Source organism: Pezoporus occidentalis, unplaced genomic scaffold (genome assembly GCF_034315485.1).
Source record: "Pezoporus occidentalis ecotype Australia unplaced genomic scaffold, CSIRO_AGI_Poc_V1 ctg19, whole genome shotgun sequence".
Classification (NCBI taxonomy): Eukaryota; Metazoa; Chordata; class Aves; order Psittaciformes; family Psittacidae; genus Pezoporus; species Pezoporus occidentalis.
The window spans coordinates 5,676,432-5,784,391 of record NW_026913748.1 but is presented as its reverse complement, the minus strand read 5'-3'; the positions used below and the strand labels follow the sequence as shown (position 1 = coordinate 5,784,391).

The 107,960-nt window shown below is 39.6% G+C and overlaps 2 protein-coding genes and 2 long non-coding RNA genes across 14 annotated transcripts; 1 reads left to right on the top strand and 3 right to left on the bottom strand.

The window, feature by feature from the left end:
* Positions 1-2,372: 2,372 nt before the first annotated feature.
* Positions 2,373-7,718, bottom strand: LOC134162578 (uncharacterized). 2 transcript variants are annotated; one of them, XR_009964371.1, is made up of 4 exons: positions 7,046-7,718; positions 6,535-6,684; positions 4,793-5,098; positions 2,373-4,623 (listed from the first exon to the last, which is right to left on the bottom strand). It is a non-coding gene; the product is annotated as an uncharacterized LOC134162578 (long non-coding RNA). The 2 variants fall into 2 exon arrangements; XR_009964372.1 differs by having other exon boundaries at positions 5,032-5,098.
* Positions 7,719-14,616: 6,898 nt separating this feature from the next.
* IPO8 (importin 8) lies at positions 14,617-65,632 on the bottom strand. Of its 2 annotated transcripts, XM_062616527.1 has the most exons (25): positions 65,292-65,630; positions 56,920-57,001; positions 54,671-54,827; positions 51,036-51,194; positions 49,943-50,099; positions 48,811-48,900; positions 47,898-47,992; positions 47,265-47,349; positions 44,551-44,685; positions 43,442-43,541; positions 41,769-41,845; positions 40,405-40,521; positions 38,058-38,147; positions 37,067-37,232; positions 36,354-36,514; positions 35,785-35,910; positions 33,980-34,046; positions 33,197-33,322; positions 32,610-32,707; positions 31,485-31,580; positions 29,639-29,859; positions 22,218-22,423; positions 20,009-20,245; positions 19,226-19,342; positions 14,617-18,508 (listed from the first exon to the last, which is right to left on the bottom strand). In XM_062616527.1, exons 1-25 carry the CDS (start codon positions 65,373-65,375, stop codon positions 18,411-18,413), a joined length of 3,147 nt encoding a protein of 1,048 aa, XP_062472511.1. In that variant the 5' UTR covers positions 65,376-65,630; the 3' UTR covers positions 14,617-18,410. The 2 variants fall into 2 exon arrangements, with proteins under 2 accessions (XP_062472511.1, XP_062472513.1); XM_062616529.1 differs by lacking the exons at positions 14,617-18,508; positions 19,226-19,342 and having other exon boundaries at positions 20,117-20,245; positions 22,164-22,423; positions 65,292-65,632.
* Positions 65,633-65,780: 148 nt separating this feature from the next.
* Positions 65,781-67,622, top strand: LOC134162577 (uncharacterized). Its single transcript, XR_009964370.1, has 2 exons — positions 65,781-65,911; positions 66,041-67,622. It is a non-coding gene; the product is annotated as an uncharacterized LOC134162577 (long non-coding RNA).
* Positions 67,623-73,390: 5,768 nt separating this feature from the next.
* On the bottom strand, positions 73,391-106,665 carry CAPRIN2 (caprin family member 2). Of its 9 annotated transcripts, none has more exons than XM_062616522.1 (21): positions 106,372-106,665; positions 104,509-104,571; positions 100,361-100,447; positions 97,636-97,874; positions 96,245-96,327; positions 94,166-94,327; positions 93,641-93,684; positions 91,402-92,247; positions 90,507-90,548; positions 86,233-86,364; positions 85,931-86,018; positions 85,189-85,244; positions 84,442-84,552; positions 82,667-82,777; positions 81,892-82,044; positions 78,902-79,085; positions 77,714-77,899; positions 76,528-76,628; positions 75,781-75,847; positions 74,277-74,299; positions 73,391-74,132 (listed from the first exon to the last, which is right to left on the bottom strand). In XM_062616522.1, exons 1-21 carry the CDS (start codon positions 106,615-106,617, stop codon positions 73,731-73,733), a joined length of 3,426 nt encoding a protein of 1,141 aa, XP_062472506.1. In that variant the 5' UTR covers positions 106,618-106,665; the 3' UTR covers positions 73,391-73,730. The 9 variants fall into 9 exon arrangements, with proteins under 9 accessions (XP_062472506.1, XP_062472507.1, XP_062472505.1 ...); XM_062616523.1 differs by having other exon boundaries at positions 73,391-74,129; XM_062616521.1 differs by having other exon boundaries at positions 73,391-74,299; positions 77,714-77,836.
* Positions 106,666-107,960: the final 1,295 nt, after the last annotated feature.

Sequence of the window (107,960 nt, the reverse complement as noted above, 5' to 3'; positions counted from 1 at the left end):
TCCCTGAGAACTCCCACACATGCAAGCCCTGCAGCAGCCTGTCTCCAGCAGCTCCAGTCCCAGGCTTTGCCGAGCCTCATCCACAGGTCAGAACGGGCACAGCAGAAGTGAACAGCCCCAGGATCTGGTGGTGCTGTTCACACAGATCCTGCTGAGGAGGTGAGCGGGATTTTCAGTGCCAGGTGGGAAACTTGTAGAGGAAATGAGTACGAGACAAGCAGAGATTGCAAAAGGCTAAACCTAAAAGGACCAAGCTGTAGGATAGCCAGAGCTTGAGGTGTGAATGGGAGTACAAAGGAGCAGGTGGTTAGTAAAGGAAGGCCCATTTAAAATGGGAACAAGTCTTAGCCTTACCTGTGAAGTTCTCTTTCACCGATAGAAGCTGTGCTTTTTTTCTCAGGAGCATTTTTACTAGTCCCCCAGAGCTGATCATAAAACAAGATCATAGCTCTGGAGAAGGGCCAGCAGAGTTCAAAGCCCCTGGGTGGAAACTAAAGCAATGCTGACAAGCATTGAGGGAAAATTTGTGAGGTCCTGATCGCTAAAAGCGTATGTTTGGGATGTAAAAAAGTAATGGTTATGCCACCCACACTGTTTATTCTTATGTGTGGAGTTTGGGGCCAGTGTATTGAAACATAAAACAATCTGAACGCTTTTTAGATACGATTTACAGCATTCCTGGACTGACATTTAGCATCATGGCTTGCAGTTGAGCATACTATTCAACAAGCCACCTGCCTCTATAAATGTCACTACTTGGGCTCAAACTTGGTTTATGTCTAACTCAGAGGAGCTCCAGTTCTTTCAGTTCCCACCTGTTTATGGGGAGGTTTCATGGCATAGCACTGAAAAAGACAATTTGTAGAAGATAAAGGTTAAAGTCTTGTGTGATTTATCATGTTTGGGAGCAGTGGAAAGGGGCATGCATTCCAGTAGAGATGCAGGACTGCCCATAGAATAAATTGGTGCTGGCTTGTGCAATCAGCAACCCTGTGAGGAACAGAGAGAATGACCCACTCACCATGAAAAGCAATGGATCACCAGGTGGGATGGCAGGCGGCCTTATGCTGTGAATGCTCCATCCCTGGTGGCGTTCAACACCAGGTTGGACAAAGCCTTGGGAGGCATGGTTTAGTGTGAAGTGTCCCTGCCCATGGCAGGGGGGTTGGAACTTGATGATCTTAAGGTCCTTTCCAACCCTAACTGTTCTACGATTCAGTGATTCTATGTTTTCACATCTGGAGAACTTTGAGCCTTTCACAAAGCACCAGACCTACCCAAAGGGGCTCTCTCTGGATGCAGGGATTTTTCTTTGGTACAGGTACTACAGACAGGTATTAATATGACCACCTCTATGGTGGAAGGGAGAGAACTGAGGGAGGCAGAGGCAAGGTCCTTTCCAACCCTAAACATTCTATGATTCTATGTTCAAATTACCATGTGCTGGAGTGTTCAAACTGCACAATTGCCCACACCACAGTCCCAGAAACTGTACCTATTGAGTGCCTCCACACTCATTACAAGAAATGAAGACAGCACTTGGAGACAAATGTCTGTCCAAGAGCAGCTGCAGCAGCAATGGATCCAGCACCAGTTGTATAAAGAGCCCTTGACCCTGCCTATGTGCTCAGGCAGCTGTATTAGAATCATAGAATAATTTAGACCAAAAGGGACCTCTGCAGGTCATCTAGTCCAGTGTTCTGCTCAAAGCAAGGCCAACTAGGTCAGGTAGGTCAGGCCTTGCTCTTGTTCATTAGGATGAAATGCTGTGCTGGTTTTGGCTGGGGTAGAATTACTTTTCTTCACAGTAGCTCACATGGGGTTATGTTTTGGATTTATGCTGAAAAGAGGGTTGATAATCCAGGGATGCTTTAGTTACTGCTGAGCAGTGCTTACAGACTCAAGGCCTTTTCTGCCTCTCACCCCACCCTACCAGCAAGCAGACGGGGGGTGCACAAGGGGTTGGGAAGGGACACAGCCAGGACAGGCTATCCCCAGCTAACCACAGGGATACACCAGACCATATGGCATCATGCTCAGCACGTAAAGCTGGGGGAAGAAGGGGGGGGGGGACACATTTGGCATAATGGTGTTTGTCTTCCGTTACATGTCATGTAAAGCTTCGAGGAAAGCATGATGGCATGCTTTCCCCAAAGATGGCTGAACACCTGCCTGCCAATGCGAAGTGGTGAATGAATTTTGCTTTGCTTGCACATGTGGCTTTTACTTTACTTATTAAACTCGCTTTATCTCAAGCCATGAATCTTCTCACTTTTATTCTTCTGATTCTCTCCCCCATCACTGAGTGTGAAAGAGCATCTCTGCGGGGCTTAGCTGTCAGCTGGGGTTAAACCATTACAAACACACTGCCATAGCTAATCTGTTGCCTCTTTAAATCACAGACACATATTACCTAGACTTGTGCTCCCAAACCATAATATTTGCCACACAGTCATATGGTGGGTAACAGAAGCCATTAGTAAATTTACTGCCTAACATATCACAGTGGAGCAGACAGAGGGCTCTATCAAACTCTCATTCCTTTGCTAATGTAAAACTGGCATTTTCCTGCTTTGCAGAGAATAAAAAGTGCATACAATATTTTCCCTGGGATGGATCTAGTCACAACAGAGACCAGGGAAACTAGGAGATGTGTATCTCTGGAAAAGGAGTGGTATGCTGAGATAGTTCACAGAGCAATTGGGGGTGCTTCATGTCTCCCTCTAAAATCCCCATATAACTAATCAGGTCAGAAAACTAGTATTTCAGAACAGGGACTTAACAGACATGGCTCTGCTTTAATGAAGCTCTCTTCTACTTGGCACAATATGTTGGTCTGATAGAAGTATTTCTCACCTGGATTTAAACGTTTTGGTCTCTGAAGATATCTGGACTCTTTCTGCAACCACCAATTAAGCTTCAAATACTGCAAAGAAGAGGGAAGCTAAGCCTGTGCCTGTCACCTTGTGCAATCAAACCTAACCACAAATTTAGCTTTCTGGGCTAAATAACAAATAGTTGGTGACAAAGCATGAAAATCGTCTTGATGGCTAGCTGAGCTCTGCCTGACCTAATCTTCCTAACATTCACAGTATTAGAAGATTTAAAAGTTACATGTACGTCATTCTTGAAGATCATGGGATGAAAAATCACACATGATGGAAGTCCCCAGGCATGACTTGTAATGGCAAACACTTGATTTTTGTTGCAAGAGGTTTATAAATGGTTGTACTCCGCTTCTGGAGATTTCCCTCTACAGTTGACTCTTCCTGTGCAGAACATAGTCCTGCAGGCAAAGACTGGGTGATGGCACATCAATTGCAGAAATGAGTTCTTGCTTGGCACAGGCTAGATGAGTGTTCTCCTTTGTACAGCCATTATTTGAACATGTGGGAGAAATGAAGCAGAGACTTCTAGAATCATATGAATTCTAATATATAATGTTAAAATGTCCCATGCTAACAATAATCCTGAGAACAAGCCCTTGTGCTAAAAGTAAGATTGTTGTAGATGAAACTTCACATCCTTCCTGCAAGTGAAGGGAACAACAGGCACAGAAGTAAAGCTCTTGTGCATCAGCTTTGTGACTCTTATAACCAAGGATTGTCACACTGAACAAAGGCATTCTGCCATTCCCTGAATTAAACAGAAACGGAGCCAAATGCAAGACAAAGGTAGAAAGAAGAAGAAAAGGTATCCTGCTAACAAGGGCTTTTCAGAAAACTGCCAAAAGGGGTGCTTGGTAGAGGTTACAGCATCAGAAAATGTATATAGAGATACAGGATCTTCTCTCAAACACTCCTTCCTTGGATCCTCAGCTGGCCTAGGGAATCAAGGTGATGGTGGGTGTTGAGGTCTCTTCTTCCTTGAGTCTGACTGGCATGCATACTCTGTCAGAAGGAACCCACGAACATGTCAAAGTGAAAAACAGATCTATCTTTATTCTCAAAATGTTAGATTTTTAAGCGTTAGTCACCCATAGGATGGTACAGCTGAGGCCAACATGATCTTCTCATGGACCCAAAGGTTGCAGTAGACCGAACCACAGTGTCAGAAGTATGTAAAACCTATAGGAATGGGTTTTGCTATCAGCTTTCCTGAGAAATGCTGGACTAGAAGCAGCTCTCCAACATCATCAGAGAGACTGCACCAATTTAAATAATCACACTTTGCAAAGAGCTTTTAGTACTACAAAACTCTGAACCACAAACTGATCCAAGTTAGGTAAGTAATAAGGGAGCCTCTTTCAATGTCACCCCAACTGTCTCTCTTCCTGCCTTCTGGCTCCTGCAGCAAGTCAGGCACATGGTGAAAAAACATTTCAAGCCAGTGGGTGGCATCCAGTATTATGTGCTGCATGTGTCACTGATAGTTGGAATATATCAGATATTTTTAGCTACTGTAAGCAGTTTAGGCAATCAAGTATTGTAATCAACAGCGTACAGAAGTTCAGCTGTACCAGTTCAGTCAGGGTTTTAAGGACTCAGGTTTTGCAACTCTCAACTAATGAGCTGAGGTGCTCCTTGGTTTGGTGTAGCACAGCCATTTTCAGAAGTATGATCTTCCTGAGAACTCCCCGCTGTGTTCAGATTAGGAGGCAGTTATTTCAGCAATAGCAGCTCTCTGCAAGGAAATAGGAAAGGTAGCCCTTATTGAAGATATTCAGATATCTGCAAGGGTGAAAATCTCTGGGTTCCAGTGGGCCGCAAAGAAACAGTATGTGAGAAATGACAGAGAGAGATTACAGACAGAAAGATTATAGAGCAGCCCAAGCAGGAAGCCAAGAACAAACCTGTGACTGTTGCTCAGCTGAAGGAGCCTGCCCAAGCAGAGGCAGGAGGAGAAGCCAGAGGCGCCTTTCACAATGTCCCCCCGATTTGCTGGGCCATCCTCCCTCCCTGCCACATAGCTGACAGGATGAACTGAACACTGGCACAGCAGTGTCCTCTGGAGAAGAAGCTGCAGATGAAACTGGATGAAGGGGGCTCTGAAGGAACTGCTAAGCCTGGGTGTTTCATGGCAGAGCTCTACCTGAACATGGCAGGCTTTGGCTCTGTGGCAGTGACCTGGGCTTGGTACCAGAGGAAAAACATTTCCCCTGCAAATGAGAGTAGAAATACAGGAAAGAGTTACAAACATGTTCTAAATTGCTATGAAGGAGAAAGCATGAGCTTCGTAACTGTATTAATAACTGTCTTCTCTCTAAGCTTGTGTATATCTGCATGGCCCCTCTTCTTCACTGCCACATTTTTATCTAGACCTTCATACAGGCTGGTCTCCCCATATGGCTTTCCAAGGCACCCATGAAGAGGCAACACATCTGCACCTCCAATCAGTGAATCATTGCAAAGAAGCTGAAATTTGGCAGCAAAGCTTGAGACTGGATGGCACAGGTGCGCTGGATGTGCATCTCTGTACTAGGGCTGAGCAAATAGTTGCAGGGTAGGGATGTGCCTCTACTTTCCCCTGCAGTAACACAAAGTAAATGACTGCAGGTGCCTTTCTCAACCTTTAAAAGACAGTATTTCCCTGTTCAGCCTTTCCTCCTTCAGCAATATGCTTTGTCATCTTGGAAAAGGTTAAGAACATGGGGGTCACAACCCATCTCCTTGAAACCTCCATAGATCCCTCCATTCATCTGGCTCTCCCATTCTTAGATCCTTTGTCAGATGCTCCTTCTTCTCTTATGAATAATAAGCCACCTGCTTCCTTCAGCAAGCAGAACCTACCAGACACCTGCTGACACTGCAATCCAAGCAGACATTGATTTCTCATGTAGGTTCTCCCTTTATATCTCCCTCTCCTACACATCTATAGTTCATGCAATAGAATTTATACCTTTCATACCTTCCCCTCCCACACAACTTTATAGTTCATGTTTCAACTTCTGAACTGCTCTGAGGAAGTGACATACCCTAGCAATTGAAGCTAATGCTACTTCAAGCCGTAGTTTCCAGAGCTAGAAATTGCATTTGGTGAGACTCATGCCTAATGCTTATTGCATTTTCTGATCATGTCCTTTCAAATGCAAAGTCTAATTACCTCCAACTGTCTGAAGCAGAGCCACTTCATTCAAGATTATTGCAATTATCACATTTTGAACAAGTCAAACACCTGCCCTGCTAATCATCTCTGCTCACACAGCCCAGCCAAGCCATTTCACCACTGCCAATCCTCAATTCCCCCTGCCCATCCTACAGGAAGAACAGCAAGACTGACTCAATAAAATCCCAAGCAATATTCTCTATCTCCAAGCTGACCCTGCTTTGGGCAGCAGGTTGACTAGAAACCTCTTAAGCTCCTTTCTAACTTGAGCTATTTAGTGATTCTAAGTTCTCAAACAGGGATAATAACAGAAATTGATAGGAAATCTAGCTCTGTAACATACTCCCAACCACAGGTTGTATGTTTCCCTTCTTTAGGGTTTCCCCCTAATCCTAAAGGGTACGCTAATGGTCACCACAAAGCCCAGAATCTGGACACACAGCCAGGGGCTTGGCACATTCAATCATTCATAATCACTACCTTACCTACCTTTAGGTGTTTCTGTTCAGCAGATTTTCAAGCTGCTCCTGCTGACTGCCTTTTTTCAAGGTCCTGCAACTTTGACATTCATAGATTATCTTTCATAGCACTCACTGATGAACTGCTGACCTGAATGCAGCCTGACAAGTTTCCTGAATGCTGTAGCACCATTTACCTGTGTTAGAGCATCTACAGGAAAAGACAAAAATAAAAAGCGCCAAAATTTTCACAATACATGGTGCAATCAAGGCAACATAACACTCTAAAACAGGAAGAGAGATAACTCATCTCCTGGGCAAGAAAAGGCTGTAATTTACTGTAACAAGACAAAGCCTATACATCAAATTACTCACATTTCAGAATCTCTCTCTTGCACAAGCATCAGCAAAACTGACTATACACTTGCACACAATCAGCAAACAAGAAACAGAGACTTTTATTCTCTGATTACTGAGTGTTATAATCTTCCTGAGTGCTTCTCCTTCCCCTCCAAACAAATCCACCAGGTGGGTGTACTCACATTAGTTGAATTACCCACCCAACCTGGATGGTTCATCTCCCTGAGCCAGCTCTGCAAGAAAAGAAGGAAGCAGGCTTGCCAGGGGGTGATTTAGAGCATCTGATGGCTTAGGAGCACAACTCTGCCTATCCCACACTCTCCTACAAAAGCCTAACAAGATAAGCCTCCTAACTTAAATTAGGTACCTAAAACCAGATGGTGTGCTTATTTTTTCCCTTATGTCCTCATTAGTAATACACATAACAGTGCTCACCTGTGTGTCTTTAATCATACCCACAGTTGGTCATCTTTTCCCCCCTATTTTTCTTCAACCAAAGTGGGGATATTATGAAAAACAGTAAAAAAAAATACTATTGTATAAAACTATATGGTGAAGCAGAAAGCATTCAGGAAAGGAAGCAATGCTTCCCACTGCTTTAATACTGCTTTGGAAATTCATTACATTATGAACTGTTAGTGTCCTGTTAGGCAATCTCCTGCAGCAAAATGAGTCTTGGACTCAGGTGCTCTGTAGCAGAAGTGACCTTGGATGGAAGCCACAAAGACGGCAACAAAACAAACTGGTATATGTTCTTTGGCATTAAGTAGCCAGTGCTTTTTTTCCTGCAGCAGTACTGTCACAAAGTAAAATCTGGAGTTAACAGTCAAGTACAACTTCGTACCCAAATGAAAAGACAAATCTTCCCCCCAGCCTAAAATCAGGAACAAAGCAAGAACATGAAGCTATAAAACTGAGTATTTACAGTTTATAAACAAAGCAATGATATCTTTTTCTTCTTATAGTTAACCTTTGATTTGTTTGCCACATTTCCTGCATCTTCCCCAACCTCTATAGTGACAGAATTACATTCAATCAGAATTTGGGCCCTGAAATACTGAAAAACTTGCTCAAAATCTATTTGAAAACATTTTACACAGTAGTGTATCTAAAGAAAGAAACAGTAGTAAGAAAATTTCATGATTAATAATCCGTGCTTTGTAGTAATACGTATTGACAGAAAAAATTGGATTACTCCATAGTTGTTCTTAATTCAGCAGATCACAGCCCTGAAGATGTGAGTGGAAGACACAGAAATCCAGAATCATGATTAAGTGAGAATCCTTTTTCACAAAACGCAGAAGCTGAAGATCTAAGGTAATATCCTGATGCCTTGGAAGACCACTGCTTCCTAAAGCAGACAGCAAAGAGGAGGCTAACAAAGCCTGATCATAACAGACAAAGATGAACATAAGCACTCTCCCCCATCCTTCCTTGTGTCACAGGCAGCCTGGAATGATTTGCAACCACAAACAGCCGCTACTTCAGCCACACAGTGGCAGCGGTTTTTCAGTATGTGTGTTTTATTAGAAGAATATCAATCACTAAGTCATAGCAAATCCCATTAAACAATCAAGTATGCCTTTGCAGCAGCTAGGAAGAATCAACAGAAAGAACTGAGGCAATCTGAGACTGTAGAATTCTCCCTTCTTCACAGAAGAACCTTTGGCAGTCAGGAAAAGCCCTTCAGACCCTCCAACCTAGTGACTCAGACGGCCCTGGGTTCTGAAATCAGCCATGCTTACCAGAGGAGCACGGTGGGAAAGTATTAGCAACCTACTTACCTTATCTTCATGAGATCAGTGAACCTTTCGATTAACAGTACAAAAAGGATAAATATTGTGTAACTGAGCACCAGGAGTACTAACTCTGCCTTTGAGAATTTCCATGCTTGCTCTTCCAGTGAAAACAATGCTTGGGAGACTCGGCCATGTTGCTGGTGCTGGTGTGTTTTATCTCTACAATGATGCAGACAGATCCTGTCAGTCTTTCTTCAGAACAATAATACAAATGGAGCTAATCATGCTGTTTACCCTGAGTTGATTCTTGTTCGGCAGAATTCAACAACTATGAACCTTGTTGTACCAAGGAAAACTAGACTCCTTGCATCTGTTTAATCTCACTTGATGTCAACACATTTCTGAGTGGTCTATACATAGAAATGGATGGTGATAGCTAGTTCTGTTCAGTGCATGTTCAGATGCTTTTGGTGCTCTCCTATTTCTCTTGTTGCAGTTTCGTTTAACCCCCTGCATCCTCCAGAAAGATACTCATTGCAGGAGGAAAAGGAGACACAGGTTATGCTTTCTCCATACAGACACTGCATGATCTGCTCTACAAGGTGCTGAGAGACAGAAGGCCAATATCTTTAATAAAAAAGGAAAACATCCATTATTTATATGCTGATATGACCTTTACAGACTCTTTCTCTCTTTCTCTTTTACTCTGAATCTCATTAAGATGACTATGGAGAGTATTCCTGATGTGCACACAAATCCATGTAGCTTGAGTTTGCCAGAAAACCCATAAATTCAGTAGGATACTGCATGAGATTGGTGAAGTCCCAGTAACTTAATCAAACAGGCAAATACAGTATTTAAATTATTCATTTAACATCTCTGATAATAAGAGGAAGCAAACACTGATTACCTTTCACCTTTGCTGGGGACCAACCAAGAGAAATGACCATTTTAAGAGATCTGGAGATAGAATTCAGCTTAAGAATGTGATTCTAGGTAAAAGATCAATGTTCTGTCAGAGGGCAGGAGGTGGCAAAGGAGCCATATATTTACTTTGGTAAAAAATACTCTTATAGAACCCATTAAAAGTGGCAATCACAGAATCACATAATGGTTTTGTTTGGAAGGAACCTTAAAGCTCATCCAGTTCCAACCCCTGCCACAGGCAAGGACACCTTCCACTAGACCAGGTTGCTCAAAGCCTCATCCAACCTGGCCTTGAACACTTACAATCACAACATACAGTTTCACAACCAAACCAGCATGTTTGTTAATACCTGCAGACAGGCTACAAGCTTCACAACACTCGTGATACATGGTGCAGATGATACCACAGGTCACCTAGAGTTCTGCTCCCACGTCAACGGGTTCACTTCAAAGACTCAAGAGAAATTAACAGTCAGGATGTCATTCATCAGCTAGGCGAGAACCATTTTTCTACGTGACAGCTCATCATACCAAGCAACCCACAAAAGATACAACTAAAGAATGTCACATCTAGACAGATGAGAATTGCAGCTCAATAGGGGAACTCACTGTTACTAAGCATTTTCATAAATTACATTCTGACAGAGCTTTTCGGAAAAGTATTAGCAGTGATCCAAACATTAGGACCTAGCAAATTTCTTGGGCAAAATCCTGGCTCCGTTAAAACAAATGGCAAAACTCCCAGACACTTCTACAGAGACAGGATTTTAATTTCTCATGCCAGCTGCAACACACTGCTACAGCTTTGGGCAAACTATACTAACTCAACCTCCCCAGTTATAATAGGCCACTAACCACTGCTCTTGGAGACACTGTGGCACAGAAGTGCCCCACACAGAAAAGGGTAAGCATTATCAATCAGTACAATTAAGAATCATAAAATGGTTTGGGTGGAAGGGACCTTAAGATCATCCAGTTCCAGTGCCCTGCTATAGGCAGGGACACCTTCCATTAGACCAGGCTGCTCAAGGCCCCATCCAGCCTGGCTTTGAACCCTTCCAGGAAGGGAGCATTCACAGCTTCCTCGGGCAACCTGTTCCAGTGCCTCACCCAAGGAAGTTGTGCCTGTTAGCAAACAGGCTACTTCAGCAACTCACTGTCAGGAAAATACTCCACTGATACAAATACTGGGCTTGCACTTTCAGCAGGATTCCCACGCACGGAAGACTGGCCTAAGCTCTGGTGCAGAAGCGCTGTCTTCACTAGTTTGATAACTTAAGAATTGTATTTGGCCGATCTGTAATGATATCATCTCCATTAAACAACAGTTGTGTTCTATTGCAGGCAAAGTGTGCATGTGAACAGTTACCTTCACAAATCTGAGATTAACAAACAGACACTGCTACATAAATGCACATATTAACTCTGGATTGTTAACACACACATTTGTTTAAAATGAATTCTGCGGTGTTCTTGCAAGTCAGTTTTATGGCTGCATGAAGAGAGGCTGTAAAATGAGATCAGGATCCTTGGTAGGTGGCATGTTACATTTTTTTTAAGAAATATTATTCCTCCCATAGAAATGCACAACAGATGTAACATTCGACCTAAGCAGTAAGATTTATTACTATTTTTAAAGCAAATTCAGCACAGCTTCAGAGAACACTGTCCAAAATTCTTTGAGCTAGGAAGAGGTTCTTCTTGTCATCGATGCACACTTTGCATTTGTCAATTCTTACCCTCAAAGCCAACCCATAGTTTAGTATTTCAGGCTTCTTACAAAGGTGATGAACCTGTAATTCAATCTGCTAACGTAGCACAGAGTGGTCTACCTCACTGCAGGCATGGGCTCCTATTTTTGCTTTTAATATCAAAAGAAATCTGCATGGCCTCTTTGGTGTCTTTCTGAGCCCAAAAACATTGCAGGTGATGTCAAGCATACTACCAACAGCACATGCAATCAAAAGCAATTTTCACACACTGTTTATCAATGATAAAAAACAACCATTACGGCTGTGATCAAAGAATGGAGTCCTGCTTATATTGTCTTAAATTCTTTCTTTACCTCATGCACTTTTGTATAAATATTTGTTTTCTATTTCCTTCAGAGGCCATAGTTGTTCTGTTTTCTAAAAATAACCACCTTATGCACAGTCTCCTCTTTCAAAGCGCTGCTCTTTTTCCTTTTGTTAAGCTCATTTCCAAGTCCTCTCTGCATGGAGAGTAGTGAAAAAGGGGTATGTGAAACTTCACTAACAAACATGTTAAAAATGCCTAAAAATGAGGAACAATTCTTGGATTAACCCCTCCAACAGTAAGCGGTTCTGTGAAAAGTCAACAGGCCTCCATGTTATGTAGTGATTTTATATTCTGAGTGAGGGCAAGAAATCCAAAAATTAAAACATACCTGAACATAACATTAAAATCTCATTTCAAGAAAACACTCATTTTTGCTGCTCAACAGTTTCAAACTACCCTTTCACTTCACCTAACATAATCCCAGATGGTCCAGCAAGCAGCCCCTGACCAACACTTTCCATTCACCTCAGGTGAATCCTGGAACTGATGCTGTTGTTTAAATGTTGGAGAAATTGATGCCTCTGAAAGTTCAACTCTTACCGCACCATGTGCATAGCCAAGCACTTAAAACTGTGAACCTCTATACAGGCTATAAAGACAATCCTTGCATTAATATACCATTTTCACCTCATTTCTCTGATACGGAAAACTACCCGCTTGTAATAAGAATTGCTTTCTGACCCCAAGTTCGAAGCATCCCACCAAATCTGGGGCTGCCCAGTTACATTCTTTTCCTGGAGAAAGGCATGGGACAAAGTTCTTGGATGCTCCTGCAGAAGATCCAAGCAACATCGGGAACACTGCAAATCTGAGATCATATCAAATACATCACACCTCAATGAAACTGGATGCTTTCCCTATTCATTACAATTACATATGCCTGCAGATTTTCTCTGAACTGCTGTTCCACAAAACTCTAGTCAGGAAGCAGTTCATCAGTTAGCTCCCTAGACATAGAGTGTTTTAGGTAGCCCTTTAGTACAGAATCATAGAATGGTTTGGTTTGGAAGGCACCTTAAAGCTCATCTAGTTCCAACCCTGCCCCTGTCATGGGCAGGCGCACCTTCCGCTATACCAGGTTGCTCAAAGTCCCCTGCAACCTGGCCTTGAACACTGCCAGGAATGGGGCAGCCATAGCTTCTCAGCACAACCTGTGCCAGTGTCTCACCACCCTCATAGTGAAGAATTTTTTCCTAATATCCAATCTAAATCTCCCCTCTGCCACTTGAAAGCCATTCCCCCTTGTCCTGTCACTACATCCCCTTGTAAAACACCCTTCTCCATTTTTCTTGTAAGCCATCTTTAGGTATTGGGAAACAGTTATTAGGTCTTCCTGGAGCCTTCTCTTCTCCAGGTTGAACAACTCTCGGCCTGTCTTCACAGGAGAGCTGTTCCAGCCCTCTGAGCACCTTTGTAGCCTCACTCCAAGTCCACGTCCTTCTCCTGTTGGAAGCCCCAGAGCTGAACACAGTACTGCAGGTGGGGTCTCATGAGAGCAGAGGGGCAGGATCACCTCCTTCAACCTGCTCATCACGCTTCTTTTGACGCAACCAAGGATACGGTTGGCTTTCTGGGCTGCAAGCACACACTGCTGGCTCATGTTCAGTTTCTTGTCACCCAACTCCCAGGTCCTTCTCCTCAGGGCTGCTTGCAGTCCATTCTCTGCCTAACCCATAGTTGTGCTTGGGATTGCCCCAGCCCAGGTGCAGGAACCTGTACTTGGCCCTGTTGAACTTCATAAGGTTGGCAATGGCCCACCTCTCAAGCATGTCAAGGTCCCTCAGGATGGCATCCCTTCCCTCCAGTGTGTCAACCACACCACACCGCTTGGTGTTGTCAGCAAACGTGCTGAGGGTGCACTCGATCCCACTGTCCATGTTGCCAAGAAAGATGTTGAAAAGGATCAGTTCCAATACTGACTCCTGAGGACAACTACTCGTCACTGATTTCCACCTGAACATATAGCCATTGACCACAACTCTTTGAGCACAACCATCCAGCCCATTCCTCATGCACTGAGAGGTCCATCCATCAAATCTATGCCTCTTTAACTCAGAGTCAAGGATGTTGTGCAGGACAGTGTCAAATGCCTTGCAAAAGTCCAGGCAGATGACATCAGTGGCTCTTCCCTTATCCATCAGTGCTGTGGCCCCATCATGGAAGGCATAAAGGGATGCATATGTTTTCTGCCAGTGAAAACTCACATTAAGTCATTACTTCTCATCAATGGCTATCAGATTCAGGGTACTGATATCCATACACTTGTTGCATGTTCTATTTTAAAAGTATGTGGGTGCACTTGCAGTGAGTACTGGGATTAGATCCACAGGCTAGGGAAGTTTCTACCTGTCTAGTGCACAAGCATTGCTTTAGTTCTTTCTTATTTTATACTGGTTTTTGTTGTTTTGCTTTACAAAAATAGTAGCTGTGGAAGAGGTGTCAAAAGCAAGCAGCTTGAACTGTACATATATCCTCTCACATATCCTTTATGATATGGCTTTAGGCTAAGACTTTCTGGTTTCTGGAAGAATATCTGGCTTCCTCTAACACACTAAGAACATCCACATCTTCTGTACGCCATCTGTTTTGGGGTAAAATTTGACATTCGACAGAAGAGAGTGCTATTTTCATTCATAAGATCAAGAAGCTGATAGCCATGTCTGCTGTATGCTTTCCTGCGACCAGGGAAATACAGATTATCTGTCTACATGCAAAGATTCAGAGTCTCTTGGATTTCAAGAATGTCCTCAGAGATGGAGATCCTTGAAGAACTGACCACCAGCCTATCAAACATCATCATAAGACTGACGAGGGCATCTCAGGACTAGAACTGGGTACTCCATTACATAGTGCAGTTTTGCCTATCCTTTGATTTAATTTCAGTACAAAGTGTGGGGATTTCAAAGCATCCATACAAGTACCCATACCCTCAAGAAGTAAAACACAGAAACATTCATCAAACCACAGGCACAAATGAGGGGGTTTTGCAGTTCTGTGACATCTGAATATGTCAAAAGAGAGACTTTATTCTACAGACAGAAATGCAATGGATAGGTTGCATTGCTTCAAGAACCATAGGATTTAAAAAAAAAATTGTTTAATCTTTAACTTTTCAGGTACTTTCAACAACCCCTGAAATATCTGATAACACACTGGTTGGCAAATAGAAAGAAAGGAGGGAAGAAAAAAGGATTCTGGACACAAAAGACAGTTAATCATTCATGTTCACCAAAGTCTCAAGACAGACTCTTGCTTTATAGTAAAAAAATAAATAAATCCTCTACTGTCCTACTGTCTCTCCTCTACAATGTATGACGGACTCCAGAGTCACAAACTGCCCGGACTTCACAGGCAAAGGGCATGTCCTAAAGCAGTTAATTTCATGTTTCCCTGACACCCTGGCAGGCAGCCTTTCCCCCTAAAGCAAAGAATCTCTCAATATCATTTTGTGTAACATTTCTTACATATTTTGACTTACACTCCCAAAGCACATTTATTTCAATCAGACTGTGCACATGTGGGTTTTGGGGGATTGTTGAGGCTTGGGATTTAGCTTTTTCCTTAGCTTGATATTCTGTACTTTTCCTGGACCTGGCCATTTTCATCAAAGATTCTGGTTTTAATGAAAACAAACCAAGACCTTCAACTTTGAAAGAGAGTAAAAAGTAACAGTCAAAACATATGGTGAATCTCATTTTCTTTTCAAAGTGACAAAACGGCATATGCAATTCAATACCCAGGATCAGTTAATTTTATCTGAAAAAGCAGCTTATCATGTAAATTAACATTTGCTATGATTATCATCTACAGAATGCTAATTTCCTATGTAAAGCCCCCATGATGCCCATACAAGTCACCTTCACACATTAGGAAGATGAACATGTGGCAACACAGGTCACTGTTTATCAGCCTTTGATTTATTTTACAATACATTCATGATTCTCTGCACTTCAATGGCAAATACATCATGCTTGATTGGCCGATGTTGGTACCTGATATTCCATTATTACCTTGGCTTCAAAGTGAGACACTAATGCACATTTGTGTTACTCTCCCTTTAATGTAGTACAAAGCTGGACACAGGTCAGAAAGAAATCCCTCAAATCCATTACCTATTTATGATCACGTACAAATGGATATTTATCATGTTAAAAGAGAACCATATGTTAAAGTGGAGGCTAGAGCCCAATAAATCTTTTTGGATGAAAACCCTTTTCAAAAAAAAAGGAATAAAATAATTAACATTTGCTTTTGCCAGTAGAAACATTTGCTCATGAATCTCCTGGGAAGGGAAGGGCATTTAACCTTTTTACATGCCATCCCCTCAGACACCTCTGATCCCCACTGCAAAACAGACAACAAAGATACCCGACTCCAAGCTGCTGATTAAACCCCTTGTAAGAAACATCTGGGTGAAATTTTCTTGGCAGCTGATTTGTAAAGTATACAAGAAGCAGAACAAGGGAGCAGCCATAGTTCAGCTGAGTGACACAAAGATGCTATGCAAAAGCAGATTTTTCCTTGAACACATCAACTCCTAAATATTAGCTTGTGACTGTGCAAGCAACCTCATTAGCAGAAGAAAAATAAATCCCTCTTCTACTCTGCATGCCAGTGTAGAGAAGGCAAATGGGCTTTTAAAGAAACCCAATTCAACAATCTCATTTTTAAAAATAAGATAATAAAGGGATTAAACAGTTTACCTGACTAATACTTCACTTCAGTTTTCAGGTAAGAGAGAAGATGTCCATGTCCTTAATTTCCAAAAAAACCACATTCCTTAAATTCATGAAGGAATTCAAAACTTCTATGGTTTCTGAGAAACTCCCCAACAAACTGGATGTAATGTTTTCCTACCGTCTCAGTCAACTCACCCCCGGGCCTAAATTAGCAAAAGTGACCTATCATTTTCATGGCCTGATGTTCAAAATAAAGGATGTCCTGGCCCTCTGTTTTTTGAGCTTGAAGAGCCTGCCCAATGCAGCTCAGTGTATTGTTCCCTTTTGGAAACACAGAACCTGGAACTCTCACAGTTTTCCATATGTTCAACAGACCTAAAAGTGAGAAATTTTCACTGTTGCTATTGAGTAGCAGCAGTGAAAAACCTACACGAACCAGGGCAACTTTAATCTCCAGCTGCTGGGGAAGGGTGGGAAAGAACCAGCAGCAGAGAACAGCACAGGAGAGAGTCTGACATAAAGGTGCAGGAAAAAGGAAAGCAGCAGGGAACCTTCTGCCCCTCAGCTGCCAGGCTCAGAAAATGGGGCAAGAAACAGGCAGAGACACTCTGGCCTTTTCCAGAAGCCAAAGCACAGAGTGCTTCAGATTTATCAGACTGAATTATAAGTACTCTGAGGTACATGAAATGAAAGCTTCAGCATGGGGCAGGGCCAGCAATCTGTAATTCATTACAGTCAATGGAAATCTGATGGGGTATGGGAAGGGCTTTGACTTCTCAGCTGGGGCACTGCTGTAAAGATACACTATCAGTATGTGCTTAAAATTGTTTCGTAAATATTTCTAAATCATAAACAAATTAACATATAGAGACAATATCTGGTCTAAACATTTTATCTCCAATCCAAACTTCACATTCTAAAGCACCCCTACTTATTTTGGCTACACCACTGCGATTCCAGTAAGTCTAAAGGAGGGGCACCTAATCAAATTAGTACTGCTATCAGTTTCTCAGATTAACATGTTCACAAAAAATTTGTTGGATGTGTTTCAATTTATGAGAAACCAGTCTTCAAAATTAAGGAAAAAATCTGGCAGATGATGGAATTTCAGCATGCAACAAGAACAGCCAACAGGAATGCAGACCAGAAATGCAATCACGGAAGTATAAGAGTCAGAAGAAATAAGTTTGGAGCTATTTTTCTTCTATCAAGATAAATAAAATATTGTAAATATTTTGTACCACATTACTCAGTACTACCACTGGAATGGTAACGAATGAATAAAACCAGAAAAGAGGTTTATAGAATCCCAATTAAAATCCAATATTAATCAAAAATAGTGGAAATAAAAAGCTGTCATGTAGAACATCTACATGCAAGGGCCACTCCGCTTGCCCAGGCAGGAGGTAATATCAGTGTAGGTTTAGGGTAGCCACCTGCCATGCATGTCATCGTAACTCAAGCAAGTTGATTTCATGGCTAAGAGAAATAATTTAAAACTACTGCATCAAGGGAAAATCTGCAGTTTTGTTAAGACCCTTCGACATAACCAGTGTATGCTTTGCAACTCCAAAAGACACCTCCCTCTACACATTTGGTCTGCACCAAATAGAGAAGATAATGTTCTGAATCCAGCAATGCATATGCAACCCACAAACAACTGAACCGAGTAGTAAAAAGCAGGTGACTGGAAAACATGGAACCAAGGCTTACAGTGTATCAAGAAATGTCCTTACACTTAAAAAATTATAATGCACTCCAAAATCCATTTGTTCAGGCAACCCATGTACAACAGAAGGCACTGTTATCCATATGAATCTATCAATTCTGCACAGCAAAAACCTGAGAAGTGCAACTCAATCAGATGCAGCCTGGCTCCTCCCAGTCATTCGGTTTCCTTGAGGACAAATGTTTCCTTTCCATCTCAAATTATAAAAACACCACAAGAATTTGTACATTACAGTAGCTGGTTAGAAAGAACATTCTGGCAGGGGAAGCACACTGCTATTTCCCAGGAAACCTTCAGCAGCATTAAATTACCCTCCCCTATCACTCAGAAGTCACCATGATTTCAAGAAAATGTAATGATGAGACCCTTCCCATTGACCTTTGCAGCCGATCCTTCAGTTGCCACCGGTAGTACTTCCAGCAAAGTTAAATGCTGTGATCAGTCCTTTGCTGTCAAATGTGTAGCCACTTTGTTGTTCTATTGTCTTAGCCTCTAGAATTGAAAGAAGGGAAAGGATGTGAAAAACAGCCTATTGAAAATGCTTTTGTCAGAGACAATACAGCTCAGCCAGGAATACACAGTTGTAGAAAAAACTCTCAATTGAGTCAAAATATCGTTCCCGAAATGCAGTGACACTAATAAATTACACTCAGATTTTCTTTAAATGCAGACATGCACACACCACTATAACTGAGAAATAAGCTTAGGAATTAATCCTCTATAGAATCAGTTCATGTGATACTATTCTGCATGTTTTTTATTAAATATGAATTTATTTTCCATGATGCAAGCTTTCTAAGCATCTAAAACCTTACACTGACTGTGACAGTAATTTTAGCAGTTAAAAAGTCACAAAACTGTTAAACACATAATAATCTATAGAAATCTTCATCAATTGCCTGGCTGACAGCTAGATATTGTCTTAATTTCCTCTTCATTTCAAATGTCAGATTGCGCAAAGCTAGTTCAGACCCTGTTCAAATAGCAGCACATGGTAATGAGAAGGCAATTAATTAGAAGCAAGAGTATTCTGAATAACACATACTTCCGGGCAAGGAATAATGTAAGTGTGATATCCCACTCATGCTTCTCAGGAAGTTTTACTTGGCACATTGACAACAACAGAGATTTCTTCTCTCTGTTGTTACAGATTAGATGCAGTTCCAGCATCTCTGCAACAGATAAAATGGCCCCAGAAAAGTGCCTCACCTGCTGCACTTCGCCGGTGTTCTGCTAATGTATAAATCTCCTGCAGCTGTTTCTTCTGATCCTCACTCAATGGTGCTGTCAGCGAATGGTACCAGGCTGCATCTCGGCTCTGCACAGCTGTTAGAACAGGAACGAAGGAAAAGTGATTATCAGGTTATATAGCAAGTTAATTTCAGAAGAACAAAATGAAACACATGGAATCCCTGGTTGGTTTTAAAACAGAATTTGCACTGCAAAATGAGTTCAGTATTCCTGTCAGTTTTCTTAGCACAGAATACCCACTGTAATAAAAGCGATCTGTTTTGGGGAACTTAATTATATCCCCCTGTTTTCTGAAACAGAAAGTTAACCATGTATCCATTATTTTTGAACAATGATGAAGTAAATCTTCTGATTTCAAACTCATACCAAAACTAAAAGCAACAGGAGTAGTCAAACAGGAAAGGCACAAAATAATTTCTCCATTAGGATTTTAACATCTAGAATGTGACAAGTATTTCTATATTTAGGAGTTCCTCTAGTGACCGAGTCTCATTTATTTAGGCTGTGATTGAAATGTTCTGAAAGAGAACATGAAGATAATTCATCTCTGGCTGTATTTGCTACCATTTGTTTTTGTGGTACTTGTAAGCAAAAAAATCTTAGGACTAACATTAGAAAGTAAAATCACATTTTCCAGTTTCACTAATCTGAACTACTACTCTTAAAAAGAAAAGAATGATCATAAACATCTCCAAATTATTTCATCATGTTATGTCATTCCGTCAACTAGCAAACACATACTTAAAAGTGCTTGTGTAAAAAACTGGTATTCATCAACTCCATTTTCAAGGTCAAGAGGTGTGCTGAATCCTTCAAGAGCAGTCTCTTCCAATGCATCTTCATCCCAGTCATCATCATCATCATCTTCATCCTCTTCCTCTCCTCCACCACCACCTCCTCCTCCTCCTCCACAACCATGGTTCTCCTGCATTGCCTGGCTCACTTCATTTGCCTCGTCCTCATCACTTGGTATCTCTTCTGCAAAAGCATTTATGTATTTTGTTCAAGCAAAGTTTAAAAAGTATGAGGAAACAATGACTGAGTGAAGAACAATTACGTTTTGGCTGGAAAGGGGACCCTCTGTTATTACCCTTCCCCAAAGTCTTGAAGAATTGGAAAAATGAAGCTGTTAATGTTTCCTGCATTCAAGATCAGTTAAACTTTTGTTTCTAAGCACACCAGGGGAATGTGAAACTACTATATTCTTCTTCTTTCATTTATGTAGTCATAGTGCAATTACAGGATCCAAACATTTTTATGAAATGTGTCTTTGTCAAACTGTTTCATCACTGTGCTTTTTAAATTATCACAGAATCATAGAATGATTTGGGCTGGAAACTACCTTATGACGATCTAGTTCCAACCCCCCTGCCATGGGCAAGGACACCTCACACTAGGCAATGTTGCTCAAGGTCCTATCCAGCCTGGCCTTGAACACTGCCAAGGATGGAGCATACGCTACTTTGGGCAACCTGTTCCAGTGCCTCACCACCACCACAGTAAAGAAGTTCTTCCTTATATCTAACCTGAACTTCCCCTGTTTAAGTTTAAACCCATCACCCCTTGTCCTATGGCTACAGTCCCTGAAGAGTCCCTCTCCAACATCTTTGTAGGCCCCCTTCAGATACTGCAAGGCTGCAATGAGGCCTCCACACAGCCTTCTCTTCTCCAGGCTGAACAGCCCCAACTTTCTCAGCTTTTTTTTTGGGGAGTTGCTCCAGCCCCCTCACCATCCCTGCAGCCCTCCTTCTGGACTTCCTCTAAAAAAGCTCCATGTCCTTACATTTGAGGACACCAGAACTGCACACAGTACTCTAAGTGGGGTCTCATGAGAGCAAAGTAGAGGGGCAAATGAACAAACAGACTTGCACAGACTTCACAAATTGACATAAAACAAAGAGAAAACCAGATGCAGACCAAATTCCTGCTCACTGTTCTTCAGAGTGTCCTCTTATTGGAACAAACTTAATATTGCATCTTTTGCTCAGCTTTACCTTCAAATCCATTTATGAAACAACTATTACATCCTGAATTAAATGCAACTCCACCATGCAATTCTAAACACTGCTATTTCTTACCTAAAGTAAACTATTCTGGATTTATAATCCAGATAAAAAAAATCCCCCTCCAATTCTAAACCTTCAGTTCTTCTTGTAGCAGTTTAGAAAGAAAAAAGATGAGTATCTGCAACAAGCAGGGCCAGAATCACAGTGATCTGAAAATTACTGCGCTGTTTCTATGCCATATTCCTATGCATTGAGAACTCTGTAATTCCATTACAGAACAATCATGTGTGAATTGAGTGGATTACATGATCTGCTTACATCCAATCTAATTTTTAGACCTCAAACCATCTACCTCCTGTTCCAAGCCAAATACAGCCACGCATATCTGCCTGCAATGCTGTGTAAAGTTCACTCCTCACAATTCCCTCCACAAGGCATTCTTTGATGTTTTTTCTCTTCTGGCAGACACAGCAGCAAGAGACTACTCCAGGAACCTCAGCTGTCTCAAATCCTACTTTACAAATCACTTTCCATTTGGACAAAGAAGACTTGCTGGGATTTCCTCTGAAGTGCAACCAAACGGGTCTTTCAACTAGTTGGGTACTAGGAAAAGCTTCTTTCCAGGATGCAAGAATATAACCAGTGCAGTTCTGGCAAACTCCTGCTGTCTATGTGAGAAGACAGAGCACATTCACAACTTAGAAGAGTGGACTTGCAAGTTTCACTGTTACTCTTAAATAAATACAACCGTTTCGTTCAGTGTTAGCTATTACACACTGAAACCTTTTTGGGAGGAAAAATCAGTTCCTAAGATGATCTTTCAAGAACCCAGTAAGATGAGCTATTTTCAGCAGACTAATAAGTCTTAAAAATGAACTGCAATTCCTTACCCCCTTTAAATTAAATCCAGACAAAATCCACAATGTGAAAAGGGGAGATTTTACCATTATCTTCTGCAACGTGTTTTTCATCTTTAGCATGATCCTCATGTTCTGTGAGTTCTCGTGAGGCGCAAACTTGTTTTAAGCCCAGGAAGAGGAGGAGGATTGAAGGGACAATTTGGGCAGCCACAGCATCCACTGCAGGTGGTCGGTTCTGTAATTCCATTAGGATGCTCAGTCCTATTATGCACATCTTTCTGTCATGGAGTCTGAAACAACACACACTTGTTACATAACAGATTTTCACTGCAAGGATATACAGAGAACATTAAAGGCCTGGTGTTTGGCATGGCAGAAGACAATGTCACAGATGCTGTGTTACACATCTGTATCCAAAGCTCCTAAATACATTATTTCTTTGTTCTGTTTCCAAGTTGCCCACTGGAAAATACTTGTCCAATAGCAAGTGAATACCTTTGAAGCACCAGTTAAATTCCTGGAACAACTGCTTCTGATTGCCAAATGTAAAGTTTGTAATGCTTAATAAATACTGTTTAATAATTATGTAGAATACCTTGTCTTTAATATAGCATTTGATACAGATTATCTTCATTAAATAGGACGGAAAATTAATTTGCCTTGGCTTCAATACCAGTACTGTTGCAGGGACTGAAATTAGCAAAAGGATTATTAGTGAAAAGTAATGATAAGCAAGAATCTACTGAACTGCAGGGTGCATTTATGGAGTGCTGTATTTAAATATATTTATTAACAGTCCACCAGAATGGCTGTATTATACATCCAGTTTCCACACTAACTTGAGACATTGCTGACTCCACTGAAAGCAGGGAAATAATTCCACTGCATCAAGAACACAGTACATATTAGTACATAATAGTACAGTACATAATAGATAACTGAAGGGAAAGAAAATCATGACATTAGTAGCAGAAAGATCTTTATGTGACCACAGCCAGGAAACTAGGTAAGAACCTATATGCTATTACAAATAAGAATTGATTTTCACTTCCAGAAATACAAGTTATTTCAAATAAGATGGAAAAATTATCTAACTGCCTCTGCAGGTACTCTCTGGTTCTCCTTTACTGGAAACACCAGCAGTATTCAACTCTTCTCTAAAATTATGCTGTTTTGCTATTAAGGGCTTGAGTGGAACTTGTTTGTTTGAACTTTTCAATTTGATGCTGAAAGCTTCTGTGTACACCTTCTGCAAGACACGTAGTTCCAGCAAAAAGTTTTAGCAAGAAGTTTCAGCAGGACCTACAAAAAACAAGCAAACCTCCAGAGCTGGCAGAAAATGGCTATCCTCCAGACTCTGGGTATATACTTCTATTAATGAACCAGTTTTAGTTTGGGACAAAGAGGATACAACAAGTTGAGAGAGATGAAACTAAACGTGCACCACAGACTGCAATAAAGCTCACAGGGGAATAGCCAGCCCAAAAATTCAATCCAGCACTTCAAAAATTGCTACAGAAATACAATTTATAAACTGCTTACAATTTCATTACCAAAGATCCCATACAACATGCTACTGAACTATAATACTCTCTAAGTAATACAAGTGATCGTGTATTACAGCTTTCTGAATTTTACACGTGCTTAAACAAGGCTGGGGATCTGAAAGGGATTTCATTACACCTCCCACATTGTTCGTCCTGTTAGGGCTTAGTGAAGTAACTCCATTCTTAGAGTAGTTGACAACAACAATGAATTACATATGACCATGGGTAACATTATGATCACAGACGACCTTCCAAGAAAAACAAAGTCAACTAGCATATCAAATGACACGTTTTGTCATGTTGGGTTTGGCTGCTCCATTACATGTGTTGAAAAATGTACCAAAACATAAGTAGGCGAAGAGCGTCCTTACATCACTGCTAACTGCAATACTTTCTTTACAGAAGGAATGGGGCTCAAAAAGAGGGCATACAAATCAACCAAGGAAAGAGTCAGGGGAATAGTCTGCTTACTCCTGTCAGTTTATTTATGCCAAAAACAAGCTCATCACCATTTGCACTCATGCAAACACTGTGAAGACCAAAATCCAAGCTAAAGATGATGCCACCTATGAATGAAGCATAGCTTTTTCGGGACAGTTGTCCTTCAAGTGCAAAAAGGAAGAACTTTCTCTACGTCCTCTCTCTGCCAACACCTTCATCCAAGTTTCACAAAAACTCTATAGTCTATGCACAAGACTTCCATCCTGCATCTTTACACTGGGAACCCATGAAATTTCTTCAAGCCCCAGATGTGCAACAAAGCAATTTCTGTGTACATGCACCAGAGTAGTTAATGACACTTGGCTCTGCCTTTTATAATACATTTGAAAAAGCTACCATTACACAATGCTGATTGCAAAATGCAACACAGTAAAATGCAAAAAAAAAAACCAAACAACCCAAAAAAATAAAAAACCAAATAAATCTTAGTAATTAGTGGCTTAGCTACATACTAAATTGTCTCTTCTGGACAGCAAACAAAAGTTTTGCAAGAATCAAGCACTGCTGTTTAAAAGAGTCATCATTAGGAAGCAGCCCAAATGGCCAAAAAATACAGCCTATTTGTCATGCTCCATTTTCAACAGGAAAGCTATAAGAATGAACACGTCTTCAGTATACGCATGTTATTAGATGTCCCAGAAGTATAGGTGAAATCAAGGCATCAAGCCATCTTTAGTGAACCTGAGCCAGAAAGAGACTTCTTCCTTCAACCTGCCAGCAGAGACAAACAGCAGCATAAGATCTGCCCTGCCATAAGTTCAACATTCTACTTCACCCCAGTTGCATTAAGTACCCACAGGACTGAGAAAGCAAAACAGTTTTATGTCATTTACATATTTTTGTAATGGCAAAGGATGGTTTCAGGACCATTCCTTTGCTATCAAATGGCTCATGATTTCAGCACCCTTCCTTCTACACTTATTTGCACAGCAGCACACAAAAGTCCTCCCTAACAATCAGGAACTCTGCTTGCTCCCTCAATGGTGTATCAAGCCTGGAGTGCTAAACATGCAACATACGGCAATGGAAAGGCCCAACTCCTAGGCTAGTCTATTTTCAACAAGCTGTGTGTGGTCTTCATATACTGCAGGACCTTTTCTTGCTAATACACTTCTTTCCAAGACAGGACAAAAAGGTCTAAGAATCTTTTGTATTTTAAACCAAGCTGAAAGTATTTCAAAGGGAAAACACTAAGCCTTTTTTTTACTGGTTTGCTGGGCTCCTTTATGCGAGGATCAATTTGCTTTCTATCACAGCAACCCAGTTCCTGGACAAACTGCAAGTAATTGGCCATTTCCTTGTTGCTGCAAAGTTGGAACCAACCCTGTTTTTCTATGTAAGAATAGGATTTTATATACAACTGAGAAGACCAGGATTTCTAACTATTTAAACTCCTACCAAATAAATGCCCCTATTCATCTTCTAAAAAAATAAAAATGCTACTGAGGGTTTTTTGAAGCAAGTTAGATTTTCTTTTCACCCTAGATTTCACATAAGAATTTTTAGTATGAGAGTAAGCATAAGTCATCCAGAAGTCTCACCCAAATTTCAGCTGTCAAGGAAAGGGTGGAAGGCAGTAAGGAACAAATGTTTCTACAAAAGACTTTTCAGTTTAAAGTTTTTGTAGAAAACATTTGAAAATAAATAAATACAACATGCTCTGGCATATGGGCATTATGGGCACACATTCACAGATACATGGTATCTACAACGACATACTGGATTTATGCACAGTCTTACAATGAGTAGTGAGCTCTCCTTGCCTGGATCATAATATTCCAAATGTCTACTCAGTTCTAAATAGTTTCCCTATTTTTAATAACATGGAAGAACAGTTACTTACCCTACCACAACTGCTTCCCTCCCCAAGTGTATTATTTCCATGGATTCTATCTCATGCCTTCACAAGCATGGTGCAAGAAATACTGCATTCTTTTGGTAAACACTGTTGGCTCCAGCCTGAGAGCATGCAGACAACCCTACTGCTGGCAAGGCAGGATCTATGGGTACTAAGACTTCATAGGAGCAGGAGGGCAGAGGGATGTGAGATGTGTGGACAAAGCATCCTGAAGAGCCACTGTTACCAGTAAGCCACAGGTTTCCTGCATGGCTGACAAAGAAATGGCAGTAAGATTCACTGGCCCTTCACAGCTGGAGGTAGATCTATTTCAATCTTCTACAATTTCTCTAGGCTCTGTGAGCCTTACAACTGATTTGAAAACCCCTGGCACTGCAGGGAAATAAAATTCTTGTTATTCAGCTCAGGGAGAGCGCAGGGAATGGAATGTAATGAGGAGGCATGGAGAGGAGTGGAATGGGATGGGATGGAGTGGGATGGAGTAGAATGGAATGGACTACACTAGACTAGAATAGAAACAGAATACATTATGCTATGGGATCCCTACATCTCTGCATGACAAGTGATGCCATAGGTCTAAGGCATCCACCCAGGAGAGTAGCTCTCCGCAGTGCAGGTCCCAGATGCATCCAGGAGATAGGGACAGGCACAGCTACAACATGGCCCAGACAGGGACTGAAGGCCCCAGGCTGAACTGAGGCATGTCCCATGGGCCCTTGGCAGGAGACAGAGAGGTAGGGAACACCCTCTTGGTAATGTTTCCTCATCTCAAGTCTATCATGTCATCAATATGTGTCATACATTGGGAAATACCCAATGATACTACACACCTCCTCTTCTGTTCTGGGGCCTCCAGATTAGATTAGACATTGGGAAGAAATTCTTCACTATGAGGGTGGTGAGGAACTGGCACAGGTTGCCCAAAGAAGTTGTGGCTGCTCTGTTCCTGCCAATGTTCAAGGCCAGGTTGGACGGGGCCTTGAGCAAACTGGTCAATAATGAAAGGTGTCCCTGCCCACAGCAGGGGGTTGGACCTCGATGAGCTTTAAGGTCCCTTTCCAAACTGTTTCATGATTCTATGATTTATTTCACTGCTGGTAGCAACAGATCGAAGAAACACATTTTAATCTTCTGCTGCCATTCAAGCGTAGAGTATGAGCAGAATTCAGCATCATGATCTCCATGTTTCATTTTCATAGGCTTTGTCAACTTTTGCCTCAGCTCTGAAGAAGACTTTAGTTGAACAGTAGTTGCAATAGCTGATTCTTTTCAAAAAGCAACAGAAAAGAACTGAAAGTTATGCTGTATCTTATAGGAGTAATTGAGGTTAGAGCCTAGTCAGATCTGCAGCATTTTTCCCCTCTGGATTTGACTAATTTCTCATTGAATGTTCCAGGATGAACTGTTTAAGGCTATTAATCTCTTTCATTTTTTATTTCTTTTTAAAAAGGTATGACAAGTTTACCATCTGTAGGGAACGTTTTCCTTCCTACTGCCTCTGTATGAGTTCAGCATTTGATATGCAGTAGAAAAAATGACAGAACAAAGAGCTGAATCTCGACAACTGCACTTCAGCCATAAAAAACTAAACAAAATCAGTTCATGGAACTCCTTTTCTAAAGTGGGTAGATATAAAAATAATTCAGTAATTAACAATAATATTACCATGCAATGCGGAGAAAGAGACTTAAAGGTGCTATTTTTCAGCCACTGGCACTGTAAAAAGAAATGAGTGACACTGGCTCCTTTATACCTTCTTTGTCACCAATTCAAGTAACCCCTCTAAGTGATAAGTTGTGTATTTATGTTAAGATACAGGATGTACTGTAGACATTTTGTACACACAGCAGGTAGAAGAAGTCATAATGCTTGTGATAATATGAACCATCTAGTTTGTTATAGTAAGAGATTCCCCCTCCCCCCCCAGTTTTTATCCATTTAATACTTTTTTTTTCCCTTCAAGGAGAGACTGCTACGGTAACACCTTCAAACACAGACATGAATGGGGAAGCTGCACAAAACCTGTCTATCACACATTTCTCTTGTATCTCCAAGTGGTTTTCATTCTAGTAAAAAAGAATTAACATGCAGACCTGAAATATGCTGCAATTCTACAAATTACTGAGCTTTCATCCTCATCCCACTAAATTGTACTTAGGACAGAGGAGGGACAAAAACAATTTTTCCTGTGTATGTGGTATGCGTTTCAAAAATACTGCAAAGGACATGCTGAAAGTAAGCCTGGATATACCAGTTAGTCACTGATTGATTTGGAATCACTATTTTATTACAGTTATGAAAAAGGTGATGCAGTGCCCTAATGCACCACACAGTTCTAAATTCAAGACAGACACTGAGGCAATAGCACAGCTATATCAAGATGGCATATAATTCTGTTCAGGGAATATTAACTCGCATAAGAATTGGTATGGAGAAAAGCTACTTGGATGACTGAGGAGTGGAGAAACCCCCTTATAAGAAGCTCCCTAGAGACTTGTTTAGAATTGGAAAGACAAAACTGTACCAATAAAAAATAAAAAACAGGTAGGAAAAGACTGACAATCTAAAATAAGGTATGCATCTATGGGTGAGGAGCTGCCTGTCTCAGCCCATTCTCATTTACATCATAATTGCTAACACGCTGACACTTCACTTAGTCTGCTGGCATAGACCATGAACAGAGAAGACTCATTCTAAGCCTATCTGTACACCTGCAGTCAGATGTCAGCCTCCACCGAGAAAATGTAACTCACAGCAGGAAGATGAGAGGTAGCTGTTAACTGCATCTGACTGCCTGCTTTGCCCTTAAGTGGATTTGAATCTCACAGTTCGACACCACATCTTAGCCGAGAGGCAAGCACTAACTGTCAAGCACTGGACTTCACATCCACAAAGCATCAAATGCATGCTTAGCTGTGTGATGACAGGCTTTGTCCACCTTCATTTACTTGACAAATGTTCAGCTCCTGCCCAAGTGCACACTCATGCAGTGTACACAAATGTTTGAGGAAGGCTGGAATGAAGTCTAAGTTCAGGAGTAAGCTAAACAGTTAGTACATCGACAGCATAATGATAAATACGCAAGTTGATCATGAACAACTTGCAGGGATTAAAATAAGGATGTGGGATTCATTGGACAGAATGATGTTTTTTAACATTAAGTGGAGCAGTTGAAAATACTTTATAAAATATAGAACAGAAAATATGTATACAGTGTTTCAGGAAAAAAAGTTAGCATCTCACTGAAATCCTGCTGGTCAGCTCCGAATACTACTCTCAATGCATGTTGGTCCATCTTTTGGAGCAGCAGATAGTTCATGACTAAGGAACTTAAAAGAATTCTGAAATAGCCTAGGTATTGTACCCTTGTATCCTCACAACACAGAAAATGCAGCATGTGGCTCAACAGACCTGGAAAAGTTACATGGACATAGGTCACCTTCACTGGCATCACAGCAGTCAGACCTGATGTGGATTACTGTTACTTAGACTAGCCATTGAATGAAAACTCTTTCATCAACACAATGAGGGACATACACAGAAGCAAACAAAAAAATTCAAACCCATGGACTTCTAAAAGAAGACAACACAGTACTTGCCCAAGAAAACAGTCTGTGTCATTCATCCACTGGTTTATGAACTGTGCAGTGATGGGCTCAGGATTGTGTGGAAATCTGATGTTCTCTAAGGTGTGCAGAAGTAGGTCAGGATTGTAGTAGAGTGCAGCTATGGCAACCTGAAGACACATGGTACGAAGCTCACTTGTTTTAACTCCTCTAGTTAATCGATCCAGAACAGCCTCCACAAAGAGTGGAATACACTGGGCATAGAAATATAAAGAAGAAAAGAAAAATAAAACAGGCATTGCACATGTTGCCAGATTATAAAAAAAAAATTAAGATACTATTATCTGAATTGATCTCCAGAGTTAGCTGAAGTGCAGGTGTAACCTAGAAACACATTCTATTCACTTCCTAGTATAAAAGCATTTTAAGCCTCTGATTACATCCTTATACATCTTCCCCAAAATAGCTATTCTCTGAGCTAAAAATTGCCAGTGTTATTCTCAGCACAGAAAATAATATTTGGGGCCATTTGGTGTAATTTTTTCTAGTGTGCATAAAAGGTTTAGAGAAGAACTCAAAGATATTCTTATCTTTCAATAAAGATATCCAACAATTTCAAAACTAACAGGCATAAAAATATTACCTCAACCTGCAAGAAAAGAAATTTTTCCTAAGAAAAGTGATGCTAAATTTCTTATAAAAGTTTGAAATGAGTGAATTTATTCAGAGAAAAGCAAGTATGCACAGATTTCCACACAATGAAATTAATAGCTATATTTCAATGTGCAAGTTTATGCTTTATAATAACTGGGAAGCATTATGAATGTTTTAGTTTATGAGTTTCAGTTCAGTGTGCAACCATTTTAATTCACAGAGTTGTGGAGCTCAATTAATCCTTCCACCACATACTTATTTCAATGCAAATGCTTACAGTTCACTTTAATCCCTTCCAGATCTCCTTTAAAAATAAAATCTTTCAGGGAACATTTTTATCTTCAGTGACTTCAGATTTATGTTAGTGAAGTTACATTGGTTTCAGTGAAATTAACTGAAAATTTATTACCAAAGTCCACGGATTCCACTGTGGCAACATCGAATATGGTATGTTAAAGAAATTGAGCCTGGAGCATTGTGTAAAACACGAGACCAGAATTTAGCCCTTAATAGGAAAGAGACTGCATACTAAAAGTGTGTTCTAAGAAACTCTGAACAACTTATTATGTGTCGTGATCATGTTTTACCCAGCAACCACAATCCAGCCACACCAAAAATTAATTTCCAAATGCACTGAGAAATTCAAAATATTAAAAGGGAACAAGTTCAAATTGCTTGGAGAAACAATTTCAGTAGTTGGATATGTATAGTTAACCTCTCAGCCACAATTATTTAACAATTTGTGTTTTGAATCAAAAAGGAAATCCTATTAGGAAAAAGCAAAAAAAGACCATCCCGCACATCATACTCTACCCTTATTATTCAGTCTGTATTCATTTTCTGTATTCATATGCTCCACCCCTGGCAGTGTTCAAGGCCAGGATGGATGGAGTCTGGGGTGACATGGTTTAGTGCGAGGTGTCCCTGCCCATGGCAGGGTGGTTGGAACAAGATGATCTCAAAGCCCTTTCCAACCCGAACTATTCTATGATTCTATCATTCTCAGGTCATGCCCACTAATCTGTAATGCAAAAAAATTCCCAAACGAACAAATAAAACAACCAACCTTACAAACTCTCCTGAGTTCATTTACTTTTTTCTGCATTTCTCCCCATCTCTACACTTCACATTTACCTCAAATTCTCCAATTCTAACTGCTTTTTCAGGAATTACACACACATCACTGGGAACTAGTAAAAGAGAAAAACTGTTCAATATGTATCACCTGGTCAATACCCCGTCCTTTGCATTGAAGAACAATTACTTCTAGGAGTTTGGCTGCATGGCACTCTGCATCTTCTCCTGCATCTCCTGTTAATACCTACCAACCAGGACAACAATTTAGTTTATCAATATGAATCACTGATAACTTTGAAATCAAGTGTGCTCCTGTAACTGTATACACCAAAACCCCTCTACATAGCATATACATATTTATTCATGTTATATTTTGTGAAGGAATTAAGACACATAAAAAATCATCTCTATAGGACATAAATAAGGATAAGTGGCTAAAGATGAATTTAAAAAATTTGAAGAAACTGCTATAGCTCTTTACAAATGTTAGCATTTTCTATATGTCATAGCTCTCCATTTTTTAAAGGAAATGCTACTGGTAAGAAACACTGATGTTTTCCACATTTTGCTTCCATTTTTTCAATTCAGTTCTAATAGATACTGGCAGATTAGCAGGCTGGCAAAGTGAAGCCCTATCTCTAGTCTAGTTTCTGATTAAAAAGAAGATCTATGCAATTACTGTATGTGTATGCACATACATGTGAAACTGACTGCTTCTTTTCAGTACATTTCAACCCTATGGTCAGTGTCAATCAAGCCTGACAAAGAATTCTGAAACACACTGAATTTCTGTAAGTTTCTTAAAAGTAAGATGGTAGCTAGATGCCTAACACTCTATAATGCTTAAACTCAGAGAAAGGCTGCAGTGTGATCTCATATTTTCAGATGAGAGAATCAGCATAGAAGAGAAACATAAATGTAAGAGGAACTTCAAATAAGTTCACACCTTATTTGACAACTAGAGAAATCCAATTGCAGATACACAACCCAAGGAAATCAGGCTTCATTAATTCCTCTACTTACCAAAATAGCTGTTCATAAAAGAGAGTCAAGACGAACAGCAACTTTCTCCCACACAGATTTGTACATGTAATTTATTTAAAAGCATGTCACTTAACAAGTGTGAAAGTGCTATGTGTACTCGGAACTGAGCCGAGACCAAATTTCATTTCATTCTGAAATGACTGCCAACCACCTGACAGTTCAGGTCACTCTGCTAATCTGATCGTTAAGCACCAATGATAAGCTCAACAGTAAGAATGAGAAGCCTTACCTTTTTACACATAGCATAAATGATTTCTAAATGCTTTGGGTTAGACAGTAAAGTATTAGTGTCAATGGTCACATAATTATGCAAGAGAGGCATCATATCTGCAAAACAGCAAGAGCAAAAGAGAAAAACATTATGAACTAACCCATCCAATTGCAAACCAGTGAGGCTGAAGTCCTGTAATGGAATTCATTAGCTCAGATTCTTGGATATGGGTGGAAATGTGGAAATTCAAACTCTGCAAAAGTCTAATTTGAAACATTTTTTATAAAGTGCACCATGCAGGGTGCCTTGTCAGAAAAGGAAACAGAATTTTAATTAATTAATTTGTAGTTTCACATTAACGTTGTATATTTCAGCTTGCTTTGGGTTCAGGACCTCCTACAATAACTGATCACACTGACAGATTTGAACATGTTTCTCCTACTTAAATACGCTCCTGTTATACTCCCACACTAAACAGACGGTCAGGGCATGACTCAAATACACAATCATTTTAAACCAAAACACTAAATGGAAAAGACCCTTACTAAGTTGGGTTTTAGAAAGTAATTCCCAAGCAGTAGAAACATCAATAGAAGTGATCATACCTGCAAAGTACTCAAAGCAATCTTGCTGGAAAACTTCATATAGGACACCCAAAAGCTGCCACATTTGAGGTGAAATCATCTGGCATGTCAAGCTGTAGGCCAAGGAGAGAATTTCTTCATAAAACTCTGGAAAGGAGAAACAATTTGAAGTAGGGTGCTTTGCAAAAAACAAAATTAGCTTGCTAATACCTTGAAATTTGAAACCACACCCTGAGTCATAAAACAACTAGAATTAGTAACTTTTAGCAATTAGTAACTAAATCAGTATGTAGAAAAATAATACAAACTGGAGAAGACTCTTTTAGATGAGCCTTATGTTGGCTATAGTTACAATGATATGCATAGTTTTCCATTACAAATACACACCAGAAAAATATCAGCACAAAGACATTGCTTCTAAACAATTTACTGAAAAATATTTTTTCCCTCAACTTTTGTTTTTTCTTAAAGGCCTTATCCCCAAACTGTGTGACTCTAGTCAAGGCTACCGTGTCCATAAAATACAAATGTAATTGCAGGTATTGTCCTTTAACACAGCTAGCCAGAACTATAATCAGAACTGCATCTTCTACTTTTGAGTCTGACCTTCAAATCACAATAACCAGCCTGACTAACGTATCAGGAGAACAAATTATAACTGAAAATTAACAACTTCTTTTCTTTAAAAAAGCACACATACAAAAAGATGGTTCAGGAAGACAGTACTGTTTGTAATAATAAATTTAAGATATTTTTAATGTAAAAATAAGTAATGTTTTCTTAAAAATTATCTCTAAAACATACCTATAACATGTTTCTGCAAAACAAGGCCAATAATCTGTAAACAAATGCTCTCAAGCTGTTGAGTTATCTGAAATAAGAACATAAAGAAGTTTATTTAAAAACTTAGAAATACAGGCGTTTAATCAATGTATTTGACTAATTCAGTTTGACAAGTTCTTCAAAGCAAAAGACTTTTATCACTTAAATGCTGTGTTAATGATTGGAATAGTATGAAATAAGGTCTCGCTGATGTAAGTATTCATTTCCAATAAACAGTATTGCTTTAAAGCTTGTCACAGTATTTTTCTTTTTATTAAAAAAAATAAAAATCTTATTTTATGGTTGTTCTACAGATCCTACCAAAAACTGTATCTGTTGTCCTTTCTGGATATGAAGTTAATACTGTACTCAAAGTATCCGAGATAAATCCTCTGTTCAAAAACTTTGAAGTAGAACAGGAAGAAAGGAAGAGATGCTTTTGCCTAATGTCTATGGAGAGCTTCCCAGAGTAGGCTCAGTACGAGGAGACACATGCAAAAATTCAGAGCATACAACTGTGTCGAAGTCAGGATTCAGCCTTGCCATGTTAGACAGAGAGACTACATTTATGAATTAAACTAAATTAGAACTATATGGCTACATTATAAATCTAATTAAAGCCATCAAATACAGACATTTCATGCTATTACCACAGGTAATTACAGACATAATCTTGCAGGGAAAAATTAAGGCATTAAGTATGTGACCACAGATTCATCCTCTTACCTTCAAGTCACCTTTGAGTGAATTGAGTTTTCATCCTCTAAACTCTCTCCATACATACAAGAGAGTTTTCAGCCTCGTATGTCATTTCTATATCATCTATATCACTTTTAAAATTTTCTAAGATCCTAAGATGAAGAGCACTCTGCACAGTATTTTAGTCTGTGCTTCACACAAGAGAAATAAGCTTCTAAGTTTATACCAAAACTACCCCAACCCTAAAGCTCTTCCTAGGCTGAAGCCTGAAGATCCACTTCAGACAGTCATTCCTAATGCTCGGCTTAGCTATCAGACTTCATTTTAACTTTAAAAAGATGCAAGAGGTTCTTGTAAAGAAATGAAAAGATATTTTGAAATCCAATGGAACATAATGGTCTTATAACCAAATAATTAGTATTTTAATGAATCTATTTTCAAAATTATAAGCTTCATAAAAAGATTTCACCCTTGCAATGAAGCATTCTCATTGTAAAACAAGGAAGCAAACAACCCAGGACAAAGCACTTTCATGCTGAGTTTAAAGTTACTCACTGACTTTGCCTCCTTGATCAGTCACTGAACTCCTCCCTATCTCAGTCAGCTCAGGTGGTATGAGCAGAAAGAATCTTTCTTCCCTGAATATGTGAAACACAGACTTACACTGCACTCAAATTAGGAGACCAATTCCTAGGAATTCTATCCAAGGAATTGCTGAGTAAACAACAAAGTATAAGTCACCATTGTAAAAAATTAGCCTTGTGCAAAATATTTCTCCCTAAAAATCTATTTCAACAGTCTGTAATATAAATATCCAATTAAGTATTACGAAAATAAGAGCTAAGGCTTTTACCCTCAGGATAAAAATTCCCATCAAAGTTGAGAGTTCAACAATTAAAAAACCATAAAAGTAAACTGGGCTTTAAATTCAAATTTGTCAGAGATCACTTGGTACTAATTCATCATGCTGCTATAAAAAATACACACTCATATCAACTCAAGAGATGCAACATACATAGAAGTGCTTCTTAAAATGAATGAAAGGTGTAAGGGAACAGCAGGAGAAAAGATGCATAAAAAAATCTCACCTCCTTGTGATCTTCCACAACTGTCAGGATTGTGTCAATTGTGTGCAAGATGCCCATGGCCATAACTGTTTTGTCCTCTACTTCTTCATATTCCTCACTTTGAAGTACTTTACCAAATATTTCAGCCTATGAAAAAAAAAACAACAACCAACCTGACATTCAAGAGCAAGCTCACATTTCTAATTTGTCATGCAAAACCAAGACAGCTAATGCAAGAGCAGCAATGCATTATCTGTATGAGCTGTCAGCACTGAAAAATATATTCCTTCCTTCTGAAAGGAGAATAGAGAAAATTAAAAATTCCTTTTTGAGAAGTCTGGCTATGATGCATCATTTGAAATATCAAATAGATAAAAGATTAGCTCATTAAAACCAGCGGCAAAATTGGTATCTCTAAAAACCTACAGGTTGTAAAGATGCTTCATACTGAAATGAATACAGTGAATACTAAAGGTGGATCTTTATAAAGATTACTTTAAACAGTGTGCAATTCATACAAAGTTCATTACATGTTTACTAAACTAGGCATGCTCTTCTGACTGTACTGTTACTTTACCCTTGCCTCTTACCAGGTGCTGAGTCATGTCAACTGCGATAGTAGCTACTTCCTGACTGTATTCACAGATCATCTTCTGGATTACATTAGTAAGATCGTCGTTTTCCGTCTCTCTAACAATGTGCAAGAGCTCTTGCATAACTGGCCTTATGTAAGGCTTCACATATTCCTTGGCTAAAAAAATAAAAAAAACCCTAGGTGAAATCAACTGTCCATAAACACAAACACCCAGTATCCCAAAACTATTATGGAACTGACTACTCTTGAACAACGTAAGTTAATTCACTAAAAAAAAACCCAAAGCCAAAAAAATTATTCAGGGCACATTTGCACCCCATAAACAACAAACCAACAAAGAAAATAAACTGTACATTTACCACATTCAATACTAAAACATCACCTACAATTAAAATCCACTGTTTTGGGGAAACACATGCCACCATTCATTTATAGAGATGTAAGTTATTTCTTTTCACTAAAGAAAAACAAAGGTGCTATTTACTTTATTCAAAGAAATTTTTGATTTCAACTTTTTTGTGTAGAGACCTGCGATACAAACTTGAAGTCAGAATTCTGGGATGTATACAGTAACTAATGGGCAAGTGAAGCTGTCTAAACATGATGAAATGTTCTGAAATCTACATCTTTCAAGTGGCAGAAATGTTTAGATAAATCTACACCAACCTCCTCATCAGTGTATGCAACTAATGAATCACTGTAGCATACCTTGCTCTTGGTTGCTTATTAATGTCTGAAGAGCTATGGCTGCTTCTACTTTGACGGGCATTTCCTTATCTTCAATCAGGCTCTTCTTTGCCAACTCTACTGCATTCCTCAAGTTTAGCTCATTGTGAAATTCCAAAGCACTGAATGAATGAAGTACCCAACAGGACTGCATGATGGGGAAAAAAAAAGCAAGTTTAGGGACTACTACAATTTTTAGCATTTTTTAACTCATACAAAACCAATGCTAATTATCTCTACTTGCACATATTGCTTTTTTTCCCCCTTAATTATAGGGCATTCCTACAGTAAATATACCAGTTTTTGCACTCAAGCAGTTCAGAGAATCATGGAACGGTTTGGGTTGCAAGGGACCTTAAACTTCATCCAGTTCCAACCCCTCTGCCACGGGCTAGGACTCCTTTCACTAACCCAGGCTGCTCAAAGTCCCTGCAAGTCTGACCTGGCCTTGAACACTTCCAGTCCTTTATCTTCCTTTCTCAAATCTTATAAATACACTATGGACATAATTGTCATTCATAATTCTGGTCCTTCTGGGGAAAAAAAAACCAACAAACAAAACAAAATAGAACAGTAATTAAAGAAAATTAAATGTTTGTTTATGACTGATAGGACCAACTGGGGATTTTTTTCAAGCTACACTCAAAAACTGGCATTACCTACTCTGTGGAAGTCCTACCTATTCTTCACAGTCATCCAACCACTCTAGTTTTTGAGATCTACTAAAGAAAAATAATCACAAAAGGGCCACAATCAAAGAAGTAAACAATAATACGAGAAACTTTTCATCAATTCATTTAACTGACAAACCATTTTTAAATCAAAATGAAAAACTACTGCACAAGGTTGTTTGAAAATTGAAATTTTAGTATGTATTTGCTTTATTCCTTTCATTAACATTCAGAATGAAGTCAAACTGCAAAGGGAAGAATCATGGCAAATACTGAAATAATGATGTAACTTGTGAACTTACTCTAGCTCTGAGGTACCCCAGGTTGGACATGAACAGTGGAAATACATGATTCTGTAACATCAGCTCCATTTGATCCTTGAAGACACTCTTCTGTTGATGTAAATAAAAATTAATTTTGGAGCCCATTCATTTTACATACTTCATTCTAGACAATATTCCATTTCAACTACCAACTATGGGAAATACAATGATTTGCCTATGTAGTAAAGGTATTCTCTCACAAAAAGATTTGGATCCTGTACCTTGAACTGAACAAACCTCATAAGCATAGCAAGTTCAAAGCCAGATAAGTGAATTGTACATACAATATTCAACTCTACGTAACTCATTATAATACTATAAACTGGAGTTTCCATTTTCTTTAAGGCAACCGCTTCCAGCTGATTCTTCTTAAAAATAATAAGGATCAATAACCTAGTACCTCCATTCTTTCTACAAAGGAGTACATATGTGCCTGAAGAAAAATATAAGCTTAGTATGAAAGAGATCTCAGTTTCAAATTACCTACTATCAGCATCAAAAGTCATTATTTTACAAACTACAACAATAACTCACATCTTTTTTTTTTATTAATGGACTAAGATATGTCCTTTCTGATAGAAAGCTGGAGGATAATCAATGAAAATAATCTTTTATTATTCAAACCTTGGCAAATCCCAAGATATTCACAGGAAGCCAGAAACACCAGCATGGAGACCTGGGACTTTCTTAGCACCTCTACCCCCAGGATACTAGAAAATATGTATGCTGTGTAACCATCTAAAGGAATGATTCAGTGGCTGAGATAGGAAAAAAGGGTGAAAAGGGACATTCAACACGCAAAATATATGTTGGATGATCACACTTTTACTTCACCAATGCATAAATCATTTTTTCACACACTAATTTCACAACTTTCAGAAGGACAGATGAAGAACTGGACAGAGAAAAAAACACGGAGAAGGGAAAAGAGATTTCCTTTGTGCACACAAGTCAGAGATTTTCATACATTAAACCGGAGCCACTACAGGGAATCAGGTGGCTAAGGTAGGATCCTTGTGTTTTACGGAGCTCCTCACAATCTTATCTCAGTCGGCTCACCAGCCAGAAAGCACTATAAATCAAGTCTTTTATGAAGAAACAAATAATGGGATTTTTCAATCTGTCAAATCCCAAACACAAGAAATTCAGAGCTGAAAAGCGTCTGCAATGTTTGGGGGTTTTATAAAGTATATAGAAAATATATACTCTTTTATAAAGTATAAATTCATGTTTCAAGACTGAAAATTTCAAATAAGAGCAGTATACTGGAATAAATTCCTTTTTTTTTTTTTTTTTGCCTTCAGGACAGAGATAAATGGGTTTAGAAACCCCTAATCAATATGAAAGGCTCCTCACAACACAAACAATGTCCTCCTATAATAATGTCCACTGTTATACTCCAGCATGAGGGAGGGCTTTTACAAACTAATGTAATCTACAAAATATCTGCAAAAGTTACTGATGTTTCTGGATTTCAGATCAGACTGTAGATTGGTATGTTGGTATCAAATAGATGGCAAATGTTGCTTGTAACTTGAAGACACATTCTGCACGGATGGACAACTCACATAAAATACAATAAAATACTTCTAAAAGGAAGCCTCCAGCACAAGGCTGCCATTCTCATGATAAAAGTGGTAACTTTTTTAAAGTTATCATGGAGAGAGGGCATACTTTAGACTCTACCGTCTACAAAAGCATAAGGGAAACTGTAATCAATATTACATTGGAGAGCAACAGTGTAGATTAAATGTATATTCAAATACCAGACAAATACTCAAAATTCTGAAGATACTGTATAAAAATTGGAGGAAGGTTAGAAACTCTGTGCTCTGTCCAGTTACTTTCAAGACTCTCAAATGGCAGACAAAATAAGAGTTAAAGCAGCATACTGTAGGGTAAGAAAGCTGGCAAGCTAGACAAAACATTCCTGCAACATGTTAAGTAAACGTTTTTCTAGAACCAGAAGCCCACAACAGTGCAGGCTGTTGGGCAGTTTGCTAAAGGATCATAGAAAATGTTACTGATGGAATGCATGTTTGCATTTTTAACACCCTTTCATTTTACTTGTAAAGTAGGAGAGTAAACAGTGCTTTGGAGAAACTTGAGAAGAAAAGGATGCCTATAAAATGGGAATATAAAAACCAGGAATGATAATATTTGTAAAGAAACAAACCCTCAGATTCTTACCACATAACACAATCTCTCTACAAACTTTATAAACATGGCTAACGGCTAGCCACACTTTACAAGCTAAGACATATTTATTGGAAAAGGCAGTTAATAATAAGAATTACAAACCTTTTTCACTTCTTTACCCACATACCTTCAGTAAAATATCTGCTAGGGATCCTATAACATGCAAAGCTCCATCTTTTTTCCTTGGATCAATGTTTGGCTCTGTCAGAATCTGGTAGCAATATGCCATCATTTTTGGTAGTACCTATGCGAGACAGAAAACATACAATCTTCTTTTGTCAATTTTAACAGTATTAAGTTAAAAAATTCAAGTAGAAATTTCACCTTGGCGAAAGCAACTGTGAGGTGTTATATGTAGCATCTTTCCATAGTTAAAATTTAGCAGGTTCCTTTTTCAACTTTTCAGCCCAACTTGTCAGAATTATATTAATCTCCTTGAAATTTCACATTAGTAACAGTACATAGGTATTTTTGTTGTTGTCTTGTGGTAAATCAAAAAAGGTGATGAAAAGGCAAGAGGCTCAAACAGTACCGCACCTATTTTATTGTCTCACACAGATACATACATATATATATATATACACATATACATGTACATATACATGTGTGTACATATATGTATGAATATATACATATTCAAGAACAGCTTGGACTAAAACCTCATAAACTTATTTTAACCTATTGATTTTGGCAGTAATTTCTGAAGTTGACTAGACTTTGAAAGGCTTCTTGGCAAAACTAATCGTTTAACTTCATTTCCACACCCATTATGTGCCTTTCAGATACTATCACATTTTGACAGTCTCAGTGCAAATCACGAAAATGAGAAGATCAGTGGGCAAGGACTGTTTTGACAATAAAGAAGAAGAAAGATCATAGGCTATTTCACCTGACAAAAAAACTATGCTCTTCTCTAAAAAATCTACCTGGAAAAACAGCTCCATGTTTACTGGATGTTTAAATGGTATCCAGTGAAAGTTCACAGTTTTAGTAAACTGGCATATGCTTCCCAGGGCTTGGCAATCTTTTGCCCAGATTAATGTAAGTATAGAAAGATCTACAGGGAAGTTATATCCTCATTTAAAGAGTAACTATGAAACTGCTTTAACTCTTTATAATTTATTTCATAGTTGTCAACAGGATTTAAAATAACATCAGTGAAAACTAATAAGGATCGAGTTCACTTTCCCCCTGCTACAGTTTGGGAAGCTCAGAACATCCATCACAGAGGCTGTTTGCAAACTTGGGAAAATACCAGTACATCTATTCCAATTCAGTTTGTATCTGTCTGCAAGAGGAATCCACTTACTTATTTATAAATACACACATACTTTTATTCACTCAATACTGATAGCACTCAGCCAGGAAAACATTTTACTATGTATTAGCAAGTAGATTTTTCAAGACTAGCTTCCTGGAGCATCTTCAACTTTAAGGGAAAATTACATCATTAAGGAAACTTCAAATAATTAAAAAGCACTAGTTACATACCTCTTTTCTCTTCTTCGCAGCAGTATAAAGGAGATTCTGTGCTGCTGTTGTAGTAGATGCATAATCTTCAAATACATCTAAAAATTAAAGAAAAAAAATCTATTTTGAATGACAGAATAAAACTTTTATAAACCATCTTATCTGTGGGACATCACAAAACCAGGGTCAATATGTAACTTTAAAACTATTGACAGAGTTGTATTCACAGTTAATGAGTCAGATCCAAGCTTATGTCACATAGCTTATGAAAGCATTTACTTCTTGCCTTCCTGATGTTCTGATCACTGATCATTCCCTTTATTAGGGATGTGTTATTTATTCATTAATTCTTTGAAACAATGTATTTAAGGGATGAAAAGTCCTGGGTTTTTTTTTTTTTGTGTATTAAAACTTCTATAGGAAAACCAACAGTACACTTCAGTACCATCTGCATAGCATACATACATGGTTTTGGTTTGATTTTATTAAAAACTCATGGGAAACTTTTTGTTTGTAAAAACTACTTGGCTATGGGGGAGTTCCAAATGTGCTGAGAGTTTAAGCTTTTTAGCTTCATTCATAACAAGTAAACTTCCTTTAACCATATTGAAAATATCACTTGTATCTTGAAAAACAAAAAAATCTGCACTGCCAAACATGTTCTAATGCAAACACCCCTACACAAATGGAATTAAAAAGATCTAAAAAACCATAATCTTAAATTGTGGTTAAAATTACACACTAACTTTTCCTGAGAGCCTGAAGATAAAACATGATTAAGAAATACGACCAAACTACTGAATTCTGTTCCAAACCCAGATGTGTATGACTATACTTCAACTCAATGTAATTTCATGCTTATTTCTTTTCTTTATCCTTCACCATATTTAACTGTCTCACTACATATAAAAATAGAATTCACTACTTATACAGCATGAACTGAATTCACGTATTAAAAATGAGCAATGTATTTGTACCCCAGTGATCAACACTATATTGTAATTTTTTGCACAACAACTCTAAGGGTTTTTCTTATTATTCTATGAACATTTAAATTCTGGTTTCACATATATTAATCCCAAATCAATTAATTAAAAATTCCCAAATGCTACATATCTCTGCGGTGCCTGGCTTAAGGAATTTTTTCAGCTACAGCTGCTATATTTTCAATATACCTTTCTCTTTCTCAATGACATGAGTCTTTTAATACAAGTAGTTATTCATAATATGGTCTTATATGATATTACCATGATTTTTGCACTGAGTCTTTTGGAAGAATATGTATTTATATTCATCTTACAATTTAGCAATAATACTTAGGAAAAACTCTGAAGATATTAACAATTTTCATTAAGGAAGAGCAAGTCGGGCCTCTTCTGGTCAAAGCAAGAGCTGCAAGAAATTCTGAAACTGGCATTAAAAAGAGAGCAAGCTAGTCTATTTGGGCTGCACTGAGCACATGTGAAGTAGGAAAAACTGTTAAAAGAATCATTTAAAGCTACCAGCCAAATGGCCAAAACTCACTTGATCTGCTGCTTTCTCTTAACTCAGATTAACTGAGATTTAAGAAACTAAATTTTCTTCCTCTAGTCCAGGACACTAGTGAAGACAGAGACATTACAGTGGCCATGCTGTTAACTGGGACTGTAGTGCACACTTACGATGAAAGCAAAAAAATAAACACAAACATGTACCGAATTTCATGCGGATATATTCATATGGATCCTCTTGCCAGAGCTCTTCGTCCTCATCTTTGTAGCACATTAGAGAGAATATCACTTCTTCTGTTATACTCTAATATTAGAGAAGTCAAATACACGTAAGTACACACAAAATCAAATTCCAGTACAGGTTCCCTCCACTAAGCACTAATTTATTAGACTTACTTTCCTGAAGAGTCAAATTCTTTTAACCAGTGTTAATTCTGGCCAACAGAAATAAGCTTACAATATACTTTTCTTTTGCAACAGTCCCAGACAGCAGTAATTATATAATCTACCTTTATAAAGTGACTCACACAAAATATACTTCAGGACACAGTCTATGAATAGCAGAACATCGCATTTGGCAGAAGGATCTCACCAATGCAACACTTAACATGAGAATGGACTTCAAAGTCCTTCTTTGTAAGAGTCATTGGCTTAACTACAACAGACGAACTTATGATTTGGAAAAAATAAAAGCGTCATGATAACATTTCACTTGGTTTTAGTTCACGTATAAAACAAAGAGTTAGGTTTCTCACTGTTCATGTTCTCTTTGCCCACTACAATCACAGAATCACAGAATGGTTTGAGTTGGAAGGAGCATCCAGTTCCAACCCCCCTGCCGTGGGCAGAGACACCTTCCACTAGCCCTGGTTCCTCAAAGTCCCAACCAACCTGGCTTTTAACATTTCCAGGGATGGGGCACCCACAGCTTCTCTGTGCAACCTGTTCCACTGTGTCTCACCACCCTCATAGTGAAGAATTTCTCCCTATATCTAATCAATTATGACTTTCCAAATGTATAGACAATTCAAAACACCAGTAAGTAACAAAAGACAGAACATTATGATTGTCTGGAAAACTTCCAAAATAAAAACATGGAACAGAATCTTTAGCTGAGTTAACAATATCTGCAATAAAATGTAGTCATAATACCGAAAAAAAAACCAACCACATTCATACAGAAATGCAATTTTTTGCTCAGATCAATCGCTGCACGAAACCTTCTCTAGAACTGTGGAACTGCTGGTGGTGTTCTGTTGTTTTTATAATCTCTGGCGACATGCAGTGTTTATGACTGGGTTTTATACACTGACCTGTATGTGTGGCTTCATCTGCTTCCATGTTACAGAGTGAATAACCCCTTGGTTCAGATAATTTAATGTTTGCTGAAGAACACGTGGCGCAACATAGTCTTTTTGCCTGTACTGGTCTAAGATTCTTAAGAGAACCTAAAAAAATGACAAATTAATATTTTAAAATGAAGTTTCTTTCTCACACACAGACATGCAGTGAACCTCTTCAGTAAATGCACATGGACTGATTAATTAGTTTTACAGCAGAGGTTCTATGGTTAGTTATCAATGTAATGTCTTTGATCCAAGTATCAGAAAATATTTAAATATGTTATTTTATACAGATATATAATATATATTAAAGTATATATATTATCTATATTAGATCCTGCAACATTACGAATATTGCAGGATCTAATCCTGCAAGTATTTATGTACATGTCTACCTTTACTACTAACCCTACCATGTGATCACTTGCCATAGTAAACCAAAGATACACTTCAATATTCACAGGCTCTCAGTTTACGCAGGCCTCAGCAAAATTTGGAATACGTTAGGAAAAGGCACAGTGAGATTTTCAAACTGGTTGGCTGCTAAATCTGTTAGTAGTGTCTGTGTTCATTTTTTAAGGACAGGCCCCTAAAGAAGACAAATTACTTCGGAAGAACAGAGGTAAGAATAGAAATATTAACTAGAAAAATAGGTTAGTGCCTAAATCTGTGAATCAGAAGAGATGCAAAACCCTTCAACTCCCTTTTGTAACCATCAGCTCGTACCACCCAGCATGCTATCACAAATTCTGTCACAGAAAGCTCCCTTAGTATACAGGCTTGCTCTACTGGGAAAAACCTACAGAACAAAGCCACTAATCTGCACTAATGGCAGACAAACCATGTTAGTAAGTGTAAAGAACTGACACGTACACAAATAACAATAAAAATCAAGGGCAATGCATAACAAAATACGAAGTCGTATTTTCAGAAGGACAATTCTGCTTCATAATTCTTTACAACATTATAATAGATCTTATTTTGGATATAACTCCTTCATTAGGAGTACCAAGTCTGATCTTAAGTCTTTTATACGATAAGCTCCTTGGGCAAGAATTATCTGTATCTCATATAGATTCTAGCATGATGCCAGCACTTTAAAACTGATAAATAAGTAATGAAGGCTTAGTAATGTAATATTCACAACAGAATTCTTATTAACTCTGCAAGAAAACAAGACAAATCAGTATTTAAGAGCCAGAAATAAGAGAAACATGCAGATGGTCCAATCCATTTATCTTGAAAGCCAAACTGCTCCCTCTGCTACATAGCGTAATCTCTTAACAGACAAACCTTAAGTATTTCAAATGACAACTGCTCGTGGGATTTTATTTTTTCCACTCAGAAGTTAAACACTGGAAGGAGTTTAGAATAGATGTTAGGCTATTTAAATTTAATGCTTACAGCCTTACCACAACCATTCCTCTCCCTGGTTCTTAATATTTATATATTTACACAGAATTAATACACTGGTGGATAAACTAAGCTATTGTCAAACTGGATGGAGAAAAGTATTTTTTTTTCTGCAGATAATCCTGGTATTTTGAAATCTAGTTTAAATTTGACTTGAAGTTCTAACAATAGCCTGGCACCCCACATCGAATTTAAATCATAAGAAGCCTAAAGAAGCCCTGTCAGGGATTTTTAATCTGACGGCACGCTAAGCAGCCACCTATTCTGGAAATACAAATTGTCCAAACACTTGTCACTTGAAAAATTCTATTCCCAGGTGTTTTTCAAGATTTACAGGTCAAAGGGAGGCAAGAGCACAGATCATGAGAAGGAGTGTACTGCAGTCTCCTGGCTTCTTACAAAACTCTTCAGAATATGTAATCCAAAAGCCTGAACACTCAAGAGCTTTAGCTGAGAATTATGCTTGTAGTCATATAGTATACGGTAGGCTGCATAACAAACAGGAGGAGCTGTGCCAAAAATATCCAAGCTTGGGAGCCAGCACCCAGGGCTTTCAAGCACCAAATTACTACATCCATTCCACCAAACCAGGGAGATGCTGGAAGCCCACGATTGGAGGGGTACACAGCTGAACTGAGAGAAAACCACAGAAAATTCTGACAGGAATTGCCTCTCTTCTATGCAACTCTATCAGAACTGAGCTGTCTCCACACCACCACGCTACTCACAAATAATTAGCATTTCCCAACAAAAATTTTCTTGCAAAGTGTGAGTTTACGCTGTATCTTCATAAAATATGTTTGCCAAGTATAAAACCACTTTCATTGCTGCTCTCCAGATACCTTCTAATTTGCTTCATCTTCCTGAAAGAAAACAGTATCATTGGATTACTGTGCCTAAGTTGTTTGCAGCAAAAGCACTTCCTAAAACTGGCCTGAAAACATACCCTTCTAAGATATGAGGGCTCTGCATCAATAGTTTTGTCTCTCAGCTGTATCTAGAATGTTCATACATGATAATACCGTTTCACCAGCACTCACCTTTCCTGAGAATTTTCCTGCAAGGTTGTTTGAATTGCTGAAAACTTGTGTTATGTACCTCAGCTGTATGGCACTGAGGTCTAAAGAACCTCTCAATAACTAAAAGGAAGACCTGCCTGACTTGGTTCATTTTTGTTTCATGAATGAACTTTGATACAAGCACACTGTTGAAAAGCAATGCATTTTTTCAGTGAAAATTATTTAATTCAGAAACAAATGAACTGTACTTACCTGTTGTATGCCCACAGCATAGGTTTTTAAAAAAAACTCTGAGAATTCAAAGTATTCTTTAGTCACATTCCCAGGACTTCCATACCTTTAAAAAGAGGATGCAGATATTTACGTTTTGAGAATTCTATTGTGCCAGTAAAACACAGTACTTTCTAAAACAAAGGGACCCTGCATAGTCTTCCATCCCCAAAGGAATCCTCTCATTCAGATTTCTTCTAAGCCATTATTTCCCATATAATGCCCCGCTTCCCTTTTCTTAGATTACCATAATGTACAATACTGTAGTCAAGTAAATATAGCCACCTTTTTGTCACAAGCTCTGTAACTTTCATATTTATGGATTCCTTTTCAAATCTTCCCCTGCCTTTATATTTGAGAATATAAGCACTTGTAGCTGGATGTAGCAAAAAAAACAATAAATTTTAAAAGACGTACTTCTTCCACAGGGCTAGTTTCTTGCCATCTTAAAGTTAATTCATTTCACTAAGAGCTCAGACCAGTGGCTATGTGAATGCAAGCCAGAAGACAGAAGCAGGAATACCTCTTCCATGACCATGAGCTGTTAAATCAACTCAACTGTCCTGCTTAATCACACCTCAAGTAACATTACATATCAGTTTGTTAGTTAGTTACCTTTCAAAAAGACGAGCTACAATATGCAATGCCCACTTCTTGCATTTCCACCACACCAGCTCTGGTCTATCATCTTCATCAATTTGCAAAGTCTCCTATAAATAAATACATTTTAAATTAGCTGTGTGTATTGTTGAGATCAATGATGCTTTAAATATTCCTTGTTGAGTAAACTACTACAAATGCACAGCCCCACCCAAAAACTTTGGTTAACAGCTATATAACATTCAGAAACTTTCAAATATCTTTATTAGTCAATATAACTGTGTCTGTGCAATACCTGCACAATCCCTGTACTTTAATTTTCATAATTAGATGATCTTAAAGTCCTTTCCAATCCTAAATATTCTATGATTCTAAGATAAATATGCATATTTACAACCAGAAACTCTTAGATATACTTGAATACCACACAGCATGATACTAACTCTTTAAAATATATACACCCTAACCATATTCTAATGCAAGAGTTATTAGAAGAATGTTATGGTTGCGAAAGAAATGCATAAAATACTGAGGAAATGCCAGTTAATGTTGTACATACACAAACAAGAATTTAATTACTACTTTTGTTCTTCAAGAAATGTGAAGGATGAGTGAAAGAAAAAAGAGGAACAGAGACAAATGATGGGTTTGTGATGAGCTTTCGCTTCTTGTTTGAGAGAAACTGGCTAAAATATTTGGAAACTTGCAAACATCCCAGACTGGAGTTTACATGGTGTCACTACCTTGGAGAATGAAATTCAGACAGGGTACATGATCTTCCTGGCTTTCTGTCAGAAAGACCATTTATTCCAAGGATAAGTATCTTGAACAGATGAACTTTTAAAAAAAGAACACTTAGAAAATCTTCATGCTGACTGTTCCTCAAATGGCAATGGACAAGTATTGTCTTTGCAAAACTAAAACTTACCGGAGGTACATTTCTATCTATGATAGTACGGAATATCTCCATCCACTGAGTCATAGTCTGGTTATTCACCAACTGGAGTGGCAATGCATACTGAAATAAGAATAAAAACCACACTCATTAAATACTGATTTTACCTGAAAAAAGTAGATGTTTCTACAGTAGTTACAATCTGAGGAAGATGAGGTTTTAAGCAGAATGAAAACTAATTAGGTTAAATATTAATACTACTCTAATTGCATCCTTCTTGGTATAATTTACAGAGGAATTTCTGAGCAGACACTATATGAGGAAAGTTCCTTAGTCTGAGAAGTTGCTGACTCTTTGTTTCTTCCTCTTCTTCACAATTCCCCAGCTAACTTTTAGGGACCACATCAGTGTCGGTATTACAGGGTTTGGGTAAACCAGTAGCATTTCAGGAAGTAAAATATATTCCTATTTACTACAAAACTACTATCTAGTAAATCTTACTTCTCTACAAAATCTAAAGCAAAGTGTCAGTATTCAAGCAAGCTATTGAAAAGTAAAATAGAATCTTGGGATCTTTTTAATCCTCCCCCCATCTAATAACAAACTATTTTAGCTTTTTAACCCCTAGTAAGAATTCTCCTGCTTATGTAAAATCCTGTTTTCTCATTCTCTAAAAGTGCTTCCTGAACAAATACATCCCTGTAAAAGCCAAACTCATCTATTTAAAATGCATGTGCCTCAATAAAAAATTTCTGCCAGATCTTCAGAAGATAATAAGAAATGCCACCTCCTGAAGTGCAGTATTTGACAATTATAGTACAATACCCATTACCAACACTTTCAGAGCCCAGCAAGCACAGTCTAGATACGCATACAGTTTATATGAGGTTATGCATGACTTTACAGAACCAGGAACATTTACCCACTAAGCTTACAAACAGGATGTGCAAAAGTACTAGATTCATTTAAAATTTAATCTGAGGGATCATGTGACCTGTTTTTAAGTAGAAAAAAATCTATAAAGAACATATTTTTATAAAAGCTGTTTATTGTACTTGACTTTTCCCAGTGAAATCAATATTCAGTCACACCCGTGAGTGTACTGAAAGGGGTCGTTGTGCCCAGCAAAGTAAAAGTTTCGGTTTTCCTCTACAAAGATGCCAACCTGAACAAGAGCATAGAAGATTTTTAAGATTTGTTTCTGAAGCAATACAGAGTAATGGGAGTTATCAGGCAAAAGCTGGATCATCTGCTGCTGAATCCGAGGCAAAAATATTTGCATTGCTGCTATGAGAGGATCTCGCTCCTCTGCTTTTTTGTATCTGCAAAGGAAAGAAAAACATTGGTCCAGGATCTACACACTGGAGATTATGCCTACTCCCCACCAGCAATTTAACTCCTGTACCCTAAACACCCAAAATTAAATAATTAATATCCAAGCACTCATTCTTCCCTCTTCTAACCCCCGTTTCAACAACTTGTGCAAATTCACTAACCTATAAATAGAGAAATTAAAAATAACAAATGTTACCTTATATAGAATGTGGCTATAGGAAGGGAGAACTAACATTCTTTACTACTGATTTGTCAGCTCACAGGAGCAAGGGCTTCAATGTCTCTGACATTCATACCAGTGCCAAACCCAAGCTGGGCACTGAACAAATACAAATGAACAGCTATTGAAAGGGAAAGACAATTCCTTTGTCTTGAAAAGATTCTCTTTCTCCATTTACATTTCTTTTGTGCAGCGTATACATATATTTCTAACAATGGACTTTTTTTTTTTTTTAAACTAGTGAGAATGCTGACTACATTTCTCCTAATCTATGCTTTGTGGATTTAGACTATCAGGAGGATGCTATAGGTAACAAAATGCAATAGGAGTATATGACAATGACAGCACTGTATTCATGACATAAAAGTAGAAAATAATTTGCATTCATATATCCAGCATTTGGGGAATTGTCAAACAAAAGAAGTTACGAAATTTTTCATAAATGAGTTAAATCAGATCAAAAGTAAAAAGCCTCAAGACAAAAGTCAGTAAATTCATACAGATTACTGCTGGCATCTTTGCTTTCAATTCACTGGTGATATAAGTGACAAACAGTTTTCATTTATTTGCAGGAAAGAAAGCATAGGACAATTATTAATTCCTATTTTCTACCTGAATTCCTTGTAGAACTGCCAGCACTCTTAGGAATGTCATTCTCACCAATCACCTGAGACACCTCATCTACTGATGGACATCAACTTACTCGTAAGTCTTCACCAGCTGATACAGGCACAGGAGGCTTCCAAGCCAACTCCCACTGTTTTGAGACTGCAAGTAGTAGCCTATCTTATCTACCACAGCTGTCCAGTGGCCAGGAAAGTCATGTTTAATGATAGCACGGAGGCACATTGTCAACTGGGCTCTATGGCAGGAGGGAATAAGAAATATACGTAAATAAGATCACAGCATAGTGTTTAATATTAAAGAACAGATCCCAAATCTTGGTTTATTGGCCACAATATGCATATTACATCATAAGCATCATATGCATTTTAACAGCACTGGAAGTGTTCTGGGAAGTGGCAGAGGAAAAGCAAAGAAAAAAAAAAAAATCCCAGGGGATTCAATTTCAAGGAAGAAGCTAATTTTAGGACATTTTATCTACTTTTCTCCCTTCTCCACACTCATCAGGCAATATTCAAAAACAATTAATTACTCATGAGACTAGCTGGCTTTGTACTTCGAAAATGAATGTTTACACTTCTACACACTTAAGAGGCCAAAATTAACCACAAAACCACAAATTTGTACATTTCTATTAAACAGTATTGGCCTGTGTTATGACCCAAACCAGAGGTTCCTCATAGAATCATAGAATAGTTAGGGCTGGAAAGGACCTTAAGATCATCTAGTTCCAACCCCCCTGCCATGGGCAGGGACACCTCACACTAAACCATATCACCCAAGGCCTCGTCCAGCCTGGTCTTGAACACTGCCAGGGATGGAGCATTCACAACCTCCCTGGGCAACCTATTCCAGTGCAGCTAACATCCATGCAGTTTAAAGCAAATACATTCTTCATGTATTAAATAGTGGCAACTGTCAGACTCCTTGTCTGAAAAGGTTGTGGATATTAAAACTTGACATGTTTCAAGTGGACAACTAGACAAACTCGTGGAAGATAAATCTATTGAGGATGTTCGAAAGTTTCTTCTATCTCAGGCAGACCCTTAGCTGCACATTGCTGGAGTTTGGAGGAGTATTTGGGACTAGAATCACTATATTTTTAATCTGTTCTTGTAGTCTTTGCTAGGCATCCCCTCTTACTCCCTGCCAAAGGTGATCTTGCTCTGATTATCATAGAATCGTTAGGGTTGGAAAGGACCTTAAGATCATCTAGTTCCAACCCCCTGCCATGGGCAGGGACACCTTATGCTAAATCATATCACCCAAGGCCTCGTCCGACCTGGTCTTGAACATTGCCAGGGATGGAGCATTTACAACCTCCCTGGGCAACCTATTCCAGTGCCTCACCACCCTAACAGGAAAGAATTTCCTCCTTATAGCCAACCTAAACTTCCCCTGTTTAAGTTTTAACCCATTACCCCTTGTCCTGTCACTACAGTCCCTAATGAAGTCCCTCTCCAGCATCCCTATAGGCCCCCTTCAGATACTGGAAGGCTGCTATGAGATCTCCACACAGCCTTCTCTTCCCCAGGCTGAACAGCCCCAACTTCCTCAGCCTGTCTTCATACGGGAGGTGCTCCAGTCCCCTGGCCCTCCTCTGGACTTGTTCCAACAGTTCCATGTCCTTTTTATGTTGAGGACACCAGAACTGCACACAATACTCCAGGTGAGGTCTCACAAGAGCAGAGTAGAGGGGCAGGATCACCTCCTTTGACCTGCTGGTCACGCTCCTTTTGATGCAGCCCAGGATAGGGTTGGCTTTCTGGGCTCCAAGCGCACACTGAAGCCAGCTCATGTTCATTTTCTCATCAACCAACACCCCCAAGTCCTTCTCCACAGGGCTGCTCTGAATCTCTTCTTTGCCCAACCTGTAGCTGTGCCTGGGATTGCTCCGACCCAGGTGCAGGATCTTGCACTTGGCATGGTTATGAAAATTATGGTCATGAAATTACAGTCTTCCTGGGATCTACTAGAAACAGCACTTTCTCCACTTCCAAAGCATATGGCAGAGCCCAAGTAGGTAAAAATATCTTACCATTCCTCTCCCTCCATGCACTTTTAGTTGCCACTCACAATGGTGATGCAAGATGTGATTGCTAATTGACTAAAGTGAGGTGTGATTCAAAAAGCTGAGCAGCACTGAACTAGAAGCTGCAAATAAATACTCTTGGCTCTGCTAAGGAGTCAAAAAAAAAAGTCTGCAGAAAATATTGGTTCTTCTATATTTAGTTTTCCTTTGGTATCCTCTTGCAGTTCATTACATAAGGAGCCACTATTAAAAAGTAGTTCAATAAGGGGTCCTCCACCTACCGATCTTTTTAGCTTTGTACTAACTTATTTTCCCCCTCAAGTCTTTGGAATTTCTGCTTGTTGCCAGTTTGGTTCCTCCCCCACTTATTTTCACAAGCAAACAATGAAAAATAACAGGATTAGAGCTTCAGACCAGTTCCAGTAAAGTTTCTTTGACTTTCTGAACCTCTAACAAATCTGCAAATTTAGCCAGTATTTAGAAACCCTGTACTTCATTACAGGTGACTGCCCCAGTGTTTTCAACAATTCTATTAGGTGTAGATTGTCACTGCATCAGGGCATTCTGATTATCAGGTTATGAAACGATGGCTGAACTAGTTTGCAAAAAACTCTTCAAACTTCCATTATTTTGTGTTCTTTTGTATGAGCCTAGCCTTGGTATCTATGACACGATAGCAGGAGAAACTACATACCTTTATTACTTTATCAGAAAACAACACAAGCTTCCTTATCTTATAGCACAATCTTGGCAAGGAGCACCTATCTCTTTCAGTGGAGACATTAATCATCTGCGTCACAGTGTGTTGGAAAAGATTAACTGGAAATGATGATTTAGTTCATTTTCTTGTCTCAATAAAGGACCATTTATGCCCTAAGAGTTCCTGGCAGGTGTTGGTCTAATTTATTCATAAAGACCTCTAGTGACAGCAATGCTATAGCAGTCTAATACATCCTAGTTCTTCATTATTTTTTAAAAGTGCTTTCTCTAATCCCAATTTCAATCTGTAGTGAATCACCCCTTCTGGATATGACCACTGACAAAAAAAGGACATCTTTGGGCACCTAGCTGGTGGGGAGCAGTAGGAGAGAAGAGGAAGATTTTCTTCAGTTTTTTGAAGATGAACATCTATACAGTATAGCCTAATCCCATCCTGTCAGCCTCACTTTAGAGTGGTGAACAAGTACCAGTTGTAGTATGTCTATGAATCTTAACTATTCTTCCATCAAAACAAAGAACATCATTTCTTTGTTCTTTGAATAAGCCCAAGAATACTAATTCATATTTAAATACTGAGACTACATATAAAAATAGCAAAAGCAATTGAGAAAAGGGCTACTAGAAAAAAAACAGATCTTGCGCAGTATTTCTCTGAACGATTAATTCTATATTGCAGATAGCCCTTTCTGCCATCATCAGCCAAATAGGCTGTCACTACCGTAAGTGTTACATGACACTTCAAACATCACCCTAAGAGGACAAATCACATCACAAGGCTCTTAGCCGGGTTACTACATTTCTGAAAAACAAGTGCACATAAATACGTTAAAATTTATTATTACATTTTCAAAACAAGTACTTGATTCATCTCCCAAGAAATTGAGATTCTCACATCAAATACATCTGGACTGGTAGGTCTGAAAACCTGAGCTACAGAAATACCTCCACACAATGTAAGGTACCTCACTAAGTCAGGAGAGCGAATTATTCCTTCTACAATGTTATCACGAATCTGCTGACGATCATTTTCATGAATGTTAAATGGGAATACTGCTTCTCCAGGAGGCGGTTCACGGTCTGGCCAGTACTGTGTCACCATGTTCTTCAGGTAAATGGCAGCTAAGTATAAACATTGGGGAAATAAAAGTTTAATTGTAACACATCTCCACATTCCTCTGTGCTCAACTTTACTACAAGCTGAAAGTAGAACAAAGAGTTGAAAAGACAACTGAAAATCACTGCATGAGTTGTTAACAATTCTAGGCACTAAGCACAGCTGAAGCAGAAAACCATTTTTTTTTATAACTCCATACAAGATCAGGCTCAAGTGCCTGGTCCTGAGCAGAACAGGACAGTATTCAGTCATCTTCTATCAGGATATATTTTCTACTACAGCAATCTTCTATATGGACATAATATTCAATCATTCTAAATAAGCAAACAAAAATCTACTTATCTGCATTTTTAGCCATCCCTAACTCAAGCTCAGTAAGTGAAGTTTAGAAAGCTCAGGTAAACAAACCATTGTGCGTGCAGAAGGGACACTCGCTTGGGGAAACGCTCAGTATGAAACTGGCATGTGGCCTACCTTCTATTCAGACCGAAATGTTTGTTGTGAATTCCCTAAGCTTTATCTCACTAGTAGGATTCCCCATAATCCCGTAGAATTGTTCCCTTCTGTCTCACATGAACAACCATGAAAAATAAAGTTAATCTTCAACTGAAAATAAAGCAGCATTTATGCTTCAGTACTAAAATGCCTGTAGGCATTCTTTATGAAAATGTAGTAAATATGGTGTAAGACATTAAAGGAATGTTTTTAATAAACTCTTATACCTAGTTAGGCTGATTACTAGCTAGGGTTTTAAAGTCTAAATAAGATATCCTTGGGTACAGTCATTTTTCTTGGTGATGTCAAATTACTAAGTACGAAAACATGTAGTTCATAAAATATTTTATAGGAACAAGAGGAAAAACAGTTCTTTGTTGATGACGTGCCAGGATTTTCACATGAGAAACAGGTCCGCAAAGACCAGCCCAAGACTTTAATTTACTTTAACCATAGATCTTGTTGCTATACAAATTCTTGGCTTAAAAAGTTCCCAGGGAAATCTTTTAGCTTACAAATGTAATTTAAACATGTTTTCCTATTTTATACCCCTACTCTGTAAGAAATGAAAAATAAACCAAAAATTTAGAAATGATGTTCTACATACTTGGTTGGTTTTCCTGAATGATACTGAAACGAGAGCTTAATTTACAAGAATTACCTTACGGAGTCTAGATTAAGCATCAAACTTTACTAGAGAATGGTTTAACAATGCCATTCAAAGTTGGATTATCTTTGAAAAAATAAATGCCGGCATGACAAACAGCATATGTCAGCATGCCCTAATACACTGAGGGGATTAATAGGATCTGTTAAAAAAAAACCCAACAGTGCTTCTATGGGAAATGCTGTTCCATAGGATAAAAACAGAGCTGTGAGAAAAAAGAGTGTTCATCAATTTCTTGAAAAAGCCGATTTTTTTCTGTATCTGTCAAAAATATTGTATAGGATTAGTTAAAACAGATTATGAGAACTTAGAACCTGATCTTATTCAGATGTATACCCTGAAGTTAACTGCATCAGCATACCTGGACTTACACACACTGCTGGGCAATCCTTCTAGACATGCTCAGGCTATAAATTTATAACTCAGCAGTGGTGTGACCTTTCTTCAAATCTACTTTTGTGAGCAGACACCATAGATACTGTCTAAGCATACATGGCTACCCCTGACCTAGGGAACTATGGGATGGGGTTTTTTTTATTATTAGAAGCTTTCCTTATTCCAGGAAAATGGATACATGTATAAAAATGAGATCCACTTTTTTTTTTTTTTAAATTCCTACTTGTCTTGGCATCACTACTTCTATACCACCAGGAAAACAAAGACCTAAGGCTCCCTTGGGTACTTAGTTTTGAGCAGAAATCATTCCCCTATTAGTATCACATCAATCCAGCAGGGATCACTACAAACACAGGGATGCCAAAGCAGAGCTCTAGCATATGCCCCTGGTTTTAACTGACCCTCATGTTAGATCCTTTTCATTTCCACATTTAGGAGAAATGTGAACTTACTTGCATTGCAAGAGCTGGATAACTTGTTGAAATAGCATACAGACTGACTGTCTACTGAAAGAAAAGGAAACAAGGAATTCATCTCACCTGCCTGACGCACTGGAAATTCGACTTGATCTGATACTATGATTTGCAGTAGACTTGGAGCAAAATTGATGATCTTGTAGGACTGAAACACATACAAAACAATAAGCAAATCACTACGTTTAAAGACGACTGTATTACCAAAAGATAAATAACAAATACATTTTGCAGGTTATTTTGACTCTCCTTATGAAGTACAAAAGGTTTTAGCACTTAGATTTACCTGGATCTGCATCAATCCAAATAATTACTTGTGAAAGCTGAGTGTATGGGTGGAATATGTAATGCGACAAGGCTCTCCATGAGATTAGTGGTAATTAATATTTAAATAGTGGTACTGAATATTTAAATAATTCTGAACATGCATAATGAGAAGCACTACAGATCTCCCTTTGAATTATTTAATTTAGCCTCATAAATCAAATAGATATTGACATGCTTCATCAATACATACCATTTATTTGCAAAACAGATTGTGGTGTAATAGAGATACTGAATTTTGAAGAGATTAAGAAAACCATTTAAAATTATATTCAACTGTAAACAGCATCTGCATTAGCCAGATATTATACACCCACTAATGAGCTAGAAGTATAGTGCATCTTAACAGAAAAACAAGAGCTGGGAAAACACAGTGGAATAACCATTTTTAATTAAAACCAAGGGCACACAGATAACATTTCAAACCCCACAGCCTTCCTGGGAACTTTCAAACGCTCCATCAGCCATGCAGCTGAGGAATGTCAAAGAGAAAATAATGCTCACTGAACTTCTGAGCAAGGCATGCCAGACTGAAAAGATGTGAAAATCTGATAGCATTATTCTGCTGTCATTCAACAGGGGTCCTCCAACTTGAAGAATCATTGACTCAGCATGGTGCAGTAACTACTAAGCCTTGGCAACAGTCAGTAGTTACTAGTAGGTCAGATCTTTCATCACTTAGATACGTGTGCTTTATGTCCAAAGAAAGATGTTTCTTTGGGCTAGATAGCACAAGCTCACTTTATTTCACCTTTTATAGTATTTCTTTCCAACTGCTTTGTCTGGCAGTTCTGTGGTTGTTTCCAGAGCTGTGCTTTAAGTACAAATATACTACATCCTCCTGTAAACTTAGCCTCATTCAAAAGCTGTGAAATAAAGAGGAGTGCTCTGCTCTTCATGTACCCAGTTCCTTGCGCTAGCATTTCCATAATGAGGTAAAATTACATTGCTTTCATGATGCCTACGTGCAACAGCTGCATCACAACACTATCATTCAATAATTTTACCAAATCAGTTAACTTTCTGGCCCTCATTTTACTCATTATAATGACAGTGTAATTCTAACCTACTCTGTGCTCAGAGACTCATTTAGGGTTTATAGAGTAATCTGAGATTTCACATAAAAGCAGTAATGGCAAATCAAAAGCATACTCTCCTATAATTCCCTTCTCTATAAACTTTCATTATCCATAAGAAATGTTCCAAACAAAGTAAAAGCTGTAACAGACAGCACTGGAACACCATTTATCTACAAACATGCAGAAATACCAGCTGTCAACGTAAATTGGTTGAAACGTACTCAATTCCAAAGATCACCTTTTAATCAAGTGTCCTGGAGTGCAAAGTTTGTCCTTCAGTGACTAGTGGACAGAATATCTACAATGTTGGCAAGTTCTGATGGGGGTTGCAGTAGGCTGCAGCATCCTCCAGCACTCAACACCCAACTCCAGGGAGACAGGGAAGCCACTGGGAATCCCAGCAGCACAGAAAACCCAAAACATGCGTGAACTCAAATAACTCTTTTTATTCTGAACAGTGCCAATACGTTGTTCTCAGACCCAATCTACTCACAGCTTTTACTACTATGAACACATTAAGAATGCAACATTTTGGGAGGTCGTTTTGCTGTTGTTGTTTTCCTGCAGTAGTCCTACCAGTATGACATTTAGAGTGGACACAGTGATAATGGTAAAAATTGTTTCCCTTTCTCTGTGCAAACAGCTTTTACTAAATCCACATTAAAGTCAGTGCTACTCCAGGAAGCTTTACTGGTACCACTTGTGCTGGTGTACAACTGCTATCCCTGAAGTTTTGCCAGGATATATACAAATACGGTTATTTGGCCCGTGCAGCAAATCCTTTCAGCAAGCGCCTGGAGTGACAAAAGACATGTTATGCAGAAGGTACACGCAGTGTCCCAGAGGGGGCCCCAGCTCCATCAGCACACTGCTATGAGGTTCGTTTACACTTTACATGCCAACATCCCTAAAGGGCCCACAGGAACAGAGTATCAAGCTCCCATTAAATCTTCCTACTCCATACTATTGTCATTACCATAATTCATGTTTGTACATAGCTTCATTTTCTAACCGTTATCGGAAACACAAACACTGTAGAGATCAACAGAGACTCTGTGCCCCGACTTGGCTGTATTTGTGAAGCTCAAACACCATCCTGCTCACTTGCGCAACAACAAACCCGCTCAGGAAAACTACATGCTGCTTGCAATTTTTAGAACAGAGGACTTTTTAAAAAGCTGTATGCAGCAACATTTTTTGTATACCAGCACATTCTTGGTTTACTTGTCTCACAATGCTGTGATCTTGGGATGTATCCTTTCCCTGCCTTGTGCAGGAAACCATGTAACAGGCTACTGGGAACCAGTAAGTAAAGCTGTATTTATCACACCAGCAGGTGCAGAGCGATTGTCAGGTGTGCACTGTGTAAGTGAGAAGAGACAAGGAAGAGATCTTGGTACTTGATGAGTTCAGCAAGACAGTTACTTACATCATTAGAGCTGCATCTGAACTTTCACAAAAGGAGAGCAGGAATACTGCCAGTCCCATGGAAGGAATGGAAGGCTACCTACTGATTTTGAAGAGGCATGCCCACGAGCCACAGGGAGGCACCAGATGGCTGAAAAAGACCTTCAGCACAACTCCCAGAATACAGCACACTGCTTTGTGCAGGTTGTGAACAATCACATTTGCCCCTGATTCACACTCTTGTGGAAGGTGCTGACCCACAGTGGCATATGTTTATTTTGAAGGAGAAAGTAGAAGTTTTTAACTATAAACTTTCACAGAGTATTTATAAAGAGTGATCATTTTAAAGCTGTGTAAAATACATACTGAATCACATGTCAGAGCATTTATGCTAAAAAAAACCCAAACTCACATTTAATGTCCACTGGGATTAAGAGGATGGGATACAGTAACATGCAAAACTAGCAGCTAAACTGGGAGAGGCACACAGCATTGATTAAGATGCAGTTTGGTAATTTTACAGCAACGGAGAAGAGATGCGTATGTCCCCATGCATCTTGTGCCATCTCTGTCTGCTGTCTCAGGATCTGTGTATTGCAGCTGTACAGCTTTTTGCACTCTCTCCACACACCTTTGGCCTAACATACACTTTCCTGCCTCAGCACCACAGCTCCAGTCTTTGAAACATCAGACAGCACATCATGTTTTGCTTATTTCCTCTTCTATTTGATTAGGTATAGAACAGATGACACCCAAGAAAGCCTCATATGGGCCACGGAAAAACAGCAGGATGAACACCATCACATGAAAAGGACTAGAATGCAACAAGAGAAAAGCAAGAAAAATATATAAAAATTTCCACAAAAGGATCTTAATGAAGCAAATAGTCTTCACACCTAACATTCAGATTTGGATCCCAGGTTATCATGTACTATATACTACTAAACTCATTTCAGGAAGTATTATTCCATCTTGCTTACCGTCACATTTAAATCACACAGCAAGCAAGTGCTCCATAATCCTATTTGTCTGTAACCTTCCCGCTGCACTGATGACAACCACAATGGCTGGGTCCAGAACAGCACTGGATGGTGCTTTTTCCCCTGCAGAACAATGGGACAACCAAGGACAATGCATATGGAAAACTGGAGCCTTCCCTCAGGTTCTGCAAGTAAAGCCCAGACCATCCTTCTACACCAGCAGTAAACACCTCTTTCTCTGTACCTCCTAATCCAAGTATGGCATGTAAAAATTGCTGAAAAATCAAGGCATTACATTTTTGCTTGCAAAGACAGACAAAATAAATTTGTGCCTTGAATACATATACAATTGTTTACTAAGATTATTTTAAGGTTTACACACATTTGATCTGAATGCTCAACTACCTGCTTTAGTAAGTTTTATTTTCTGTTTGCTGTGCACTGGAAATGTGTTACTTAGAAATTCCATCAGTATGTCACACTAGGGAATATTTTTGCAGTTGTTAAGAGTATTTTCTCTCTTGTTTTTCACACTGTCAGTCACAGACAGTTGTTAAAACAAACTACAACTTCAAAAGACACTTTCTGCTTTCCCTGCCTACACAAAGGCATTTTGTGGAGGGAAAAACAAAATGGGGAGGAGAAAACATAGTGTTTTCATACATGGTGAAAATAAGCATATGAAAGAACCTCCCTGAGCTGCTTTCTTTTGTGGGTTCTGCTGCCAAATTCACCCAGTCTCAAACAAACTCACTTTCCACAGAACTTCTAATCATGCAACTCAACTTCCTCATCAAACTGGTCTTCAGTACAAATACCCGAACACCTGAGATTTCTTCCTCTAGGTAATGAATGAGGTGCTCACTGGCACTTTCAGAGTGGTCTTAAAATCCCCACCCACTACGGCAGCCAGCTCAACAAAGATTTAGTAGATACGGAAGCCCCTATCTTTATTCTGAACTCTTCTGCTTTTAGGCAATCTCCTAATATTTCTTTCTCTTCTTCCACAACTGCTACTCGGCTCCTGTCAAAACCAAATTCTACAACTCCTTCTCAATATTCACACAAACAGCTGGAATCATTACCTTATTTTCCCCTTTGCTACAAGCCAAAGAAATGTACTATAGCAGGCTGAGCCACTGAAGATCAATGCACTAAAATTGTCAGGGGAGCACAAGAAAGAGAGGAGTATTGAAAGATGTGTACACTTAGAAAATCAACTGTCTACAAGGGAAATGACAGCAGTTACATGATAGATTACTGACCTGGCAGGAAATTACTGCTCTAGTTTATCAAGAATCACCTTTCAGGCAAACCCCACACATCCACCTGTGTTCAAGTCACAGAGGAGTGAAGTTTGTTGACGACTCAAAAGTAGAATGCATCATCCAAGGAGAAAGATCAGAAAAATCCTACAAAGAAATGAGTGATCTTTAGAACTGCATCAACAAAAGCAGAGTGGAGTAAGGAGACAAAGAACACGGTCATGCACTCGAAGATAACAGGAATTTCTCCTAAAAGCTTGAGGCTTCTTTGTGACGAATAACCATACAATAAAAAGAGACCTCAGTGTATTAAATTATGAGAAATATGTAGATGTTGGACACAAGTAAGATAACTGTAGTTTTAGAAGGTATCAAATTGAATATGGCATTAAATATGAAACTTTCTGGAAACAGAAGACCAGATTGCACAAGAAAGATTAATTCAAATGGAGACAAACACAAAGAAGAGCTGTGCCCTCCTATTATTAGATTCCATAAATTCAGTTTTAGTATAAGGCAAAGGAAATACAGCCTGTTGCGGCAAGGAAAACAGGTCAGTAGGGATCAGCCTTTGACAAATATGTCAGAGAGAGTACCAAGAAATCTATACTAGTTGAGAAATAAGATTGGCACAAATGGATATAAATGGACCCTAAATTAATTTTGTCTGGAAACCAGAGCTTGCTTCTAGCTGCAGAAGGAAGAAAATTCACAAACATCTTTCCAATAGATATAATAATGGAAGAAAAAAAAGAATCTTGACTCCATCTCTGAATGCAGTTAGATGATAATCCATAAGGTAGACAACAGCTTGATTAATTTAGCTGTATCTTTACACATGTGCAGAAGAGAAAGAAACATGCAGAAGACGCATTTTCAACATGCTGGGATTTTTTACAGGTAGGGAAGCTTTCCTTCATTTTAACACCATTCCCCATAATCTATGCTGTAAGCAAATTACAGAGTCAGGATCATTACAATATTGTTCTAAAGGACTCTGTTTTGGTATAGGCAATGAGACGCCTACAGAGGTGCTATATTGGTGGACTAGTTGGATTTACACTCTCTGGGAAGCTCCTGTCACTACCTGGATTCAAACTTGAAAGCAAATGTACATTTCAGATAGGCAAACACAAGAGAAGTTTTACCTCAATACCCATTAGCATGTGTGTATCAGGAGCAGCATCAGTTTAACTATGGCACAGAATAAAGGTGACCCCTGTTTTGTTTAGCCAAGTGTTATATTACCATTTCAACTACTTATTGTTGGAGGGTTTTCTGGTTGGTTGGTGGATTGGTTCCTTTACTAGAACAAGATAAATGCCAGAAAAGCATATGGATTCCAGTACTTGCAGGAACAGTTATATGTCAACACTATCATCAGATACATGAGTCTGACAGGTTGCTTTGTAGTCTTGCTTCAAAAGCACTGAAAGGCTTCAAGATGTCAAAGGCCCACGTTAAGCAACATTCCTCAGGAGCACTTTTGTCCCTCAGCTGAAGAGTTATGTCAAACCCAGCACTGCATCAGTACACTGTATCAGTCAGATACATCATGCTTCATTTAGTAACAGAAAGCCTACACAATGAAAGCTATGTCTTAGTTTCAAGACTCATTCCTTATAGTAGTTAGAGAAAATGTGCCAGCTATTTCAAATAACAATCTGTATCTCAACCTGATCTCAATAAATGTACTTGTCTATTTGTCCTCTGGAATCTAAAACATGTGTCTTTTATGAGAACTGCACTACCCATCACTTGAACCTAAAACACTTAACAGATCTCAATCTTGCTTTCAAAACTTTTCCTGAGCTTCTTACTGATGACAGAACAACAGTGTAAGGAGCAGGACCCAGGAATCCAGACAGCTGCCTCTTTGTTCTCAGCCTGGCAAACATTACTGTAGTTCTGACTGCTGTGCAACAGGTTGCTAACAAATATTTATAATTTCCCTCTCAGTCCTTCATAGTAGGGATAAAAATAGATACTGATTTTTTTTAAGTAACTGTGCCAAATAAAGACATAAAAGGTTTGTATTTTTGTCTAACTATCCCCAAGAGCCTTCTCAATGTCCAACACTTAATCCACTGATTTACTAAAGGAATTTGCCAACTGCTAAAGCAAGGATTAGCTCTACCTAATTCAGAATGACTTTTAAACTACCTAAATAGAAAATTAAGCCAGAAGAGCAATTCTGAAATAGCAGTAATACCTGATAGCCAATTCTCATTGACCATTTTTTTAAGACACCAACAGAGCCAAAAAATCCAAGTCCTCCAACAGAACTGATCCATTCCATTAAAGCATAGATGTAAAGGATTTAGCACTGTGCAAGGGAATTTTCTCCTTTTTCAAATGTCCAAATTCATAAAAGCAAAGAATGGTTTGTCTTGGAAGGGACCTTAAAGCTTATCTGGTTCCAACCCCCTGCCACAGGCAGAGACACCTTCCACTAGACCAGGCTGCTCCAAGTCCCATCCAACCTGCCCTCGAACACTGTCAGGGATGGGGCAGCCACAGCTTCTCTGGGCAACCTGTGCCAGTGCCTCACCACCCTCACAGTTAAAGAGTTTCTTCCTAATGTCTAATCTAAATCTCCCTTCTGTCAGTTTAAAACCATTCCCCCTTGTCCTGTCACTACATGCCCTTGCAAAGAGTCTCTCTCCAGACTTTTTGCAGGCCCCGTTTAGGTACTGGAAGGCTGTTAAGAGAATTGTGACTGTGCTCATAGCTTTTATTCAGTGCTTACTGCCTTTACAAACTGCGGGATGCTGTGATAAATACTACCAACAGAATCCTAACGTGCCCATCTCAAAGTTTTATTCCGCGCGCTACTGAACGGGACAAAATCCCCAGGAGCCGCCGCTCTCAACCATCTGGAAGAGCAGGACAGAGACCCGAGGAGCACGGCGCCCCGGTACCATGCCTCCCACAACCGAGCACTGCAAGCAGCGCCCAGGCCAGCCGAGGGTTACACTGCCGCACTCCATCCGGTACACCGTGCTCCAAGGGTCACGAAACTAAGGACACAACGGAGCGAGGACAGCGAGGAGAGCGAGCACAGACTCCGGGATGCCACGACCCGGACCGGGGCTCCCGGAGCCGGCAGGTCCCGCCCCGGGAGTCCCGCGCTGCCTCCCGCCGGCAGGCCCGAGCGCCCGAGGCAGCCGCTGACAGCCGGCGGGGAAAGGCCCGCTCTAGCGGGTGATGCCCCCGGCAGCTGAGCGGTGCGGGTGACGGTCCCGCCGGGGAAGACAGGGCGCAACCCGCCCCTGCCGGCGCGGCCGGGCGACCCCGTGCTGTGCGGCGGCCCCATGGCGCGGCGGGGCGGGGGCGGGGCAGGCCGGCGGCTGGTCGTGGCCGGGGCCGTCCGCCCCCCTCACCTGATTGAGCTCGTTCTCGGCAGCGATGCGCAGCTTCGGGTCTATGGTGCCCTTCAGAGCCTGGATGATCCTGTTGGGATCCATCTTCCCGCTCCGTCGCTGGCAAGCAGCGCGTCCCCAGGGGCAGGAGAAGGAAGAGGGAGAGGAGCCGCCGCTAGCGCCGCCGCCCCCCGGTGCCACAGTCACAGTCTCGTGTCCCCCACCCCCCTCGGTCCCTCTCCGGAGCCATTCACCGGTTTGCGACAGCTGGGTATCGGGAAACGGGCAGTGCTTTACGGCCGCAGCGCCTCCTTCTAGCTTCGGGCGGAGGTCGGCGAGAGGTGGCCGCCATGTTGTTGTACGGATAAAAGTCACCCGGAATGGCACGCTGGAGGCGGGGTTAGGGAGCGGTATCCTTGCCGTGGCTATCGGGGGGCGGCCATGTCGGCGTACGGAACACGGGCTGAGCCGGCCCGGGCAGCCGCGGCAGCGTAAGGGGCGGCTCGGCCAGCCCCAGCACTGTTGCCGTGGTACAGCTGCCGCTGACTGCAGTGGTGTTGAGGAACCTCCATCGCTGCTTGGTGGCCTCTCCGTACCTTGCAGCGAGTGGCAGCACTGACGGAGGCACACCAGTCCCGCAAGTATTGGGCTGCTCAGCCCACAGGATGCTTCCAGGCCCTCTGCACTAATCCATCTTTGCCAGCACATACTTGCACTGCACTTGAGGTAAAATCCTCGTTTTCCTTCTTAAGTTTACTCCTTTCTTCCAGTAGCTTTCTAGCTTGCATACCAGGTTCGATGTGTATTTGCTACCTGGTGAGTTGTTCGCATGAGGATTAAAGTGAGCACACAAAAACTGAATGGAGGTGAGGTCAATTCCATTACTCACACAATTGTCCAGGTACCTGCAGCTGGACAAGAAAAGTTCGCAACGTACAGGAAGATGGAGACATGCTGCAAGGTGCTTCCTAAAACATGCAGTGGGACACACATTGTAATTCCTGCTGTGCTTCTGAGCAGGCTCCTTTGGATTGCTTGTCCTCATCATTATGTAGATTAGTAGAACCTGAAAATTACTTGTGTATCTTAATGGTGTTTGTGTGTGAAAATCATGGAATGGTTTGGGTTGGAAAGGACCTTAAGATCATCTAGTTCCAGCCCCCTGCCATGGGCATGGATGCCTCACAGTAGACCGTGTTGCCCAAGGCTCTGTCCAGCCTGATCTTGAACACTGCCAGAGATGGAGCATTCACAGCTTCTTTGGGCGATCCATTCCAGTGCCTCACCACCCTCACAGTAAAGAACTTCTTCCTTATACCTAACCTGAACTTCCCCTGTTTTAATTTGAACTTCTTGGGTATACAAAGACTACTTCCACCTGTAAACATTTGCCCTACTGTGATTGTCCACCCCTGTCCTCCTGTTTGCACCCTTAAGCCATAGAACATGCAGCTGATCCAAAGGAAGAATTAAATATCCGTGCAGGTGTAAGATAACTATCTGAAGTGCAGTTCACAGACCAAAAGCCTGCCAGGAAACCCTCATGACTAGTGTGAACTTAGTGAGCTAAATCCTTTGCTTACTTCTGCAGGTAATGTTTTACATTACATTTACAAACAAGGAACATTTTATTAGCTACTAGAAAGAACAAAAAGACTATCTGCTGTATTTTGGAAAAGTCAAACACAAGAGCAATTACAAGATCATCCCATTATATAGATGCCTTAGAAATACTATTAGTATGTCATTTGTTCATTGTAATTACAGTGTAAAATGTCATTTGTCATTACTGCTCCTCAATTAAGAAAGCAGCAGTACTTCCTTCAACTTATGTATTACCTGACCTATGCTGAGGAATACTTTTCTTAACAATACTGAATGCACAGCATTTATGTATCATTGATAGTAGGGGTACCCTTCTCTACCCAAGGGAACTATATAGCAGTGTTTGCCATATCTTTATTGCCACTAAATAACTTAAATTCCTAAATAAGGAGGGCCTACAAGAATTCTGGAGAGGCACTTTTTAGAAGAGCATGTGGTGCCAAGACAAGGGGAAGTGGCTTTAAACTGACAGAAGGGAGATTCAGATTAGACATTAGGAAGAAATTCTTAACCATGAGGGTGGTGAGACACTGGCACAGGTTGCCCAGAGAAACTGTGGCTGCCCCATCCCTGGCAGTGTTCAAAGCCAGGCTGGACAGGGCTTGGAGCAGCCTGGTCTAGTGGAAGGTGTCCCTGCCCATGGTGGGGGTTGGAGCTGAATGGTCTTTAAGATCCCTTTCAACCCAAACCATTCTATGAAATTATTTACAAGGAAAATATTAAAGCAGCTAATACTATTAAAGAAAACTCCCTTAATAATTTTGTTTATAATTTAAAAAATAATCTGGCTGTAAAAATGAATTACACTTACCTGGCCTTTGGAGACTGTGTGCTTTCTTGTGGTTTTCATCACTTTGAAGTGGTGCAGAACACCTGATCATTATCATTCAAGAACTGCCATTCTGTTCTCCAGTAATGCAGCTCTACAACATTTAGCAGGAAATTGAAGGTATTTTCATCCACCTTTTCATTTGTTCTCAGAAGCAGGTGAGAGTATGTTCAGTAATCATAAAACATAAACAGAAAACAGTGTGAGTGTGAAAAGTATATGTTGTTAACTGTAATAATTCTTTGTCATTTTCCCATTTTGGTTAAGATAGAAAATAAACCAGTCCAGTGAAAACTGTCCCTTTTAAAGATCTTGGAGCACATATCATACAAATCAATATAACTTCAAGGATTTGTAGTGTTGTATCTCCACTTCCTTCTCCCAAATTACCATGCTGTGGGCAGTTTAAAAGCAGCTCTGGTTTATTCTGTTTCTGCGTATTCATCTCTGGTAGGTGAACTTAAATGTTATTAAGTGTATTTGTTAAAGGACTTCAGTCTTGTGGAGCTGGTGATGTAAAATGTCACAATGAAGAACCAGATGTGCTTGAAGGCTATTTTAACATCTCCCTAAAATGTTTTTAATAGTTTTATTGCACTTACTATTTGTATTTAAAACACAGAACTTTTAAGACACAATAGTCATTACAAGAAGAAAAAAAAAAAATTTTACACCAAATAGCTAGCAACGGTGATCTGCATCAGATAAATGTATAGCAGGCCTCCAGGTACAAGACTTCCTGGCTAAAAAAGGACATGGAGCTGTTGGAACAAGTCCACAGGAGGGCCATGAGGATGGTCACGGGACTGGAGCACCTCCTGTATGAAAACAGGCTGAGAGAGCTGGGGCTGTTCAGCCTGAAGAGAAGGCTGTACGGAGACCCCATAGCAGCCTTACAGTATCTGCTTGTAAGGTCGCTGGGGAAGAACTCTTCATTACGGACTGTAATGATAGGACAAGGGGTAATGGGCTAAATTTAAACAGTTTAGATTGGATTAGATTAGAAGTTTAGATTGGATATAAGGAAGAAGTTCTTTCCTGTTAAGGGTGGTGAGGCACTGGAATGGGTTGCCCAAGGAAGGTGTGAATGCTCCATCCCTGGCGCTGTTCAAGACCAGGTTGGACAGAGCCTTGGGTGACATGGTTTAGTGTGAGGTGTCCCTGCCCATGGCAGGGGGGTTAGGAAATCGATGATCTTAAGGTCCTTTCAAACCCTAACTGTTTTATGATTCTAAAATTCCAAAGCTGTTGCCCCTACTGACTGTTTTGTTGGAGCAGCTACAGGTAACTTGGAGCAGTCAGGAAGGAAACATTATGTAAATTGATCCAGAAAAAGAGAACAGTGATATTGTCTGCACCACCACTGCAGCCTGCAGGATGGAGGCTTCCTTAGCTGCAGGAAGGCAGCCATGACAATTCTTGTTCATTCATGGTCTCTTCTCACTTCCATAGCCTGGAGGAAACACAAAAGTAAATTCCATTAGTATTTTGAAAGCTTTAAGAAGCCCTTTGTTGAATCCTTGAGTAGGCAGCTAAGACCAATAGAGCCACTCACTCCCCCCAACAGTAGTGAATCAGAAGAGTAAGGATGAGAGTATGCATAGGATAAGGACAGTTTAATAGGTAAAGCAAAAGCTATGCATTAAAGCAAAGCAAGGAATTTATTCACCAGTTCCCATCAGCAGGCAGGTGTTCACCCATCCGCAGCAAAGTAGGGCTCCATCAGACTTGACAGCTACTTGGCGTATCAGATGCCATAGCCTGAACATCTCCTTTCCCTTCTTCCCCCAGCTTGTAGTGCTGAGTACTAAGTTATATGGTTGCTATGGGTAGCTGTCCCCTCCCAACAACTTGTGCATTCCCAGCCTGCTTGCTAGAAAGGCTGTGTAAGAGGCAGAAAAGGCCTTGACTCTGGGTAAGCACTGCTCAGCAGTAACTAAGACACCCTTGTGTTATGGAAACTGTTCTGCTCACAAAACCAAAACACAGCCCCATACCTACTACTATGATGAAAACTTATTGCAGTCAAAGCCAGCACACCCTCCCATTTCAGGGTAGTTCCAGCATTTCACTGAACTCAGAGAAGAAAATGTGGAAACTCACTCCAAATCAAAATGTAGGGTTAGTTCCTTAACTTTTAGGCTCATCTTCAGCTGGCTGCACAAGGTAATTAAACTGGAGAGAACTTAGGTGGTATCTGATGTGCATAGCTAAGACAGCAACAGGATGTTAGAAGAGCTATGATGCCTCTTCATATATTTTAATTAGATCTGATTATCATCCTTAAAGTACATTAGCTAGTGTAACAATTCAAGCAACTTCATTTAATGACTACTAAGGAGAAAAGTATTGGCAGACAATACTTACCTGAAGTCTATAGCAGTGGTACATCAAGTGTTCTCAAATTGTGAAATGGTTTGCCCAGAAGTAGAATAGGGATCTAGATCTTTCATCTAGACATACTGAGGTAGAGTGAAACTGGGTCAGTAAATAATGCATTAAAATACTCTGAAGTACTTTGAGAAGCATTCAAAATCAAGTATTAATTTGAAGCATGCAAAATGACGTATGAGTTATCAATAGACTAGTACTTATTACCTGAAATCATAGGAAATGATGGGTTTAGGTATTTTAAAGATCAGAATAGCAATTTTCAACTAGTGGATTTTGGCCAGCTGTTAGTGTGGAAGAAAAAAAGGTACTTTGCTTGGTCTTTTGAAGTATTTTGTAAACATAGCCTTAGCATTTAAAAGGTTCAGTACTAGTCATTTTAGTCACATCTAGTCTGAAAACTTTTTTGTGACAGCACCTGTTCAATAGTACTTACATTTGTTTTTGTGACAGAGGTTAGCTAAAGCTGCGTCCATGGCTCTGACTAGAAACACAATAAAAGTTCTAGCTAAGAAGGTAATATGAGAAATGTATAGGATAACATTGAACATATTTTATTACGCTAGAAGAAAATTATCTAAGTTGTATCTATTTTTAATAACAAGTATCAGGAAAAAGACGTTTTAAAGTAGCTGCACTATAGAGAGAATTCCAATTCAGACTGATAAAGCCTATAAACTATGAAGTTTTTTAAAGCTATCCATTACATGATTTATGATCAAGTTTACTAACAAGGAATGGTATAATGATAAGATTTCACATCCCATACCTGGGGCAGCATGTACTCCTTTAATTAGGCATTAAAAATTCCATCTTGTACGGATGAAATCAAGATGTTTTGCTCAGATATCTTAAATATATGCAAGCTAAGATACATAAAAACTTTGTAGACCTATCAGTAAGAAATAAGATTAGTCCCAAACAAACAGTAACATGAGTCCACCAAGCAGTTGCCGTGGTTTAAGCCCAGGTAGTAACTCAGAACCGCTCAGCCCTTCCTCCTCTCTCTGGGTAGGATGGGGAGGAGAATCAAAGGAATGTAAACCCCACTGGTTGAGATAAGAACAGTCCAATAACTAAAGTATAATGTAAAACTACTATTAATAATAAGGAAAATAAGGTGAGAGAAGTGTAAAACTAAAAGGGGAAAAGGAAAGGAAAACAAACACAAGTGATGCACAATACAATTGCTCACCACCTGCTGACTGATAACCAGCCTGACCCAAGCAGCAATCTGGGCCTTCTGGGTAACTCCCTCCAGTTTAAATACTGAGCATGACATGCTGTGGTATGGAATACCCCTTTGGCTAGTTTGGGCCAGATGTCCTGGTCTCTGCTTTCTCCCAGCTTCATCTCCTCCCTGGCAGAGCATGAGACTGAAAAAGTCCTTAATCAGGATGAGCACTGCTCACGAGTAACTAAAACATGAGTGTGTTATCAGCATTGTTCTTAGACTAAAGTCTAAATGCAGCATTGCACCAGATACAAGGAGAAAGATAACTGCTATAGCTGAAGCCAGGATAGCAGTTTTACAGATCTGATTGAACCAGAGCATTAGAAAGCAGCATGCATATTATGTATTCACAGTAATCACACCTGAGGTTGCCAAAGGCTGAGTTTATTAGCAGCATCTGTAAGTACTAGTAAGTTGTTCTTAAAACATATGTAATCTATCACTTGCATATAAAGCAAGTAAGGATAAGCTGCATGCTAAATGAAGCAGCCTGCACTAAGGCCATCTAAGTGCTATATGCACAATAGAGTTCATGTATTTACTAGTCTCTATAATATAGACAGACTGGGAGAGGTGTGACTGGCACAGTGCTCTACAAATAAAACAATATAGGAGTTGTAGGTCTATTAGAAAAGCAATAAACTTTTTGTCCACAGCTACAAAGCTACTGCAAGCTTAGTTATCCTAGCACTCAGGCCTGTCTACCAGATGTATATACAAGGAGAGTTAACACTAAGAAAAGGGTGCTAGTTGAATTCCTGCCACTTAACCTCTACTGGGATTGTTCAGCATTGGCTGAAGAATTACCATGTTTAAAAGCACAAAATACAGCCTTAGTATTCAATAGTTAAGGCTTGACATTTTTGTCTGTAGTGGGAAAAAACAAGGTTCCCTGAAGCTTAGGCTTCTCAGAACTTGCCAAAGTAATCAAACCAAGACAAAGTATGATTACTCTCCAAGTCGATAAGAAAGAGAAATCTAAGCTTGGAATAAACCCAGGATCTTATGCCAGTAACTTCATTAAGTCATGCCAGACAACTTGTTTTGGCATCTGCAGGGGAGAGCCATTTAAATTTGGAAGTTGCAAAACCAGTCACCGTGAAACAGAAGCTTTATATCAGGTCTGAAGTCTACCCCATGCAGGTTTTTGCTTTTATCTCAACAAGCAGGTAGCTGAACCGTTTTTACTTTGCATAGTTCTGTTTCATCTTCACATATGCCAGTCACACTTTTGCACTCATTAGTGCACTCAGATGAAGTGCTTCCTAGGGCTAAAACAAACTAGGAAGCTTTTAGAACTAAAAAGAGCCAGTGACTTACCTATCCAATAAACTTTTTACTAGTTTATCTTCCATTTCAAACATTGAAATGCTTTACAGTAGTTGACATGACAAGGACATATCATGGCTTGACAATTACTAAGCCAAAGAAATTGCTGAAGTTTGGTCACAGAGCCCATTAGCTGTAAGAAAGGAATTTCGTAAATGCTTCCTAGCGTTTAAGATTTGAAAGCAGGCAGCATGCTTCAACTACAAATACTAAGTTCCTCAGCAGTTCTCTGAAAAACTGCCTTACAATCCAATTCAAGTGTCATGGGGGAGGGAAACAATACACCTGTGTACTTCACAAGGATCAATTTTAACTTTAAAATATATTTGCATCTAAGTGTGAGCCAGCCCTTCAGTGACTGTTTCAAGGTTTAAGTTTTAACTGATCACTGCTGAAAGACAGGTGATGGGACAAAGCTAGATTTTGACAGGATATGCACTTAAAATAAATAGCCCTAATGAAAGATGTAGAATTTCACTAACTTCTTGACCTTTTGATTAAAAGCAAGCAGGTATGGAACAATCTTGAACTCACTTTGATCAAGGACACACTTTTAAGAATGTCATCAAGCAAGAACTAAACAAACAAGTAATCCCTCTTAAACTACACAGTTTATCCTGAATTATTGGAACCTGAAGACCAGCTCTACGTAATATGCATGTATGCACCACATCAGGAACAAGCTCAGTTTGATATATTTAATAAAGACCACGGGCAATATTAATACTAAAATGCATATTAACTTGTTTTATTGAGGCACAACAAGGCATTGTGAATAGCCCATACTTGAGGCAATCAATAGTGTAGTAAGCTGGACATTAATACAGTTTAGGGTAAGTGCAAACAATATACATTCACAGCTTTACTAGCAAGGCTACATCACAACTGATAAAGTGCCAAATTAGTGCTGATTCAGTACCCCAACTTCATGATTTCACCTTGCACAACAGACCCATCATTTCCCCCCAGTAATGGAACCACATATCTTCTATAAAGTCAGAAGTGCAAAGCTAGTCCACCCCCCTCCACCAAGGTGTTTGGAGCAGCTCTTTTGTAAACATTGCACTGGATTTTAGTCCTGATAAAGGAGGTATCCTGAAAAGGTGGAATATTTCCAGCTACTTCCATAGATGGCTCCTCGATGCAGACGCAACCAGATTTGGTCTCCTTGGAAAAGCTGCAGGACTGCATGATTACTAGCTGTTTCATGATCAGGAGCCCCATCATTTGCATATGCTGACACTAGGACCTCTTCATTCTTCATGAGATTCACATACAGGGGAACATTTACAGCCAGTTTCAGCATGTGGAAGATGAAGACATATGTACCATTCACTGGACAGTTGAACCTACCAAGCTGGATATCAAAAGTTTCTCCAAGGTTGTTCAGCAACAGATCAAACACAATTGGCTGGTCTAGAGTTCCAGGAGCTAGGTTAGATGTTCTAGCGGCTGAGAAGGCAACTCTCATCTGCTGTGGGAGAGGATAGACATGCACTGGTAGTATGGTGGCAGCTTGGCTTGTCACTGGCATGTCAACAGGGGTGATGCTGCGGGAGTCTCCCTGCCCAGAGTCCCCACTGTTAAAGGTTTCATTGTCTCGTTCTGGACTGCTCACCTGAGAGGAATCACTCCACCCTGCTGTTAAAAGATCATCAGCAATGACAAGTAAGTATTGTAACAGAAGGATATCCTTAAACCTGCAGGTATAGTCCTAAGCAGCAAATGTATGGGCATTACAACAGATTTGTCTTTCAGCTACAGCAAGTTGTCCAATTACCCCAGTGAAAACAAAACTTTGAAGCTGGTTTACATTCATCACACTTACATTCAGCAAGATGGGCCATAATTTAACTATGAACAGTTACTTTCCATACTTTTAAGTAGAGAGGGCAGTAGCTTGCAATAGTTTTATCTTCAGTATTTCCACATACATATATCAGCATAAAAAAAAGTGTATGCTAACTTCTAAGAGGAGATAAAATGTAATTTCTGAAAAACCTTACAAATTACCAAGAGCCAAGCAGTCATTTAGTCACCTTCAAGACCTGAATTTGCACTTCAGGTTACCTCAATACTGTTGTTCTGGAACTGCATCCTAGGTCATACTGACTTGTGATGCTAGAATATTTTAAGTCTGAAGAACTAGAATTGCTTTTAAGTTTTCTGCACCTCAACTCCTCCCTCAAAAAGCTGTTTATCTTTTTCAAACATCCAAGTTAAAAAAGGTCTAAAATGAAAAGATTAACAGATCTGAGAAATATTAACCAATCACTCAAGCTGCAAATCACTGTTACTTCCACCAGCAAGGAACACCATAAGATACCAAATAAAGCTAAAGTTGCTATATCCTAACAATAATAAGTGTGGCTGTCAACTGTTAACTCGCCACAATCTCATATTTCTGTTAATTTTGTTCTGAAGTTTATTCTGAAAGTCCTCCCTCAGACTGAGTTGACCTGCTTTATCCTAAAATTTCCCGATATGCCAGAATTCCCATTTATTCTTCAAAGTAGCAATCTACGATTACTATTCATCTCATTTTTCACCTATAGCATCTTAAGTCCCAGCTTTTTCCAGCACACACACTAGGATTACATCATCTTGCTCACAGCTTTTTCAAAATACACACTATTCATGCTTGAGTCCTTGAGTCCCATGTGTTTCTTTAGGTTTTGTACTCCAGCATGGAAATAGAGTAAAGCTCTGTTCCCAAACAAATTATTTTTCATAGAAAAAGTTATCTTACAAGGTTTCTGTGATCTGATAGCTTCCCCAGAAGCAGGGGAGACCATGCAATTAATGGAAAAAGCCATATGCAACACTGGAACCACCCTCTACGTTTTCCTCATCAGTTTGTGAGGAAAGTTCAGTAAGGTACCATTATGTTAGAACTTTGACATATAAAGACACCCAAGTTGAGAATAGTAGCATTAAGTTTGCTGCTATGTAATACTGTTTCAGAACAGTACTTAAGCTTCTATCTAGCTTGGTTAATTTACACACACCTTAATCTGTTTTATCAGTGACAGTACACCATTTTCCTCACTATTCACAATAACACTCCATCTGCTATGCCCAAGCATACAGATGTGCCACTGGGAACCTGATGTTAGCCTTACCTCTTGAATTTGCACGAGGACCACTAGTTATCCCACCTCGTTTATAGCACTGCTGGTAATTAACATCCTAAAAGAGAACAGAAGTATTAGGAAGATGGCTATAAGCAAATCTGAAAATAAGTGGTGCTAACAAATACAGTATTTTTCATTTATAGAATTAATTCAAGCTCTAGAACAGACAATCATGGAGTTCAGAATGAAGATGCAGATAAACAGCCTTACTTACGGAAAATTTACAATAGCTTGTATGAAATCAAAGAGCTATCTCAATGCCCTTTCCAGCAAGTTAGCTTCTGAACTATACACAGTTCAGTTCAAGCAATACCTTAAATCTCAGGTCTCTTAGAAGTCCATTAGTCTGTACAGAAGAATGTATTTCATTTCAAAGCTGAAGACTCTCCTTTCACCAGAACCCTTTGCATTCTTACACATATATATTGTTTCTTTGGAATTTTTGCCCAACCATATTCTCATTCCATTATTTTATATTACAGAAGCACTCGGCACCAACTTTAAAATCCACAGTAAAATGACTCATATCACATCTTATTTGCTATATGTTTTCATTTCAGAGACTCCCTCCAGTCATTTCAACTGCTGCCTACTGTTTCAAAAAGTTTTGTCCAGGAAACAAAATCAGCATCTTGTAAGGAACAGTTCACCTGTGAAGGTAATGAAAACCTACAGTAGAAGACTCAGCTCCTGTACAGTGCTCAAAAGGCTACTGGAAACAAAGTCAATACTTACCCTCTGAGAATAGGGCATTCCAGCATAGTCTCTACCAGGGAACTGCAGCTGGCCATAGTTGCCATTAGTTATTGAAGGTGAGCCTCTGTAAGCATCAAAACCTGTTCAAATAAAGTTGATTATCTGATATTCCTCATTTGGTTTACAGTACAAGTCCAAAATACAACTGGAGCTCCCTCCTGGGAATTACTATGTGTATTAAAATATGCAACTACACCTATTCCTATTCAGAATTTGGAGCAGAATCTCACTTCTCCTGTAAAGAAAGCATTTCATTAGCTACTCGGGACTACTGGACCAAAATTGCATGCTTAGAAGTATTAACATCAGACCATAACAACTGCTTGTTTGATACTAATGGGACTTCAAAGAATAGCTGACAAAATTTGCTAGATCCAGAAACAGGATTTAACACAGAATTAAGAAGTATTTTCTTTTGCTATTACAGATGCTTATCTCTTATGGTTATACATTTAGGTGCTACTATTTAACCTCTTTAGCTATCAGACTAAGTAGCAAAGAAGAGCTGCAAGCCATTTAGTACCAGACACTATAAAACCCTTAACTGCTGTCAAGTTAGAACTATACAACTCATTGCCTGGTACATGTTGCTACCAGCTATTGAGCAGTCTCAGCCAAATAACTGAAACAGCTGTGATAGACTAAGTGCTCTTCCGAAGTGGAACAGGCCACAGCTACCAAAAATCTTAAGTTAGTATCTGCTTAAAGTCAGCTGAAACTTTCTGGAGTACTTCAGCTAGCAGCAAGATAGCAACTGACTTGCAGAGACAAACCTCTGAAATCTCTTCAGTTTGTTATTAATCCAGAAGGGGTCTCCACTAGTGGGAGCCTGTCCCGCATCCCAGTTTCTGCTGGTAATATTAAAGCCAGCAGTGCTAAGCAAAGAGTACCTTGTTTTGGGCAAATACCACAAGTGCTATCTGAAGAGAATACATGCCCAGAATGTTAGCAAGACAGATGCCAAGAATAAAAGGGGGAAAGGAGTTCAGAATAGTAAATGAAATAGCAAGCAAAATCTATATAGTTAAATAATTTAAAAGCCTGTTAATGAAAGTTTCCACTTTCATAACTCAAAAGGCTATGAAATTGCTCTGCCATGTCATGTTAAATCATATTCTAATATTACTGCATTAGAGTTTTAAGGTGGTAGCAAATACAGACATACCTTTGTACCCACCAGGGGAACGATATGAACTAGCCAGTGACCTTCCACCTCTAGCAGATCCTCTGACAGACCCACGACTGTTAAGGTAAGGCTGAGGCGGTCTGGGAATAACATTAGTCTGTGCTGGATAAAAGGCAAGGCTACCATTGCTAACAGGAACTGCTCCATCAGGTTGATAATTCACTGCTTAAAACAGAAGGCACAGAAGAATTTAAAGCTTTTGTAGCTGTAAGAAGTTACCACACCTGGAAGCAACAGCAGCCTTAGGAAGTTCAGAGATCCATTAAGCTGCTCAGAATATCCTGTTTTCCTGCCCCTGCATTACTTCAAATAAGAGGGTATCCTCCCATTTTCTTCTGTGTAATGTAATGCTTGTTGAAATATACTGTAGACAGCCCAGACTGTCAGTGTAAGCCTCTAATGCATTCAAGATTCAGTTGCATAGGTCAGAACAAGCTTGCTGGCAGTATCAAGAAAATAGCTAAGCCACAATAAAAATCAAGTAACACCTGGTTAAGAGCTTTCACATAGAACCAACACTGTTCTACAAGTGATTAGTCTTAGAAATCCAGACCCCTATTTATCAGCTTTCTTTCATCCTGGAAAATATTTGAGACTTAGGAACTGGTTTCATTTCAAATTTAGTGTCAGCTGTATTAGTTCTCCTGTTACAGTATCTGTCAAGCAGGTCTGTTTTGTGTTGAATAAGGCAGCAGAAGACCCCACCTATCAGAAGTTTAGTCTTCCTTAGGTTAAACTGAAAACCCGCCCCAACTTCATTTAGCATTCAACAACACCAGCACTGTCTATTACCAGAAACCAAATTAATGGTTCCAAATATGAGTATTTCATCATTGCTTCAATTCCTAGCTAACAATGGTGTGACTGGCAAGTATCAACACATTCTTGAATTTCTAACCTATCGGGAAATTCGGGCATGTAAGTGACATTGCCCATACACCTACTATAGAAACTAGTTTGAAGCAGCCTTTCATCCTGCTAGCAGTTTTGAAATTGTTTACACACCATATCATCAACTAGATTAGGCTGATGTAACCCTAATGTTAACAGGTGCTATAAAAGTGTTAAAGACTTTCACTGAGTTACAACTCATACCACACGAGTTAAAATACTAGAACCTAAATACCTGTTAAAGCTTCTTGAAATAGATACACATGCAGTTCTCACCTGAAGACAGAGATTCTTGTGAAAGAGAAGTTTGTTCTGCAACATGAGAAGATTGCAACTGGCATTGAGGAGGAGTCTGTGTACTTGCTGTGGAGAAACTCTGGTTATATCCTGTTGAATATGAAGAATCCTCCTTAATTTCCTGGTCTTTACGTGGAGGCAGTGGTGCATTCACTTTAAACACCTACAACATATTTCAGGGAAAATACTTAACACTACCAGCTAAAGGCTTTGCCTAGTGCCACCACCATGTTATGCTGTAGCTTAAATTCATACCCCCAGGTCAGTTTCTGGAACACCTGTTTCTTAGAAATAAATCAAAGAGACTACTTCAACCCATCCTTTTTCCCTCTCAGTGTACTTCTGAAGGTTACTCCTGTTCATGTAGCTACTACCCAAGAAACAGCTTGACTGACCATAGCTATCATATTTCAACAGAAGAGTTACCATACAGTAAGCTACTTTCTATGAGAAATCCACTATTAAATTCATCTTACAGCTTTTGACATGAAGCTGGGACAGCCTATACCAAGATAGACATCCACATTTAGGAAAAATTTGTCTTTATACATGTCTTGGAACCCAATATAACACTGCTGTCTGCTCTATTAGACAGCCTTCACCCCTTTGGTAAAATGAGCTTCAACTTTCCTCTTTTTTTAAGTTCTCTCAGAGTAAACATGTAACCTAATTTTTGTAATTCAAATTTCAATGTTATAGACTGGGCAGAAGGGTGGCGCAAGGATGCTGTTAGTTAAATTTAATCAACCAGAGTTCAGTCACTCCAGTGAGTCTACTGCTTTATAGCCAATAACCCAAAGTTACCAGAGTTGACATTGTCAAAAGCAGCTAGCACCAAGATCAGGTAGGAAAGAAGTCTGTTTCAAGTAAAAGCATCTAAATTTCACATAAAGAGTTGTCAGCAGTACTGATACTGGAGTCTAGAGGTACATCTGACCATTTCCCAAGACTATAAACTGTCTGTAGACAGACCAGAGCAAAAGGAACAGCTTCACAGCTTGACAACTGTTGTCAGTTTGCAGAAGCCTCTAAAATTAAAATGGAAATGAACACTTCTTCCAAGGTCAAGAAACCAAGGACCACCTCTATGAGGGAGACAGCACAGAAATCCCTCATGACACTGAAGTGTTTTGAACCATAACAAATTGATTTTTTTTAATTTACCAGATGAAGTGATCAAAGTGAACAGAAGCAGTCCTGTTTCTAGAAGAGGATACTGTGCAGCAAGGCTGTCAACTCCCACATCCTGAAGTATTTGTAGCAAGTGGTCTTCTTTTCCTTACAGTGAGGGTTACAGGTGGAATTCTAGTAACAGACTAGGGCTACAAGTAGGATCTGCCTTTAAGCTTCTATAAGCACAATTGCAGCAACAGGATGTTCAGACACCTGATGACATGTAATCAGATGCTTCCACTACTGTCACTGTACTCCCATTATTGGCAAGGAACCACCTACCTCCTGGCTATCTACTGAGATCCAATGGCTGTGCTTTCCTGTCAGTTGTGAGAATCTAAGCAACACAGGGAAGAAGAAAGTACTGCACAGTTAAAGACTACTATGACTAGAAGAGGAATTAACATCCTGGCAATTAGTGACAGATGTTTGCCAGTTTGACCCAAAAATCCCAAGAGAAATATTCAATATTTAACACCTCTGAAAACTCCACAGCATTCATTCAAGTATACTTTCAGTGGTACCATTAAGATCAAAAGCACTCCAAACACAGACACTAGGTATAGATATAATCTGAATGACTGAGTCCTACTCCATACTTACATCATGACAGATGCTTATATTACAAACTGGGTCCCCAGAAAGACTCTGGATTCCTTGATCAGAACGCTGCTACTTCTCCACTTTCATGAAAAAATCACCACCTAGCAACTTAACATAATTTAAATAGAGCTGTCTTGGAAAAAAAAAAAAACCAAAAAACAACACACCTTTCTACCATCACTTCCCTTATTTATCTGATTCTGTACATTTGAGGAAGGTTCTACTTGAAACTCTTGTACAAATGCCAAAAAACAAGGAGAAAGTCATGGTATGATTTTCTACAGACCACACCAGAGTGTCACATATTTTAGTTAGATCCTGTGCTTTAAAAGACTATTGGCTATCTTCTTCCACCAAATCCTACTATGTACATCAGTACTGCCAGATGCAGATCATCTGGCAAGTTGTGGAATGGCACTGTGACATTTGTTGAAACAGAGGATGCCTCTGGAGATTGACTTTTTTCTAAACTTGCTTTTGGGCAAGAACATTAAATAAAGGGCTCTAGCATCTTGAGAAGGTATCAGAGGAGTAAGAAAGACCAAGTACAGAGAAGGGAACATTAACAACTAAGCAGAGACCCTTCCTGTGAGTCCCTCTAAGCTTGCAGTGCAGATTACTAAGCAGTAGCAACATTAGTAATGACGTATGGCCTGAAAAAAAAAACAGTATCCGTTTGGAAAAAACACCACATACAGTCTGTGTGGACTATTCCCCAGACATCTATATTGACTCCTTGTTAACAAGATAGGATAATGAGTTACCGTGTTTCAAGGACACATTTTGCATGAGTTGAGTGGTCCAAGTATTATTGCACTGAAGCAAACAGTTTAAAAGGCAGCAAGACAGGTTCAGGCTTCGGAAAGCTCTTCATCCTAACAGCTATACTTGAAGATTTCCTCTTTCCTCTGCAATCTATTATTTAAAATCTAGGCTTAAGAATAGTTTAAGTACAGTCAACTTTACCTTGGGGCATAGCTATGAATCTGTTGATTTCAGGTCTGACTTCTCCCTTAGTTCCTTGAGGATATTAATATATCCCAGTATTTGATATGGGGACTATACAGAGCAAAACCAGGATGTATCCTTGAATCAAAAGGATCTATGAAGTTTCATACTGTATCAAGAGGATCCAGTTCCCTAGTATTACAACTAAGTTACCATCATTATTGTAAATCATTCTGCAAACTTACAGTCTGCATAGCCTGAAAGGGAGCTGCTGTTATTGTGACAGAACTGCTGCTTGCTGGAGGAGACTGAAAGCTTTGCGCTGGTGGTACTGGTGTCATGGAAGTGCTTGAAGTAGGCAATGGTGACTGTGGCTCACTTGGGAGGGGAACAGTAGCCTGAGGGAAGAATAAATGTAATGAAAGGTCACTTGATAATTATCAGGCAGTATCAGAGCATTTAATTTGTTCTAAAGCCTAGACTGACAGAAGTCAGCAGTTTCTACAGGATGACATTTGGACATAGTAAAGCTACAAAATAGTTTTTGCTTACAATTCCAAATCTTCCTGTGCATCCTCAGCAAACAGTACTTCTATTGCAGTCTCTGCTGATTAAGTGAAATGTGCCTATGAGCTACTATACATACCATACAGGGTAATAATTTCACAAAAGAGATATTAGGTTTTTTTTCCTCACCACTAAGGAAACAATGCCTTCTGTTCCATTTATTGGAAGATGATTCTCTGGCTGATATTAAAAGTGACTCCTCTTTTCTAAAGGAACTCAGGAAGTTTAGGGGGTTTCATTATTTTCCCCTCTCAATGTTTTAGATTACAACAGTGCTGAGTTGTCCAGACCAAGTATTAACCAGCATTAAGCCTCATCTGTGCAGAGAGCAAAGTGAAGTGTTAATTTAGAATACCAGTATTTATAGGAATCAGAAGCCAAAGAAATGCAAGGCTCTATAGACATTTCGTAACCAATGTATTTACCTTACCCCCTGTATTTGTGATAGCTTACCTGGGCAATTTCAATCTTTTTGGGTATAAGTGGCTCAGAAATACATGGACTTGTCTGATACAGTGGCTGGGAAGTATATTTCTCAGTCTCTTGAGACAGCGATGCTGATGCCTAGAAGAAGCCATACATGCACCTGCTATTACAAAAAGTACTGCAGGAAGCACAAGCTTCTGTTAGAGCTATAAAATACCAGTGCCTAAGTTAAAATAAGTGGATTTTGAAAGACCGTGATAAAAATTAGGCTCAAAGTAGATCTACTAAATAGTCACCTTAGCCAAAAATTTCAAGTAATTAGCATTAGAGATTCAGACTGATTATCCTTCTTACACAACAGGTTGTACAACTAGCACTACAAAAATCAGGTCATTTTAAGAAATGTAGATTGCTTCAACCAGTTGTTACAATGAAGTCTGATACACATCTGTCTCCTTGAATTAAACAAAGACATCTGTTAAGCTTCTGGTAAGCTCTGTTGAACAAGGCTTTGGAGCCAAACTTCCTTTGATTTTTCAAAACCTGCATGTTCTAGTTAGTTCACACTATAATTTTAAGTTTAAGAGTTGCTTACACTTAGATGCACAGCTGAGGGGTAAAGACTACCAGTTCCATTCTCACTGTGTATACCATCACAGGTGCATCAGAACTGGTATGCACTCACATGCCAGGAGAGTGCACTGTCACCATGAAGTGTATTCCCTGGTTAAGCTTTGGTCTCAGCACATCTACTGCTTTCTATGAGAAGGACTGGAAAAGAAACCACACTCTAAGCCCAAGGGACTAGAGGTGCTGGGCACAAGCAACCTTAATTCCAAACAATACGTTTGCAGATAAACTAGGAGCATTCTACTAAATCAGATGCTCTACATTAGAGCACAGCACAAGTCTTCTGGATGCATATTAAACAGTAAAATTACTTAACCCTTGTCAGCACAAGAAGTCTTCTGACACTGTCTAAGTGAGAGAAGGTGTCAAGAACCAGGCCAAAATTGCCAATTCAAGGGGCAGCAAGACTAATATTCACATAAAGACTGTTATATTTGCCTATATAGTATTACTAAGGAATATAGTAAATGCTACATGCCCAGCATACTGATGGCATGTACATCAGCAAAAACATTTTAGAAGCATTAACATTCCCCCATTGTAATTTATATACACTGTATTAGAGATTTCTAAGAGGAGGAGCCAGCTGTGTTTCTGAAGACAGCATCACACTAAGCAAGGGGTCCTTAAGACAGTGATCTGCATAAACTAAAACATTATTTGTGCCTCTAAACAATATCTGAATGCTAGTTGAAGACTTAACTGCACATACAGTTAATGTAAAATCTAAGGTCTTGGCTGAACATTAGCAAGTCAGTGTTTTTTCAGTTACTGCTCAAGAGAACATACCTCAGCCTTAACACAGAAGTCTGCTATTTCATGACAATGCCACAACTTATGCATCCTCTGTGTAATTAGAGGGAGTATTCTACACTGTAACCAAAGCAAATATTCAAGCTGCTTGTATGTTCCCACAAAAATATGCATCACTCTAGCCTGCGTTTCTTCATCTCACACCCTTTCCATTTCAAGGGGCAGACTGTTCACATTGCATTCATGTGGATTAGGAAGACTTTCCCAGCCACCTTTAGGTATTCCAAAATGTAGGCTATACTGTTGTGGTTAGTTCCATTCTGTCCCTCTATATTGTTCCAGGAGAGGTGCCACCACAGCTTTTGTTAGGGCTAGCTATCACAGGTTTTTGAATGCCAGTGAAGCCCAGGGTATATTACCTGTGGTGTCTGTGGTGTCACCAAGTCTTCTGTTTCAGAGCCAGAAAGAGTCTGATCAGCAGATGCTAGGGAAGTATTTGAACCATGCAGTGCAATGGATGAAGCAGCAGCCTTGCAAGAAAAGAGAAGAGATAAAGTTTTTAAATATTGTCTTAAATGTTTGGTTTCACTGAAACTCACTCTGGGCATTTTCAAGTAAACCTCAGAATGAGGCAGGAGCTGAAGTGCTTTGAACAGTAATTTAAGTTTCTCAGGAGTTCTTGTTCATGGCAAGGAAACCTATTTAAAACCCAAAGTAGCAATGCATTCAAGTACAGCAAATGATTTTAAGGTTCACATAACCATGGCTGCCAAAGCTTGACACACTACCTTTGGTGTAAGTGGAGACATCAAAGATGAATACATGCACTATATAACAAAGCAGCAGCATGTTCTTTGGCACAAAATTATCACCTACAACTTGAATCTATAGGTTAAGTATTCAAACTATTTCCGCATGTCCTCAACACACTTTTTACTTCAAGAAACTTCAAACATTTGTTGCCGCTTTTCAAGCGGAAGAGCAGCCAACTCTGTCAGCATGTGAGTGATCTTACATTTGTAAGCTACTGTTACACGAAATTTGTTACAGAACTACTGACAACAAACAAAGCAACTGAAGTACCAAGTCTGTTGTAGTGCATAACCTGTACGTCATTCCATGGCTACAGTTCTGCCTCTTCACTAAGGACTGTTACTTCAACTTACTTGAAGGGGCTGTTGAAGAAAGTCACTCTGACTTGGCAGTTTCTGTTCTTTCGGAGCTGTAAAAAAAGAATGCATTAAGCAACATTTGCTTTTAAATTAAAACATTTCATAGAGTTTCAGTACCCAGTTCTACATTTTGAAAGCATTTGGTGTATGAAAATGCACACTATTTCAAGTGTGTGCACTGCAAATATTTAGAATTAGCATCAGTAAACTACACTCCATTGAAAGTTTTTTGTAAAAGGGGAAAAGTATTCAATGATAAAAATATTTCTACCACAAAAGAGATACCCACTTTCTATATTAGAAAGGTGTAATAAACTGGCTAATTTGGTTTCACAGCTGAAGAGCCACCCAAACAGTTTCTTAACAAGTTCCCATTTTCCAAGTGTAGCCAGAAAACTGCCCTTTGTCCTGAACTCATTCACAGCTTGTGTTTATATACACCACATCTAGACAAGTTGTCAGCATGTCAATTCTGCTGCTAGGTTCAGATGCACATGCCAGTCAGTGATTAAACAAACATTCCATTTCCAGGCAGATACACCAACTTAAGCCACCTCCAGCAACTAATAAGCAGGTAAGCAGTTTGAGCTGCCTCTTTTTTTTTTAAATCAGACATTAATATTGTTTTATAATTAGACAAGCTGTCTTCATTAGGCCTACTGATCTACAGCCCAACCAAATCCTGTTAGTGTTTGCAGGAATCCCGCATACAATTCACACTTACAGTATTACCTACCTGCAGGACTACTTGCTGGAGTAACTGAAGGTGGTTGGGATGAACCAATGGCACTTGGTGAAGCTTTATCAAAATCCAGAATGGACTCCTTTTGTGAAAAGATCATCAGTTGAGAAAAAAAAAGATTAAACTCTAGATATAAATGAAACAGTCTCCTTTGACAAGTTGCTGTTAGCTAATTAGAGCTACATTCATTCAGTGCAAACACACATTGGCAGCACTGTTTTCCCTAACCCAGTAGGAATTGGAGCTGTGTGCTACAACAGCAGAGAAAAAAAAATAAAAAAAAAAACAACACATACTTGCATGAAGTTGTAAGTCCCTTGTATCTGAGTCATCAGATCCTGAAGTTTTTCTCTTCTTAACACTGGATCTTTTGGAAGAGTTGAAGTAGAACAAAATTCTGCAGCTGGCTGATGTACAGGTTTAGGCACCTAATAGGAAGAGAATACATTAAATCTAATGCTGGAAGCGAGACAAGGATCTTATCCAATATACTTCCAGAGCAACCTATAAATGTCAGAAAACATGGGCCAAGGAATTCTGTGCTGTCATTGATATTTCCTGAATCAAGTTTTCACTTCATTAAATAACAGCAGTTTACTGTTGCCACAACATTAATTCACCTCATTCAGCTTCATACAGTCAAGTGTACAAGATGACAATAAGTTGCCGACATTTAGTGCATCATTAGGAAACCCACATATCCAGGCTGAAGGCCAGAACAAGCTTAAAAACCAAAGCTGCATCACTCAAGGCTTAAAACATACTCCCCCTCCCAGTAGAACCCACACCAATAAGTGCATATCTTTAGGATGGCATTTCCAGACATTCTGAAGAAAGTGCACCCAAGAGATACACTGCAAGCAGGTTACTCAGGATTAGACCAAGGTGCTTCCACTAGCAAGCTAGATATTCTTTATGCACCAGCTCCTGCAGGAAGTATTATGTTAAACTTTTCAAAGTCTAGCATGAAAAGTACACCTGTACTCCCACATGGGAGCCCAATTTTGTGGCTAAATACTTCTGCAGGAACTTAGTACTCTTTGATTGTTTCACATGGTCCCTTAACAGTTCATCACAACTTGTTCTCACTTCACATTAAGAAGAGGGAAGCATTTTGTCAGAGAATAAGCAAGTTTAAGGTATCAGAAAAACCATGACAGTAAACTCTTTAGAGAGCAGAAGCCTTGTTATTTTCAGGGTGACAATAACAACAGACTGTCTAGGTAGCCTAACATGTCTTTTGAAGTGGTAGGCTTGTTACAAGTATTTTAAACCCATTATTTTTAGTGATTCTCTAAAGCTTTGCTTCTCTTACATTTGTCTCTGCAGGTAGAGAGAGGCAATTCTGAAGACAATAGCTGCGTTATTTCAACTGGCCCAAATGTGGAGACACATAGGAACATATGAAAGCCTTTCCTTTCCTAGAGATTAAAGTCTATCTTTCCAATAGGAGATGACTACAATATACTATATAGCAGTTGAGTATTTGTATGAATTCATTAGAAGACTGACATTATATGGCAGAAGGGTACGTGCCATGACATTCATCACAAATTCAACACAAATTGACAGAGTACTCTTTGTCCAATTTTAGCACAACAAACCCCAAACTACTTTTTCATGTCTTCAGCAGTAACCTGGAACTAATCCCTATCATTTGCAGAATTTCCAGTAAAACGGACATGGAAGAATCTTGCAGGGTTTAGTGATCTTCACAAAGCATAATCCATGTACATGCAGCACATTAATTATGGCAGACTCCATTTCTAATACTTGTGGTCCACACAATAGCCACTTGTTGAGCTGTGGGAAGTTTTACTTTTTCCTAGAGCTAAGAGCGCATCTTTGTACTACTGTCTTAAGACTTCCTGATGCATGCACATGCATTATGCTGTATAGTTTTCATTAATGAAGAGACACTAAAGCTATTAAGAACCTAACTGCAGGACAAAAGATACAGTTGAATAAAGTTAAATCGCAGCAAGTTATAGATTAAGTTACTAGGACTCAATCTTCCTGTACATCACTTTATTAGCACTCACTTATAAGCAGACAATCTTAAAACACTTGCTGTCATGGTAAATCCATTATGGGTTTAACTGTTCTACTACTTTTTTCCTCTTCACTGCAGTTTACTAAGACCTAAGTACACTACAAAACCGTTCTGCAGTTTTGCAAACTGATAGCAAGTTTTTCACTGTTAAGTCACCTAACCAGGTGAAGTCTGGCAGTGTCTACAGCTATTAAGATTGTTCACTAGTTAGGTAAATTAGACTTGTACATTAAGCACATTTAAAACCAGCCTTAACACCATGAAAGCAGCAGAAATTGCAGTTTCACTTGTGATTTCAAAGACAATACAGTCTTCTGTATGCTTTTACAATTTGCTAAAGATTCTTCACCTCCTTCCCCAGCTCATACACTTGTACATTATCCTGGTAGCATTCTTCCAACTGGAAGAGCGAGCATACGGAGTTACATGTATGATATTAGGGCTTTAAGCCAGGATTAAAACACTGAGACTCTAGTCTGTGGAGGTTACCTTCCAGTTCCTGCATATATTAAAACACACCAGCCTAAAGTAGCTATACTGAAGTTACCTCAATTTGCTATTTTACTGCCAGTTGGGTCTTCGAAGCTACAGTAATCAAGTGCAGTACAAGAACATGCACAAAAAAGTATCAGGAAGTTAAAGTATTTCAGATTTTATGCCTTTGCAAGAGATGCTTTGAGAAAGAGCAGGTACCTGGTATCCTTAAGGCAGTTTTAAACCAAGTTTTCTTTCTAGCCTACAGTTAGATGTTTCTGGAAATCAATACAAGATGGTGGCAGATTCTGAGTGTAGTAACCTGTTAGTCCAGCTCACATCAAACTTATATCCTGAGATCACTTAAAATCAGTGGTTCAAGCAACATTCAAGTCAGTTTTACACAGCACTGGAAAGTTTAGGGTCTAATTTGTCATAACAATATGTTCCTGAAACCTAACTTCAACACTTCTTATACATTCGGCAACAACTGTTCCTGTCTAGAGAACTGACTAAAAATGGAGTTGAAATACTTAGAACTTGGTTTAGGACCTGGTAAGTCATTTGCAAATCAATGTGAAGACACAGTGACCACTCCAGAATTTTACCAGAGTGCCAATATACTAAGCACTCCTGTTAAAGCTTGAATTTTAGAGACTGAAGGTCTACTTCTGTGCAACACCAACATACATTTCAAGTACCCCACATGCCAGTAAAACTTAATTCTGATACCACAATTCTTTCTTAGGTTTGTTAGCTGTGGAGTACCAAGAGAGCTGGGATGGTAATACCCGAACTGTAATTTCAACAGTGAGCCCTAGCTTTACCATGTAGATACACAATCAACATTTGCTTCCTACTTGGAGTAGCATTCACATTAGATATTATTTCAGTGGCACTGAATGACAGTACAAGCCTTGCTACTTCCACATAGCAAGACACAAATTCAGCACTAATCAAGTTTAATGGTCCACGGGTTGCACAAATATTTAAATAATGTAACATCTTAACAGGCCTGCACTTCAGTTCAACTTCTTCAGTATTGCCCTTCATGGTACATTAAGTTAACTAAGCATATTTCAAGATCTCAAAACCTAGTAGTTTATCTAAAGAACTCAGGGCTCTAAGTTATTTCAGGGAGTAAGGAAAGGTTAACTTCAGCTCCAGAGGCCAGCAGCAATGACACAGGCTTTCTATCTACCACATCTAGATCCCTGCACAAGGCCATTTATAGATTGTCCTTGGAAGCAAAATGGATCCAGCTACGGCACTGCATTGCCTCTTCTTTCTTCATATACAGAAAGGCAAGAGAAATTTCCTTACTCAAATTTCAGTATTTGTTAATTGTGCTTTGTATGTACCTGACAAGTCAAACATATATTGATTTTTTTTAAAAATTGTATATGGAACCTAGTTAGGTTGATAGTACCTTTCTATTGAGTCAATATACTTTTGATATCAGATTTGTCAATAACTACTAAGCAAAAACAAATGCAGCTGGTGTTTCACCAAGGTCTATGGAAATCAAAGTTTGAATACTTAAAATATGCTTTGTTCACTTAATTCAGCAACCCATCTTAAGCAATCTCACATTCCAACATTTCATTTGGTTTAGTTCTGCTGACATGCACACCTGCACATTACAAAGATTCTTAGGCAGTTTGCAAGTTTCTCCAACTGACTGGAGAAACTCCTTTTTTCTTACTGCATCAAAGTTTTGTTTATCACTTAAGCCATCCATCTGCCCATCCTATGTAAAAAACAAGAGTTCATACAAGCAACTTGCATTTAAGCTTTAATGTTATCCGACACCAGAAAATCCAAGGCATCTTAAAGTGCTCGAAATTATTCCAATACTTCAGATTGTTTCAGTAATACTATGCATAGTTGGGTGCACAACACCTCCTTGTGCTCAGATTTACTCAGTGAGGCCACCAGATTTTATACCTGTACCACCAGTGAACAGATTCTACTCAGCTCAAGTGTAAAGACTAATCAAACACCTTAATCCCATTTTGTTACCCAGTGCTGCATGTTACATACTCTCTTAATCTCGGGTTCAACCTTCAGTTTGCGGTCCCGCTTCTAGGCACAAGAACATCCATTTTCCAGTTATGTCAAGTTTACTGACAAGATTTAAACTTAATCATTTGCCATGTGTAATATGGCATTAACAGATCTCTGCTTTCTTGTAGAAATAAGACAGTACAACACTGTACACAAAATTGCTTTTCTTCCTGAAGTCTCACTCTAGCTTGAACACTGCTCTTAATGACAGAAGATGGAAGACAGAGTTCAGTTATCTGTTTTGAGTTAAAACTGTTACTACCCGAGTACAGGTGAGAAAGAAGGTAATGTAAGCAGATGCTAGCAGCCTGCTCAGCTGTGAGCACTGCAGCAGCTTTCATTTTACATTTCTAAAATTATAGCTATTTGTTAAACACCTCAGGACAACAGTATGGTTTCTGCATTGATCTGGAAATACATACATAAGCCCCTACACCATTGCTATTCCTTGATCTAGCTCTGCCTTGAATTAGCAGCTATTTTAATCAAAAGCCTAAAAAGAATTACTGAAGTGCTATTTGCATACAGACACATACAATTTGATTCCTGGCTGAGTTACACTTGCTTTGTACTGCTAAGGGTGAACAGAGCCAGTAACTAGGGATGAACTAAATTATGTCTTCTGTCTTACGCATAAAGCAGTTATTCAAGGCTCAAACACAGCAATACTGTGTTGATATAAGAAGTAAACCAAACCATCTTGTATTCCAATATAAGCTTTAACTGCCAGAATTGTTTTCCCCAAGAATTTAACAGGGCTAAATAAAGGCCTATAAAATGCATTCTGTAAAGCCTCTGCTAACAGGTAGCTTTAGTCCAATACACTAGTGTCAAAAGCTTATGACAGGTAATACTACATATGCCAACTCACTTCTTTGGGTTCCATATCAAACTTCTTTGGCCCCATCTGCTCCTTTGGCCCAATACTTGCAGCTCCCCAGGACTTCAGAGGGTTCTGTAACTGCTGTGATGACACTTGCTGCTGCCTGTCAGCTTTTTCCCAAGCCTCTGGAGTCTCCTGCTTCTTTTGTTCTGGCTCCTCCCTAACATGTGCAGCCCAAGCCTTCACAGGCTCCTGCTTCTTTCGCTCTGGCTCTTCCCTAACAGGCATTTCCCATGATTTCACAGGTTCTGGCTTCTTTTGTTCTGGTTGCTCCCTAGTTTGGGTTACCCAAGGTTTTAGAGATTCCTGCTTTTGTTCTGGTTCTTCCTTAACTTTGGTTACCCAAGGTTTTAGGGACTCCTGCTTTTTCTGTTCCTGCTCTTCCCTAGCTTTTACTACCCACAGCTTAGGTGATTCCTGTTTCTTCTGGTCCTGCTCTTCCCTAGCCTTTGTTACCCAAGGCCTGGAGGACTCCTGCTCCTCTCGGACACGTGCTACCCAGACCTTTGGAGCTTCCTGCTTCTTCTGTTCTTCCTCCTCAACACAGGTCTCCCAGGGCTTTGCAGGCTCACGCTTCTGTTCCTCTTCTTTGACACGGATTTCCCACGGCTTTGGAGAATCTGGTCTTTTTGGTTCTTGCTGCCTAACACGAGCTTCCCAAGGCTTTAAGGTCTCTTGTTTCTGCTTCTGCTCCTGCTCTTCAGTATCAACAAGCATTTCCCAGGACTTCAGAGGTTCTTGCTTTCTAGCATACCCAGCTTCCCAAGATTTTGGCTCTTCTGGCTTCTTCTTGACAGAGTATTCTGCTTCAGGCAAATAACGCCTGTTGAGAAACTATATAGACCAGAGAAACTTAATGGCTCCCAAGAAAACATTTTGCTACTACAATTCAGGTAAGTTAGGTCACCCAGCTACCAAAAACTTCTGACTAAAAGCAGAGCCCAGACAGTTTAAGTATCAGCTGTAGAAACTATAAGGACAGCCATGCCTTTATGCTACAGCACTGCAGACTAGCTTTGTTTGGCAGGCCAGAGAAGCAGGAAACAGTCCTGTGCAGCACAAGTGACACATACTTGAGCCGAGTAAATCTATTATCCTCAATGCTAACTGGTGTTCCTAGGCAGTTACGGTATCAGGTTCAGTTGAGACTTTTTATGAACACAGCTCTCCTCCTAAGCATCTAAAATGCTGTGTTATTAGATTAGCAGACATTCTGCTAAGAACAGCAGCACCACCTCCCACACAGTCTTTGACCCAGTAACTAAGTATAACCCTCATCCTTAATGGAGCTTAAAATATTAAAAAGTCACTAGATTCTCAGATTCAGTACCTCTGGACTTCTACAACTGGACAGGCTACATTTGCTATCAGTAATTCTGAGTTCAGTGAAGGCATCCTGAAGTTTTCCCTAGTTACCACTTTGTCATAAACAGGAAGTAAATATATGAAGAATGTACAAGGCTCACTAGCTGAGACTTTCTGACAAGTCACCAGAATAAGCCTTTAGCATCAGGTACCAGGTTATAAAAACTTGTTCAGGGGTGCACTCTCTAATGGGATATCCAGGAATTAATGATTCAGCATTTCAAGAACCAGTATTCCCTGTTACAGAAGTACACCCTTCCCCACATTTTGAAGTTTAATGGGTTTTGTGCTATTGCTAGTTGAAGTTTGAGTACTAAACTTCAACTTAGCTGTCAAAACATGTCTATACATGTTCAACATGTATACACATATGTGTTTCAATGACTTAATGGTTGTTGAAACATGTCTACACACCCTTCCGCACACAAGTCTATGTTAAGACCCCTACTTTTCTGACAAATGAGAACAAGATTTGCAACCCCACCAGTATCAAGCTTACTGCAATAAGCCTAGCTTTTAGAGACAGCTTTAGTATGTGTGTATTTTTTCTACCCTGTAGTACACTAGATAGTTTGTTTCCACTCTAAAGGCTGAGGCTTTGGTTTTATTCAGGAAAGCACCAGAGTATTAAAGTACTATACTACTTCATGTAATCCTGGCCCATTTATCCCAGAATATCCCACAGAAACCATAAATTTGGGTTTAGAAATAGAAATGCAACCAAACCAATGCTTTCTATGTAAAGCAATACCTAAGTTACTGTTCAGACTCCCTTAAGTTTAGAAAACAAGCTGCAGAAATGCCATTATATTTCTGATAAATCATATACTAAAGGAAAGCAATTAGCAGTGGAATATCTTACCTCCTGTGGCTGTATTTCAGACTTCATAAGCTCCGCAATGGATTCTAGAGAAAGGACGTTAATTTGTTTCAACTGATCAAATGCAGAAAGGCAGAACAAGCAGTAGCAAGTCTTTAATTCTACTCAAATAGTAGTGCAAATTGCTAAAGCTCAGCTTGTCATTCAACATGGTATTTTTAGACAACCTTTTATTTTCTGTTTTAAATTTGTGGAGTTAAGAAACATTTTGTAGTATTTGTGATTTGATTATTGTAATATGCAGCATTCTCTAAACTAGACAATTCTCACACCTTGAACATGAAGACTTGCTCAGGTGACAAAAACATCTTATTAGAATTAGATTGTTTTTCCCCTACAATATTTGTCAGAATAAGGCAGAAAGCCTTGAAGGTTCTATTTTATCTGCTACATTGCAAGTAAGCCACTGCACAGGATTAGATTTAATCTCAAACTATGAAAAGTCAGTGCTCAGTTCAAGTTTATCCCAACACAATGACACAGAAATTGAACCCTGTAATATTCCACCTGGTTCTTTGACAGGCTCTCCTTTTGACACATGTCTTGTTCTCTCAGATTTTCTATTTACTTCTTCCATTTCTTTTACTGGCGCAGTGGCGCGAGGAGTCGGAATACTTTCAAAGTAGCGGGAGTCCAGAAGCTTGGACAGCAGGTCCTTCATGTGTTTATCTGAAGAGTAAAAATCCATGCAGTTAAGATATTACAATTTCAAATTAAGGAGTATTCAGATCTAAACTCTTTATTCCCTCCCTTTACATAAACTGCAATTTTTCCAGGTTCACAAATCTTACTGACTTATTGCCATAAAGTGTTTTAGTAAAGGAAAGCATTTGTTAAACTGCTTTATATATTACAGCTGAAAGCACTTTTGCAAGCCAGAGGTAAGACTGCCACCTGTGTTTAAACACACACAAGGTCAACACTGAGCTACCTAGTCTCCCACATGCTTAGAAACAAATTTATTTACCCTTTGTTTATCCTGTAAGCTAGCCAGCACTGATACTAAAAGCACATTGTGCGGACTGCAAAGGTAAAGCCAAACAAACTCATTATGCAACTGCCCTACAGCACCCTCTTCCCAGTGATAAGATGTTAAGTCTCAGACCAAAAAGTTAAGAACTGCAGAAACAAGCAGGGGGTGGGAAGCAAGAGACTGTTCCAGACTGAACTTAACCCTCTGAATTTTTGGTAAAGAAAAACTTAACTGTGTACTCCAAGAACTGTCTAGCTTTCCCCTTTATGCAAAAAAGACAGCAACATAGAGTATAAGGCCCCAGAAATCATACTACAAATTCTTTCAGAGAAGCTAGAGAAACAGCAGTCTTAAAAACAAGAAAAATACTCAGCAAGAGATCACTCCTACCAGCAACAGCCACGTGAACAAGAACTGTAGCTTGAATTTAATGTGGGTATAGAAAATTCTCTCCCAAGGCAGTGAATGCTAGTAAGAAGTCATAATAGCTTTATCTCAAATTTAGCTTGTGCAAGACTGACACTAAAGGGGTAGAGTTACTTACAAAAAGTCACAGAAGTTTAGGTTATAGCCAAAAAGCTACAAAAGTTTGGAGTTCAAAATAACTAGGCTATTAATTTATGTCAACAGACACAAATTTAAAGTTACCAGCCTGTAACAATGCAAGGCCAGCTTGCAGTTTGTCCAGAACTACATGAAAAGAGTTAAGAGTTAACACTTAATCTTCAGTTCAACTATCTGCATGTAGAAATTAGACAGGGTACACTCATGCTCTGGTCCAATAGCTTCAACAACACTGTCAATTACAAATAAAAGATACTGCCATACAGCCATTACAAGATTGGAGTAGATGGGACAAGCAAGATCTGTTTGCAATAGGAAAGACTTTCTTCACATTTCTTTTGTGTTCTAAATAGGAACATAAAACATATATGCTGGTTTACAACCATGGTTGTTGAAACTAAGCCACAGTGGAATAAAACATGTAGAGTCCCACAGATTGTTGTGCTTGAAAAATGAGGACACTTGCAGCAGGTCAAAGTAAGACTGCCCTGTACATGGTTAAACACAGCAAGTTCCACTAATGACTATCCTTCCTTAGTGTGGTATCCTGCACTGTAGTCAGACAACAGGTATAAGCCTGGAATTCCTACAAGACAATCTTCAGTGCTGTGGGACCTTCAGCCTGGGGCCAATGAAGATTTGTAAAACACATCAGTTTACTCAACTAAGCATTTCTTGGCTGGGAACAGTGTTCCAGTCTTAAGCTATTTGCACATAACTATTCAAAAAAGTTCCCATTGCTGGTTCTGTAAGGTATTCATGCATCAGCTTTTGAATTACTACCATAATTATTCCACAAGAAGGTGCTAGTACATTAGAGAAAGAGTAAGCCTTTACCTGGAAAAAGAAATCATGCTGTATTGTTGTTGAGGTGTACTTAAACAGAACTTGAAGAAACCAGCAGTTTACCCTTGGACAACTGAGTGAACACATGCAGTTGGAAGTGCTTAATTTAGTAGCCTTCCATGTATATTCCATTGTTTTCAAGATGCTTTAATTAGCACGCACATTTCAGGTCTCTAAGTTACTTCTCTAGAAGAGACACTCACATGTTGTTCCAACCACAGGTTTCTCACTTCCTTCTAGAAGGTCCCAGAAGTAGAGAGATGATTGTTCCATCTGGTCTTCAACACTAAAACAAATGACAGTTTTACTAGGTAGAATCATAGCCAAGATCAAGTGTTGCAGTATCCCAACAACCCTCCTTTGAAGACACTGACTAATGTTTAGCCTTCCCACTGAAGGGAACCCTAAATCCATTATCCACTACTGATTTATCTCTATCTGTACATGATTTAACCTAGCAAATGTAAGTAGTGAATAATTAAGACATATTAAAGAGCCTAGCACTATCCCACAAGACCATAAAACTGACCTTCATTCCAAGTCAGGACTCCTAGACACTCCTAGACAGGGAAACAATTGGTCTTTAACCACCTTGCTCATTGGATGCACATGTGCAGGGGCAGTCAACAGCTCTTGGCCTCTGCTAGTTTACTGAGGGGCTTTGACATAGGTCCATGATCCACCCCACCCCCTCCAGACAATAGATTTGGAAATCTACCATGATGAAATTTAGAAACCCAAAGGAAAGGACTGTGCTTCTTGTGGAAAGAGGAAGCTAGAAATAAAGTTTTTACACCGGGATAAGAGACTCCTATTGTGTAGCTTTTTATAAGCAGCTGTTCTTTAGAAGTTACCTTAAGAGCAAAGATTTGGCCAATTTAGTATATGGCAAGTGATTTTTAGGAAGTCATGTTTGAATATGGAAGTACTCTTATCCATGAAATGTTTCAACCTGCCACCTAATAACTACTTTTCCATATTTAAGTACAACTCTTTCTATACTATCGTAAAAACAGACAAGCTAAGCATAAGTCATTGTAATACAAACATGGTACCAAATTAGTACAGACATTACACTTGTTGACAGCTTGTTACCTTAAAAAGTATGACATTTATTGTAGAGGTATCAAATTTTTTTTTAATTTTTAAAACTTCAAAGATTGGAAGATAATAGCAAGCCTCAGGAGTACCACCTTTCCTTGGAATAAGGCAGCACATCTGGACCACCATGTGAATGGAACGTAGTTCTGCATGTACTGCACTTTCAGTCCATGAACAGCGAGACCTCAAGAAAGCAGCACGCCACCAGCCTCCCTGCTTACAATGGCATTGGACTATCCCTCCTCAGCCCCACAACAAGATGCGAGATGGCAGCACTTCTATGCAACTTGCACAACTGAGGTTCTAATTCCTGCAGCTTTCCTCTAATGTTCAGTGAGGTCAATCTGCTGCATTCTTAGTCTCCAACTAAAGCAAGTGTACTGAATAGAATTTTAATTACTGTCCCAAAACATAGTATTTCAAGAAGTGTCAAACAGAGGACGTTTACTGTAATGAATGAAGCATACCAATTAGATAAAAATCTTGACCTTACCTCAAGTTTTCATTTCTTTCTGGACATGTCAGTTTTGCAAATCTTATGAGGTAGTCTAGTTCTTTAGAAGGCAAGTATATTGCACCATTCACACCACCTTTGAAATCTTTCTGAACATGCTCTTGAGTGAAGTTTTGCAGCACATACTGGACTTGAAGTATTGTACGCAGTTTCTTCTTCTCAGCTTCAAGCTTTAATAGACTCTCTCTTCGCTGAGCCTTCCTCTGCGCTTTCAGCAGCTGTTTCAGTACATGAATTCAACAGTTAAACACAATTAAGTAACAGGATTCTAGGCTGAAACACAGTAAGCTCTAGTATCAATCAACTTACATTGATCAAACTATTAATTTTGGTTAGATAACAGAAGCTCATAACTCTTCAGATACCCAAGAGTTCAAGCCCCTCCTCTGGAAAAGCTCCTCATTTATTTACTAATTCTTTACAGATCTAGCTTTTAGTCAAACTGGATACTAGTAGCTTCACTTGTAATATGCCTTTATGATATTTAGATCTTGATTAGAGCTGCTAGTTGCTTTATTGTAAAAGCTCTTACAACTGAATATAAGAAACTGATACAAACACAAACCCAAGCCTAGCTGACCTTTAACACTTACCACACGAATTTAGTAATGCAGAAGTTTCCAAATTTCTTCTGAGACAACTGCCTCTTCACTTTTGAACACCCCAATTGAAATGATGCAGCAGAATCCTACAGTTACTCTTATTTCTGATGACAGAGGACTGAAGCACTCATGAAATAAGCAACAAGTCACAGAACATACACAGCCCTCATGCATTTAAGAAGTTTATCATGTACTAGCAGAATTATACAGCAGAAGCTGAGTAACTGAAAGATTTAAAATACCTCATTAAAGGGTATCTTAAGTTTCTTTGCAGGATGTGTGGAAATTTAGTTTTTCTAGAATGCAGTGTAAAATCTGTAAGGATGTTGTTGCCAGAATGTTCACTAGTGTTCCAGTAATGGGTACTGCCTGTAGAATCCATACAAGCAGAAGTAAAGCCAAAGCAAAAAAAATTGGTTAGTCTTTAAAAATACCTTACGTGCAAGGACAAACATGACCCGAATTACTAAAAACACCTACAGAAAGATACACTTGGTAACAATCCTTAATTTCTAATATTTTATGGGCAGCCACACAGAGAAAAGCCATAAGAAGCAATCCAAGTTTTTACATTCAGCACAGTAGTTTATGTTCAACATAAAATGTCCAAGTGAACCCAAAGCAGCAACACTGCTGGACAGGCTCTTAAATCTCTGCTCACACAATACTTTGAGAGATTTACAGCGCTACCTGAAATTATTACATACACAAGAAAAGCCTCCCAAGCAAAACTTTTTTCATCTCTCTAAACACCAAAACATTTACCATTTTACCAGTCCTTCAGCATTCTGCAAAAGGCAAAGACATAATGCCAGAGCAGTGACTAATCATGTTCAGTGTCCATAAAACCACCGCAGATCAAATATTTTAAGGACAGTACTTGCTTGAGCTAAAAAAAGTTTCATCAACGATTAAAACATCTGCTTACATAAAAAAATGTATTTAGTGCTTTAAACCCTGAATAATGACATAGATAAAGCACTAAATCTGCTACTTGCCATAATTAGAGACAACTACAGCACAATAAGTGGCAAACTCCACCAGCTTCAGTAAAATTTTACCAAGAGCTGTACTTAACAGTGATTTAATCCCAGCACTTTCCCCCCATTGGAAACATCAAAATATTGTCTGGAAGGAATCTTGGGATTTCATCCTGCCCAGCCTCCAAAACAAAGGTTACACTGAATCAAGACCAGTTTGCTTAGAGCTTGTGCAAGTCAGGTCTTGAAGAGATACAAGGACAGATTTTAATACTTCTCTAGGCAGCCTGCTCTAGTGCTCAGTTATCCTCAGTGACAATTTTCCTCTTATCTAGTTGGAGCCTACTATTTTATGATTACTCCTTCTACCACATCTCAGCAAAAACCCTGGCTCCACCCTTTCAGTAATCAATTTAGTAGTTGAAGGCCAATACTGCATCTCCTGCCAAGCCTTCGCTTCATCAGGCCAAACAAGCCCAGTTCTTCCAGTCTCTCCTCACAGGTCCCATTTTCCAGGCCCCAGTCATTTAGAAACCCACCACTGGACACACTGAAGTTTATCTATAGCCTCTGTGTACCAAGTGACCAGAAACAGACACACCTGGTTATCAATACCATGCAATCAGTTCTCTGTAATCTACTGGTCCTCAGTCTAGTCTAGCTTTCATTGCTCCAGGGGTACACTTTGCCTGCAGCCCATAAGGACCTGTATGTCCCTTCCAGCAGGGATGCTCTCCCACCAGTCTGTACCTACACAGCAGGTAAGTCCACCTCCAGCACAAGGTACCAGCAGTACCAGTTAATGGTTTCAATCTTAACTGGAGTCATCTCAAACACAGCAGAGTTCCATTGACTCAATTTACTTAAGCACACTTAAGTTCTTACAGAAATACACAGTGAATAATTATTGTGTAGGCCAGTGGTACACAAAACTGTCAACATTTACTCTGCTCTATTGACTACTCCAGAAAGCTTAAGCATATTGTTCCCCCAAGTCCCAGGATAGAAACTTCCAAGTATTGGAGTATTCTGCATATTGATATGTAAGTGTAGCCATTAGAAGAGTAGCACAAGCTTTGCAGTTACTTTCTTACAATATAGGGAAGTGCATTTTAAACTTACATCTTGGCTAAGTCCTGAAAAAGTCTTCTGAAGCTCCTTAGCAAATTCCAAGTTGTGTACTACTTCATCATATTTCTCCACGGCCTCCTGCAAAGGAACAAGTAAAAATTTGTCAGACTAAATACAAGGGGATTGAGATGCAACTAGTAAACTATTATTGAGAACTAGTTACTTAGCATATATTTCTCTAAAATTGTAACTTTTTAAAGATACTGGTTCCGTAAATGGTATTTTAAATTTAGTCATGAATATCATTCAACCATGACTCTGAGATACAGCACAAAGCCAGCTCACACCACTACACATGTCCTACAAGTCTGTCTGTATTAGACTTTCCAGGCAACATCTTGTTCAATACTTGGCATACTTGTGTTGAAACAGGAAAGCCTGGATACAAGTTACTTCAATTTTCCTTTTGTTCCCATAGGCCTCAGCAGTCAGAGGTAAAAAACTACCTAAAATCAGACACTGATACAAAAGCCTGGAAGGAATATAGGACACTGACAAGTTCAGCACAGATCTTTTACCCTCATGCTTACCTGAATGCCTTTACAGATAATTTGTACAAACTGTAGAGAAATCATGGAAGCTAAGTCATACTTTGAGGAAAAAAAAAAAAAAAGTCTTTCAAATCTAGTTTCCACAAATAAAACAATGCTCCTGCCTTCACTAATGGCTTTAGCCAATATTTTACTAGCCAGTCTTCAAAAAAAACTAAAGTGGATTATTAATATGCCCTTTGATATACCCTATTTTGTATGAGTTCTTCCCCACTAAGGAGTCAGTTTATTTTTTATAAATCTCCTTGAAGGATGTGAAGACAGCAAAATGCTGTAGTTCAGACATGCTGCCCATATGCTCATACCATAAGCATGCCTGGGAAATACTTTTAATTTCAGTTGCTCACATGTGCATGTGTTTTATGCTCATGATAGCGGAAGTTTTCCGGAACAGGCTCATGGGTCTACTATAACGCTCTTTCAAAGTAGTGTTAGTGTTGAGAGGCATTTCATCAGTGCAATGACAAAAGCTTGATCTATTGTCCCAATTAGATCTGGGACATCTGCAAATTCCATATGTGTTCCTAAGCAACTGGAAAACAAGCTACATGCTCATTTGTTCAACCAGTTTCATTGATCACTTACCTGTATTCACTTATTTGTAGTATACTAAATATTACTAGGCCTAAATGCTACTCAACACAGTGAGGTACATGAGCTAAAGCACTCATCTGGCAGTTTAAGCTGCCCTCAGCAAATTAATCAATATAAGAATTAGCAAGTTTACTTCACACTCTGGAGAGTAACTTCTAAGACTCTAATGCCCACACACTGAGGAATACTCACAATTTAACACCAACAACTTGTGAGACAGATGGCAGTAACTGTGCTTTTAACAATGCAAATCCCAGAGTAAAACTGCCTACCTGAAAACATCAAGAACAGTTACCACTGCTCTGATGACAAGCTCTAACTCAGCCCACAGGAAAGCAATAGCTTTCTTGTGTCACACCTGTTATTAACATTCATTAACAGCATACTAGAGGAACAGTACCAAGGAAAGCCTGCTCAGCTTGCAAATCAGAATATTGCCAGGGAGAGCATTTAACTTGCTGGAAGCTCTTCATTTCTGAAACAGATGTTTCCTGAAGTAAGACTAGCACACACAGTAGCTCTGGCAGGCATGCACACACCAGAAGTAATTAGTTTAATACAAACTGCTTGCAAAAGTTCATCATCAGATGGGCACTTCCTCTGTGCAAGGAACAATGTGAATATAGGTGACATCAAGTTACACTAAAGCTTCACTGTATTACAAGCAGTTAGGTTTCTTCAGGCAAGTGTCCAAGCTATTAAGCTCCTTCTGCTCTAGCTCAAATCACCACGTCCTGGTATTTATACCTACATTGGGAATTTGCATCTGAAAGGTACAAGTGGAGTATTTCCACATCTTAACCACTAAAACAGCGGTCTTGACTAGATTATTAAATACAGAGTTGATACTTCTACAATAATCATTCCAACAGTTTGACTACCACTGCTCAGTTTACTAGCAGGACTGAATCTAATCTCCCATTTTAGAAGGCTGGGATATCCATCTCAGCTGAAAATACTGAAAGCCAGTAACCAAGTTACTTGCCATTTTCCAAAATCAGCACTGGTGGATGCATTTGCAAGAATGATTTCTACAGAATCCTTCACCTCTAGTCCCCCACATCATAATTTCACTTTCACCTAACATCTTTTCACAGTTCAGGGTGTATACCAAACAACTAGTCAAATTCAGAAGTAGCTTTAAAACATGTTCAAGATTAATCAGACTTACACAGAATATTGTTCAACAGTCACACTGTTAGTGACAGAAAACAGATCATAGTTAATACCTATGATAACACAAAAGGCTCTTCCCCACCTGATTCCAGATTGAGTTTAGAGAAAATAAAAAGTCACCATCCTATATTATTATAATTTCCCCTCTTATCCCACTTACATCTACCTCATTTGGAAATCATTCAGGGTAAGGAAATAGTATTTGTGCCCTCATCCTGCTGCACTGTGATACAGCTAGCAGCCAATGAAATTATTTTTCCAACTGGTTCACAAGAAGGATCAGCACGGGGGGGAAACAGGCTGGGAAGCAGCCACATGGAAAGACACCTGGAAGTCTGGGTTGATGGCAATTTCAGTTATGTCAACAGTATGCCCTAGCAGCCCAAAGGGACAACTATGTCCTGAGGCATATCAAGTACAGCATAGCAAGCTGGTTGAGGGAGGTGACTGTCCACTTTGCACTAGCGCAGCCCCACCTCAAGTACTACCTGTAGTTTTGGGCATCTCAATACAAGGACAAACTATTAGAGGGTGTCCTGAGGAGGGCAACCAACATGGTGAAAGGCCTAGAGGGCAAGACTTACAAGGAGCAGCTGAGGTCACACTGTTTGTTCAGCTTGGAGAAGAGAAGGTTAAGGGGTGACTCAATTGCAGCCTACAACTGCCTTAAAGGCAACAGTGGAGGGGGAACTGCTGATCTCCTCCTTGGTGACCAGCAACAGGACACAAGTAAATAAAATGAAGCTGCCTCAGAGGAAGTTCTTGGTGAACATTAGGAAAAGGTTCTTCACTGAATGCATGGCTGGTCACCAGAACAGGCTCCCCACAGCACCAAGCCCATCAGTGTTCAAGGAGCACCTGGACAACACTTACTCATACTACTTAGTGTTAGGTAGTCCTGCAAGGAGTTGGACTCATGATCCATATGGGTCCCCTTCCAAGTTGAGATATTCTACAGTTCTATAACTAGAGCAATAAACCCTTTAGATTATGTGACACTGCTACTCAGATATGCTTAAGTAATAGTTTTCATGTTACAGAAACTTTGTCTCTTTCTAGAATCCATTCTAGTCCAAGACAGAAAAAAAACCAACTACTGTTTAACATCAGGCAAGTTTGCATCAGCTCCACAAAGTGGATCACATTTGTTTAGTGACCTTTTATCCTGGCATTCTAAACTTTAGCAACCTTACATACAAGACATTGCTCTAACAGCATTTAAGAGAGCCGGTGACTCGCAGCTGTCTAACAGCAACACTAGAAGGACAAGAGAGTATTCCAAACTGCATCAATAACCCATAGCCAGATTCGCGTATTAGAAATCACGCAAGTTAGATCAGCATCTTCCTTCTACCAACAGGAACTGTTTGTCAGTTATATTTTAACAGCTACTTGTAATGAACAGCATTGTGCAGCCAACTGGCAGCTTCAAGTAACACCTATTAATGAAGATGTCATGAAGATTAATTAGCTACTCCGAAAGTCTTGATGTTCAGGTTCAAACACAGCAATGCCACAAAGACAAGCTGCATATGGACACCCCCTCAAAAAAGTTGCAGGAATACTGGAGCTGAAAGTCTACAGAGCAAAGATAAATAAGTGTCTTCTGTAACCTCTATCTTGTGTGCTGAGGTCAAAATAGACAAAGCTTGTGGGCTCAACATTCAACTTAATTACCAATAATTCATCCATTTGGTTTTGTGAAAAATACCACTGCAAGCATGCAGGCATTACTTCTGTGAAACACCACCACCTCCTTCAGCAACCTATCCTTCTGACATAGCTGAAGGTTTTGAGGGCATCCCTTCCTGCACTTACCAACTGGTCCTGATTGAGAGCTTCTCCCTTCTTCAGGCGATCTTTGTAGTCTTCTAACTTAAGCTGCAGGAAAATACAAAATACATTTTTTTAATACCAATTTGTCTAATGCAGAGTATGGCATGCAAGTTACATTTCCTGTACTGCATACTGCAACAGAATAAGCATTTTACTATTTGCTCATTTTTAGGAGAAAGGAACACAAATTTCTGCTGTGCCTTTGATTCAGCAATCTCAGTCTCCAGGACTGTCTACTTCCCCTCCTTATCTTTGATCTTTCATCTCTTACTTGCTATCTTTGTTTCATTTATAAAATACTAATGCATTGACCCTAGACCCAAACACAGTGTCCTTATTTTAAGGGATGTTTTTTTAGCTTTTCCAATTCCATGCTAGAATTCAGTTAACCTTGAATAATCCTACTTGACTTTCCAGAGCATGCCTTCCAAAATCTGGCTTGAGTTATGCCATCAAGATTTTACAGCACTATTTCCTAAGAAATTAGGCTAATGTTTTCAGGTAAGATTTATTTCTAATATACTGAAAGTCTAAAAAAGCCGAGGTAAACTGTAAAAAACTATTAGGTATTATTCTTTATGCACACAGGGAAAAGAAAAGGGAATTCATGACCATGAAGTTAAATACTATTTCATTTGTGTAATGGCCCACAGTTTTATTGACACAGTACCTATAGGAGCCTAGGAGTAGGACTACTTTCTGCTCATTTTAGTAAGTCACACTTACATTTGCTGGTGAGGCCCTTTGTAATTCATGTGAAAAATCAAAGATACTTGAGAAATTCACAACAATAAATCAGAATACCATGCAAAGCTGGTTAATCCCACAAAGAAAACATGCTTATCTGACATTATTCAAAATTACAGGATGATGCATGACATGAGACAGCAGTAATACTGCATCTCCTGCAGGAGGATCAAGTCCCCAGGCACATGGCTAGAAGTCTGATCTATGGTGAGCCTCCCCTCACCCTAAGACATAGCACACAAAGCTTTTCAGATCTTTAGGGAAGCACAAAATATTCACTGAATGGTTTTACTTACAAACTTGATCCAGTAATAAAAGAAACAGCACCATTATTTCTTTTCACCTTGCAGAAAATATCATTTTTCAAATTAAAATCCATGCATACAGCCTTCAATCACCTGCCAATTAACTGAAAAGTCTCAGAATGGAAAAGCCTGACTAGTTATAAGCACAATATTTTAGGGGTATCATTATCTCAATTCTTAACACTGTGCTACATTCTCCCCCCCATATTTATGCAAAGTGAAGGGCAATATATATCTAGTATAATTTGACACTTGCATGAGTCAGAGGAAACACTGTTCTAATCTTCAATTTACATACATTTCTACATCATATTAGATGTATGCAATTAATAGAAGAAATATGAATATTTCTACAGAACTGCAAACTGCCTTCAAAACAGTTCCAAGTTAGTCCTGAACTAATTCAGCCTATTAGAGAAGCATCCCCAGCCTTGACCAGCATTCAGTTACTTTTCGTAACTATTGTGCATGCACTGCAAAGCCAGCAGCTGACAGCAGGTCTCTAGTTAGCTGCATTCCCAATTCTCAGAAATGTTATGCTCACACAATGTCAAATGCAAGGAGCCCATTTCAGAACAATAAGGTTAAAAAACCACCATTCTTATACAGGGGTTACAAAGGCTAACAAAAACCCACCAGCAAATCCAAGCTTAGGTCCTGACAGAAGTTATTTTTAAAATCAATGATTGCTTTCTATATACACACACAACCTTTTTCCAGCTATTATAAAACAGGCACCAAGTTTTAAAATTCACAGCTTAAACACATGCCATGCCAAAGAAAAACAAGTTACCTTCTTTTTCTCAATGTTCCTGATCTTGTGTTTGAGGCAGATAAGCCCATTATCAATGTAAGTCTCATATGCCTGGGAAGGAGAGGCTGCCGAGTTCAGCGCAGACTGCAGGGGGCTGGAGGGAGACTGGCTCTCCCCAGACGGGTTCACCTGCTGCTTGGCCGCCTTCATGCTCCTTTCCTCCACCTCCTCTGACCGGCCTGAAGGTGATGGGTGACGGAAAGGGGCTTGGGAAAGCTGCACCATTGAAATGGATGGAGCTGCAAAGAAACTCCTCTTATTTAGCTTTCTCTCACCCCCCCACCCCCAAACCACCACCTCCCCTCTTTTTAAAATTACTTATCATGTATTCCAAGAATTCTTATCATGTATTCCAAAAATGTAGCCACAAAACAGCCTCGGTAAGAATTTATCACCACCTTTCAGTCTTCTCCCTCCCTTTTCAAAATATCCATAGCAGGAATTTCAAAGCAAGGCAAACTTTGTATTGTTCAAGTCTCCCCACCCATCCAGACACCAGAAATCCTTTACATCGGCAGAATTTGCCAGCACAGAGGATGATTCCAGAAAGCCAATATAGTGCCCATATAAAACCAGGCAGGTTTCCTGCACACATCACCCACCAGGGAAAAAAAACTGCAAGCAAGCAATTGCAAATCATGCTGCCAGCCTCACATCCAGGCTGCAGCCTGAATGAAGATTTAGAAGTGGCACGCCTGAAGACATAGCTCCTCTTCCTCTCATCCCCATTAAATCAATTTTACCCCCTCATGACCTTTGCAGCAATCCAACAGAAGACTTAAGCTAAAAAGACTTCAACTGAAAAAAAGACAAAACTAGATCACTTTGTAAAGCGAGTAGCACGCTCGGATACAACAGCTTTGTTCTTCCTGAAGAACTGGGCTCTGCCACCCCCAAAAGACGGGCCCGTGCCACGGCAAGGCACCAGCTCCGATGGGAGGGGCTAGGCTTTAACCTTGAACACAGAGTTTCTGTAAGAGATGCTCCACCACCCTCATCTCCAACTACTTACTTACACCTGCTTCTGAAAAGCAATGACACCACATTTCTGCCTGCAGGAAGGCCTGCGGCACACCTCCCTACGGCCACCGAGCCGGGGGACACCGGCATCGCCCCGGGACGCCCGCTCAGCCTCCGCCGGCGGGCAGGGAGCTGCCGCCGCACCCCGCCGGCCCCGAAGCCCACCGAAGGGAGAGCTCGGGGGCAGCCCTTCACCACGCCCTTGCCAGGGACAGTGAGGAAGCCCCTCCCGGGAAGAGATGCCGAACCCCCGCCCCGCCGCCGCTCCCAGAGCGAGGGGAAAGAGAACACAGAGGAGCAGCGGCGAAGGGGTCCCTGCCGCCACCGCCAGCATCGCGGGCCGGGCCCCGCACCGCCTCGCACCCGCCTCCCCACTCACCTCTCTGTCCGCACACACTCAGACCCGCCCCGTCGCCCGCCCCCCGCCTAATATAGCGGCGGCGGAAGGGCGGAGCGGGGCCCGCCCGCCGGGGTCACCGCCCGCCTCCCAATCGGCGGCGCCGCCTCACCTGCCCGTCTGCCTTCTCCCGCCGTGAGCGGCAGCCGGG

Coding starts and splice junctions, on each gene's coding strand:
- IPO8 (XM_062616527.1), bottom strand. CDS start 65,375: ATGGATCCCAACAGGATCATCCAGGCTCTGAAGGGCACCATAGACCCG. Junction 48,901..49,942: donor TCTTCTATGCTCTTGTTCAG/GTTGGCATCTTT, acceptor TTCTTATTTCAG/TATGCATTGCCACTCCAGTT. Junction 35,911..36,353: donor TTGACATGACTCAGCACCTG/GTAAGAGGCAAG, acceptor TTTTTTTCATAG/GCTGAAATATTTGGTAAAGT.
- CAPRIN2 (XM_062616517.1), bottom strand. CDS start 106,617: ATGGTGCAGCTTTCCCAAGCCCCTTTCCGTCACCCATCACCTTCAGGC. Junction 104,572..106,371: donor GGAACATTGAGAAAAAGAAG/GTAACTTGTTTT, acceptor ATTTTCCTGCAG/CTTAAGTTAGAAGACTACAA. Junction 74,300..75,780: donor TCCTCGTGCAAATTCAAGAG/GTAAGGCTAACA, acceptor ATCTTTTAACAG/CAGGGTGGAGTGATTCCTCT.